At 37.2% G+C, this 121710-nt stretch overlaps 4 long non-coding RNA genes and 1 pseudogene across 6 annotated transcripts; 3 read left to right on the forward strand and 2 right to left on the reverse strand.

The window, feature by feature from the left end:
* The first annotated feature begins 41434 nt into the window (after nucleotides 1-41434).
* LOC127101138 (LEAF RUST 10 DISEASE-RESISTANCE LOCUS RECEPTOR-LIKE PROTEIN KINASE-like 2.1) lies at nucleotides 41435-87705 on the forward strand (annotated as a pseudogene).
* On the forward strand, nucleotides 42183-85077 carry LOC127101144 (uncharacterized). Its single transcript, XR_007794575.1, has 2 exons — nucleotides 42183-42331; nucleotides 84971-85077. It is a non-coding gene; the product is annotated as an uncharacterized LOC127101144 (long non-coding RNA).
* LOC127101145 (uncharacterized) lies at nucleotides 42189-43238 on the reverse strand. 2 transcript variants are annotated; one of them, XR_007794576.1, is made up of 2 exons: nucleotides 42806-43238; nucleotides 42189-42410 (listed from the first exon to the last, which is right to left on the reverse strand). It is a non-coding gene; the product is annotated as an uncharacterized LOC127101145 (long non-coding RNA). The 2 variants fall into 2 exon arrangements; XR_007794577.1 differs by having other exon boundaries at nucleotides 42189-42681.
* Nucleotides 82572-84452, forward strand: LOC127101140 (uncharacterized). Of its 2 annotated transcripts, none has more exons than XR_007794570.1 (4): nucleotides 82572-82799; nucleotides 82893-82993; nucleotides 83995-84070; nucleotides 84146-84452. It is a non-coding gene; the product is annotated as an uncharacterized LOC127101140 (long non-coding RNA). The 2 variants fall into 2 exon arrangements; XR_007794571.1 differs by having other exon boundaries at nucleotides 82573-82741.
* Nucleotides 84827-86020, reverse strand: LOC127101143 (uncharacterized). The gene is made up of 2 exons (XR_007794574.1): nucleotides 85420-86020; nucleotides 84827-85307 (listed from the first exon to the last, which is right to left on the reverse strand). It is a non-coding gene; the product is annotated as an uncharacterized LOC127101143 (long non-coding RNA).
* Nucleotides 87706-121710: the final 34005 nt, after the last annotated feature.

Here is a 121710-nt window from a genome sequence, read left to right on the forward strand (position 1 = left end):
TCCTCTGGTGTTGTGACATATGATGTGACATCATAGGTTTACTTTTATTATGGATGCACTTAGGTTTGTCTTGAGATTTGGCACCAGTGTAACTGCTCTCAGGCTTTGAGTCATTATACCCAATGCCAAATTTGTCTCCTGTTATTTGTCCAGTTTGGAGAATCTTGTCTAAGGAGTCAAATCCATTGCTTAACATCCTTACATACTTGGTCATCTCTTCTAGTTTAGAATTTAGAAACATGACTTCAGTTTTCAACTTAGAGATGGTTTTCACATGGTCTGCCTTCTCACTTTCCAGCTGTCCTATCTTCTGACTTTCAGCTTGTGGATTTTCAACTAGCTTGGCATTCAAAACCACTGCTTCTGTTTGTAAATTGGAGATGGTTTCCAAGTATTCTACATTCTCATTCTCAAGTTGAGTTATTTCCTTCTTATGGTTTTCTACCTGTTTGCACAGCTCTACACTTTTGTGACACAACTTTCTGTAGGTAGAGGCCAATTCTTCAAAGGTTACTTCACAATCACTTGAGTCTTCATCAGATCCCCATCTTCCTGTCAAAGCAGTCACAAGATTTGCAGCCTCCTCTGTTTCATTCTCATCAGACCAAGTGGCAGCAAGACTCATCTTCTGTTTCCTGAGGTAGGTTCCACATTCAGTGCTGAGGTGTCCATACCCATCACATTCATAGCACTGTACCTCTTTTCCTTCTTTGAGCTTCTCATCTGATCTTGCTCTTCTTCCAGCATTGTTGGATTTACTGATGTCAAATGAGATGTTCTTGACATTTGTCTTAGATCTTACATCCATCTTTTTCAACAGTTTATTGAACTGTCTTCCCAGCATTGCTACTTCATTGACCAAATCTTCATCAACCTCCTGACTCTTTTCCTCTTCTGTGTTAGATATAAAGGTCATGCTCTTTGTTTTCTTCTTAAAACCATCATTCAATGTCATCTCAAAGGTTTGGAGGGAACAAACTAACTCATCTACCCTCATGTTGGAAATGTCTTGAGACTCTTCTATGGCAGTCACCTTCATTGCAAATATCTTAGGGAGTGACCTGAGTATTTTCCTTACCAGTTTTTCATCTGTCATCTTCTCTCCCAGGGCTCCTGAGGCATTAGCAATTTCAAGGATACTCATGTGAAATTCATGAATGTTTTCATCTTATTTCATCCTTAAGTTTTCAAACTTGGAGGTGAGCAGCTGAAGTCTAGACATCTTTACCCTAGAGGTGCCCTCATGAGTGGTCTTGAGAATGTCCCAAGCATCTTTGGCCACTTCACAGTTGTTTACCAACCTGAAAATATTCTTGTCTACCCTATTGAATATTTCATTCAATGCTTTAGAGTTTCCAAGAGCTAGATCATCTTCCTGCTTGGACCATTGTTCTTCAAGCTTCTTCTCAGTAGTGGCTTTTCCTTCTTTAGTAATGACAGGATGCATCCAGCCTGTTAACACAGCTTTCCAAGCCTTGTTATCAAGAGATTTTAGAAAGGCTACCATTCGAGGTTTCCAATAGTCATAGTTTGAACCATCCAGGATTGGTGGTCTATGAACAGATCCTCCATCTCTCTCCATTGTACCAGAAAGTATTGTCCCTAGATCTCACCCAGAACTAGAGCAGGATGCCTGCTCTGATACCAATTAAAATTCTGGTATCAGATATGAGATGTCGAATGCAATGTCACGACACTAATATCTGAATTACACTAACAGAAGAAAGATAAAGAAAGGTAATGCAAAAGACACAAGCAATTGTTAACCCAGTTCGGTCCAACTCACCTACATCTGAGGGCTACCAAGCCAGGAAGGAAATTCACTAAAATAGAATCAGTTCAAAGACTCTTCGTACACTTCAACAAGTTACAGTCTCTCTCACCTAATCTCTACCCGTGCAATTTCTACCTAAGCACTCTTAGATATGAGAATCCACTCACTTCCTTACAATCACACACCATTGATTTTAAACAATAATCCCTTGTGAAAAGAAAACACTTTTCAATAACACACTCTTGATTTTACTTCACACTTTCAATCAAGAAGACACACTCTTGATCTTGCTTCACAACTTTTATCAAGAAGACACACTCTTGATCTTGTTTCACAGCTTTTATCAAGAAGACACACACTTGATCTTGCTTCACAACTTTGATCAAGTAGACACACACTCTTGCTTAACAGCTTTAGAGTGACAAATTATAACCACAAATCAGTCCAATTCAATCATCAATGGATGACTTGAAGGACCTACAAGTCTTACGACTAAACAGACACAAATCCTAGCTCTCTCTCTATATTTCGCTCAGTATTGGTTGTGTTATAAAACAGGTTTTCTAAGTCCCTTTTTATAGAAGCATTCAGCTGGGCTTGGACATCTTGAAAACCCTAAATCTATTTTCCAATCAAATCTTTTTATAACAGCTGGTTAGATCTCCTTGGAAAATAAGTAAATCAGGTTGTAATCCATGATTGAATGCGCCAGCTAATCAGATCTTCAATCATACATAGATTGCCATTAATTGTGCAATCACAAAACACCAGACATTCACACTGAATGTTCTGTGTACAGGATGTCATGACATCGGGTCTGACATCCTGGAAAAATCCTGCATAATCCAATAATTCCTTTTATAACTTCCAGCAGGTACAACCATATCATATGCCATGACCTTGTGTATGTCATCTGAAACAATCCTGCATGAACATGTCTTTCATATAAGCTCCAGCAGGTACATCCAATATCAGAAGCCATGGCATTGTATGTGGCATTCTGAAACAATCCTGCCTGAACATGTTCTTGAACTCCAGCAGGTACATAGGATATCTTATGTTAAGACATCACACATAACATCTTGTGAACACTCTTTGTTTTACCAAAATTGCTGTCAACACTTAGAATTAACACTTTGTTCTTTTTGAGTCTGACAGAAAAGGGGGGAAATAAATAAACAACCTTCTGATGAAATAAATATCTAACTCTCATAATGCACTGCTTACATTCTAATATTTAAGTAAATCGCACAGTCTAAGTTTTCTTATCGAATATATCAAAATTAATATCTGAGAAACATGCTAAGCAACATAAGAGGCTCTAGTAAGAAACACTAAACTCTCTAAGTATCAGATTTAGGGGGAGCTTGCTAATCTAAAGAGGGGTCATAATGTATCTGACTCTAATTTATTTTCGTCTCCATATTACGAAGTATCATTGTTTCATCAATAGTCTGAAGTTTTTGTCATCATAAAAAAGGGGGGAGATTGTTGGAACAAGATTTTGGTTCTATAATAACAAAGAATGAAACAATTTGATACCCAAATAAATTTTCTAAGTGTGCAAAACTCTAAGGGAAATTGAATCTGATAAAACAATATCTGACTTCACATAAAGTCCAGAACAGCTGACTCAGAATTGAATAAATCATATCTGACGTTGAACACAAACATATCCAAGAATATCACATACAAAATCTGAGGATTATGTGTCACATACAGTATCCATAGAATCTGAAGACGCTCTATCTGAAGATCAGTCAAAGAACCATCTGAAAAAGACTCAACTAATAACTATATGAAGAATACAAGATCTACTAAAAAGACTTTGATTCAAACTCACTCTGATTCACGCTCAACAGATCATCTGACAAATCAAAATCAGAAACTTAACAAAGAAGTATTCTAAGTATGGTACGAATCTATATATGGACAATATTGAATATACTCCAAGACTGCTATATAAAGGACAAGGAAATTAATGTCATGAAGTCCCATTATTGGCAAAGATATCACCATCAATGTTCTCTCAAACGGCATCATCTCCAAGTACTATAAAAAGATCCAACTATCATCATACCAAGATACGAAGCTTTCACTCAAGAATTCTGCACATACATTTTGAAATCATATACTAAATTCTTGCCATTTTATAATTCGGTTATCACACACAAGTTGTTGCTCTTGGTGCGATCATTGATCATTTGTTATTAATCGTGTTCCTCTTGCTTATCTAGAAGCATCAAATACATTCTTGTAATTCTCAATAGTTGCTATAATTCCTCAAGGGACATATGAAGTCTGTAGACTTGAGAGGGCTAAGAGATTGTTGAACTCTTAGACGATTGTTGTAATCTTTCTAGATTATTGGATTAAGTCCTTATTGAAGGCAAAATCACTTTGACCGGGTGTACTGGAGTAGCTTATATTTTCAAGCGAACCAGGATAAACTTCTGTGTTGTTAGTTACTATCTTTGTGTGAGTAGTGTTGCTAAAAGTTTTTATCGTCAGTGAAAACAATTCAACCCCCCTTCTTGATTTAGAAAGTCAAAAGTCAGGTTTCTCGGGTGAAGAGCTCAAGTCGAAACCAACCTTTTCATGGGGCAATTTGTTAGCTCGCTAATTTCGTCCCAGGGAGTGCAAGGCTTGGTCAACCACAGGGACGATCGGAGGATTGGATCAAACGAGGTAGAAAATCGGAGTACGGGGTCGATGGAGAGGGAAGCCTGTCGAAGTCGAAGCCCAACACACCATGATGGAAATTAATCGTGGGTATCTGAATGTGGGAAGTTACTTGCAAACATGGGAGTGGTGCTCTGACATGTGTCATCTCGTGAACGGGTCGTAACCTCCCAATGATTAAGCAAATTGTAATGATCATTTCAAGGGTGACATTTTTAGCATTGCAGTAGGAGTATACTTGAAGTACCAAAGCGTTTACGGGAAAAGATTCATCTCCCTTCAAAATGTACTTTTGCTTCCATTTATATTTACAAGTCATTTAACTTACTAAATTGTCTTTTTTTATTTTTGTTCATTTACATTAGACTTTTTGTCCTTTATTGCATTACTTTACTACAATTTTAACTTGTAAAATGTTACATTCAATACCCTTAAATATTCCAAACACTTTACCAACGAAATAGTTATATACTCAACACCAAGTCAAGGACTTTAAAGTTCTGGTATCAGATATGAGATGTCGAAGGTAATGTCACGACACTAATATCTGAATAATACAAACAGGATAAAAGATAAAGAACAGTAATGCAAGAGACAAAAGCAATTGTTAACCCAGTTCGGTGCAACTCACCTACGTTTGGGGGCTACCAAGCAAGGAAGGAAATCCACTAAATAGAATCAGTTCAAAGACTCTCAATAAACAACACAAGTTACAGTCTTTTCCACCTAATCTCTACCCGTGTGACTTCTACCTAAGAACTCTTAGATATGAGATCCCACTCACTCCCCCTCAATCACACCAGTGATATTAAACAAGAATTACAATGAAAAGAAGACACTCTTCAAAGACACACACTTGATCTTACTTAGCAACTTTAATCAAGTAGACACACACTCATGCTTAAAAGCTTTTAGTGACAAATTACGACTCAAAAATCAGACCAATTCAATCATCTATGGATGAATTGAATGGCTTACAAGTCACACGACCACACAAGACTTAAACCCTTATTCTCTCTCAATATTTCGTTCCTTATTTCTTGTGTATCAAATTAGGTTTTCCATGTCCTTTTTATAGAAGCAATTGGCTGGGCTTGGACATCATAAAACCCTAAAACTATTTTCCATTTAAATCTTCTCATGATAGTTGATTAGATCTCTTTGGAAGATAAGTTAATCACGCTGTAATTACTGATTGATAACATGTTCAATTAACTCATCAATCATACACAGATTGCCATTAAAAACGCAATCACATAATACATAACATTTAGACTGAATGTTCTGTATACAGATGTCATGACATCGGGTCTGACATCCTGAAACAATCCCGTATAATTATATTTTAAACATCCAGCAGGTACAAGATATCTTATGTTAAGAAATCACATGCGACATCTTGTGAACACTCTTGGTTTTACCAAAGTTGTTGCCAACACCTAGAACCAACAAACTCCCCCTTTGGCAAATTTTGGCTAAAACATATATCAGTCCATTTTGTTCACAAGAAAAAAAAAACATCAGCAGTTAAACAGGGTAACAGCAGTTTAAGCAGCAGCAGAAGCAAACACAATTACTAGCTATAATAGCAACTAGTAATAAACACATTAAACACATGGGTACTTTTTCTCCCCCTAAGTTTGTTCACCTAAAGACATCTCCTTCAACAACAACAACACCTGTAACAATCAGAATTTCCTTCTGACATCTCCTTCAACATCTGTAACATTCAGAATCACATTCTGACATCTCCTTTAACATCACCTGTACAACCACCTGTACAACACAGAACATCATTTTGTTCGCCATCAGACATCTCCTTCAACATCATAGAACAGAACATCATAGAACATCACTCTGTTTAACATCATCAGTTGTCATCTGTTTAGCCTAGCTAGCTACAGCAGCACATAATAACTGCAACTCTCCACATCTCCACACATTAACTACAGCTTTCCACATAATAACTTCTCCCCCTTTTTAGTCAAAATAGACCAAAGTGACCAATTAGACAAAATAAATGTCAATCAGTCCAACAGAGAATGTCACAAAAGATGTTATAACATATAAAATGTTAAAACACAATGTCAGGTGGTACACAACCATAATTATACACAGCTGCAATAGCTGAGATAATGAGAAATCCAGGGAACTCGTCAAGAGCCCAAATATTACATCATGGCATCAAAAAGGACTGCCAAAAATTACAAATATCAAACATAAAAACACCAAATCATCCAAGCATCCAAAACAACATCCAGAATACACATGTCATCATAACAGGGGAACCATCACCACAACTTAGTATGAGTAGGTAGCATCTTCTTCACCTTCAGATCCAGAACTGCCACTAGATTGATCTTGAGAATTAGACCTCTCACTTGAGGTATGGGCATCTGACTCATTGGCTTCACCAACCTTATCCATCTCTTCTTGCTCCAAGCTACTAATGAGAACCTCTAAAGCCTCTTTCCTAGCCTTGGCCACCCTAATCTCAGTTTCCAACTCCTTACAGGTTTCTTTTAATTTAGCAATCAGGCCACCTTGTGAGGTTGGCTCCTTCCTTGTAGATGCCATGACAATATCATTGACATGATTGCCTTCAAATAACTTGTAATGGATTGACAATGGAGGTTTCCTTCGACTGGGGATATCACTTGTGTTTAAAATACCAGGTTGTTGGCTTAAAATAATTCCACAAATGATCGAGGGAAAGGCAATTGGCAGCTTTACTGCATTAGTGGAGGCATGTCTAACAATTTGTTCAAACATGAACCTTCCATAATCAAAGTTGAGCCTGGTTCCAATAGCATAAATTATCCTTCTAAGAACATTAGAGATAGTTGAGATATGGTTTGTTGGCACCCAGTTGGTTGAACCTATCTTATGCAAGGTGGCATATTTTACAGTTAATTTGCCCGCAAATAGATGCTTTTTGCTTGGCCATTCCTTGACTTGGCCAGTAGTGATTGTCCTACAGACTTCATTGTCTGTAGCCTCTAACTCAAGAGCTTCTTCAGTTCCTCTTCATAGGAATTTATTGATGATAGTTAGGGAGAACCTTACATATCTTCCTCTCACAAACACCTTGCAAAATTCTTTGCTATTCTTGTCAAAAATATCCTCTAGGATATTCACCACAAACTCATCCACTAAACCTTTAAAACATTGGGGCAATGCACTAACAGTTTTCATCAAACCACCACTCTTGATCAATTCCATAACCTCCTTCACTTCTACATCCTCCTTCCCTAGCTCCCTTTCCAACGCAACTCTCCTCTGTATAACAAATTTCCACTTGGCTGCACCATCTTCCAAATGAAAGGAAATTTGTCTAAATGCATAGCTGCAACCTTAGCTGGAGACTTTCTAACAGTTTGCTTTTTAGCAGAAGAGATGTCTGGGACATCGTCTTCGACATCATCTTCAGAGTCAGAACTTTCTCTGACCTTTCTCTTCTTGACCTCTACTTTACTCCATGATTTAGAAGGACCTACAGCAGCAACATTCTTACTGGTTCTGGCTATCATCAAATCAGCCACAAACTTGCCTTTCCTGGTCTTCATTTTATTTGCAACACTTGGTTTCAAATGATGAACCAAGGTGTTATCTTCCTCATCTGAGATCTCTTCCTCCAAATCAATCACCTCCTCACCAGTTTCATGCTTCTTAGACTGAGAAGCATTTACAGGTTTCTTACTAGGCAAGGTTTTACCTAGAGAACATAATCCCTCTGCAGCAATATCCTTCTCTGACCTAGATCAATCATCATCTTTCTCAGTTTGAGGTTCCACCTCAGGTGAGAGGTCCCTTCTAGACAGAGGAGTCGAAACTCCTTTGACTGAGTGTCCTTCATTTAGGATCCTTGTTACCAAATTCCTAATGACACGATTTGTATAATGCATGTCATCCTTGGGAGGAGGGTTATCAGAAAAGTTACCTTGAGTGTTTCCAACAGTGGAAGAAGGGCCAGGGGCATGGTCTGGGATTACTGAAAGAGGAATGACTTCCAAAATATCTTCATCCAGAAAATCCATGGAGGGAGTCCTTGCTTTGTGAGTGGGTTTTGAACTAGAAGATGAGGGATGTTGTGATATTTTGTTGAACTTTTGAGAAATTTTTTGTTGCCCTAGCAGAGATGGTCTGAGCAGTTTGATGAAGATGGAAGTGGTTATGTTGAGGTAGCGTGTGAAAATGGTATAGATACTAGTTCTAATACTAGGTAATGATTTACCATAAATGAGGCACTTTCTTTTAAGTGGGCAGACAATATTTTTATTACCTTTTCCACTCCACTTTAATTGCTATAAATTCTCATGAACACAAATCCCCAATTTCCCTCTTAAACATTCAAACTGATTAGCATCCAAAGCCTTTGTAAATATGTCAGCTAATTGCATTTCAGTAGTAACATGCTCCAGTGCTATGATTTTCTCTTCCACAAGTTCTCTAATAAAGTGATGACGAATATTAATGTGCTTTGTCCTGCTGTGCTGAATAGGATTTTTAGAAATATCTACAGCACTCATGTTGTCACAGTACAATGTCATGACATCTTGTATGACATTGTATTCAGTCAACATTTGTTTCATCCAAACCAGTTGAGAACAACTACTTCCAGCTGCTATGTATTCAACTTGATATCTAGCACAAACACCTACAGCAAAGACAATGTCAGGTCTACTTGCTGTGAGATATAGCAGACTTCCTGTCATGCTTCTGTACAAACTTTGATCTACACTAACACCATTTTCATATTTGGAGACTTTAAAATGTGTAGGAGCAGGTGTTCTTTTATGACTTGCATTCTCCATGCCAAACTTCTTAACAATGTTCTTGGCATGTAGAAAGATAGAATCTTCCACCTGCTTGACTTGTAGCCCAAGAAAATAGGTCAGCTCTCCAACAAGGCTCATCTCAAACTCAGACTGCATTTGTCTAACAAAATGTTCTACCATCTGATCTGACATCCCACCAAACATAATATCATCCATATATATTTGAGCCACCATGAGCTTTCCTCCTTAATTTTTCACAAATAGGGTCTTGTCAATACCTCCCTTCCTGTAGCCATTGTTAGTGAGGAACATTGTGAGTCTCTCATACCAAGCCCTAGGAGCTTGCTTCAAACCATAGAGGGTTTTCTTCAATTTGTACACATGCTTTGGAAGATTTGGATTTGTGAATCCTTTAGGCTGTTCAACATATACTTCCTCATTTAAGTAGCCATGTGAGATCACTTCCCTTGATCTAGTTGTGACCCCTTTATTTTGGTCTCCTATAATGAGATCTTTGGGATGATCCTTCTTAATTCTGATGGAGGGTTCCTTGTTGATTTTGTCATCTGCAGGTTCAGCTTTAGAAGGTTCACTCTCATTATTTCTTTCAGAGAAATCAGCTGGGGAATCATTTGGAGATGTCCCAACATCGTCTGTGACATCAGTCTATTGATCATCAACCACAACATTGATAGATTCCATCATTACTTTTGTTCTGGAAGTAGAGACTCTATATGCTCTGTTGTTTATTAAGTAGCCCAGAGATATTCCTTCATCACTTTTAGGATCCATCTTCCTTCTGTGTTCACGATCAGTCAAGATATATCATTTACTACCAAACACACGGAAGTATTTGACTGTAGGTCTTCTCCCTTTCTAGACTTCATATAGAGTTGTAGGAGTCCATTTCTTCAAGGTCACTCTGCTGTGAACATAGCAGGTTGTGTTCATAGTTTCATCCCAAAGGTGGTAGGGCAATTTCTTAGCATGAATCATAGTTCTTTTCCTTTCCACCACACCATTTTGCTGGGGAGTAATGGAAGATGAGAACTCATGATGAATTCCTTCAGAAGAACAGAATTCAGCAAATTTGTTGTTCTCAAATTCCTTCTCATGATCACTTCTAATTTTGATAACTTGACTTTCCTTTTCTCTTTTTGAAGTTTTAGACAAAGCTCTTTGAAGACTTCAAGCACATCATATTTTTCTCTTATAAAACTGATCCAGGTGTATCTGGAGAAGTCATCCACTACTACATAAGCATACTTCTTCCCACCAAGGCTTTCCACCTGCATGGGTCCCATTAAATCCATATGGAGGAGTTCCAAAACTTTGGAAGTGGTGTCATGTCTGAGCTTCTGGTGTGACATCCTTGTCTGTTTTCCAATCTGACATTCCCCACAGACTTTTCCTTCATCAATCTTCAAGTTAGGAATTCCTATAATAACTTCAACAGATATAATTCTCTTCATACCTTTAAAATGCAGATGGTCCAATCTTTGATGCCATATCTTCACCTCTTCTTCTTTGGCTAAAGTACACATTGAAGAGTAACCAGTTTCTTGAGAACTCCACATGTAACAGTTGTCTTTAGACCTGACTCCTTTCATGATCACTTCATTTTCTTTGTTAGTAATCATACATTCAGTTTTGGTGAAGTTTACATTTAAACCTTGGTCACACAGTTGACTGATGCTTATTAGATTTGCAGTCAATCCCTTAACAAGTAGGACATTGTCAAGGTCAGGAACTCTAGGGCAATCAAGCTTGCCAATCCCCTTGATTTCACCCTTTGCTCCATCACCAAAGGTTACATAGCTTGTGGCATTAGGATGAAGGCCAGTTAGCAGGTTTTTGTTTCCAGTCATGTGTCTGGAGCACCCACTGTCAAAATACCAATCTTCTTTGGCTGAAACTCTGAAGGAAGTGTGAGCTATTAGACTTGTAACATTAGTCTTAGGAACCCATTGCTTTTTGTTGACAGGCCTGTGATGTTTGGTTCTAGGTTGATGGTGAGCAGGACTAGGATAACCATACAGCTTATAGCAGAAGGGCTTTATGTGGCCAAATTTTCCACAGTAATGACATCTCCATCATTGGTGTTTCCCTTTCTGCTGTCTTTCCTTACGATGTTGTGACATCTCATGTTTGCTTTTAATATGGCTGCACTTAGGTTTGGATTTAGGTTTGCCACTAGTGTAACTGCACTCAGTCTTAGATTCATGTAACCTAATGCCAGATTTGTCTCCTGTTATTTTTCCAGTCTGGAGAATCTTGTCTAAGGTGTCAGATCCATTGTTTAGCATTCTTACATAGTTGGTCATCTCATCCAGTTTAGAATTCAAGAATACAGCTTCAGTCTTTAACTTGGAGATGGTTTCCACATGTTCTGCCTTCTCATTCTACAACTATGCTATCACTTTCTTCTGGCTTTCAACTTGTTGACTCTAATCTAGTTTGGCATTCAGAAACACTGCTTCAACTTTTAATTTAGAGATGGTTTCCAAGTGTTCTACCTTCTCATTCTCCAGTTGAGTTATCACATTCTTCTGGCTTTCAACCTGTTGACACACTTCTGTGACACAACTTTCTGTAGGTAGTAGCCAACTCTTCAAAGGTTACTTCATCATCACTTGAATCTTCATCAGAACCCCAACTTCCAGTCAAGGCAGTCACCAGATTTGCAGACTCTTCTGTTTCACTTTCATCAGACAAGTGGCAGCAAGACTCTGCTTCTGTTTCTTGAGGTAGGTTCCACATTCAGTTCTAATGTGTTCATACCCATCACATTCATGGCACTGAACTCCTTTTCCTTCTTTGGGCTTTTCATCTGACCTTGTTCTTCTTCCATCATTGTTGGATTTACTGATGTCAGATGAGATGTTCTTGACATTTGCCTTAGATCTTACATCCATCTTTTTCAGAAGTCTATTGAACTGTCTTCCCAGCATTGTTACATCATTTGCCAGATCTTCATCAATATCCTGACCACTTTCCTCCTCTTCCTCCTCAGTGTTTGACATGAAGGCTATGCTATTGGCATTCTTTTCATATCCATCACACATTCCCATCTCAAATGTTTGGAGGGAACCAATTAGCTCATCAACTCTCATATTGGAGATGTCTTGAGACTCTTCTATGGCTGTCACCTTCATAACAAATCTCTTAGAGAGTCACCTGAGTATTTTCCTTACTAATTTTTCATCTGACATCTTCTCTCCCAGGGCTCCTGAGGCATTAGCAATTTCAAGGATACTCATATGAAATTCATGAATATTTTCATCTTCTTTCATCCTTAAATTTTCAAACTTGATGGTGAGCAGCTGCAGTCTGGACATCTTCACTTTAAAGGTGCCTTCATGAGTGGTTTTGAGAATGTCCCAAGCATCTTTAGCCACCTCACAGTTGTTTATCAATCTGAAGATATTCTTGTCAACTCCATTGAATATAGCATTCAATGCTTTAGAATTTCCAAGGGCTAAATCATCCTCCTCCTTGGTCCATTGTTCTTCAGGCTTTTTACCAGTTGTAGCTTCTCCTTCCTTAGTAACTACTGGATGTTCCCAGCCCTTTAACCCAGCCTTCTAAGCCTTATTATCCAGAGATTTTAGGAAGGCTACCATTCGAGGTTTTTAGTATTCATAGTTGGATCCATCCAAAATAGGTGGCCTGTGAACAGATCTTCCATCTCTCTCCATAGTACCAGAAAGTATCATCCCTAGATCTCACCCAGAACCAGAGCAGAATGCCTGCTCTGATACTAATTGAAATTCTGGTATCAGATATGAGATGTCGAAGGTAATGTCACGACAATAATATCTGAATAATACAAACAGGATAAAAGATAAAGAACAGTAATGCAAGAGACACAAGCAATTGTTAACCCAGTTCGGTGCAACTCACCTACGTCTGGGGGACTACCAAGCCAGGAAGGAAATCCACTAAATAGAATCAGTTCAAAGACTCTTAATAAACAACACAAGTTACAGTCTTTTTCACCTAATCTTTACTCGTGTGACTTCTACCTAAGAACTCTTAGATATGATATCCCACTCACTCCCCCTCAACCATACCAGTGATATTAAACAAGAATTACAATGAAATAAGACACTCTTCAAAGACACACACTTGATCTTACTTAGCAGCTTCAATCAAGTAGACACACAATCATGCTTAAAAGCTTTGAGTGACAAATTACAACTCAAAAATCAGACCAATCCAATCATCTATGGATGAATTGAATGTCTTACAAGTCACACGACCACACAAGACTTAAACCCTTATTCTCTCTCAATATTTTGTTCCTTATTTCTTGTGTATCAAATCAGGTTTTACATGTCCTTTTTATAGAAGCAATTGGCTGGGCTTGGACATCATAAAACCCTAAAACTATTTTCCATTTAAATCTTCTCATGACAGTTGATTAGATCTCTTTGGAAGATAAGTTAATCACGTTGTAATTACTGATTGATAGCGTGTTCAACTAACTCATCAATCATACACAGATTGTCATTAAAAACGCAATCACATAATACATAACATTCAGACTGAATATTCTGTATACAGATGTCATGACATCGGGTCTGACATCCTGAAATAATCCTGCATAATTATATTTTAAACATCCAGCAGGTACAAGATATCTTATGTTAAGACATCACATGCGACATCTTGTGAACACTCTCGGTTTTACCAAAATTGCTACCAACACCTAGAACCAACAGACTTTGTAGCCGGTCCTGCAAGCAAACCTCAGATAGGAAATCTAGATATTATTGGTGAGAAACACAATCTAACAAACTTTTCAAACTTCTTTCAAGATGCTCGAAACTTTGGATGTTCCAAAAATGCATTTTTGTTGGAAGGTTCGTTGCCGAATAACATACATGCCCATCTCTTTTAACAATGAGACAATGAAGAAAATAAAAATATGAAGAGGCGTGGAGTAAATGGTAGAAGATGGCTCTATTTATATTTTTAAAAAATCACAATACACGTTAACATCAATTAAGTTGGCACCACCATTTAAAGTTTGTACATAGATACCAATTAGATTGACAATACCACTATAATTTTAAGTGAAGTCGTATAAGTTCTTTATTTTATTTTTGTTTATTTGAAAAATAATTAGAAAAATGGATTATTATAATAATATATTTAAAGAAAGTGGGTTATTTGAGTAAAGATTTGTATATTTAGGAAACTTTTTGCTAAAACAAACACAAAAGGAAAAGAAACCGCAAATGTCCAAGGCAATGGAGGAAAGCCTGAGGTAGGGTTTGTCCCATCGCGAATCATCTCCATGGACCGTTCTGAAGCATCGAGAATCATCTCCATGGAGCGTTTCTGAACCACGGTGAGTCCTTTCCGTAGGTGTTGAATTTGCTGCATTATATGGTAAAACACTAGCTGGATTCTAATGTCTTGACTGATGTCATGACATGGTGTGTATGTGTGACTGCATTGTAGGTTAGAATATCTAAGTGTACTCTGATGTCTTGACTGATGTCATGACACACTTGAGTAGTTACTGCAGGATTAGCTAATACAGGATTTATTGAATGTCAAACTGGATGTTGTGACATTCATCCCTGTCAGCAGATACTAAGGAATAGAACAGCTGGTGTTCTGTTAGAACTTAGTATTTATTTCCAGTCTGGTTATCAAGGAAATACCAGACCTGACATAAGGCCTACTGACTGAATGTCAAACTGGATGTTATGACATTCATCATTGACAGCATATACTGAACAATAGACAGAGTGGTGTTCTGCTATACTTCAGCATGTTTCTTAGTCTGTTCTTCAAGAGGATAACAGAACTGACTTAAGGCCAAATGTGTAAATGTCAAATTGGATACTTTGACATTTATTAATGTAAGTTGTTACTGTAGTATGGCCAGTTTGGTCATATACAGGTCAGCAAAATTGTACAGTCTGTTTTCTGGAAAAACAGACTTAGCATATGATCCTTGATGTCAAGCTGAATGTCGTGACATTCATTCCTGACAGCATATGCTATATTGTAGGTTGTTCAGTTTTCTGTTTCAGCTTTTTCTCAGGCTATTCTTCAGGGATTCAACAGCTGAGAAAAAATCCAGGAAATCAACAACCAAGCTACATTTAATGAACCTAACAAATAACCTATTTGTTAGTAACCTAGATGTGGAATTTAAGGAAACTCGGGTGACCTTAAATTCAGGAGAATACAAGTGCAAAGGCCCAAGTACTGCAATATAAAAGGAAGTCGTTCCTTCATTCAGAACTGGGGATTTTGAGGCGTGAAGATTTAGTGTGTCCATCATACTTCACTACTGTATTTTTGTGAGTCTTGTATTAGACATATCTTGTAAGCCAAGCCATTATCACGTAGATGATTGCTTTGGCATAGGGTGTTCATTGAGTTGTAACTGTTGTGTCGCTCAAAGCTTTTAAGCGTGAGTGCTGTGTATCTTGATTAAAGCTGTTAAGCACAATCAAGAGTTGTTTGAAGTATGACTTCAAAATTGTCTTTAATATTGATTAAAGGTAGAAATCACTGAGGTGATTGAGGGGGAGTGAGTAGGAACTCTGATCTTAGAGTAAGATTGAAATTGCATTGGGTAGGGATTAAGTGAAGAGTTGTAAACGGGTGAGTTTAGCTTTGAATTAATACTACTGATAGTGGATTTCCTCCCTGGCTTGGTAGCCCCCAGATGTAGGTCATGTTGGACTGAACTGGGTAAACAATTACTTGTGTTATTTACTGCACTTACTTTTAAGTTCTGCATAATTCTTGTCTGTGCAGAATTGGATGTCATAACAACCCGTGTGACATCTAAAGTCTGATAACTAGAATTTCAATTGGCATCAGAGCAGGCACCCTGCCTGTTAATTTTTGGGTGAGATCTAGGGAAGTTACTTTCTAGTACCATGGACAAGGATATAGGACACTCAAATAGACCACCCATGTTGGATGGCTCTAACTATGATGACTGGAAGCCTCGTATGATAGCCTTCTTAAGGTCTCTAGATAGTAAAGTCTGGAGAGCTGTCAACAAAGGATGGGAACATCCAACAAAGACAGGTGAAGATGGAGTCAGTGTGCAGATTCCTGAAGAAGAGTGGGACAAGGAGCAAGAGGCATTAGCTCTTGGAAATTCCAAGGCCTTGAATGCATTGTTAAATGGAATCAGTAAGAACATCTTCAGGCTGGTGCACCGCTGTGAACTAGCTAAGGAAGTTTGGGATACCCTCAAGGTAACTCATGAAGGTACTTCCAAGGTGAAGATGTCCAAACTTCAGATGTTGACCACCAAGTTTGAAAATCTGAGGATGAAAGAGGATGAGACTATTCATGACTTTCACATGAATATTCTTGAAATTGCAAACACCTCTGGTGGACTAGGTGAGAAAATGGCTGAAGAGAAACTTGTAAGAAAGATTCTCAGGTCCTTGCCTAAGAGATTTGCTATGAAGGTCACAGCCATAGAGGAGGCGCAGGACATCTGCAATATGAAGGTGGATGAGCTAATTGGTTCTCTCCAAACCTTTGAAATGGGCTTGTGTGAGAATGCTGAAAAGAAGAACAAAAGTGTAGCTTTGGTATCTAATGCTGAAGAGGAGTCAGAAGCAGGATACACTGGAGGTGATGAAAGCATATCAGAAGCCTTAGCCATGCTTGGGAGACAGTTCAACAAGTTCGTGAAGAAGATTGGTCAAAGAGGTAGACCTAATGTCAAGAACATCCCGTATGACATTAAGAAAAGATCCACTTCTGAAGAGAAGTTTAACCACGGCAAGGGAATCCAGTGTCATGGTTGTGAAGGGTATGGACACGTCAGAGCTGAATGCCCTACTTACCTCAAAATGCAAAATAAGGGGCTAGCTATCACATGGTCTGAAGGAGATTCTGAAAGTGAATCTGAAGGAGAATCTGCTAAACACGTCACTGCACTAACCAGTGTTTGTGCCACTGATGATGACTCAAGTGCAGATGAACTGACCCTTGATGAACTTGCTGCAGCCTATAAGAAGCTGTGTGTCACCAGTGCAGAAGTTCGTGTACAAGGAGAAAAGCAGAAGAAACTCATCAAGGAGCTGGAAGATGAGAGACTGAAGCATTTGACGGCCATAGAGGATCTAAATGGTGAGATAACCCTGCTGACCTCCAAGCTGAATCAGATGACTAAATCCATCAGAATGATGAATAAAGGAACTGACACCTTGGAAGAGATCCTAAAGGTAGGACAGAAGTCTGGAACCACATCTGGTTTAGGCTTTGGGAAAAGATCCTCAGCTGAACGCAAACGCCCAAAGGCTAAAGTTCAGAAATCCAAGGGGAAGTCATATCCAATGTCTCAACATCGGGGAACCAGGATGACTAATCATCAGAAGAGGAAATTCCAGAAATGGAAATGTCACCACTGTGGTAGGCTTGGGCATATAAAAGCCTTCTGCTACAGGCTTCATGGTTACCCGAATCAAGTCCCTCATGTCAGACCTAAGCATAAGACATTTAGGCCCCATGTCTCCAACAAGAAGCGACAATGGTATGCTAGGTTAGCCCACACAGCTCTAAGAGCTTCTACCAAAGAAGACTGGTACTTTGACAGTGGATGCTCAAGACATATGACTGGTATGGAAAATCTATTGGTAGATATCCAACCTCACACTACCAGCTATGTGACCTTTGGTGATGGTGCTAAAGGAAAAATAAAAGGTGTGGGTAAGCTGGACTGCTCTGGAGTTCCAAAACTGAATAATATGTTGTTAGTAAGAGGACTAACTGCAAACCTCATCAGCATAAGCCAGCTGTGTGATCAAGGGTTCTATGTTCAGTTTACTAAGGAGCTATGTATTGTGACGAATGGTGACAATCAGGAAGTTATGAGAGGATCTAGGTCCAAAGATAACTGCTATCTGTGGGAACCTAAAGTCTCAAACTTCTCCATAATATGCTCTTCAGTCAAGGAAGAACAGGAGGTGAAGCTGTGGCATAGACGCCTTGGACATCTCCACTTACGGGGAATGAAGAAGATCATATCCAAGGAAGCAGTCAGAGGAATTCCAAAGCTGCTTATTGATGAAGGAAGAGTCTGTGGAGAATGCCAGGTGGGCAAGCAAACCAAGATGTCACATCCGAAGCTGGGACATCCTACTACTTCCAGAGTTCTGGAACTGCTGCACATGGACTTAATGGGACCTATGCAGGTTGAAAGTCTGGGGGGAAGAGATATGCATACGTGGTGGTTGATGATCATTCCAGATACACGTGGATAAGTTTCATCAGAGAGAAGTCGGATACATTTGATGTCTTCAAAGACCTGTGCATCAGACTCCAAAGGGAAAAGGACAGCTGTGTTGTCCGAATTAGGAGTGATCATGGTACGGAATTCAAGAATTCCAAGTTTGATGAGTTTTGCTCGTCTGAAGGAATAAGTCATGAATTCTCTTCCCCTATAACTCCCCAGCAGAATGGGATAGTTGAAAGGAAAAATAGAACTATCCAAGAATCTGCCAGAGCTATGGTTCATGCAAAGAAGCTCCCTATGCACTTTTGGGCTGAAGCTATGAATACCGCGTGCTATGTTCACAACAGAGTCACCTTGAGAAAAGGAACCTCCTCCACTCTGTATGAAATATGGAAAGGCAGAAAACCCACTGTGAAGTACTTTCATATCTTTGGAAGTAAATGCTACATTCTTACAGATCGTGAATAGAGAAGGAAACTGGATCCCAAAAGTGATGAAGGTATATTTCTAGGATATTCCACTAACAGCAGGGCGTACAGAGTGTTCAACTACAGGACCAATGTCCTGATGGAATCCATAAATGTCATTGTGGATGATAAAGAGGAAGGAATCGATGTCATAGAGGATGTTGCAACATTCCCTGACAGTTCAACAGACATTCCAGTCAAGTCTGAAGAAGTACAGGAACCTCCTCCTGAATGTGAAGTAGATGCAACCACCAAAATGCCATCTATCAGAATTCAGAAAGACCACCCTAAGGATCTTATCATACGGGATCCCAATAGTGGTGTGACTACCAGGTCAAGGGGAATAAGCTCAAATTCCTGTTTTGTTTCCAAGGTTGAACCCAAGAATGTGAAAGAAGCCCTGACTGACGAATACTGGATCAATGCCATGCAAGAGGAACTTGAGCAGTTCAAAAGGAATGAAGCATGGGAGCTAGTTCCAAGACCTGAAGGGACCAACATCATTGGTACCAAGTGGATCTACAAAACCAAGTCTGATGAGAAAGGAGTAATTACTAGGAATAAAGCAATACTAGTAGCTCAAGGATACACTCAAGTTGAAGGGGTTGATTTTGATGAGACGTTTGCTCCTGTGGCTAGGCTTGAGTCCATCAGATTGCTGTTAGGTATAGCATGCATTCTGAAGTTTAAACTGTTCCAAATGGATGTGAAAAGTGCATTCTTGAATGGCTACTTGAATGAAGAAGTCTATGTGGAACAACCTAAAGGGTTCTGTGATCCTAACCAACCTAAGCATGTATACAAGTTGAGGAAAGCCTTGTATGGGTTGAAGCAAGCACCTAGAGCATGGTCTGAAAGGTTGACCGAATTTCTGACCTCAAATGGATACAGAAAAGGTGGAATAGATAAAACCTTGTTTGTGAAGGATGAAGACGGCAAAATCATGATTGCTCAAATCTATGTGGATGATATAGTCTTTGATGGTATGTCAGAACAAATGGTAACACATTTTGTTCAACAAATGCAATCTGAGTTTGAAATGAGTCTGGTTGGGGAACTAACCTACTTTCTTGGAATGCAAGTCAACCAAATGGAGGACTCTATGTTTCTCTCCCAAAGCAAGTATGCCAAAAACATAGTTAAGAAGTTTGGTATGGATAATGCTAGGCACAAGAGGACTCCTGCTCCTACTCATTTGAAGTTAACCAAAGATGATGGCAGGCCTAGTGTTGATCAATGCTTGTATAGAAGCATGATAGGTAGTCTACTATACCTAACTGCAAGTAGACCTGACATTTCTTATGCAGTTGGAGTGTGTGCTAGATACCAAGCAGAGCCTAAAGTGAGCCACTTGAATCAAGTCAAAAGGATTCTCAAGTACATCAATGGGACTTGGGACTATGGGATGTTGTACTCACATGGGTCTGAGCCTGTCCTATCTGGGTACTGTGATGCTGACTGGGCTGGGAGTGCTGATGACAGAAAAAGCACATCAGGAGGATGTTTCTTCTTGGGAGACAATCTCATATCGTGGTTCAGCAAGAAGCAAAATTGTGTATCTCTGTCCACTGCAGAGGCTGAATACATAGCTGCTGGAAGCAGTTGTTGTAACACCCTACTTAAATACCCCAATAATTAATTAAAACAACAAAATATATATATCAGAGTAGATATGCAATTTCAGGGTGTCACACTTGACACTTCACACCATTCACCAAAATAACCTGTCATGCTCATTTATTAATCAAATAAAACATTGCACAATTCGCAGCGGATAGAAATCTAACAACAGACAAACCATGTAACACATTACATGTAAAATGGTTCAACAACCAAAAAATGAAAACAAGGTAAAACATCCCGTCCCGATGTTACATATACCAGAGCATGACCCACTAAGGAACTACACTAGACTCCAAGCACTAGCTTCTACTCAATCACTGCTCGTTACCTAAAACATAGTTGTAAGGGTGAGTTCCTCAATCGATATAATAAGCATTATAAAATATCATGTAATGTTAAGTAAATTAACACATTCATCACCCTAATCATATCACACATTCAGCAACGGCAACATCAACTCATAATCATACTCAACACAAACACAAAACACACGTATAATATTGGAATACATCCATTCATATTATACGCCATACATACATTATGTAATGAGACTCCATGCATGCGGTACCGACTATTCGTGAACACATAGTTCAACCTCACCGATCAAACCCAGATACGGCTACCAAGCTCACTAGTCCCACTCATTTGAGACCTAGTGACTCACTCACTAATTCCTCACCATGGGAATTAGCTACCACCATAAAGGCCATGCTATGCACGCTAAATCACCTAGCATGCAAACATCAACAACAATCCACAATGGACATATGCTCACACTCTAAGCCATAAACAGTCCATCCACAATTGCATACATAATAGATATATTTTCAGCATTATGCATACCATCACACATCATCAGCATATTTATCACAGAATCATATCATATCATGCCAAATAATAAATCACAATATTAGCACACTCTACTAATACCTATACTGCTCAAAACAACGGGAAATGATCCCTACTATATCATCCATCAGCTAAATTACATCACTCAGCTGAAACGACCAAAACTGCACAACAACAGCTCAGGAAAATCAAACTTCTGCCCATACGCATATAGCCTGTCTCATACGCGTATGATACGCGTACCACTTCTCCCATACGCGTACCAACAGAGACAAAACCACGTTGTAAAACATCATCTTCTTCATTCATACGCGTATGGCCTCACCCTATACGCGTACCACTCACAGACTACGCGTAGGTACATGCGTATGGCGCGTATCAGCACCAGTTTCCTCCCCTCCAGGCCATCTCATACGCGTATGGCCTAGTGTCATACGCGTATGACCAGAAACCAATTTCAGATCTGCTATGGGTTTTTCTCTACTACGAGATTTCTCAAATCCAACCTTCCACAGTCCAATTTTTACACAGCATTGGTTCATTTTATCTAACACAGATCATACTCATTCAATTCCACAATTTCTAACCTTATTACATCTAATTCCTACGAATTTTCTTCAATTATAAACTCATATCTCATTCATCCATAAGTTCACAATTTGCAGCATTCATCATCCAAATTAGAGTCGATTCAATGGCTTATTACTACCCATTACATGTTAACCCATAATACCCATTAAACGACGATAAACCCCCCTTACCTGAGTTAATCCGGCAAATCCTTTGACCTTCAACAATCGTGAATTCTCCTCTTGAGCCCTAGCCTCTTCTTCTCCCTTTCTCAGTTTCTTCTCTTTTCTCCCAATCCTTACGTGTTCTCTGTTTTCACGTATAAAACCCTTTTTACCAAATGGGACTCTTTTCTGATTCCAACTTTATATTCCAATAATAATAATCCAATAATATTCCAATTATTTAATTAAATTAATAAATATACTATTAACTTAAATTAAATAATTATCATATTTTATCGGGGTGTTACAGTTGTTCCCAACTGGTTTGGATAAAACAGATGCTCACTGAGTATAATGTCACTCAAAATGTCATGACATTGTTCTGTGATAATCTCAGTGCCATCAATATTTCCAAGAATCCCATCCAACACAGCAGGACCAAGCATATTGACATTAGACATCACTTCATCAGAGATCTGGTGGAAGACAAGGTGATCACCTTGAAACATGTAGCCACTGAACTTCAACTGGCTGACATAATTACAAAAGCTCTGGATGCTACTCAGTTTGAAAACTTAAGGGGCAAACTGGGAATATGTCTCTCTGAGAACTTATAGCAACCACTGATGTTTGGGATGTATTGTTTAATATCTCTGCCTATTAAACAATTGGAACTATGCTCTGATTGGTCAACAGATCATAGCTATGCCACTTGCAACAAGTGTGGCAATAAGAGGGTAAGGAGACACCCTAACGTGAGAAGGCCTATGCACCTGTAGGAATTCAAGGATGTTGTTCATGCAGGAGTGGTTCTGGATGTCAGAAACAAAGTCATGGCATCTGATATGGCTGTACCTACAGTAAAGCAAAAGTGGTTGATTACTTGATCAAAGCTGTGAAGCAAGATCAAGTGGGTGCTAACTTGGTTGAAACTGTGAAGTAAAACCAAGTCTGTAATTCTGTCATTTTTTCTATTTATGTTGTTAGCTTTGGCAACATTTTTGACAAAAAGGGGGAGTAACAGGTGATACCCCAGACAACAGATTGGTCTGTTAAAATAGACTTTCATGACAGATTCGAAGATTCCCTCCCCTGCAGCTGATGTGTGTTGAAGTTTTTATTTAACTTCTGTACCTCTGTATGTGTGCTGCATTTAGAAGTTTTTATTTAACTTCTGTATGTGTGCTGTTATGTGAAGTTTTATTTAACTTCCATGTGTGTGAGTGTGCTGCCACTCTGAGTGTATTAGCTAGGTCTATTACCTGCTAGATGTGTGATTCCGCTGCTATGAACTCTGTTATGGGGATCAAAGTGTTTTAGCCAAAAAATTTCCAAAGGGGGGAGTTTGTAGGTGTTGAATTTGCTGCATTATATGGTAAAACACTAGCTGGATTCTAATGTCTTGACTGATGTCATGACATGGTGTGTATGTGTGACTGCATTGTAGGTTAGAATATCTAAGTGTACTCTGATGTCTTGACTGATGTCATGACACACTTGAGTAGTTACTGCAGGATTAGCTAATACAGGATTTATTGAATGTCAAACTGGATGTTGTGACATTCATCCCTATCAGCAGATACTAAGGAATAGAACAGCTGGTGTTCTGTTAGAACTTAGTATTTATTTCCAGTCTGGTTATCAAGGAAATACCAGACCTGGCATAAGGCCTACTGACTGAATGTCAAACTGGATGTTATGACATTCATCATTGACAGCATATACTGAACAATATACAGAGTGGTGTTCTGCTATACTTCAGCATGTTTCTTAGTCTGTTCTTCAAGAGGATAACAGAACTGACTTAAGGCCAAATGTGTAAATGTCAAATTGGATACTTTGACATTTATTAATGTAAGTTGTTACTGTAGTATGGTCAGTTTGGTCATATATAGGTCAGCAAAATTGTACAGTCTGTTTTCTGGAAAAACAGACTTAGCATATGATCCTTGATGTCAAGCTGAATGTCGTGACATTCATTCCTGACAGCATATGCTATATTGTAGGTTGTTCAGTTTTCTGTTTCAGCTTTTTCTCAGGCTATTCTTCAGGGATTCAACAGCTGAGAAAAAATCCAGGAAATCAACAACCAAGCTACATTTAATGAACCTAACAAATAACCTATTTGTTAGTAACCTAGATGTGGAATTTAAGGAAACTCGGGTGACCTTAAATTCAGGAGAATACAAGTGCAAAGGCCCAAGTACTGCAATATAAAAGGAAGTCGTTCCTTCATTCAGAACTGGGGATTTTGAGGCGTGAAGATTTAGTGTGTCCATCATACTTCACTACTGTATTTTTGTGAGTCTTGTATTAGACATATCTTGTAAGCCAAGCCATTATCACGTAGATGATTGCTTTGGCATAGGGTGTTCATTGAGTTGTAACTGTTGTGTCGCTCAAAGCTTTTAAGCGTGAGTGCTGTGTATCTTGATTAAAGCTGTTAAGCACAATCAAGAGTTGTTTGAAGTATGACTTCAAAATTGTCTTTAATATTGATTAAAGGTAGAAATCACTGAGGTGATTGAGGGGGAGTGAGTAGGAACTCTGATCTTAGAGTAAGATTGAAATTGCATTGGGTAGGGATTAAGTGAAGAGTTGTAAACGGGTGAGTTTAGCTTTGAATTAATACTACTGATAGTGGATTTCCTCCCTGGCTTGGTAGCCCCCAGATGTAGGTCATGTTGGACTGAACTGGGTAAACAATTACTTGTGTTATTTACTGCACTTACTTTTAAGTTCTGCATAATTCTTGTCTGTGCAGAATTGGATGTCATAACAACCCGTGTGACATCTAAAGTCTGATAACTAGAATTTCAATTGGCATCAGAGCAGGCACCCTGCCTGTTAATTTTTGGGTGAGATCTAGGGAAGTTACTTTCTAGTACCATGGACAAGGATATAGGACACTCAAATAGACCACCCATGTTGGATGGCTCTAACTATGATGACTGGAAGCCTCGTATGATAGCCTTCTTAAGGTCTCTAGATAGTAAAGTCTGGAGAGCTGTCAACAAAGGATGGGAACATCCAACAAAGACAGGTGAAGATGGAGTCAGTGTGCAGATTCCTGAAGAAGAGTGGGACAAGGAGCAAGAGGCATTAGCTCTTGGAAATTCCAAGGCCTTGAATGCATTGTTAAATGGAATCAGTAAGAACATCTTCAGGCTGGTGCACCGCTGTGAACTAGCTAAGGAAGTTTGGGATACCCTCAAGGTAACTCATGAAGGTACTTCCAAGGTGAAGATGTCCAAACTTCAGATGTTGACCACCAAGTTTGAAAATCTGAGGATGAAAGAGGATGAGACTATTCATGACTTTCACATGAATATTCTTGAAATTGCAAACACCTCTGGTGGACTAGGTGAGAAAATGGCTGAAGAGAAACTTGTAAGAAAGATTCTCAGGTCCTTGCCTAAGAGATTTGCTATGAAGGTCACAGCCATAGAGGAGGCGCAGGACATCTGCAATATGAAGGTGGATGAGCTAATTGGTTCTCTCCAAACCTTTGAAATGGGCTTGTGTGAGAATGCTGAAAAGAAGAACAAAAGTGTAGCTTTTGTATCTAATGCTGAAGAGGAGTCAGAAGCAGGATACACTGGAGGTGATGAAAGCATATCAGAAGCCTTAGCCATGCTTGGGAGACAGTTCAACAAGTTCGTGAAGAAGATTTGTCAAAGAGGTAGACCTAATGTCAAGAACATCCCGTATGACATTAAGAAAAGATCCACTTCTAAAGAGAAGTTTAACCACGGCAAGGGAATCCAGTGTCATGGTTGTGAAGGGTATGGACACGTCAGAGCTGAATGCCCTACTTACCTCAAAATGCAAAATAAGGGGCTAGCTATCACATGGTCTGAAGGAGATTCTGAAAGTGAATCTGAAGGAGAATCTGCTAAACACGTCACTGCACTAACCAGTGTTTGTGCCACTGATGATGACTCAAGTGCAGATGAACTGACCCTTGATGAACTTGCTGCAGCCTATAAGAAGCTGTGTGTCACCAGTGCAGAAGTACGTGTACAAGGAGAAAAGCAGAAGAAACTCATCAAGGAGCTGGAAGATGAGAGACTGAAGCATTTGACGGCCATAGAGGATCTAAATGGTGAGATAACCCTGCTGACCTCCAAGCTGAATCAGATGACTAAATCCATCAGAATGATGAATAAAGGAACTGACACCTTGGAAGAGATCCTAAAGGTAGGACAGAAGTCTGGAACCACATCTGGTTTAGGCTTTGGGAAAAGATCCTCAGCTGAACGCAAACGCCCAAAGGCTAAAGTTCAGAAATCCAAGGGGAAGTCATATCCAATGTCTCAACATCGGGGAACCAGGATGACTAATCATCAGAAGAGGAAATTCCAGAAATGGAAATGTCACCACTATGGTAGGCTTGGGCATATAAAAGCCTTCTGCTACAGGCTTCATGGTTACCCGAATCAAGTCCCTCATGTCAGACCTAAGCATAAGACATTTAGGCCCCATGTCTCCAACAAGAAGCGACAATGGTATGCTAGGTTAGCCCACACAGCTCTAAGAGCTTCTACCAAAGAAGACTGGTACTTTGACAGTGGATGCTCAAGACATATGACTGGTATGGAAAATCTATTGGTAGATATCCAACCTCACACTACCAGCTATGTGACCTTTGGTGATGGTGCTAAAGGAAAAATAAAAGGTGTGGGTAAGTTGGACTGCTCTGGAGTTGCAAAACTGAATAATGTGTTGTTAGTAAGAGGACTAACTGCAAACCTCATCAGCATAAGCCAGCTGTGTGATCAAGGGTTCTATGTTCAGTTTACTAAGGAGCTATGTATTGTGACGAATGGTGACAATCAGGAAGTTATGAGAGGATCTAGGTCCAAAGATAACTGCTATCTGTGGGAACCTAAAGTCTCAAACTTCTCCATAATATGCTCTTCAGTCAAGGAAGAACAGGAGGTGAAGCTGTGGCATAGACGCCTTGGACATCTCCACTTACGGGGAATGAAGAAGATCATATCCAAGGAAGCAGTCAGAGGAATTCCAAAGCTGCTTATTGATGAAGGAAGAGTCTGTGGAGAATGCCAGGTGGGCAAGCAAACCAAGATGTCACATCCGAAGCTGGGACATCCTACTACTTCCAGAGTTCTGGAACTGCTGCACATGGACTTAATGGGACCTATGCAGGTTGAAAGTCTGGGGGGGAAGAGATATGCATACGTGGTGGTTGATGATCATTCCAGATACACGTGGATAAGTTTCATCAGAGAGAAGTCGGATACATTTGATGTCTTCAAAGACCTGTGCATCAGACTCCAAAGGGAAAAGGACAGCTGTGTTGTCCGAATTAGGAGTGATCATGGTACGGAATTCAAGAATTCCAAGTTTGATGAGTTTTGCTCGTCTGAAGGAATAAGTCATGAATTCTCTTCCCCTATAACTCCCCAGCAGAATGGGATAGTTGAAAGGAAAAATAGAACTATCCAAGAATCTGCCAGAGCTATGGTTCATGCAAAGAAGCTCCCTATGCACTTTTGGGCTGAAGCTATGAATACCGCGTGCTATGTTCACAACAGAGTCACCTTGAGAAAAGGAACCTCCTCCACTCTGTATGAAATATGGAAAGGCAGAAAACCCACTGTGAAGTACTTTCATATCTTTGGAAGTAAATGCTACATTCTTACAGATCGTGAATAGAGAAGGAAACTGGATCCCAAAAGTGATGAAGGTATATTTCTAGGATATTCCACTAACAGCAGGGCGTACAGAGTGTTCAACTACAGGACCAATGTCCTGATGGAATCCATAAATGTCATTGTGGATGATAAAGAGGAAGGAATCGATGTCATAGAGGATGTTGCAACATTCCCTGACAGTTCAACAGACATTCCAGTCAAGTCTGAAGAAGTACAGGAACCTCCTCCTGAATGTGAAGTAGATGCAACCACCAAAATGCCATCTATCAGAATTCAGAAAGACCACCCTAAGGATCTTATCATACGGGATCCCAATAGTGGTGTGACTACCAGGTCAAGGGGAATAAGCTCAAATTCCTGTTTTGTTTCCAAGGTTGAACCCAAGAATGTGAAAGAAGCCCTGACTGACGAATACTGGATCAATGCCATGCAAGAGGAACTTGAGCAGTTCAAAAGGAATGAAGCATGGGAGCTAGTTCCAAGACCTGAAGGGACCAACATCATTGGTACCAAGTGGATCTACAAAAACAAGTCTGATGAGAAAGGAGTAATTACTAGGAATAAAGCAAGACTAGTAGCTCAAGGATACACTCAAGTTGAAGGGGTTGATTTTGATGAGACGTTTGCTCCTGTGGCTAGGCTTGAGTCCATCAGATTGCTGTTAGGTATAGCATGCATTATGAAGTTTAAACTGTTCCAAATGGATGTGAAAAGTGCATTCTTGAATGGCTACTTGAATGAAGAAGTCTATGTGGAACAACCTAAAGGGTTCTGTGATCCTAACCAACCTAAGCATGTATACAAGTTGAGGAAAGCCTTGTATGGGTTGAAGCAAGCACCTAGAGCATGGTCTGAAAGGTTGACCGAATTTCTGACCTCAAATGGATACAGAAAAGGTGGAATAGATAAAACCTTGTTTGTGAAGGATGAAGACGGCAAAATCATGATTGCTCAAATCTATGTGGATGATATAGTCTTTGGTGGTATGTCAGAACAAATGGTAACACATTTTGTTCAACAAATGCAATCTGAGTTTGAAATGAGTCTGGTTGGGGAACTAACCTACTTTCTTGGAATGCAAGTCAACCAAATGGAGGACTCTATGTTTCTCTCCCAAAGCAAGTATGCCAAAAACATAGTTAAGAAGTTTGGTATGGATAATGCTAGGCACAAGAGGACTCCTGCTCCTACTCATTTGAAGTTAACCAAAGATGATGGCAGGCCTAGTGTTGATCAATGCTTGTATAGAAGCATGATAGGTAGTCTACTATACCTAACTGCAAGTAGACCTGACATTTCTTATGCAGTTGGAGTGTGTGCTAGATACCAAGCAGAGCCTAAAGTGAGCCACTTGAATCAAGTCAAAAGGATTCTCAAGTACATCAATGGGACTTGGGACTATGGGATGTTATACTCACATGGGTCTGAGCCTGTCCTATCTGGGTACTGTGATGCTGACTGGGCTGGGAGTGCTGATGACAGAAAAAGCACATCAGGAGGATGTTTCTTCTTGGGAGACAATCTCATATCGTGGTTCAGCAAGAAGCAAAATTGTGTATCTCTGTCCACTGCAGAGGCTGAATACATAGCTGCTGGAAGCAGTTGTTGTAACACCCTACTTAAATACCCCAATAATTAATTAAAACAACAAAATATATATATCAGAGTAGATATGCAATTTCAGGGTGTCACACTTGACACTTCACACCATTCACCAAAATAACCTGTCATGCTCATTTATTAATCAAATAAAACATTGCACAATTCGCAGCGGATAGAAATCTAACAACAGACAAACCATGTAACACATTACATGTAAAATGGTTCAACAACCAAAAAATGAAAACAAGGTAAAACATCCCGTCCCGATGTTACATATACCAGAGCATGACCCACTAAGGAACTACACTAGACTCCAAGCACTAGCTTCTACTCAATCACTGCTCGTTACCTGAAACATAGTTGTAAGGGTGAGTTCCTCAATCGATATAATAAGCATTATAAAATATCATGTAATGTTAAGTAAATTAACACATTCATCACCCTAATCATATCACACATTCAGCAACGGCAACATCAACTCATAATCATACTCAACACAAACACAAACACACGTATAATATTGGAATACATCCATTCATATTATACGCCATACATACATTATGTAATGAGACTCCATGCATGCGGTACCGACTATTCGTGAACACATAGTTCAACCTCACCGATCAAACCCAGATACGGCTACCAAGCTCACTAGTCCCACTCATTTGAGACCTAGTGACTCACTCACTAATTCCTCACCATGGGAATTAGCTACCACCATAAAGGCCATGCTATGCACGCTAAATCACCTAGCATGCAAACATCAACAACAATCCACAATGGACATATGCTCACACTCTAAGCCATAAACAGTCCATCCACAATTGCATACATAATAGATATATTTTCAGCATTATGCATACCATCACACATCATCAGCATATTTATCACAGAATCATATCATATCATGCCAAATAATAAATCACAGTATTAGCACACTCTACTAATACCTATACTGCTCAAAACAACGGGAAATGATCCCTACTATATCATCCATCAGCTAAATTACATCACTCAGCTGAAACGACCAAAACTGCACAACAACAGCTCAGGAAAATCAAACTTCTGCCCATACGCGTATAGCCTGTCTCACACGCGTATGATACGCGTACCACTTCTCCCATACGCGTACCAACAGAGACAAAACCACGTTGTAAAACATCATCTTCTTCATTCATACGCGTATGGCCTCACCCCATACGCGTACCACTCACAGACTACGCGTAGGTACACGCGTATGGCGCGTATCAGCACCAGTTTCCTCCCCTCCAGGCCATCTCATACGCGTATGGCCTAGTGTCATACGCGTATGACCAGAAACCAATTTCAGATCTGCTATGGGTTTTTCTCTGCTACGAGATTTCTCAAATCCAACCTTCCACAGTCCAATTTTTACACAGCATTCGTTCATTTTATCTAACACAGATCATACTCATTCAATTCCATAATTTCTAACCTTATTACATCTAATTCCTACGAATTTTCTTCAATTATAAACTCATATCTCATTCATCCATAAGTTCACAATTTGCAGCATTCATCATCCAAATTAGAGTCGATTCAATGGCTTATTACTACCCATTACATGTTAACCCATAATACCCATTAAACGACGATAAACCCCCCTTAACTGAGTTAATCCGGCAAATCCTTTGACCTTCAACAATCGTGAATTCTCCTCTTGAGCCCTAGCCTCTTCTTCTCCCTTTCTCAGTTTCTTCTCTTTTCTCCCAATCCTTAAGTGTTCTCTGTTTTCACGTATAAAACCCTTTTTACCAAATGGGACTCTTTTCTGATTCCAACTTTATATTCCAATAATAATAATCCAATAATATTCCAATTATTTAATTAAATTAATAAATATACTATTAACTTAAATTAAATAATTATCATATTTTATCGGGGTGTTACAACTCTCCCCCACTAAAAGAGTTTTCGTCCTCGAAAACATACCTCAAGCGAATAACTCTGGATAAGACTCCTTCATCTGACTCTCAAGTTCCCAAGTCACATTGCCACCTGCTGGTCCTCCCCAAGCTACCTTTACCAAAGCAATCTCTTTACCCCGCAACTGCTTCAACTCTCGATCCTCGATCCTCATAGGTGATGTTTCAACAGTCAGGTTATCTCTCACCTGTACATCATCTACTTGGACCACATGCGACGGATCAGGAATGTACCTCCTCAACTGAGACACATGAAAAACCTCATGCAAATTCGCAAGTGACGGCGGTAAAGCGATACGATAGGCTACCTTCCCTATCCTCTCCAAAATCTGATAAGGACCAATAAATCGAGGTGTCAACTTCTTCGACTTCAAAGCTCGACCAACCCCAGTTATCGGAGTAACACGAAAAAACACATGATCTCCCTCTTGAAACTCAAGTGACTTCCTCCTCTTGTCGTGATAACTCTTCTGACGACTCTGAGCAATCCTCATCTTCTCCTGAATCATCTTAATCTTTTCCGTAGTTTGGTGAACAATCTCCGGTCCAACCACAACACTCTCACCGGACTCATACCAACATAAAGGTGTCCGACATCTCCTACCATACAAAGCTTCAAACGGTGCCATACCAATGCTCGAATGAAAACTATTGTTGTAGGTAAACTCAATCAAAGGTAAATAACAATCCCAAGCACCTCCCTTTTCCAAAACACAAGCCCTCAAAAGGTCCTCCAGTGACTGAATCGTCCTCTCAGTCTGACCATCAGTCTGCGGATGATATGCAGAACTCAATCTCAGCTTAGTTCCCAAAGCCCTCTGCAAACCTTCCCAGAACTTCGATGTAAATCTAGGATCTCTGTCCGAAACAATACTCGACGGAATACCATGCAAACTTACAATTTTCTCAATATACAACTCAGCTAATCTCTCTAACGGATAATCCATTCTGATCGGAATGAAATGAGCCGATTTTGTCAATCTGTCAACAATCACCCAAATAGCTTCAAAATTCTTAATTGTCCTCGGTAAACCAGAAACAAAATCCATACTGATACTATCCCACTTCCACTCTGGAATAGCCAACGGTTGCATTAGCCCAGACGGCTTCTGATGCTCAATCTTTGACTTCTGACAAGTCAAACAAGAATAAACAAAACTCGCAATTTCTCTTTTCATTCCCGGCCACCAAAATAACTTTTTCAAATCATGATACATCTTCGTAGCCCCAGGATGAATACTCAAGCCACTACGATGTCCTTCCTCAAGAATACTCTTCTTAAGTTCGGTAACATCCGAAATACACACCCGATTACCAAATTTCAAAACACCATTCTCATCAACTCTGAATTCACCACCTTGACCTTGATTCACTAAAGTCAACTTATCAACCAAAAGCACATCGGATTTCTGACCCTCTCTAATCTCATCCAGAATACCACTCGTTAACTTCAACATTCCCAATTTAACACTATTGTGAGTACTCTCACACACCAAACTCAAGTCTCTAAACTGCTCAATTAAATCCAGTTCCTTAACCATTAACATAGACATATGCAATGATTTCCGACTCAATGCATCAGCCACTACGTTTGCTTTACCCGGATAGTAATTCAAACCAAAGTCATAATCCTTCAGAAACTCTAACCATCTCCTCTGTCTCATATTCAGCTCTTTCTGATCAAACAAATACTTTAAACTTTTATGGTCACTGAAAACCTCAAATCTTGACCCGTACAAGTAATGCCTCCATAACTTCAGAACAAATACCACAGCTGCCAATTCCAAATCGTGTGTCGGATAGTTCCTCTCATGAACCTTCAGTTGTCTCGAAGCATAAGCTACAACCTGCTTATTCTGCATCAAAACACCACCCAAACCCAAAAATGAAGCATCACAATAAACCTCAAATGGTTCCGACGGACTTGGTAATATCAGAATAGGAGCAGTAGTTAACCTTCTCTTTAACTCTTGGAAACCTTCTTCACATTTTGAGTCCCAAACAAACGCTTGCCCCTTTCTAGTCAACATCGTCAACGGTAACGCCAACTTAGAAAATCCCTCAATGAATTTTCTATAATAACCTGCAAGTCCAAGAAAACTCCTTATCTCAGAAACTGACTTCGGAGCTTCCCACTGAGATACCGCTTCTATCTTAGAAGGATCAACAGCAACACCACCTCTTGAAACCACATGACCAAGAAAACTAACCTCTTCTAACCAAAATTCACACTTGGACAGTTTAGCAAATAACTTCTTTTCTCGTAGAACTCCTAAAACCATTCTCAAATGTTCAGCATGCTCTTCTTCAGATTTCGAATACACCAAAATATCGTCAATAAACACCACAACAAACTTGTCTAGGTACGGATGGAAAATCCTATTCATATACTCCATAAATACCCCAGGCGCATTAGTCACACCAAAAGGCATTACAGAATACTCATAATGTCCATACCTTGTTCTGGAAGCAGTCTTCTGAATATCCTCGGTTTTCACACGTATCTGATGATACCCCGATCTCAAATCTATTTTGCTGAACACACTCGCACCAACCAACTGATCCATCAAATCATCAATCCTCGGCAAAGGATACCGATTCTTGATCGTCACTTTATTCAGTTGCCTGTAGTCCACACACAACCTCATAGTACCTTCTTTCTTCTTAACCAATAACACTGGTGCGCCCCACGGTGACACACTCGGACGAATAAATTTCTTATCCAACAGATCTTCCAACTGACTCTTCAATTCAGTTAACTCGACAGCAGACATACGGTATGGAGCCATCGATATCGGCCTAGTACCAGGTACCAAATCAATTGAGAACTCAACTTCACGCTCTGGCGGTAATTCATGCACTTCTTCAGGAAACACATCAGGAAAATCACACACCACGGCTAGATCGCAAATCACCAGTTTATCTTTAGCCTCCAAAGTCGCTAACAGCATAAACAACTTTGCCCCATCTGCTACCGCCTCATTCACCTGCCTTGCTGATAGAAACAAACTCTTTCCTTCCTTAATCTCAGGAAAGATCACAGTCTTATCAAAACAGTTGATATAAACTCGGTTAAACACCAACCAGTTCATACCCAGGATAACATCAATCTGCACTAGTGGAAGACACACGAGGTCCATCCCAAAGTCTCTACCAAAAATACTCAAAGGACAATTCAAACAAACTGAAGTAGTAGTCACTGAACCCTTCGCAGGAGTATCAATCACCATATTCCCGTGCATCTCCGATATCTCTCGGATCAAACGATCATCTGCAGAAGTCTCAGAACCCGATAAAGCAAAGACCTTGCCTCCCGATTGGTTCTCTTTCTTCGGCTTAGGACACTGTGGGCTAATATGACCCACCTCTCCGCAGTTGAAACAAGTCATAGTCTTCAACCGGCACTCTGCAGCCAAGTGACCACCTTTGCCACACTTGAAACACTTCTTCTCAGTACTGGTACACTCATGGATACGATGTCCAGCCTGACCACATCTGTAACACTTAGCATGGGCACTGGAGTCTCCCCCACTAGGTCTCCTCATCCCACTCTGTCTCTGGAAACCTTTGCCAGCTGCATACGATTTCCCACGATCATTCTGATTCTTGCCTTTCCTATCAACCCTCTGCTGATAGCTCTCCGCTCTGGCCTTGGTATCCTGTTCAAAAATCCTGCAACAGTCAACCAAGTCAGAAAACACTCTGATCCGCTGATACCTAATAGCCTGCTTGATCTCGGGACGTAACCCGTTCTCAAACTTCACACATTTTGAAAATTCCCCAGTAGCCTCATCATAGGGAGTGTAATACTTCGACAGCTCTGTGAACTTAGCAGCATACTCAGTAACAGACCGGTTGCCCTGCTTCAATTCTAAGAACTCTATCTCTTTCTTTCCTCTGACATCCTCTGGAAAGTACTTCCTCAGGAATCTCTCTCTGAACACCGCCCACGTGATCTCAGCACTCCCAGCAGCTTCCAACTCAGTGCGGGCAGCAACCCACCAATCATCTGCTTCCTCTGACAGCATATGCGTACCGAACCTGACCTTCTGGTTATCGGCACACTCAGTCACTCCGAAGATCCTCTCGATCTCCTTCAACCACTTCTGAGCACCATCTGGATCGTATGCTCCCTTGAACATTGGAGGATTGTTCTTCTGGAACTCACTCAGTTGACGAGCAGCTCCCATTCCCACAACATTCGGATTCCCTCCAAGTACTCCAGCTAGCATACCCAGAGCCTCAGCAATCGCAGCATCGTCTCTACCTCTTCCAGCCATCGCTATTCTGAGTTAATCCAACAAGCTAAAACAATAAGTACTGATAGGAGTACATAACACCTATCACATACAGGGAAACAGAATAATTACGACTCGACTCGACCGACTATGCTCTGATACCACTAATGTAACACCCTACTTAAATACCCCAATAATTAATTAAAACAACAAAATATATATATCAGAGTAGATATGCAATTTCAGGGTGTCACACTTGACACTTCACACCATTCACCAAAATAACCTGTCATGCTCATTTATTAATCAAATAAAACATTGCACAATTCGCAGCGGATAGAAATCTAACAACAGACAAACCATGTAACACATTACATGTAAAATGGTTCAACAACCAAAAAATGAAAACAAGGTAAAACATCCCGTCCCGATGTTACATATACCAGAGCATGACCCACTAAGGAACTACACTAGACTCCAAGCACTAGCTTCTACTCAATCACTGCTCGTTACCTGAAACATAGTTGTAAGGGTGAGTTCCTCAATCGATATAATAAGCATTATAAAATATCATGTAATGTTAAGTAAATTAACACATTCATCACCCTAATCATATCACACATTCAGCAACGGCAACATCAACTCATAATCATACTCAACACAAACACAAAACACACGTATAATATTGGAATACATCCATTCATATTATACGCCATACATACATTATGTAATGAGACTCCATGCATGCGGTACCGAATATTCGTGAACACATAGTTCAACCTCACCGATCAAACCCAGATACGGCTACCAAGCTCACTAGTCCCACTCATTTGAGACCTAGTGACTCACTCACTAATTCCTCACCATGGGAATTAGCTACCACCATAAAGGCCATGCTATGCACGCTAAATCACCTAGCATGCAAACATCAACAACAATCCACAATGGACATATGCTCACACTCTAAGCCATAAACAGTCCATCCACAATTGCATACATAATAGATATATTTTCAGCATTATGCATACCATCATACATCATCAGCATATTTATCACAGAATCATATCATATCATGCCAAATAATAAATCACAGTATTAGCACACTCTACTAATACCTATACTGCTCAAAACAACGGGAAATGATCCCTACTATATCATCCATCAGCTAAATTACATCACTCAGCTGAAACGACCAAAACTGCACAACAACAGCTCAGGAAAATCAAACTTCTGCCCATACGCGTATAGCCTGTCTCATACGCGTATGATACGCGTACCACTTCTCCCATACGCGTACCAACAGAGACAAAACCACGTTGTAAAACATCATCTTCTTCATTCATACGCGTATGGCCTCACCCCATACGCGTACCACTCACAGACTACGCGTAGGTACACGCGTATGGCGCGTATCAGCACCAATTTCCTCCCCTCCAGGCCATCTCATACGTGTATGGCCTAGTGTCATACGCGTATGACCAGAAACCAATTTCAGATCTGCTATGGGTTTTTCTCTGCTACGAGATTTCTCAAATCCAACCTTCCACAGTCCAATTTTTACACAGCATTCGTTTATTTTATCTAACACAGATCATACTCATTCAATTCCACAATTTCTAACCTTATTACATCTAATTCCTACGAATTTTCTTCAATTATAAACTCATATCTCATTCATCCATAAGTTCACAATTTGCAGCATTCATCATCCAAATTAGAGTCGATTTCAATGGCTTATTACTACCCATTACATGTTAACCCATAATACCCATTAAACGACGATAGACCCCCCTTACCTGAGTTAATCCGGCAAATCCTTTGACCTTCAACAATCGTGAATTCTCCTCTTGAGCCCTAGCCTCTTCTTCTCCCTTTCTCAGTTTCTTCTCTTTTCTCCCAATCCTTACGTGTTCTCTGTTTTCACGTATAAAACCCTTTTTACCAAATGGGACTCTTTTCTGATTCCAACTTTATATTCCAATAATAATAATCCAATAATATTCCAATTATTTAATTAAATTAATAAATATACTATTAACTTAAATTAAATAATTATCATATTTTATCGGGGTGTTACAGTTGTTCCCAACTGGTTTGGATGAAACAGATGCTCACTGAGTATAATGTCACTCAAAATGTCATGACATTGTTCTGTGATAATCTCAGTGCCATCAATATTTCCAAGAATCCCATCCAACACAGCAGGACCAAGCATATTGACATTAGACATCACTTAATCAGAGATCTGGTGGAAGACAAGGTGATCACCTTGAAACATGTAGCCACTGAACTTCAACTGGCTGACATAATTACAAAAGCTCTGGATGCTACTCAGTTTGAAAACTTAAGGGGCAAACTGGGAATATGTCTCTCTGAGAACTTATAGCAACCACTGATGTTTGGAACTATGCTCTGATTGGTCAACAGATCATAGCTATGCCACTTGCAACAAGTGTGGCAATAAGAGGGTAAGGAGACACCCTAACGTGAGAAGGCCTATGCACCTGTAGGAATTCAAGGATGCTGTTCATGCAGGAGTGGTTCTGGATGTCAGAAACAAAGTCATGGCATCTGATATGGCTGTACCTACAGTAAAGCAAAAGTGGTTGATTACTTGATCAAAGCTGTGAAGCAAGATCAAGTGGGTGCTAACTTGGTTGAAACTATGAAGTAAAACCAAGTCTGTAATTCTGTCATTTTTTCTATTTATGTTGTTGGCTTTGGCAACATTTTTGACAAAAAGGGGGAGTAACAGGTGATACCCCAGACAACAGATTGGTCTGTTAAAATAGACTTTCATGACAGATTCGAAGATTCCCTCCCCTGCAGCTGATGTGTGTTGAAGTTTTTATTTAACTTCTGTACCTCTGTATGTGTGCTGCATTTAGAAGTTTTTATTTAACTTCTGTATGTGTGCTGTTATGTGAAGTTTTATTTAACTTCCATGTGTGTGAGTGTGTTGCCACTCTGAGTGTATTAGCTAGGTCTATTACCTGTTAGATGTGTGATTTCGCTGCTATGAACTCTGTTATGGGGATCAAAGTGTTTTAGCCAAAAATTTGCCAAAGGGGGGAGTTTGTAGGTGTTGAATGGGCTGCATTATATGGTAAAACACTAGCTGGATTCTAAAGTCTTGACTGATGTCATGACATGGTGTGTATGTGTGACTGCATTGTAGGTTAGAATATCTAACTGTACTCTGATGTCTTGACTGATGTCATGACACACTTGAGTAGTTACTCCAGGATTAGCTAATACAGGATTTATTGAATGTCAAACTGGATGTTGTGACATTCATCCCTATCAGCAGATACTAAGGAATAGAACAGCTGGTGTTCTGTTAGAACTTAATATTTATTTCCAGTTTGGTTATCAAGGAAATACCAGACCTGGCATAAGGCCTACTGACTGAATGTCAAACTGAATGTTATGACATTCATCATTGACAGCATATACTGAACAATAGACAGAGTGGTGTTCTGCTATACTTCAGCATGTTTCTTAGTCTGTTCTTCAAGAGGATAACAGAACTGACTTAAGGCCAAATGTGTAAATGTCAAATTGGATACTTTGACATTTACTAATGTAAGCTGTTACTGTAGTATGGTCAGTTTGGTCATATACAGGTTAGCAAAATTGTACAGTCTGTTTTCTGGAAAAACAGACTTAGCATATGATCCTTGATGTCAAGCTGAATGTCGTGACATTCATTCCTGACAGCATATGCTATATTGTAGGTTGTTCAGTTTTCTGTTTCAACTTTTTCTCAGGCTATTCTTCAGGGATTCAACAGCTGAGAGAAAATCCAGGAAATCAACATACAAGCTACATTTAATGAACCTAACAAATAGCCTATTTGTTAGTAACCTAGATGTGGAATTTAAGGAAACTCGGGTGACCTTAAATTCAGGAGAATACAAGTGCAAAGGCCCAAGTACTGCAATATAAAAGGAAGTCGTTCCTTCATTCAGAACTGGGGATTTTGAGGCGTGAAGATTTAGTGTGTCCATCATACTTCACTACTGTATTTTTGTGAGTCTTGTATTAGACATATCTTGTAAGCCAAGCCATTATCACGTAGATGATTGCTTTGGCATAGGGTGTTCATTGAGTTGTAAGTGTTGTGTCGCTCAAAGCTTTTAAGCGTGAGTGCTGTGTATCTTGATTAAAGCTGTTAAGCACAATCAAGAGTTGTTTGAAGTGTGACTTCAAAATTGTCTTTAATATTGATTAAAGGTAGAAATCACTGAGGTGATTGAGGGGGAGTGAGTAGGAACTCTGATCTTAGAGTAAGATTGAAATTGCATTGGGTAGGGATTAAGTGAAGAGTTGTAAACGGGTGAGTTTAGCTTTGAATTAATACTACTGATAGTGGATTTCCTCCCTGGCTTGGTAGCCCCCAGATGTAGGTCATGTTGGACTGAACTGGGTAAACAATTACTTGTGTTATTTACTGCACTTACTTTTAAGTTCTGTATAATTCTTGTCTGTGCAGAATTGGATGTCATAACAACCCGTGTGACATCTAAAGTCTGATAACTAGAATTTCACTTTCCGTCGACCACTCTGTGTCACCGCCGTATGGAGCATCTCAATTCTAGGTCGTAGTCTCAATCTTCTCAAAATTTTCCAATTTCAATATGACTTGAATTTCTAAAACATGTTTGCAGGATCTCAAGTCATCACTCAACAATGGGAGTCATTCAAGTAACTGTTTTGGAACCAATGGAAGCTACCAAACAGCATCAGGATAGTTTCGGGGGTTTATCCGGTATTCTCATAACGATTTACATTTCATTTTATAATTAATATGACAATTATATGGGTTTGAAGCATTCTCTCTTTCTGTATAGTTATCAAAACATGATTTTAATAGTGAAGTCAGATACGATTATAAAGCTATTTTGATTCATACAGAATTCCCGTGTTTCTGAATTCTAGACTAGAAGAACAAGTTACAATTCAAACCGAGCCATGCTTGATATTGTACATAATATTTGTCAGGGTGTTGAAGAAGTAGATAAAACTAAAGAAGGATTTTACATTAGGTCGGGCATCACTGCTATACTGAGGAATGCAATACATTAGGTTGGGCATCACTGTTATACTGAGGAATGTAATACATTATATGAAAGCACTTCAAATTAACCGGTCGATCTCTAGAGTTTAGATATAAACATGGTATTTCTAAATTCTTAGATGCAAACTCATGGCAGAATCAATTATTGATATGTTAATTATGTTTTCCAACTAGTAGTTTGCCTTGGCTCCCTCCTGTTTAGTTTTGAAAGGAAAACATAGGATGTTCTTGTTTCCAGAGACAGAAGATAATTAGGTTGTTGTTTATAATGGATCAAACCTAGTTAAAAACCTTGGCTTATATGTGTAAAGTCCATCTTTTTAACTTTATATTCACTAACCAAAAAGTGCTCTAACAGTTACTACTCCATGGTTGTTTTAGTTATTACAAGACATATCAGTGAAACTTGTTCATTTTGTCCATACCTTATGATTTTTTTGTCTTGTATTTGGTGTTTGGGAATTGATTTATATAGTACAATTAACATTTTTCATCTGTCTAGGATTTAAATAAAAAGATACGTGGTTTTTTCATCTGTCTAGGATTTAAATAAAAAGATATGCGGTTTTTTCATTTGTCTAAGACCCCTTCTTTTCAGTTTTTGCAACAATGAGTTTTCTTTGGATTGTAATGACGGAATCATATTATACTAGTATATTTTTTGAATATGATGTTGTATATGCTTGTAGGAGACTCAACAACAAGAAGCTGACATGAAGAATACCAATGTAACTCACTAATCTGATAAACCTCAAGATCCATCCTGTGAGTGAGTCTATTGTTTTATTTCCACTTAGATCTTCCAATTTCATTTGGTTAATAAATAATTTTCTTGTGCAGAGACTTGCCAAATAATTATCTCTCAAGTGTTCTTCTAACAGGTTCTGATTACCTCTCGCATTGATAATGTGCACTGCCTTTTTAATATCGTGATTATGTGCTATGTATTGTTTAAATAACTGATTATGTGCTCTGTATTGTTTCGATAAGTGATTAATATGACTTGTATTGTTTCGATAAGTGATAAATATGATTTGTATTGTTTCGATAAGTGATAAATATGATTTGTATTGTTTCGATAAGTGATAATGTGCACTACCTATTTCACGTAGCTCTGCAATGTTTCCATAAGTGATAATATGCACTGCCTATTTCACATAGCTCTGCAATGTGCAATGTTTCAATAGGTGATAAACTTAAATGTAGGACTGTTCCTTAGGTAGATTGTGATTCTGAGTGTGTCAATCAACAAGGGAGTGTTCAGTTTTATGCTTGAGGTATATTTTACATCTATAGTCATTGTTAAAATTAAAGTAGCAGTTTTAATGTCATCTCAGTTTAACAAGTATCATTAATTTTCTTCCTTACATTCTTAAATTTTTATTTTGAGACTTATTTTCAATCAAAGGTCTTGAGTTTTAATAATATTTCATATTGCACACTGAGACACAAGTATTATTAATTTTGGTGCTCTTACATTAATAAAATTATAATGATAAATAAAATAAAAAGCAACCATCATATTGTATTCATATAAATTCCATCTTAACACACAAAGTGGGAAAGACTACAGACTGAAGTATGGAGAGCTAACAAGGTCTTTATTTAGAACCATAACAACATCCAGCAAACCAAAAAGAAAACAAAAGTTGCGTAGTAAGAAAATAAAATAAACTCCAAACTTTCATGAACCTGTCAGCCTCCATTGAACTTCCTTTCGACAACCACTAGATACATTGATAGTTAAATGCATAAAAAATGTCAAATTTACTTATAATAGTGAAAGGAGAGCGTAGAATTTATCATCGAACTTGTGGCATAAGGTAATGTGAATATTTATTGGATTAACAAATTGGTCTTGTTTAAACTTTCTGCCCAGTATAATATTACTTTTTTCAAGAATATCCTTTATATTATTTCTTTGGTAAATTTTAATGACTCTTTAAAATAAGGAAGAATCTCGAACATCTGGATTAAACAAGTTCCGTGAGAATTCTACTGTTCACATAAAAAATAAAATAATTAAAAATATGGTAAAATAAAAAAAAAGTTACTATTTTAAAAATATTGTAAAATAAAAAATAAAAAATAAACATAATCAAATAAAGAAAACATAAATTACCTTGTTCACCGAACCTTCTGTCCCAACTTTGCAATCATATATCTCAGTGTCTTTTTTACTGGGCCACAGATCATGAATGACAATTTTTTGTGGAAAAAAAGATAGAAACAGGTTTCTATCTTACAAAATGTTTGTGGCCATGTGAGAGCCAGTTTAAAGTGATCAAAGGAAGGTGGTGGTGGTGGTGGTGGTGATGGTGGTGGTGGTGGTGGTGGAGAATATGGTCTATGTAAAAAGGTGTCGGTGATTGTGAAAGCCATCAGAAAACAATTTGTAGTAATGAAGTCATAGTGACCATTGTAAAGAGAGAATGGAGTGATTAGAGATGCATGTTGCAAACTCTGCTTCACCCTTTTATAGGGGAACAATTTTCTTGTTTCAACATCTTCATTTACTAGTATTGTACATCAACATGCTAGATATATGCAATTACGTGTAGAAATTCATTTCTAATTACAGTTTTTGGAAACTTTCAATTTTCATTATCAAATAGTAGTATTCATTCCAATATTTGATAAATCAAATTAAAATGAAATTGAAACAAATAAAGAAACATACAAAATATTCACAATAATTTGTTGCAATTGAATGTTATTTTCTATTATTTCATAATTCTACTATCACACGCCATACTTTAAAATTTAATAAAACAAAAGCAAAGAATATTTCAATCGACATGGTTAGCTATTGTCAAATAAGGAAGAAGAAAATTAAAATGAAATTGAAACAAATAAGGAAGAAGAAAATTAAAAAATGACTACTTAATTACAGTCCAAAATTCAACAAATATGGTTTATTGCATCAGTAATAAATAATAATCAAATTTATTAAAATTTGTGTTGATATATTTAAGAGGTTCTGCCCCATTAAAAGTGCTACATTAATTAAAGTATTTTGATTTTTAACGTAAGCTTATATTAATTAATGTATTTTCATTTTTAAGTGAACATTATTATTCAATTGATAGTAGTAAAACTACTTCCTAGAGTTAAAAAATAAAGTTGGTGGTCACATGTAAATGGAGAAAACTTTCAATTAACACATTACATACCCAACAAAATAAGCGGGGGTTAGTATGTCATTTGACATGATTTTTACACATTGTTGATATTATATTTTTTAATAATTTTAAATTTACTCTTTGATGTTAGTTCTCAATGTTTCATTTTATGAGAAACACCAAAAATTAATTCAGCATGTATAGAAAACAACACAATTACTCTCCCTACCAAGATAAAATGGATAAACTATAACGTGCAGTCCACTTAATTTTCTGACAAGTTTGAAGGTACGATATGTCCACCTCAAGATGATAATCTACGGACAAGATAGAAGCTAACCTTGCACAAACCGTTTTGACTGAGAATCCCGCAGTGTCGTTCCACCAGAAAAAATTGTCAACAACATTCGGAATCAAATTAAGAATGAGAAGAAGATCATTTAAATCTGTCTGAGAAGCTTCCACAAGAAGATAAAAATTAAATTGAGGTTCCAAGACCAAACACCATGGCACCACTACCCCAAATCCTCTATAGAACGTCTAGAAAATTGTACCTTTTCCAACTTACTAGAAAATTGCAGCTTCAATTGGGCATCTCCAATCCATCGATTCTCCAAAAGTTAATATAGGAACCCTTACATAGCTTGCAAGAAAACCCATTACCGAACCAATTTGCTTCGCCACCCCTAATACCTAACGAGACCCTTAGATCCCTAAACCAAATTAAGGATCTTTTACTATTATCCGGCCAGAAGGAGACTAAAATTTGACCCTTAATGTCATCATATTTAAAAGATAAAAGAGGAAACCAAATATTTGTACGATCTGAAATAAACCTCCAGTCCCATTTACCCAACAATGCTGCATTGAAACAATTACAACTCTGGACCCCTAAGCCCCCCTCCGATTTTGATTTGCATATTAAGGACTAAGCTACCCAGTTAATATGCCTTTTTTTTCTACATTATTCCACAAAAAGACACTTTGAATCTGCACTATTTCTTGGAGAATTATCTTTGAACATTTATAAAAGAATAAATAGGACAACGGAAGTGAATTTAAAACAAAATTTATGAGAGTAACACGCCCTTCTAAAGAAACAAATTTACCTCTCCACGAAGCCCGACAAAGATAGAGCTTTAAAAGAATTGGATCCCAAGTGATTTCCTTCTAGGGTTGGCTCCAATTGGTAAGCCAAGGAAAGAGAATGGAAAAGAGCTAATTTCGCAAGATAGAAAATTCGAGCTTGCCGACTAAAAATCCTTTAAAGTGTTAAACCCCATGACCTTGCTCTTGTGGAAGGTAACGCTAAGACCGGAGACCTTTTCAAAATCGTGTAATTGGGCTTTAATGGAATATAGATTTACCGAATTAGCATTTCCTAAGATATTTGTGTCATCTGCAAATTGTAACAAGTCAAATACGATGTTATCTGTAACTTTGAAAGGGTGGAAATTTAAGGGAAAAGAAACCTTTCTCATAAGCCCTGAGAAACCTTCAATAATAATAAAAAGGAACGAATATTGCATATCACCTTAATGAAGTCCTCTTGAAGCTTCAAAATTCAATGTTGGGCTACCTTTGATAAGAACAAAGAAATTAAACAAACGCAGGTTCGAATCCACTTGATCCAGTTCTTTCCAAAACTCATGTGATTTAGAACATAGAGCAGAAAATCCCAAGACATTAAATCGAAAATTTTCTCAAAATCTACTTTGAACACAAACATATATTTTTTTTTGTATCTTCTTGCGTAATTCACCAATTCGTTTAACAGAAGCATCCTATCTATGTAACAGTTTTGAATAAAAGCTTATTGGGATTTTTAGATAAGTTTTTTTATCATCAATTTTAGCCTCACTACTAGCAATTTTGAAATGACATAGCACGAAAATTGATCCCTATCCGATGCCATGTCGACATTATATTTATACTGACGAACGAATGTCTCACCTAGATCATTGAATGTTCTGATTATAATTTTTAGAAACTTTCAATTTTCATTATCAAATAGTAGTATTAATTCAAATACTTAATAAATCAAATTGAAATGAAATTGAAACAAATAAAGAAACATGCAAAATATTCATAATTATTTGTTGCAATTGAATTCTATTTTCTATTATTTCATAATTCTACAATCACACGCCTACTTTAAAATTTAATAAAACAAAAACAAAGAATATTTCAATCGACATGGTTAGCTATAGTCCAAGAAATTTATAAACTAGTCATTTACTGTTTTTAGAAATTCCATTTTTCATTGTCAAATAAGAAAGAAGAAAATTAAAATGAAATTGAAACAAATAAGGAAGAAGAAAATTAACAAATGACTACTTAATTACAGTCCAAAATCCAACAAATATGGTTTATTGCATCAATAATAAATAACTTTATTGCATCAATAATAAATAACAATCAAATTTATTAAAATTCGTATAGATATATTTAAGACATTCTGCCCCATAAAAAGTGCTACATTAATTAAAGTATTTTGATTTTTAATTAAGCCTATATTAATTAATGTATTTTGATTTTTAACTCTGACCTGATTCTTTGTCTCTGGTGCAGGCATCTCTTGAATATCTCTGACTTTATCAGGATCTACTTCAATACCTTTCTGGCTGACAATGAAACCCAACAACTTTCCTAAACGAACACCAATGTACATTTATTAGGATTCAACCGAAGTTTAAACTTTCTCAACTGCTGAAACAACTTCAACAAATACTCAACATGATCTTCTTCAGTCTTCGACTTAGCAATCATATCATCAACATATACTTCTATCTCTTTGTGCATCATGTCATGGAAAAGAGTAGTCATATCTCTTTGGTACGTTGCACCAGCATTCTTTAAACCGAAAGACATCACTCTATAGCAGAATGTTCCCCAGGGTGTAATAAATATTGTCAGTTCCATGTCCTCGGGTGTCATCTAGATCTGATTATAATCAGAGACCCATCCAGAAAGGAGAAAAGTTTGAACTTAGTTGTATTATCTACCAACATGTCAATGTGTGGCAGAGGAAAATCATCTCTCGGACTAGCTTTGTTCAAGTCTCTATAATCAACACACATCCGAACTTTACCATCTTTCTTTGGAACAGACATGACCATCCATTGAGGATACTCAACATTAACAATGAATCCAACATCAAACTGCTTTTGCACCTCTTCTTTAATCTTGACAGCCATATCAGGTTGATTTCTTCTTAACTCCTACTTAACCGACAAACATTATGACTTCAAAGGCAATCGATGCTCCACAATATCAGTACCAAGACCTGACATATCTTGATAAGACCAAGCAAACACATCCACATATTCTCTAAGAAGCTCTACCATCCTCTTCTTAACATCTGGACAATTCAGTGCCTCAAGCTTGACTTCTCTCTTGTTCTCTTCAAAACCCAAATTAATCACTTCCAACGGCTCTTTATGACCCTGAATGGTTTTCTCTTCGTGCTCAAGCAACCAAGAAATCTCATCAGGAATCTCTTCATCATCCTATTCTTCCATTTCGAACACAGGAAATTCAAGTTGGGAGAGGGCATAAGGTCATTATTTTCAATGGGTTTAACAATTAATCTGCACAATGATGTTAGCTTGATTTTAGAATATGAACAAATAAACGCACATTGTGATGCAAACATAAAATTGATTATCATCTTGTTTTTTATGTTACAATTTTTTCCAGAAAAAGTAAAAAGGAAAAACATAATATGGATAAACGAAATAACATTTTAATAATGATAATGAAAAATCTGAACAAAGTCCATATAGATCCACTTTCACCTTGGGCATAATGAAAGGATTTTTTAAAATAACAAAAAACATACTACTTCGATAAGTGAATAACAGAAGGAACACCACCAACAATCCAGTTTTGGCACATCGATCCACATGTCACAAAGTTTGGCATTCCTTGCTCTTCATCGTCTTCTAAAATTGCGGCAACAGACTGATCTTTGGAATGAATAAAGCCAACACTGTGAAACACCTCCTGAGTTTGCTTCAAATCTCTTCGGGTTACATCGGGTGAAAAACATAAACCAGTTCGATTCTTGTTCTCGGCAAGCTCAACAACTTGTCCTTATATAGCAGATTGACCATTCTTTAACACATCTTGGGCATCTTTCAAGGATGACATGGGTTCATCATTCTTCTTAACAACAGTATTATTAACAGAAAGAGCTTGAAACGATGTTCCCTCAACTTCGTCGGCATCAATGTATGAAAATGAGGAGAGATGACTCATCAACATGGCCTGCTCGCCACCCACGACCACTAACTTCCCATTCTTCACAAACTTTAGCTTCTGGTGTAGAGTTGATGTAACTGCCTCAGCCTTATGAATCCACAGACGTCCTAAGAGACAACTGTAGGCGGGATGAATATCCATCACTTGAAAAGTGATATGAAATAAGCACATACCTATCTTTATTAGGAGATCAGCCTCCCCATTTACAATCTTCCTTGAGCCATCGAAGGCCTTCACAATGACTCCAATGAACATCATTGGAGTACCTTGATAAGAAACCTTAGACAATATGGACTTAGGTAGAACATTCAGAGAAGAACCAGTATCCAATAACACATTGGTCATGGCATCTTCTGAACAATTCATAGAGATATGTAGAGCCAAATTGTGGTTCCTCTCCTGCTCGGGCAACTCTTCATCATTGAAGCTCAGATTGTTACATGCGGTAATATTGGCCACAATACCATCAAATTGATCGATCATCACATCGTGGTCCACATAGGCTTGCTCTAGTACAAAGCCTCTCGATGAGCTTCTCAACTCATCAGTAAAGATAATACGAATATCTTGGACGAAGTATGCAACAACTGGTCTACCACATTGAAATCACTCTTCTTAATCAATTTCAGCACTTCATCTTAATCAGCGTTCTGATTCACACTGCTAGATTGGCCAGTTTGCATGACAGAAGTTTTCTCTTGAGTTGATTTTTCTATCACAACATCTTCTCTTAGGAGCTGCAACAACAAATACCCGACCACTTCGGGTCACACCACTTACATCGGTGATGTTTACAATAGACGATAAAGCAGGAATAGGCCCCTCTTTACCATCTTCCACCATAGTAGCATTATACTTATAAGGCACAACTTTATCAGACTCGTAACGTGTAGAAACCGCCAAATGAATCACCAACTGAGAAACAACAGTATTTTGACCATCATATGCAATCACAACTAGTTCTGAGAGATTAAAATGGGGAACTATGACGTTCATCTCATGCTCATCTTCATTTCTATCCCTTGTAACATGAATACGGTTTTGATCCATCATTTCTTGTAAGTCTCTTTTCACAACAACACATCCTGGGAGATCTCTTGAACAAACATGGCAAGAAGCATGGTCATTCTCATAATAGCTCAACTCACATAAAGTTGTGTGCATTTTAACTAAGGATCTTCTGATTAGATTGATGTCAAAAACTCAGTACTTTCAGGGACATCCTTCGACCATATTTACAACTGCATTGCCCATGTTTGGGCAACGAATTAGCTTATACATTGGGACTAGAGTCATCAAAAGAAAAAATTCCACTTTGCATTAACCTTCTCACCTCAGGTCTCAAAGTGAAACAATTCTCAATAACATGGTCGGATGCTCTTTGGTGGAATGCATAATGTTGATCAGGTTTATACCACCACAAAAGCTCTTTCGGAATAGTTGGTGGAGTTCTCGTTTGTACCAAATTCTTCTGAATTATAAGAGGAAATAACTTTGTATAGGTCATTGGAATTAGGTCAAATTGTGTGGGCCTCTGGGCACGATTATGTTGATTCGTCCATTGTTGAAAATGCGGTTGATAACTCGGTGCTACTTGAACGGTCGAAGCAGAATTAATAACTGGAGTTACAGACGCCACTTGCGAGATAACGTTAGCATCATGTTCCTTCTTCTTGGGTAATCCATTCCCATACTTTCTAGAACTATCGGTCGAACCACCTTCTTTCAATCATCCCTCACAAACGTCTTCTTCTAATCTCAAACCCATATTTACCATTTCACTAAAGTCAATAGGCGCACTTGCAACCATCCTGTCATAATAGAACAGACTAAACGTCTTCAAAAACAATTTCATCATTTCCTTTTCTTCCAACTGAGGACTAACCTATGCAGCGATCTCGCGCCATCTTTGCGCGTACTCCTTGAAAGTTTCTTTATCTTTTCAGGACATAGCACGAAGTTGATCCCTGTTCGGTGCCATGTCGATATTATATTTATACTGACGAACGAATGCCTCGCCTAGGTCATTTAATGTTCGGATCTGAGTGCTATCGAGCCCCATATACCATTTCAGAGTAACACTAGTCAAACTGCCTTAAAAGTAGTGGATCAACAATTGAAGATTGTCAGTCTGAGTCCACATCTTACGAGTGTACATCACTAGATGACTAAGAGGACAAGAGTTTCCTTTATACTTTTCGAAATTTGGAACCTTGAACTTGTGTGGAATCTTCACATTAGGAACTAAACACAGATCATGCGTATTATTTCCAAACAGATCTTTTCCTCCTAAAGCTTGAATCTCTTTCTGCATAGCCTAAAACTGATCTTGGAACTCTTCCATTATTTCATAAACACCAACAATTTCGTTTTGGTCAATGTGAAAAATAAGTTCTTCGATATAAGGAACAACATGAACCACGTGAGGTGGTACTGACATAACAGGTTGAGCCATTGGAACTTCAATAACATGTTGTTACCCCTCACGCACAAAGTTAGGAGGCATGCCCCAAGGGAAACTAGAAGGCATGTAGTGTTGCGGAGCACTGACGGGAGCCACATAGATGGGCATGAGACAATTTTGGAAATCACGGTCCTCTGAAGTTGAGTCTGAGAGGAGGTGGATGATTCTGAGCAGCCACCAAAGCTTCCATCATAGTAGTAAGCCTCTCATAGGTGTCCCTCAAGGTTGTTACCTCCTCACGGAGTTCACGATTCTCTTTCTCTAGGCGATCCATCTTCTTCAACTGATTAGCTCGAGTATCGTACCAGTGAGACAACTTGTCTGGATGAAGACCAAGAAATAAATAAGGCCCCTGGCAAACTTACTCAAAGCAAGACCAAGATGCAACATGATGCATGATATGCAAATGCAAATGTGAGTGTTATTATTTTTTTTCCAAGGAACTTTAAGACATAAACTTCAAACATTATAGAGGGAATAACACATTTTGATGTACTAAAAATATCATTTTATTAACAATGTAAAGGATTACAATCAGAAATACAATTTCAATGATCATAAACGGAAAGAAACTAGATCTATGTAATCATGTCCGATGACAACCCAACGCCAAGTTGGTACTTCTTGCGAAGCCTTTTGATCTCTCTTTCGTAGCTGCTTTTCATAACATCCTTCTCTATCACGAGATGGTCTACAATGGATTTCTAAACTCCGGAAGTAGGAAGATGAGTAGATGATGAATTGTTAAAGGAAAATAAATCCTCTTGGTCCCTTGATCTCTTCACAGCATGTTGCTTAAGCAATTCTATCAAGTCGTCTTTTTCCTTTAGCTTCTTTTGCAATTCTTCTTTCTCAAGGCGTGGGGTGTGAAATTTGTCTTCCCTGTTATCCTTCTCTTGATTCATCATGTCTAAAGCCTCTTGCAACTCCTGTATGCCTTTTGTAACAGCCCAATTTTTAAGAATTAATTCTTATATTATTATTATTATATTTTAATTTAATTATTTGGAGTGTTGAGTAATTAAGCGGTTGTGAGGTAGTATAATAATAGATTAATTAATTTAATTAGTGTGGGAATTAATTATTTAGTTGTTATGAGAGATAATTAAATAATTATATTAATTAAATTGGTATGAATAGTGAGTGGTTAATTATTTGAATTTAAATTTAAATAGAGGTATTTAAATATTAGGTATTTTGGGCCTAGTGATTAAATTAAATGATTTAAGCCAACTAGAATACCATTATAAATAGTAAGAGGTGAGGGGAGTGAGAGATATAATTCACTTGAGCATTGAAGGCAATAGAGAAAGAGGAGAGGGAACGTAAAGAGGAGTTAAGGTTTCCATCAGAGTTACAAGGTAAGGGGGGAAATCCTTATCATTGTGGGTTAATCGAAATCGGAGGTCCGGAAGTCCTCCAACGATGACGGGGAAATCTGCATTCTGTTTTCGTGTTAGCGCAGGAACAGCTTACTGTTTTGCGTTAACCGGTTAACCCATGGTGTTAACCGGTTAACACTGTTGCGAATATCATAATGGGAATAACACATTTTGATGTATTGAAAATATCATTTTATTAATAATGTAAAGGATTACAATCAGAAATACATGAGTATTCTTTATTTTCCGCTGCGAACGCATATTGCTTGAATATTCATGATGATTGGAATGTGTTACTTTAATTGGCCAGGTGTATTGTTGGTTTTTGAAAAGTTTTAAGTTTCGAAAACGTCGATGTGACGCCCTTTTCTTATATGCGTGTTTATTTACTCTGATTATATGCTAAATGATTTGGGGTAGAAAAAGGGGTGTTACACCTTTAATAGTGGGTAATTTGACCATTACTAAAGACACGGGTCTTTCATAAGCGTATGGCATCTTGAATTCTTTTGCTCTCTTCTTCACCCAACTAGTGTAAGGCTCCAAAGCTATACAATTCTTCAATCCAAGCTTACTTTTTCCTTTCCTATGAACATTACGTCAAGCACGTACCATCCTAGCTTTCAATCCTTGAGTGTCTTTCCCTTCCTGGAAAAATAAACCTTTTAAGAAAGTGTTATTAGGTTTTTCCTTCATGGTGAACCCAAGTTGACGTCTTTCTAGAGTCGGATTGTAGTTGATTCCCCCTTGTGTGCCAAGAAGAGGCACGTTAGAGAACTCCCCACAACTATCAATAATCTCAACATTGTCGTAAACAGAAGAATACGAACTATGTCATCATTGGTGAGAGAAATAAGTCTTTGAGACCACCTTAAACAACCCTTATTTTCTTTGAAGATGAGAGATTGCGGCAAGTGAGAAATAAACCACTTGTACAGTAAAGACGTGTAACAGATAATAGTTCCACCTCCTTTAGAACTCCTATGATGAATGGAGAAATAAGTGTCGTCGAGAAAAGTTGGAACCATATTCCTAATCAAGAATATCCTCATAGCATTAACATCAACAAAATTGTCAATGTTGGGAAACAAGACCATGCCATAGATGAGTAAGGCGAGAATAGTTTCAAATGCCACCATACTACCAGCATTGGCAAAATAAAAGGCTTTCTCAATAAAAAAATTCAAAGTCAACCCTCTGATACCTCCTTTGACAGTGAGATTAACATCTATGTCAGACTTCCTCAAGTGAATGACTTCAACAATAACTCGAGATTCAGGAATTCCTTCCACCCCACTAAAAGGAACTCTATTAGAAACTAGTATACCCAAAATATAAGCATAATCCTCCACGGTGGGCAACAACTAATAATCAGGGAAAATGAAGCAACAGTAAACAAGATCATAGAACTAAACCAAAGTACAAAGAAGACGATCCTTAACATGAATAGATAGAACAAATAAAAGTCTTCCAAAACGGTCTCTGAAACCCTTAGGATCATCCACAAAAGATGATAGCTTCCTTAATACCATAAGATTGGGACATCTGAAACTATATTTCTGAGTATTCCTTTTTCCAATATCCATGATCAAAATATCTGTGATGTTTGTAAAGAGAGTCTTTAAGTTCCTTGAAAATTGGAAAAATTCTTATGAATGTTATGAGTGCATGATGCAACAATAACAAAATGGATCACACAAAGCACACAAACAAGGTCCAAAGGTTTAGAGTCACAAGCATGGAGCCAATGGTAAGAACCAACCCACAATGTATGTACCAAGGGTATAATCACCTGTAGAACAAGTTTGTAAAAAGTTCCCAGAGTAATAATTCCATCTTTTGGATATTACCGACTTAAACGACTAGTCGTCAACCAATAATATTCTCAAGAGAAACTTGTTCGAGTGTAGTTCTGTGTAACAACTAATTCAAGTCTACACCTGAATAGCCACCACACTACATCCTAAAAGGACAAGATGGGTTAAGGGTTCTAAGGTCCTCAACTTCTCAGGCTCCCAGGTTGGAAAAAGTAATGCAAACTATGACTACTCGTGTGACATCAGTAATCCCAAAGGCGTCTACACCGAGCGAGGGATCTCAAGTCAGCTTATTAAGGATTAAATCCATGTAAGCCAAACATGACTATACCACCATTCTATCATAAGAGATCTCAAGTCCGGGATATGACTCATCTCACCACACAGAGATCACCAAGCACCATACAAAACAAACAATAACAAACAACAGCAAACATGATATATACACATAAACAAAGATGTGCTTAACCCACTAGGGACTAGTTCCATAGCAAAGTCGCAACTTTTTTGTAGCGGTAAAATGTTGAGATTAAGCTATCGATTAACTTAACTCACAAAGTAAGATTCGCCACTGTGCTTTTATTTTTTCCAAAGGAAAAGGGAAAAAGTACGAACAAAACCCGAAGAAGTTTTAAAATAAAACTAATAAAAGAGATAAGGGTCCAGGGGTTAGTTATGCAAAGGGAAGGTATTAGAATCCTAAACATCCATGGTACTCCATGAGAACCTCTTTGAAAATGTGCCTTTTGGTTTGAAAATGGGTATTGTTTGCAAATGATTAGAGAGATGAGAAAAGAAATGTTTTTTTAATGATTTTTGTGTTTGCCAAGACTTTTTAAGTCTCATGCCTACGTACCAACAAAGTGCAATGGAGGATCAAAACCTCATAGTTCGTGGTAAAAATAACAGAGGTGTTTATTTTGATTCATTTTTAATGGAAAGATATTTTTTCATTTTAAGGAGAATACTCAAGTAGTCGCCCACAAGTATGAGAACATTGCATCATCATGAGAAGGGCTCCAACTTGGATAAAGATCAACAAGTATACCACTAGCTCTCATAGATGGAATAGATTTGTCATCAATACTATGGGGATAGGAGAATTATATCTCAACTATGGAAATGACTCACGTCTAAACTTTGAGAAAAGTTTTTAAAAGGAAAGGTGCACTAACGACACAAAAATGATTTAAATGAGTTAGGAATTTTTTAGTCTTTTGAAATTGGTCTAAATATGCTTAAGATTGATTAGCATTTATTAAGAAAAAAGTTTTAAAAATCACTTGACAAAAGTCAAGGTTTATTTGAGAAAGTGGTTCAAGTTAGAAACAAGAAGGTTTTGAAAAAGAAAGAAGATTTTGAAAATTAAAGAGAGGGAGGAGAAGAAGACACTATCATAGAGCATAAAGTAAATGCTAGGGAGGAAAGATCTAACCAAGAGATAACAAGACTTATGACATAAGTCAAGCAAGAATTTCCTCCTTTGGGTTAAACCTCAGACAAGCTAAATAAGAAAATAAAATCCATGTGTCAGATGAAATCAAAGTAACTCAACCAAGTCTTCAAAAGAAAATCCCATGTCAAAGGTATTAGATGAATTCCAAGGTCTCAAATCACAAGTCCTAGAGAAAATGTCAATGTCCTAATTCTAAGTCCATAACTCCACAACATTGCTAAGGATAGTAACCACAAGTACATGAATAATGAGAAACAAGTTCCTTTTTTAGGGTTTTTCTTATGAAAATATGAACCTATACATCATTTATGAAAAAGGCTCCAACTTGGACAAAATCAACAAGTATGCCACTAGCTATCACAAATGGAAAAAGGAGTAATATTTTCACACAATACCATAAAGAGTAGAAGACTTACAATCTCACTTATAAAAATGCCTTTACTTTTGGGACAAGTTTAGCGTTATGTTAAGCAATCTTAATTAGAATTATGTAGAAGTATCAATTATTTGAGGCCGGTCAATAATAATATTTGTGTTAATACATGCTAGAGAAATGATATGTAAATTGTAACACCCCAATAAAAAAATAAGATAATTATTTGATTTAAATTAATATTATATTTATTAATTTAGTTAAATAATTGGAATTATTGGATTATTATTATTATTATTTTGGAATAATAATTATTGGAAAATATATAAGTGTGAAATAAGGAAAAAGAATCCCATTTTTTGGTAAACAGAGTTTTACGTGAAACAGAGAAGCGGCTGAAAAGTGGAAAGTGGAGAAAGGGCAAAGAGGAAGAGCAAGGGCAAAAGGTTGGAGAAGAGAAAAGCTTGGAGCTTAGAGATTGCCGGATTAACTCAGGTAAGGGGGGTTTATCGTCGTTTAATGGGTATTATGGATTAGCATGTAATGGGTAGTGATAAACCGTTGAATTGACCCTAATTGGGATTGTGAATGCTGAAGATTATGTTGGATAAAACTGTGTTTAGGCTGTAATTGAATCTGTGTTTGGGTTAGTTGTGAACTTCCGAACGTATAGCTTTTTACGGAATTGGAATCGGAGGTCCGGAAGTCCTCCAACGGCGGAAAATGCGGAGAATTCTGCATTCTGCCTTGTGTTAGCGCAGGAACAGCTTCTGTCTTGCGTTAACCGGTTAACCCAGGGTGTTAACCGGTTAACACTGTTATGTATTCTGAATAATTGCTGTTTTGTCTGCGTTAACCGGTTAACCCAGGGTGTTAACCGGTTAACACTGTTAAGTTTTGGGCAGGAAGCGTGTTTGTGCTGCGTTAACCGGTTAACCCAGGGCGTTAACCGGTTAACACTGTTGCAGAGTGGAAAAATTGTTAATTAAAATGTTGTGTGCCTAACCGATGGTTGCCTATATCGGTGTGTGATATAGTAGGGATTATTTCCCGCTGTTTTGAGCAGTATAGGTATTAGTAGAGTGTGTTAATACTGTGTTTAATTATTTGACATGATATGATGTGTTGATACATGTGTTGATACTGTATGATGGTATGCATAACGTTGTGAATGTGTATGTTATGCATGTGTTGTGAATGGACTGTTTTATGGCTTAGAGAGTGAGCATCGGTCCATTTCGGATTATTGTTGTGATGTTGCATTGCTAGGTGATTAGCGTGCATAATGTGGCCTTTATGGTGGTAGCTAATTCCCATGGTGAGGAATTAGTGATGTTAGTCATTTGGACTGTTTTTGATGTTTGCATGCTAGGTGAATTAGCGTGCATAGCATGGCCCTTGGGGTGGTAGCTAATTCCCATGGTGAGGAATTAGTGATGTGAGTCACTAGGTCTCAAATGAGTGGGACTAGTGAGCTTGGTAGCCGTACCTGGATTTGGTCGGTGAAGTTGAACTATATGTTCACGAATAGTCGGTACCGCATGCATGGAGTCTCATTGCATAATATATGTGTAGTGTATAATATGAATGGATGTATTCCAATGTTATACGTGTGTTGTGTTGGCATTGAGCATGAGTATGAATTGTGTTGATAGTGAGTATGATATTTGTGTTGATGTGCCGTTACCGAATGTGTGATACGATTGGGGTGATTAATGTGTTAAATTACTTAACATGACATTATATTCTATAATGCTTATTATATCGATTGAGGAACTCACCCTTACAACTATTTTTCAGGTAACGAGCAGTGATTGAGTAGAAGCTAATGCTTGGAGTCTAGTGTAGTCTCCTTAGTGGGTCATGCTCTGATAGATGTAACATCGGGAGGGAACATTTTAATTGTGTTGTTGATGTTTGTTGAACCAGTTTACATGTAGTATGTGACATGTTTTGAATGATCGATTTGATCTCTATCCGCTGCGTATTATGCAACTGTTTTATTTGATAAATAAATGAGCATGACAAGCTATTTTGATGAATAGTGCGAAATATTGTGTGACACCCTTAATTGCATATTTACTCTGATAGATACATATTTGTTATTCTGATTAAATATTTGGGGTATTTTAGAAGGGTGTTACATAAATCATTCTCCTAAAGCCATACCACACAAAAAGAAAGAAAGGGGACGATCAAGCACAAATGCTAGGAGGATGGTTCATTACTTCAATGCACACTCCATGACACTTAGGACAAACTTATGCATCAATCCAAGGTACCTTAAATGATCCATGATCACTTAAAAGGTAGATTTGAAATGATGAAAGTTCAGTAAGTATCAATCCAAACATCATAAACAAGATAGACATAAACCCTCCAATTGATCAAAGGGAAAAGAAGGAGATGAAGAAGAAGGAGACAAGAGAAGTCACACACAAATTGGACCAAGAGTTTGATCAAGTCATCATCAAAATCAATCACCCATTTTGGTGGACTAGAGTTCTCACCCCATCAGCACCTAATCCATTGAGTTTGATGAGACTCATGATCCAAACCATCATGATCCAAGACCAACAGAAGTTCACAAAGGTCACACAAATATAAAATGCAATTAAATGCAATAAAAATTCACCAAAAGTATTTTTAAATGAATTTTAAAATAGAAATAAAATGAAAAATCCATAAAGTCCATCAAAACACCAAATAAATGACCAAGAAAATTATGGAAGGTTGAAAATAAAATAAGAAGCATGTAATAATTTTTCCTGAATTTAAAAATGCAGAAAAGTATTTTTAAACCAATTAAGACAAACAAGAAAAGAGAAAATGCATGAAAAATAGAAAAGCAGTCAAATAAAATGTGAAAAAATAAAAATCAGATGAAGAAAAATAAAAGAGAATTTTAGATTTTTTGGGGGGATTTTTTGGATAAAAAATGAAATTACTATGAATTTTAAAAGAAAAAGCAATTAAAAGTAAAAAATAAAAAAAATTAAAATCAGAAAAAACATGGAGCGTTGGATCACGCCTCATTAATTGACGTGGCAAATCCAACACTCCTTAGGTTGGATAGCACGATGGAACGCGCTGCAAGCAACACAAAATCCAATTCAAATCCAACCAATCAGAACATTTCAAATGTCCAACGTGTCTGACCAAACTCATACAACCTGGAACACTCCGGTCATCCTCTCCGCTGAGGTCTCACTAGAGCTTCATTGTTTGGTAAATTCAGAACACGAGACCACCACCATTGTGATTATCTTCTCATCCTGAAATCAACCTTATGCTCCAAATTCATTTATCTAAATCGAGCAAAGGGAATTTCAGAAGCAAGCAAGCCACGAAAAATATAATTAAATGATAAACACGATCAATCAACTCTAGATAAGTTAGGGGAAAGCATCAAAGAGTGAGGACTACATTATGGTAACTTGTTTGAGTTCAATGATGCTCAGAACTACCTTATCCAGATGGTGATCAGAAGTTGATGAAGCTCAATCTGGTTAGAGCACTTCAGAAGGTCTCAGAGCTTGGGATTATTGCAAAAAATTTAGAGGATGTCGAAGACGCTAATGGAATCAAGAAACTGGATTGAAACAAGTTGAAACTCAAAACAAGATAGTTGAATTTTCTGGAAAAATTTCAAGTTGCAGCAGGGATTTTTTGGAAAAATTTATAGGGAAAATGTTTGGATCCAAATACGTGCGGAATGATGCAAAATTTGTGCAAAACAAATTTGACCAGAATGTGAGAAAAATGAGACTTGAAACTCATCAAAACTCGGCCAAATGATGCGTTTTAAGGGTCAAGTAACTTCTGGAGACTTAGTTAAACATGTTTAGGTCCAAAACACATGCTAATTTGGCTTGGAATTGAGATTATTGAAGTTCAAAATTCGGGTAATGGTAATTTCTTTAGTTCCAAGTTACCATGTTCAACCCAATGGGGCATCCTACTCCAGAGGCTTTTTGATCCCATTCTTTTTGATACCATGTTCAGCCAAGAAAGGTTATTTTTGGATGTTTGAGTACAAAGTTATAGCATGTTGAAGTTGACATGAAAAACTGATCACATAACTTAGAAAAATTTGAGTGCTTCATGGCTGAAAATGACCTGTAATGTCTCAATGAATTCCATGGCCTTCCAAGCATATTTTCACCGTGATCCTTGAATAAAAACTTGTAGAGCGCATCATAAATGACATTGTGCAAAAATAATAAGCCTCAAACATTGAAAATTGAAGAAGTTATAATCTTTGAAAGTTAAGGAAAAATCACTTGAAAATAAGCATAGTTGGCTATTGTCATGTAAAGATAAGTTGTATAGGATGTCGAGAAGATTTATATGCAAAAAGAAGCATTCAAAAATATCGAGAATTGAAGGGGTTGTGATCCTTGTAACTTTGACTTCAAAATATTGACTTTTTGGTCAAACCCCTTGGAACAAGCTTGTGTACTTAGACCTTTCTTGCATATAAAAACACATGGATGATCATATGGACTCAAAATAAGGTGTCCTTGATTGTTTCTTGATTGCATTTTTCAAAGTTTGAGGTAGCTTGTTAACGAAGGCATGGAAATAAACACATGAACCTTTGACTTTTCTTGAGAAATGAGCAACAAGGCTTTGATATGCTCTTGATCAAAATGAGATTGAAAGATGCTCGAGGACCTTAGAAATCATGCTTTGAGAGATAAGCTCCTTAAGAATCCGTGGTTGAACACACTTTGCTTAGGAACTAACAGAAACCCTAGCTGAAGAACTATGCTTGATGTTCTTGATGAGAATCCCTATTTCGCACAATAAACTTAAGGAGAATAAAACATATTTTTTGCTATTTTTATTAGTGGTTAGATACGAAATTAATCATATGAACACAAAGGTAAAACAAACCAACAAATATGTGCTTAGTGATCCCTACAAGAAGCAAACCCAAAGATGGATAGAGGGAAGGATCAAGTTGTGACCTTGTTTGTGTGCGAGGATGCAGATGATATGTGGGATCTTAAGGTTAAAAATTAGGGTATGACACAACCCCAATGGTTCCCATGGAGTACCATGGACGTGAGGGGTGCTAATACCTTCCCCTTGCGTAATTGACTTATGAACCCTAATCTCGATTGTGAGACTGATACCTTATCACCTTTTAGCCCTTCCCGTGTGCTTATCCTTTTTGAGGGTTTTATCGACTATTTCCCCTCGCCCCTTCAATAGGGGCAAACAAAATAAATTTTGGTGGTGACTCTTATGATATTGCCTTTCTCTCTTTGGGGAGGCAGTTCTTTTATCCAGTCCGTCCAGTCTCCTGGATAATCCGAAACCCCGGTGGCGACACTATCCTTCATAAAATATACACCTCTAGTAGAGTAATCTCCCCCCATACCTTGGATTTCCAGCAAAAGCAAACACTAAGCTCCTCAACAATGGTGTTTTATTCTCAAACCCTAGGTTGCCTCCTTGCATCTTTTCTCTTGTTCCAAAATAATTCGTACTGTAAAAAGGTCCCAACTCTCACTTTTCTATTTAAACCAAAACCTGATTCCCCTAAATTAGGTTATTCTCTTAATACCCTATACTTACTCCCATATTTCCTAATTTTCCCTTGCTCCTCTTACTAACTCCAATTTCTTTTATTTTAATTTTTAATAATTCAATTATCCACCAAATTCTACTATTTCTATTATTTTTCTACAACTACCTTATTTTTAACTATAAATCTAATTTCTCCCAATCACATTATTTAAACCATTCCTCTCAACTTAAATTTATTAAAATAATCCAATTAATTTCTACCATTTTCTTAACTCTCTCCAATACCCACCAAGGCACATATATTCCCCAATTATTCAAATAAAAACATATAAATTAATTTAAATAATTAAATATAATGCACCTAAATTCAATTAAATAAATTAATTGAATTCAGGTGTTACAGTAGGGGCTTTTGTAGTTTGGAATTCACTTTCCGCGTGAATCTTTATGTATAGGCAATATCTTTTTTAGCACGAGATCATCTTCTTTGAATTCTCGAGGGCATACCTTCTTGTCAAAATCCCTCTTGAGCCATTTCAGATACAAATCACCATGGTGCAGAACAGTCATGCACTTCTCGTCAATGAGATTCAATTGATCAAACCTATTTTGAATCCATTCAGCCTCTTCTAGCTCAGTTTCCATAGTAATTCGCATTGAGGGGATCTCCACTTCAATAGGGAGTAATGCTTCCATACCGTAAACCAAATGGAATAGGTTTTTTCGTGTTGAAGTGTGGATAGACGTCCAACATTTATGTAGTGCAAAAGAGAGCATATCGTGTCAATCCTTGTAGATTTTTACCATATTTTGTAGGATCTTTTTGATGTTTTACTTATTTATTTCTTCTACAACTCTATTGATGTTTTTTGAATAATGTTTAATATTGAAGCTCTTGTATAACTCTTTGATCATTTTGTTGTTTAAGTTGGATCCGTTGTCAGTGATGATTTTTCTAGGAATTCCATAGTGACATATTATCTCTTTCTTGATAATAGGGCGACGACTTGTCTGGTCACATTGGTAAAGGAAGTAGCTTCTACCCATTGGTGAAATAATCAATGGCGACCAAGATGAAACGATGTCCACTAGAAGCTTTGGGCTCGATGAGACCGATCATGTCAATGACCCATATTGAGAATCGCCAAGGAGATGTCAAGACATTCAGAGGAGTAGGCGGCACATGCACCTTGTCAGCATAAATTTGGAACTTGTTGCATGTTTCAACTTAGCCAAAACAATATGTTTCCATTGTCAACCAATAATAGTCGACCCTTAGAATCTTCTTTTTCATGGAATGCCATTGGCATGGGTCTTAAGTGATCCTTCATGGATTTCTTTGACTAATATGTTCGCTTCATGTCTATCCACACATCTAAGTATAATAATTTCATGGTTTCTTTTGTAGAGTACATCATTACCCAGGAAGAATTTGGATGCTAAATTTATCAAAGTTTTCTTATCCATGGATGAAGCATTTACAAGGTACTCATGCTTTTCCAGATAGAATTTGATGTCGTGAAACTATGTCTTACCATCAATTTCCTCTTCAACTGATTGCCAATATCTCGAATCGTCTTTATGATCCATTCTGATGATTAGAGCTTTGTTGTGAAATCTTACTTGGTACATTGATGATAATGTAGCCAAAGGATCTACCACATGGTTTTCCTTTCTTGGAATATGATGAAAAATAATTTTATCAAAGTACTTCATCAATTCCAAGACATGAACACGATACATGATCAACTTAGGATGACAAGTTTCCCATTCTCTTTTCACTTGATATATAACCAATGCTGAATCTCCATATATCTCAAGGATTTTGATTTTGAGGTCAATAACAACTTTTATGCCCATGATACATGTTTCGTGTTTAGCCAAATTATTTGGGCAATCAAAGCATAACTTTGTCATAAAGGGAGTATAACCACCTCTTGGGGAGATCAGAACAACTCAAACCCCATGCCCCAGGGAATTTGATACGCCATCGAATGCGAGCTTCCATCGAGCTCCTGGTTTGGGTCCTTCATCTTATGACCTTTTCATCATTCAAGGCCATAATATATTCATCAGGGAAATCAAACGTCATGGGTTTATACTATTCATCTGGTTGATGTGCGAGATATTCTGATAACACACTACCCTTTATACTCTTGTAAGTGACGTACTAGATATCATATTCAGACAACAACATCTGCCAACGAGCTATCCTTCTAGTGAGGATGGGGTTCGCAAAGATGTACTTGATTGGATCCATCACTACTACAAAAAATACCTACAATCATGGTTGACAAAGATATATAATCATGGAGGACCAACCGTTGTTAAATAGCATATGGTTGTGTATGTGTTACTTACAATCATAGTCTAGTGCCCGTTGTATAAAACTGGAATGTGCACTACTTATCACCACGACTGTGTTACATAAGTGTTGTGAATCGTATCATACCAAAAATTGTATTACATCAAAGGTAATGATTAATTCATGATTAACATACACATCATATCATCTAGTTAACTAAACACAATATCCTTTAATTATTTTTACTCTCAAACACTTGTATTCCATAATTATTGTATTATTTTGACTCATACAGTAACACAAACAATTGGCACGCACAATTGAAAATATAGATTAAAAAAACACATAGATTAAATTAAACATATTAAATTCATTCTCACATGCTTCAAGAGGTAATAATGGAAACTTCACCTGAATGATGAAATTCAAAGTATAACTATAACTTTTCACAACCCAAATGGGTAGTGTATCAGAATAAAGCAACAAAAGTTTTACCAGTAATAATACATAAAGCAACTAAATTCTAGTATGACGAAAATATCTGACCTAAATTTGTAATAGCTTCATGTTCCACACTTCAATTTTAAAATCAATTGAATACATTCTACTAAGGCATGCCAACTAGGTGGTACATTGATTTATCAAGCTAAATTTTTACCAGTAATAATACCTAAAACAACTAAATTATAGTATGACAAAAAACTCTAACCTGAATTAGTAATAACTTTGTGTGGCCATAATTTTTTTGAGATTAAGCTATTGATTAACTTAATTCACAAAGCAAGAGTCACCACCGCGTTTTGATTATTTCCAAAAGAAAGGGAAAAATAACGAACAAAACCCAAAGAAGTTTAAAAATAAAACTAATAAAATCAGAGATAAGGGTCCAATAGTTGGTTATGCAAAGGGAAGGTACTAACACCATAAACATCTATAGTATCTATAGGAACCTCTTTGAAAATCTGTGCATTTTGACTTAAAAATGGTGTTGTTTGCAAAAGATTGGAGAGATGAGAAGATAAATGTTTCTTTATGATTTTTGTGTTTGCCAGAACTTTTTGAGCCCCATGCCTACGTACCAGTAAAGTGTAATGGAGGATCAAAGCCTCATAGTTCGTGGTAGAAATAACAAAGATGTTTGTTTTGATTCATTTTTAATGAAAATAAATTTTGTCATTTTAAGGAGAACTCTCAACTCGTCACACACAAGTATGAGAACTTTGCATCACCATGGAGAAGGGACCCAACTTGGATAAAGATCAACAAGTATGCCACTAGCTCTCTTAGGTGGAAAATAATTATCATCAATACTATGGAAAATAATTACCATCACTACTATGGGGATAGGAGAATTAAATCTCAACTATGGAAATGACTCATGTCTAAACTTTGAGAAAAAGTTTTAAAAGAAAAAAAGCGCACAAAGGGCACAAAATAGTTTGAATGAGTTATGTATTTTTTTAGTCTTTTTAAATTGGTTTGGATATGCTTAAAATGCATTAGAATTTATTAAGAAAATATTTTGAAAATCACTTGGCAAAAGTCAAGGTTTATTAACAAAGTGGTTCGAGTTTGAAAACAAGAAGGTTTTGAAAAAGGAGAGAAGATTTTGAAAATGAAAGAAGGGGAGAAGATGAAGTGAATATCCTAGAACATAAAGTAAAAGATAGGGAGGAAAGATCTAACCAAGAGATAACAATCTTTATGACATGAGTCAAGCAAGAATTCCCTCCTTTGGATTAAGCCTCAAGTAAGCCAAATAAGCAAAGAATAATCCATGTGTCAGATGAAACCAAAGTAACCAAGCCAATTCTTCAAAAGAAGCCCAAAGTAAAAGGTACCAAATGAATCCCAAGGTCTCAAATCATAAACTTCCAAAGCAAAGGTCAAGGTCCTAGTTCTAAATCCATAAATCCACAACAATGCCAATGATAGTAACCTGAAGTCCATGAATCAAAAGAACTAATTTTTAAAGGGTTTTTTAATTTATTAATATCTCTAAAAGAAAAAGAAGTCCAAATGGACAAAGAGCAAAAAGCATAAGCACAACCAATATGATATAGGATGCTAAAATAAAAGCATAAAGTGAATCGCAAGAAATAAATAGCATAAGATAAATGACATTAAAGTAAAGTTAATACAATAATATGTTAGTAAGTTGTGTTAGTAATAAAAATTAGAAAGATAATTTGTCATCTTTGGGAGAACACACAACTATTCATCCACAAGTATTAAAATATGGACCTCTACATCACCATGAGAAGGGCTCCAACTTGGATAAAATCAACAAGTATGCCACTAACTCTCTTAGGTGAAAAGGAAGCAATATATTTAACACAATACCATGGGGAGTAGGAGACTTAAAATCTCACTTATGAAAATGAATTACTTTCGGGACAAATCTAGCGCTATGTTAAGTAATCGTAATTAGACTTATGTAGAAGTCTCAACTGTCTGAGGCCAATCAATAATAATATTTGTGTTAATACATGCTAGAGAAATGATATGTGAATCATTTTCCTAAAGCTATGCCACACAAAAAAGAAAAGAGGATGGATCAAGCACAAAGGCTAGGAGAGTGGTCCATTACACCAATCAATACTTCATGATACTTAGGATAAAATTATGCATCAATCCAAAGTACCTTAAATGATTCATGATCAATTAGGTGGTAGATTTGAAATGATGAAAGTTCATCAAGAACCAATCGACACATCATGAACAAGATGGACACAAACCATCCAATTGATCAAGAGAAAAACAAGGAAGAGAAAGAGATGAAGAAGAAGAAGACAAGATAAACAAAATCCAAATTGGATCAAAGGATTGATCAATTCATCATCAAAATCAATCATCCATCTTGGTGGATTAGGGTTTTCACTCCATCAACACCAAAGATCCATTGAGTTTGATGAGATCTATGATCAAAATAGCCAAGATCCAAGGCCAACAGAAGTCAACAAAGGTTAAAAAAGCATAAAATGCAAAAAAAAAGTTAAAATAAAATGCATCAAAAATATTTTTAAAATGAATTTTAAAAGGGAAATAAAAGAGAAAATCCATAAAGCCCTTCAAAACACCAAATAAATGCCCAAGAAAATTATGGAAGGTTGGAAATAAAATAAGAAGCATAAAACAAAATTTTCAGAATTTTAAAATGCATACAAGTATTTTTTAAACCAATTAAAACAAATATAAAAAAATAGGAAATTCAAGAAAAATAGAAAATCAAGAAAATAAAATATGAAAAAATAAAAATCAGATGAAGAAAAATAAGAGAGAATTTTAGAAATTATTTTGGGACTTTTTTTGGATAAAAGATGTTTTTTCTATGAGTTTTAAAAGAAAATGCAATTTAAAATAAAAAAGAAAAAGAAGTAAAATCAGAAAAAAGCAGAGGCGCTGGATCTCACCTCATTAATTGACGTGGCAGATCCAATAACCATCAGGCCAGGGTGCATGGTGGAAAATAGCCAAAATAAAACATGGGATCACATTCAAAATTGACCAATCAGAACATTTCAAATTGCCAACGAGTATGACCAACTCAGATGACCTAAAACAAATCCGGTCATCTTCTCCGATGATCCCTCACTGGAGTTTCATCATTTGGTAAATTAAGAACATGAGACTAGCACCAATATGATCGCCTCCTCATCACTAATTCAAACTCATGCTCAAGATTCATTTATCTAAACTGAGCATGGAGAATTTCAGAGAAGTTTCAAAAACAAGCGAGCCACGAAAAATAAAAATTAAATGATGAAAACAACCAATCAGCACCAGATAAGTTAGGGGAAAGCATCAGAGAGTGAATGACTACATTGTGGTAAATTGTTTGAGTTTAAATAATACTCAGAAATACCTTGTCCAAATGATGATCAGAGGTTGAGAAGCTTGATCTGGTTAGAGCACATCAGGAGGTCTTAGAGCTTGGGAATTGTTGCAAAAGCTTCAAAGGAGACTGAAGGTGCTAATGGAATCAAGAAATTGGATTGAAACAAGTTGGTAATCAAAACACGATAGCTCAATTTTCTGGAAAAGTTTCAGAGTGAAGTAGAGGTTCTTTGGCTCTCCAAAGCTTGGGAATGAAGCAAATAGGTTGCTCTATTTATAGTGAAGTGATTGGTGATCTCATACGTGCCAAATGATGCTCAATTTGTGCAAAACGAATTTCTCATGATATGAGAAAAGCGTGACTTGTAAAACCATCAAAACTCATCCAAATCATGCATTTTAGAAGTTGAGGAAAATTGCTTGTTCAATGGTAATGACCCAAAATGACCTATAATGTTTCCTCTTGGAACATTCCCTTGCAAGTTTAATTTGACATTTCTCAAAGAATAAAAGTTGGATAGGACATCTTGAAATTGATCATGAAACTTGGATGTCCTTCATCTCATAAAAATTGATAAAGTTATGGTCCTTGGAAGTTGACCTCTTAACTAGGGCACGAACAAAATGGCCTATAATCTTTCATCATAAAAGATGATTTTCCAAGTAAAAATATATCTTGACCTCAACATGAAATTTGTTTGGAATGTCATAAGGAGTAACGTTGCTCTTGAAATCATTTTCATATGACAAAAATTGTAGGAGATAGGGTCTAGGGAACCCCAGTTTTGACTAGTTGACTTTATCTGGTCAACTACCTTGAACCTACTTGTAAACTTGAAGTTATCTTGATCTTTGGGACTCATTAAGGATCATATATGTATAATATGATGTAATATGGAGTATGTCTTGATGTATTTGATCAAATGTTGAAGAAACTTGTTGAGGAAGTCACACAAGATGCCCAAATGAATTAGGGTTTCCAAGGCAAACAAACTTCAAACTCTTGATGATTTATTGATCCAAATGATAAATGAAGAACATGGGATACATATATGATGTCTATAACCATTGTGAACCATCTCTTGATTTATCTCCTTGCACTGAGGGTCTTAAAGCCTAGTTGTGAGCTTGATGAGGCATTGTTGGATGCACACACTACCTACAAAAGAAACAAAGCTATACATGGACATAGTTTTGGTATTTTGGTTAGTGAACAAATAAAAAAAGTATGATACAATCAAATGTACTTGGTGATCTCTCCCAATGCAAACCCAATGAATGAGGGGTAAGGAGGATGCCAAAGTGTGATCCCAAAGTCAATGCAAATGATCAGATATCATGAGGGATCTTGGGGTAAAAATTGGGGTCTTACAGAAACACATGCCACGGCTATGCAACAAAAAAATAAACGTGTTGGGGATCCGAGAACCAAATAAAGGTTTTACCGAAGATCCAAGGTTCAATCTCAAAACAATGCAAATCAAGGATGAAATCCATAAAGACCTCAACTGGAGAAAGAATGATGAACTACAAGGAGAACAACACATTAACTCTGCTAGGGATGAATGACAACTGCTTGGGGAAGGCAACAATGCTTCACACGTCAAGACTTACCGTTCTTAGATTGATGTTGACATTCCTTTTCGAATTCAATGTTCTTAAAGTAAATGCCTTATTATTTCAGAAAAATGTTTATTCATTGATTTATTTATTTCAAAAATATCATCATCAAAATGCAGTTTTATTAAACAGAAACAAATAAGAATTGTAAATAATTGGATAGAGGCTCAACTTTATTTAATAGAATGATAGTCCGAAAATGGCAGGACTCCATCAATCTTTAAAAAGTTTGAAAATGGTAATTTACATGGAAAAGGGATACTTTGAATACAATGACCACTACTCTCCCTACCAACTTTGAAATCCACTGTGCTTTTGTCTTAGGTTGAGAATGATGAATTGGAACCAAATGACTGACAATGTTGCTTTAACAATCAGATCTAGCCAGATGCAATTACTTGCCATAATCCCTAACTTTTGCCTAGATTTACCCAAGGTGGGGTACTCAATCTACCGGGATAATTTTTCTATTTTATGTCTCTAACTTTTGCCTAAATCGCCCTTTCGAGTTTTCAATCCACCGAGGCGCTTATTTTTGCCGAAGTCGCCCTTTCGGGTTTTCAACTTAGCTAGTTGTTCTTTTCTTTTTAGGCAAAGTATTTCATGACTTCATCGACATTCACAGGACGAGTGAACTTTTCTCCATCCATAGGTGTAAGAATCAATGCACTGCCTAAGAAGGCTTTCTTAATAACATATGAGTTTTCATAATCAGAAGTCCACTTGCCCCTAGAATCAAGTTTAAAATATAAGATCTTCTTGAGCACGAGGTCACCTTCTCGGAACATATGAGGCTTTACCTTCTTATCAAAAGCTTTCTTCATTCTCTGCTGATATAAATGACCATGACACATGGCAGACAATATCTTCTCTTTAGTCAAATTGAGCTGATTAAACCTGGTCTGACACCATTCAGCTTCGGTCAACTGGCTTCCATCAGTACACACAATGATGAGATCTCAACCTCTATGGGGAGCACAAATTCCATGCCATAAACAAGAGAGAAGGGTGTTGCCCCTGTTGAAGTGCGAACGGATGTACGGTGCCCATGCAAAGCACTACTCCATGGTTGTTTTAGTTATTACAAGACATATCAGTGAAACTTGTTCATTTTGTCCATACCTTATGATTTGTTTGTCTTGTATTTGGTGTTTGAGAATTGATTTCTATAGTAGAATTAACACATTTTTCATCTGTCTAGGATTTAAATAAAAAGATACACGGTTTTTTCATTTGTCTAGGATTTAAATAAAAAGATACGCGGTTTTTTCATCTGTCTAAGACCCCTTCTTTTCAGTTTTTGCAACAATGAGTTTTCTTTGGATTGTAATGATGGAATCATATTATACTAGTATATTTTATGAATATGATGTAGTATATGCTTGCAGGAGACTCAACAACAAGAAGCTAACATGAACAATACCAATGTAACTCACTAATCTGATAAACCTCGAGATCCATCCTGTGAGTGAGTCTATTGTTTTATTTCCACTTAGATCTTCCAATTTCATTTGGTTAATAAATAATTTTCTTGTGCAGAGACTTGCCAAATAATGATCTCTTAAGTGTTCTTCTAACAGGTTCTGATTACCTCTCACATTGATAATGTGCACTGCCTTTTTAATATCGTGATTATGTGGTCTGTATTGTTTAAATAAGTGATTATGTGCTATGTATTGTTCCGATAAGTGATTAATATGACGTGTATTGTTTCGATAAGTGATAAATATGATTTGTATTGTTTCGATGTTATAATGTGCACTGCCTATTTCACGTAGCTCTACAATGTTTCGATAAGTGATAATGTGCACTGCCTATTTCACGTAGCTCTGCAAAGCAATGTTTCGAAAAGTTATAAAATTAAATGTAGGACTGTTTCTTAGGTAAATTGTGATTCTGAGTGTGTCAATCAACAAGGGAGTGTTTAGTTTTATGCTTGAGGTATATTTTACATCTATAGTCATTGTTAAAATTAAATTAGCAGTTTTAATGTCATCTCAATTTAACAAGTATCATTAGTTTTCTTCCTTACATTCTTAAATATTTATTTTGAGACTTATTTTCAATCAAAGGTCTTGAATTTTAATAATATTTCATATTGCACACCGAGACACAAGTATCATTAATTTTGGTGCTCTTACATTAATAAAATTATAATGATAAATAAAATAAAAAGCAAACTTCAAATTTTATTCATATAAATTCCATCTAACACACAAAATGTGGAAGAGTACAAACTGAAGTATGGAGAGCTGACAAGGTCTTTATTTAGAACCATAAGAACATCCAACAAACCAAAAAGAAAACAAAAGTTGCATAGTAAGAAAATAAAATAAATTCCAAACTTTCATGTGAATATAAAGCCTTATTTCAGATAAAAAATACAAGTTATCAATCTTCACACATCGAACTTGGGGAATAATGTTAATGTGAGTCTTTATTGCATTAACAAATTGGTCTTGTGTAAACTTTCCGCCCGGTATAATATTACTTTTTCCAAGAATATCCTTTATATTATTCCTTTTGTAAACTATTAATGTCTCTTTAAAATAAGGAAGAAACTGGAACATATGGATTGAACAAGTTCCATGAGAATTCCACTGTTGAATCCAAAATAAAATATTAGAACTTATTGAATCTTTTTTTAGTGAAGGCCAATCGTTTGTGGGTTCTTTCAGTATTGGAGCAAGCTGGTGATAAAAATAAAATAATGTTACTATTTTAAAAATATGGTAAAATAAAAAATGAAAAATAAACATAATAAAAACAAACAAACATAAATTACCTTGTTCACATCAACTTCTGTCCCAACTTTGCAATCACGTATCTCAGTGTCTCTTTTACTAGGCCAAAGACCATGAATTACAAATTTTTGTGGCAATGGAGACAAATAGGTTTCTATCTTACAGAATGTTTGTGGCCATGTGAGAGCCAGTTTAAAATGATCAAAAGGAAGGTGGTAGTGGTGGTGGTGGCGGTGATGGCGGTGGTGGTGATGGCGGAGGAGGGGGAGACCTTTTCCTACTCTTACGTAAATCTTCATATGGAGAATATGGTTTTAATATTTCATGGTCTATGTGGAGAGGTGTTGGTGATTGGGAAAGTTCAGTGGAAGGTTGGTCAATGTGGAAAGGTGTTGGTGATTGGGAAACTTCAGTGGAAGGTGGTAAGCCATTAGAAAAAACAATATTCAATATCGAGTAAATTAAAACAATGTGGAGTAATGAAGTCATAGTGACCGAGAGAATGAAGTGATTAAAGATGCATGTTGCAATCTCTGCATCACCCCTTTCCTTTTATAGGGGAACAATTTTCTTGATTCAACATCTTCATTTACTATTTACCAGTATTGTACATCAACATGGAAGATATATGCAATTACGTGTAGTAATTCATTTACAATTTTTTACTAGTATTGTACATCAACATGGAAGATATATGGAATTACGTGTAGTAATTCATTTATAATTTTTAAGAACTTTCAATTTTCAGTAATTCATTTACAATTTTTTACTAGTATTGTACATCAACATGGAAGATATATGGAATTACGTGTAGTAATTCATTTACACTTTTTAAGAACTTTCAATTTTCAGTAATTCATTTACAATTTTTTACTAGTATTGTACATCAACATGGAAGATATATGGAATTACATGTAGTAATTCATTTACAATTTTTAAGAACTTTCAATTTTCAGTTATTCATTTACAATTTTTTACTAGTATTGTACATCAACATGGAAGATATATGGAATTACGTGTAGTAATTCATTTACAATTTTTAAGAACTTTCAATTTTCAGTAGTTCATTTACAATTTTTTACTAGTATTGTACATCAACATGGAAGATATATGGAATTACGTGTAGTAATTCATTTACAATTTTTAAGAACTTTCAATTTTCAATAATTCATTTACAATTTTTTACTAGTATTGTACATCAACATGGAAGATATATGGAATTACGTGTAGTAATTCATTTACAATTTTTAAGAACTTTCAATTTTCAGTAATTTATTTACAATTTTTTACTAGTATTGTACATCAACATGGAAGATATATGGAATTACGTGTAGTAATTCATTTACAATTTTTAAGAACTTTCAATTTTCAGTAATTCATTTACAATTTTTTACTAGTATTGTACATCAACATGGAAGATATATGGAATTACGTGTAGTAATTCATTTACAATTTTTAAGAACTTTAAATTTTCATTATCTAATAGTAGTATTCATTCCAATACTTGATAAATCAAATTCATTTACAATTTTTAATGAAATTGAAACAAATAAAGAAACATGCAAATCATTCACAATTATTTGTTGCAATTGAATTCTATTTTCTATTATCTCATAATTCTACTATCACACACCATACTTTAAAATTTAATAAAACAAAAACAAAGAATATTTCAATCGACATTGTTAGCACAAAGAATATTTCAATCAACATAGTTAGCTATAGTCCAAGAAATTTCTATACTAGTCAATTAATGTTATTAGAAATTCCATTTTTCATTGTCAAATTAAAATGAAATTGAAACAAATAAGGAAGAAGAAAATTAAAAAATGACTACTTAATTAAAGTCTAAAATTCAACAAATATGGTTTATTGCTTCAATAATAAATAACAATCAAATTTGTTAAAATTTGTGTTGGTTTATTTAAGACGTTCTGCCACTACAAGAATAACTTTGTGCAGCCACGTGATTTAGTGACGTGAAATGCACGTGGCAAAAAATGCCAATTACGACGTGAATTTCACGTGGCTAAAAGAAAAATATAATAAAAAAATGGAATGACAACTTTTCAGGTTGGGGGGAAATGAAAATAATTAAAATTTGGTAGTGACATGCAGATCACGTCGCTATTTTAAATTTAAAATTCAAATAATGTATTGTGAAATGTAATTCACGTCGCAACTAGTGACGTGCTGATCACGTGGGTACATGTGGGTACAGATGACCGTTGAAGGCTTTGTGGCGTGTAAATCACGTCGCAAATAGCGACGTGTTTACCACGTGGGTACAGATGACCGTTGAATGGTTTGTGGCGTGTAAATCACGTCGCAAATAGCGACGTGTTTACCACGTGGGTACATGTGACCGTTGAATGGTTTGTGGCGTGTAAATCACGTCGCAAATAGTGACGTGTTTACCACGTGGGAACATTTCCTTTACCTTCCCTCTTCTCTCCCTCTTCCCTTCACCGTTTCATTCTTCTTCTTCTTCATTTCCTCTTCCCTTCCACCTTCTGCAGACCCATTTCTCTCCCTAAACCCATTTTCCCCTTCAACCCATTTCTCTCCTTCAAGCTTCAAGCTTCAAATCCATTTCTCTCCTTAAAGGTAAATACTTTTATTATTTCAACTTAAACCCATTTCTGTTTAATATATATGAATTTTATTTTAATTATTGTATTTTTTTTTTAAGAAATAGCTAAGAGTGAATTATTCATTCAAGAATTTGGAGCAAACAGATTCAAAGTCTTCATCAAGGTATATTCAAAATTGTGAAATTTAATTTTTTTTTTTAATTATTTTCAGATTAGTTAAATGTATTGAGTTTGGACTGGATTATGTGTTGTACTTATTATGTATTAAAATCGAATTTGTTTGGACTGGATTTTGTTTTTGTGCACATTATGTATTAAAATAGAATTTGTTTAGAAATTTAATGTATTATATATTTAGAATTTGTTTAGAATTTGTTTATAAAACATATACCCTAATGTATTATTAAAACAGAATTTGTTTAGAATTTGTTTAGAAATATAATATATAATAGTTTTAAAAAAACAGAATATTTAATGTATTATATATTTAATGTATTATACAAAAAAAACAGAATATTTTATGTATTATATATTTAATGTATTATATATTTAATGTTTAGAATTTGTTTAGAAACTATTTAATGCCTTTATATATGTGCACATTATATTTTTTAGAAATATAATATATAATTTTTTTAATGTATTATATATTTAATGTTTAGAATTTGTTTAGAAACTATTTAATGCCTTTATATATGTGCACATTATATTTTTTAGAAATATAATATATAATTTTTTTTAAACAAAATATTAAAACAGAATAATATTTATAAAAAAAAACGAAATATTTTGTTTATTAGAAAAAGTAATATGAATCATGTCTAAAAATAGAAGTTGTATTATTATTTAGATAATATGGTTAGTTTAAAAAATATAATAGATTAGTGTTTTGAGTAAAAATTGATAAGTGTGTATATATATTATTTAGATAACTAAATAAATAGAAGTTGTATTATTAATATTATGTTTAAAATAATGTATAAAAAAACAAAACATTAATTTCATATATATTAGGGTATATGTCTAAAATGTTTTTTTTTTAAATAACACATATTAGGGTATATGTTTTATAAATATATGTTTAGTTTAAACAATAAAGTATGTAATAGTTATATTATATATTTATTAATAGTATAATATAATTTTTTTAAATTGTACGTAATAATTAGTTGGATGTACGATAGAACGATTTTTAAATTGGACGATAGAGGAATATCACTTTTGAAATTAAAATAGTAACGATTTTGTAAATGTGCAGTATGGAATATTTTCATTACTATCGTAGTTGGATGTACGATAGAACGTATCCAGGAAGACGTGGACTTAAACCGAACTTTGAGGAAGGAGTTAAAGGGTTTATCACATGGGCTTTCGCTCAAGAATGTTGTCTAAGCGAAGGAGGAGTAAGATGTCCTTGTCTAAAATGTGAATGTAGACCTATAATTAGTGACCCGGAGGAAGTAGAACGTCATTTGAAGAGAAGGGGTTTCATTAAAAATTACTGGGTTTGGACATATAATGGAGAACAGTTGCCGAGTAATGTACAAAGGACTACGACTACACATGCTTCTAGCAGTCGATCACATATGGAACACCGGGAAGAATTTAGTTTGATCAGTGACATGGTTGGCGATGCTTTTGGGGTTAACGTGACCTATGATGAACCTCAAGACTTCGATCAGGAAGAGTTGCCGAATGAGGAAGCTCAAAAATTTTATCAATTGTTGCAAGAAATGAATACGCCGTTGTTTGAAGGGTCGTCAGACTCAAAATTATCGATGTGTGTGAGATTATTGGCCGCCAAGTCCAATTGGAATGTTCCTGACCAGTGTTTGGAATTCTTTGCAAAAATGATGTTGGACGCAACTCCTACGAAAGACAACCTTCCCACAAGTTTTTATGATGCAAAGAGGTTGGTGTCGAAATTGGGTTTAGAGGTAAGAAAGATTGACTGTTGCACTAATGGTTGCATGTTGTTTTACGATAATGAGTTTGGTACTAATGATGGATCGTTGGAGGAATGTAAGTTTTGTAAGAGTCCGAGATACAAAGTTCGCAGTAAAGCCATTAACCGTAAGCAAAAACATGTGGCAGTGAAGTCCATGTTTTATCTGCCGATCATACCAAGGTTAAAAAGAATGTTTGCTTCAATGCATAGTGCAAGTCAAATGACATGGCATCATACAAACCAAACAAGTTCGGGCACAATGCGACATCCATCTGATGGTGCGGCATGGAAGCACTTCGATATGATACATCCTGATTTTGCAGCAGAACCTAGAAATGTCAGACTTGGACTATGCTCTGATGGTTTTACTCCATATGTCCAAGCGTCTGGAAGTGGATATTCTTGTTGGCCAGTTATTGTTACCCCTTACAACCTCCCTCCTGAGATGTGCATGACAAAACCATACATGTTTTTGACTTGCCTCATTCCAGGTCCAAAGAGTCCAAAAGCTGGAATAGATGTGTATTTACAACCTTTAATTGATGATTTGAAGAGGTTATGGATTGGAGAATGGACTTATGATATATCTTGCAAACAAAACTTTACTATGCGAGCAGCCTTGATGTGGACTATAAACGACTTTCCCGCATATGGCATGTTGTCCGGTTGGGGGACACATGGAAAAATGGGATGCCCGCATTGCATGGAACACTCTCATGCGTTCACGTTGGAAAAAGGGGGGAAAAGTTCGTGGTTTGACTGTCACCGCAGATTCCTACCGAAAGATCATGTCTTTCGAATAAATAAGAATGACTTCAAAAAAGGCATAAGAGTAACAGACTTGCCTCCCCCTCGTTTCTCACCCGGTGAAGTATGGAACCGAGTTAGTGAACTGCCAAAATTCACAGATTATGGTAAAGCTTGCAGAATTGAAGGATATGGGGATACACATAACTGGACAAAAAGAAGTATTTTTTGGGATCTCCCGTATTGGAAAGATAATTTGTTGCGACATAATCTTGATGTTATGCATATTGAGAAGAATTTTTTTGATAACGTGTTTAACACAGTGATGGATGTTCAAGGTAAAACAAAGGATAATGAGAAGGCTAGAAAGGACATGGAGATTTTGTGTAATCGAAATATTCGTCCCAACTGGATAGGCAAGGAAGTATTTGACGAACTTCTTGCCTATTGGGCTACCGATAATTTTAAAGCTAAATCTCAAAAAGCAAAAGACATGAGAGCATCCGAAAGGGGGGGTTGCCTTAATGCTACAGGAAGTATAAGCATTGGAGAACATGCAAAACGAATGGTAAAAATTATAACTACGGTTTAAAATTATATTTTGATTTATTATGTGTTTAATTAAATTTATTTATATTAATCAGACACAGGCACAAGGAAGACCCCCCCGACTTAATGAGTTGTTTGTGAAGACCCGTACAAAAAAATCGGGGGATTTGGTTGATGATCGGTCGAGAAGAACTATAGTAAGTTGTTTCTATTTTTTTTTTTTTGTTAAAATTCTATCAATTTTGTGGCGTGAATTTCACGTGGTAATAATGTTTGTGGCATGAATTTCATGTGGCAACAATATATGTGGGATTCTTTTCATGTCACAACTGTATCTAATTATTTTATTTGTTGTATGTGTAGGAGGAGTATCAAAGATTGCTCACACAATTTCTAGTTGAAAATCCTCAATATACACCTGTTGGTTCTAATCCGCTTGATCCACGCGTGGATATGTATATCTGGAGCTTAGTCACTGGAGGGAAGGGACGTAATGGGTGTTTTTTTGGTGTTGGTCCTTTGGCTGGCAACTACAGAACCGGAGATAGAACTTTATTTGATAGAGTTGCAAGTGGGGAAGGAACGTCCCGTCCAACACAATTGACACCTGAAATGATGGAAACGGTGAGGCAACTGGCTCTAACAGAGGCTAGACGAGAGACGGCGGAGCGTGAGGCGGCGTTAAAGGCCGAATTAGAGGAAATGAAAAAAAGACAACACGATATGGAGGAGCAAATGAGACAATTTATGCAGTCCATGAGTAGAAATCAAAATCAAAGAACAAGTGAAGACGATGTAGATGACGACGAATTTGATGTGTAATATTTATTTAGTTTTAAATATTAATTTTTGTATAAATAATTACTTTGCTATTTTTATAATACATTTTCATATGTGTAATTTTAATTTAAAAATATTTCACTTAATTATTAATTATTCTATATTTTATTATTTATTAATTATTTTATCTTTTATTAATAATATAATTTAATAATAACAATATATTTTATCTTTTATTTTAATTTTGTTTTTAAGTTGTGAAGTGTAAATCACGTGGGTAATTTGCCACGTGATTTTCATGTGGCAACATACCATCCATTTTCAAATGTTGTGACGTGATATTCATGTGGCAAAGTTGTGTCATGAATATCACGTGGCAAAGTTTAAGCGCAGAAGGAAGTAAATTTCAAATGTTGCGACGTGATTTGCCTTTGGCAAATTAGCGACGTGTTTATCACGTCACAAAAAGTTGCCACACGCGTTCCAGCGACGTGAATCAACACGTCGCTATTTTTGACTAGTGAAGTGATTTTCACCTTTGCCACGTGATAATCATGTGGCAGGGGGGAGTTTTTCTTGTAGTGTGCCCCATAAAAAGTGCTACATTAATTAAAGTATTTTGATTTTTAACGTAAGCTTATATTAATGAATGTATTTTGATTTTTAACTGAAAATTATTATTTAATTGATAGTAGTAAAACTACTTCCTGGAGTTAAAAAATAAAGTTGGTGGTCACATGTAAATGGAGAAAACTTTCAATTAACACTCGTTTGGAGAAATTGTTTTGGTAGCTCTATTTTTAAAAACCGTTTTAAAAATAAAAAACTTAAAAACTCGTTTGGAGAAATGTTTTTGGTTTTTTTTTTTTTTAAATGAATATTTTAAAGATCCTAAAATCTAATCTTTTAAGTTTTATAGTAAATTACTCTAATACAAATCAAAGCTATATATAATTTTATCAAGGATAAGATAATATATAATTTTATCAAGGATAAGATAAGTTAATAACAATCTGAATATTTAAGATTTTCTATTTTAATATTTTATTAATTATTTGAATATATATATATTAATGTTTTCGGGTAAAACAACTCTAAACAAATTATAACAGTATTTTAAAAATAAAAGTATGATGTGACGGGATACACGAGTCTCATTGATTGACGGTGTAAAAATATTTTACACTATCAGTGCATATTTCTTTTTCTCACATATATATATACTCGTTAAAAATTAAATGGCTCTATCTTAGCAAAACTCATATATAATATATTTATTTATTATTAATTTAATTTTCTTTTATAACATTCAAATCAATGTTATTTAATTTATTTTAGGATCTACAGTAATTTTTAAAATAAATAAAATATCAAAATAAAAATTGAAGTACTAAAGTATTTGATATTGTAATATAAGGGAGCAATATAGAACCAATAAAAATTAAGGAATCTAAAATAAAATTTAAATATAATTAAGAGTTTAAATAAATAATGCCAAATAAAAGATATAATAATTTTAATGAGTCATCAAATATAGACTATATTAAAAAAATAAACTTTACCAATTTAAATATATTTTATAAATTTACTTTTGATTAAAAATAATTAATTGAGAGAGTTCTATATTAAAGTGGATTTTTTATATGATTAAAAATAGATAAAAAGTATGATACAGAAAAAAAAACTCATAAATATATTAAAACAAAATTAAAAAAACACAGAACATTGTTATTGTGATGCTATATTAAAAAAGTTCACAAGCTTGCAAAAACAAAATATAAAACAAAAATTTAACATATTTACATTAATGCCATTAATGAAAAATCATTATTTTCCATATATTTTCAAAACACCAAATAGAAAAGAAAAACATCAAAAAGATGTTTCCACTTTTTAATTTTTAAAAACAGAATACTAAAATTAATTATGAAAACTCTATGACATAAAAGTCTTATCAAACAAATTTTTTGTTTTATAATTTTTTAGAACTAAAATACAGTTCTTAGAAATCAATTCAAACAAGCCCTTACTCTCCCTACCAAGATAAAATGGATAAACAATACCATGCGATCCACTTAATTTTCTGACAAGTTTTAAGGTATGATATGTCCACCTCAAGATGATAATCTACGGACAAGATAGAAGCTAACCTTGCACAAACCAATTTGCTTCGCCACCCCTAATACCTAACGAGACCCTTAGATCCCTCAACCAAATTGAGGATCTTTTACTATTATCCGGCCAAAAGGGGACTAAAATTTGACCCTTAATGTCATCATCATATTTAAAAGATAAAAGAGGAAACCAAATATTTGTACGATCCAGAATAAACCTCCAGTCCCATTTACCCAACAATGCTGCATTGAAACAATTACAACTCTGGACCCCTAAGCCCCCCTCCGATTTTGATTTGCATATTGAGGACCAAGCTACCCAGTTAATATGCCTTTTTTTTACATTGTTCCACAAAAAGACACTTTGAATCTGCACTATTTCTTGGAGAATTATCTTTGAACATTTATAAAGGAATAAATAGTACAACGAAAGTGAATTTAAAACAAAATTTATGAGAGTAACACACCCTTCTAAAGAAACAAATTTACCTCTCCACGAAGCCCGGCGATGATAGAGCTTTAAAAGAATTGGATCCCAAGTGATTTCCTTTTAGGGTTGGCTCCAATTGGTAAGCCAAGGAAAGAGAATGGAAAAGAGCTAATTTCGCAAGATAGAAAATCAGAGGTTTCCGACTAAAAATCCTTTAAAGTGCTAAACCCCATGACCTTGCTCTTATGGAAGTTAACGCTAAGACTGGAGACCTTTTCAAAATCGCGTAATTGGGCTTTAATGGAATATAGATTTACCGAATTAACATTTCCTAAGATATTTGTGTCATCTGCAAATTGTAACAAGTCAAATACGATGTTATATGTAACTTTGAAAGGGTGGAAACTTAAGGGAAAAGAAACCTTTCTCATAAGCCCTGATAAACCTTCAGTAATAATAATAAAAAGGAACGGATATTGCATATCACCTTAGTGAAGTCCTCTTGAAGCTTTAAAATTCAACGTTGGGCTACCTTTGATAAGAACAAAGAAATTAAACAAACGCAGGTTCGAATCCACTTGATCCAGTTCTTTCCAAAACTCATGCGATTTAGAACATAGAGCAGAAAATCCTAAGATATTAAATCGAAAGCTTTCTCGAAATCTACTTTGAACATAAACATATATTTTTTGTATCTTCTCGCTTAATTCACCAATTCGTTTAACATAAGCATCCTATCTAGTATGTAACAGTTTTGAATAAAAGCTGTTTGGGATTTTTAGATAAGTTGTTTTATCATCAATTTTAGCCTCACTACTAGCAATTTTGAAATGACATAGCACGGAATTGATCCCTATCCAGTGCCATTTCGACATTATATTTGTATTGACGAACGAATGTCTCACCTAGGTCGTTGAATGTTCTGATTATAATTTTTAGAAACTTTCAATTTTCATTATCAAATAGTAGTATTAATTCAAATACTTAATAAATCAAATTAAAATGAAATTGAAACAAGATCACCATAAATTAAACTCTGAAATGATATGTCAGAATATTTTGCCTCTTGTTAACAAGGACCCATTAATAAAGGTAAGTATAATAATCTCTCATATCATTACACGATATAATTATACTCCATTGTATAAGAAAACGTGGATTGTAAGAACAAATACTGTTGAACAAATATACGAAAATTAGGAGGATTCATACAAATAACTTTCACGATATTTGATGACACTTAAGACATATGCTCTAGAAACACGCATAAACAGAAACACAAACAACAAATAATTTTTTTTAACACCACAACATATCTAAGAGATTGCAACAATCAAAACAATATTATATGATGCAGACATCATATGAGTAACATATTAATCTATCAGTCTAACGAACTTTTCAAACTCCTTTCAAAATGCTCGAAACTTTGGATGTTCCAAAAACGCATTTTCGTCGGAAGGTTCGTTGTCAAATAACATACATGTCCATCTCTTTTAATAATGAGAAATGAGATAGTGAAGAAAAGAAAAATATGAAAAGAGGCATGGAGTAAATGTTAGAAGATATCTCTATTTATATTAAAAAAAATCACAATACACGTTAACATCAATTGAGTTGACGCCAACATTTAAAACTTGTACATAGATACTAATTAGATTGATAATACCACTATAATTTTAAGTGAAGTCGTATCAATTCTTTATTTTATTTTTGTTTATTTGAAAGTGAATTAAATTGAAAAATAGTTAAAAAGTTAGATATTATAAGAATATATTTAAACAAAGTGGTTATTTGAGTAAAGATTCGTATATTTAGGAAACTTTTTGCTAAAACAAACACAAAAGGAAAAGAAACCGCAAGTGTCCAAGGCAATGGAGGAAAGCCTGAGGTAGGGTTTGTCCCATCGCGAATCATCTCCATGGACCGTTCTGAAGCATCGAGAATCATCTCCATGGAGCGTTTCTGAACCACGGTGAGTCCTTTCCGTCGACCACTCTGTTTCACCGCCGTATGGAGCATCTCAATTCTAGGTCGTAGTCTCAATCTTCTAAAAAATTTCCAATTTCAGTTCTCTTGGCTTTTAATTTTCCATTCTGATTCGAATTTCTAAAACATGTTTGCAGGATCTCAAGTCATCACTCAACAATGGGAGTCATTCAAGTAACTGTTTTGGAACCAATGGAAGCTACCAAACAGCATCAGGATAGTTTCGGGGGTTTATCCGGTATTCTCATAACGATTTACATTTCATTTTATAGTTAATATGACAATTATATGGGTTTGAAGCATTCTCTCTTTCTGTATAGTTATCAAAACATGATTTTAATAGTGAAATCAGATAGGATTATAAAGCTATTTTGATTCATACAGAATTCCCGTGTTTCTGAATTCAAGACTAGAAGAACAAGTTACAATTCAAACTGAGTCATGCTTGATATTGTACATAATATTTGTCAGGGTGTTGAAGAAGTAGATAAAACTAAAGAAGGATTTTACATTAGATTGGGCATCACTGTTATACTGAGGAATGCAATACATTAGGTCAGGCATCACTGTTATACTGAGGAATGCAATACATTATATGAAAGCACTTCAAATTAACCGGTCGATCTCTAGAGTTTAGATATAAACATGGTATTTCTAAATTCTTAGATGCAAACGCATGGCAGAATCAATTATTGATATGTTAATTATGTTTTCCAACTAGTAGTTTTCCTTGACTCCCTCCTGTTTAGTTTTGAAAGGAAAACATAGGATGTTCTTGTTTCCAGAGACAGGAGATAATTAGGTTGTTGTTTATAATGGATCAAACCTAGTTAAAAACCTTGGCTTATATGTGAAAAGTCCAGCTTTTTAACTTTATATTCACTAACCAAAAAGTGCTATAACAGTTACTACTCCATGGTTGTTTTAGTTATTACAAGACATATCAGTGAAACTTGTTCATTTTGTCCATACCTTATGATTTGTTTGTCTTGTATTTGGTGTTTGAGAATTGATTTCTATAGTACAATTAACACATTTTTCATCTGTCTAGGATTTAAATAAAAAGATACACGGTTTTTTCGTCTGTCTAGGATTTAAATAAAAAGATACGCGTTTTTTTCATCTGTCTAAGACCCCTTCTTTTCAGTTTTTTGCAACAATGAGTTTTCTTTGGATTGTAATGATGGGATCGTATTATACTAGTATATTTTATGAATATGATGTAGTATATGCTTGCAGGAGACTCAACAACAAGAAGCTGACATGAACAATACTAATGTAACTCACTAATCTGATAAACCTCGAGATCCATCCTGTGAGTGAGTCTATTGTTTTATTTCCACTTAGATCTTCCAATTTCATTTGGTTAATAAATAATTTTCTTGTGCAGAGACTTGCCAAATAATGATCTCTCAAGTGTTCTTCTAACAGGTTCTGATTACCTCTCACATTGATAATGTGCACTGCCTTTTTAATATCGTGATTATGTGCTCTGTATTGTTTAAATAAGTGATTATGTGCTCTGTATTGTTTCGATAAGTGATTAATATGACTTGTATTGTTTCGATAAGTGATAATGTGCACTACCTATTTCACGTAGCTCTGCAATGTTTCGATAAGTGATAATGTGCACTGCCTATTTCACGTAGCTCTGCAATGTTTCAATAAGTGATAATGTGCACTGCCTATTTCACATAGCTCTGCAATGTGCAATGTTTCTCTGCAATGTGCAATGTTTCGATAGGTGATAAACTTAAATGTAGGACTGTTTCTTAGGTTTCTTAGGTAGATTGTGATTCTGAGTGTGTCAATCAACAAGGGAGTGTTCAGTTTTATGCTTGAGGTATATTTTACATCTATAGTCATTGTTAAAATTAAATTAGCAGTTTTAATGTCATCTCAATTTAACAAGTATCATTAATTTTCTTCCTTACATTCTTAAATTTTTATTTTGAGACTTATTTTCAATCAAAGGTCTTGAATTTTAATAATATTTCATATTGCACACTGAGACACAAATATCATTAATTTTGGTGCTCTTACATTAATAAAATTATAATGATAAATAAAATAAAAAGCAAACTTCAAATTTTATTCATATAAATTCCATCTTAACACACAAAGTGGGAAAGAGTACAAACTGAAGTATGGAGAGCTAACAAGGTCTTTATTTAGAACCATAACAACATCCAGCAAACCAAAAAGAAAACAAAAGTTGCATAGTAAGAAAATAAAATAAATTCCAAACTTTCATGAACCTGTCAGCCTCCATTGAACTTCCTTTCGACAACCACTAGATACATTGATAGTTAAATGTATAAAGAGTCAAATTTGCTTATAATAGTGAACGGAGAGCTTACGAACTTGTGGCATAACGTTAATGTGAATATTTATTGCATTAACAAATTGGTCTTTTTAAACTTTCTGCCCGGTATAATATTACTTTTTTCAAGAATATCCTTTATATTATTTCTTTGGTAAACTTTTAATGACTCTTTAAAATAAGGCAGAATCTCGAACATCTGGATTGAACAAGTTCTGTGAGAATTTTACTGTTCACATAAAAAATAAAATAATTAAAAATATGGTAAAATAATAAAATAAAGTTACTATTTTAAAAATATGGTAAAATAAACATAATCAAATAAAACAAACATAAATTACCTTGTTCACCGAAACTTCTGTCCCAACTTTGCAATCACATATCACAGTGTCGTTTTGGCCACAGACCATGAATGACAAATTTTTGTGGAAAAAAAGAGAGAAATAGGTTTCTATCTTACAGTGTTTGTGGCCATGTGAGAGCCAGTTTAAAGTGATCTAAGGTGGTGGTGGTGGTGGAGGAGAATATGGTCTATGTAGAAAGGTGTTGGGTGATTGTGAAAGCCATCAGAAAACAATTTGTAGTAATGAAGTCACTGTGACCATTGTAAAGAGAGAATGAAGTGATTAGAGATGCATGTTGCAATCTCTGCTTCACCCTCTCTGCTTCACCCTTTTATAGGGGAACAATTTTTTTGTTTCAACATCTTCATTTACTAGTATTGTACATCAACATGCTAGATATATGCACGTGTAGAAATTCATTTCTAATTTCTAATTACAGTTTTTGGAAACTTTCAATTTTCATTATCCAATAGTAATATTCATTCCAATACTTGATAAATCAAATTAAAATGAAATTGAAACAAATAAAAAAACATGCAAAATATTCACAATTATTTGTTGCAATTGAATGCTATTTTCTATTATTTCATAATTCTACTATCACACACCATACTTAAAATTTAATAAAACAAAAACAAAGAATATTTCAATCGACATTGTTAGCTATAGTCCAAGAAATTTCTATACTAGTCATTTACTGTTTTTAGAAATTCCAATTTTTATTGTCAAATAAGGAAGAAGAAAATTAAAATGAAATTGGAACAAATAAGGAAGAAGAAAATTAAAAAATGACTACTTAATTTCAGTCAAAAATTCAACAAATATGGTTTGTTGTTTCAATAATAAATAACAATCAAATTTATTAAAATTTGTGTTGATATATTTAAGACGTTCTGCCCCATAAAAAGTGCTACATTTTTAACTGAAAATTATTATTCAATTGATAGTAAGGAAGAAATTTTTTAACGTAAGCTTATATTAATTAATGTATATTAATTAATGAATGAAATTTCTAATCCAATGTTCTATCAAACTAAAATGTCCAGTGGGTTCGGTGACTGGAGTTGCATGTGCCTTGCTGATTTTCTTAGTTTGTTGGTTTAGGAAAAAGATCTTCCCTCCCACATTTCTTTTCTTCAGGAAGGAGAATCCAACCTATCAAATTATTGAAAAGTTTTTGAAGGAGCATGGACCTCTTCCAGTTGCAGGGTACAATTACTAAGATATCAAAAAAATAACAAATTCTTTCAAAATGAAATTAGGCCAAGGAGGCTATGGAAGTGTATACAAAGGGAAGTTACGTGATGGATGTATTGTAGCGGTGAAGATTTTAAGTGAATTAGAAGGTAATGGTCAAGATTTCATCAATGAAGTTGTGAGTATCAGTACAACTTCATATATCAACGTTGTTAGACTTTTGGGATTTTGTTTGGATGGTTCTAAAAAAGCGCTAATATACGAATTCATGTCTAATGGATCTCTTGAGACAAAATAACCCGCAGGATGATCTCCAGTTGGATTGCAAAATATTGTACGATATTGCGGTTGGCGTTGCTTGCGGATTAGAGTACTTGCGTATAGGCTGTAACACTAGAATCTTGCATTTTGACATAAAATCTCATAATATATTACTAGATGATGATTTTTGTCCAACAATTTCTGATTTTGGCCTTGCTAAAATATGTCCAAAAAAAGAAAGTATTGTATCCATATTTGGTGCAAGAGAAACCCCGGGATATATTGCTCTGGAGTTGTTTTCTAGAAATTTTGGTGAAGTGTCGCATAAATCAGATGTTTATAGTTATGGAATGATGGTGTTAGAGATGGTTGGACAAAGAAAAAACATTAAGGTTGAAGTGGATTGTTTAAGCGAATTATATTTTCCTCACTGGATTTACCAGCGTCTTGAGTTGAATCAGGATCTTGGATTAAAGTGTATTAAAAATGATATTTATGAAGAAATGGTAAGAAAGATGACAATGGTGAGTTTATGGTGCATACAAACCAACCCTTCGAATCGACCAGCAATGCATAAAGTGGTGGGAATGTTGGAGGGGAGCCTTCAAGTGCTAGAAATACCACCCAAACCATTTTTGTCTTCTCCTTCAGTATCTTCAATCCATTTGTCATCTGAAGTATTGTAATTGGTATGAATATTAAGATGCAATGCAAAGTATGTCACACTAGTAAATAATTTCATGATAATTCACATATAAATAAAATGTTATGTATCTAATAGAATTGTAATGTTTTATCATTTCTTAGGCCGTTAACACATCCTTATTATTATTATTATTGTATTTATCACAGCAATGTTATTCATATGTATTGAAGGCAAAACGTATTGTCCAGATTATAAATTCTTTCGTCAGTAGATCTTGTCTCATATCAAAGCTGGCATAACTAGTTAATAGCTATCTCCAATGTCCCTTCTGATTTACTTTTTATTTTTTTTAGCAGTGGCGATCCATAATTTTCTGCAGATTAGTTTAAAGATTTCATTTTTGTAATTGTATTTGTCACAATAGATAAAATTGGAAGGACTTAAAAACATGTGTTGTCTCTGTTTATGGGTTTTACCAAATAAAGGACTTAAAAAGTGTGTAAAATTTATTGATGATTTTGAATTTGAATAAAGTTACTCTTTGATGTTAGTTTCCAATGTTTCATTTTATGAGAAACACCAAAAATTAATTCAGCATGTATAGAAAACAACACAATTACTCTCCCTATCAAGATAAAATGGATAAACTATACCATACGATCCACTTAATTTTCTGACAAGTTTGAAGGTACGACATGTCCACCTTAAGATGATAATCTACGGACAAGATAGAAGCTAACCTTGCACAAACCGTTTTGACTGAGAATCCTGCAGTGTCGTTCCACCAGAAAAAATTGTCAACAACATTCGGAATCAAATTAAGAATGAGAAGAAGATCATTGAAATCTGTCTGAGAAGCTTCCACAAGAAGATCAGAATTAAATTGAGGTTCCAAGACCAAACACCATGGCACCACTACCCCAAATCCTCTATAGAAGGTCTAGAAAATTGTACCTTTTCAAACTGACTAGAAAATTGTAGCTTCAATTGGGCATCTCCAATCCATCGATTTCTCCAAAAGTCAATATAGGAACCCTTACATAGCTTGCAAGAAAACCCATTACCGAACCAATTTGCTTCGCCACCCCTAATACCTAACGAGACCCTTAGATCCCTCAACCAAATTGAGGATCTTTTACTATTATTCGGCCAGAAGGAGACTAAAATTTGACCCTTAATGTCATCATATTTAAAAGATAAAAGAGGAAACCAAATATTTGTACGATCCGAAATAAACCTCCAGTCCCATTTACCCAACAATGCTGCATTGAAACAATTACAACTCTGGACCCCTAAGCCCCCCCTCCGTATTTGATTTGCATATTGAGGACCAAGCTACCCAGTTAATATGTCTTTTTTTTCTACATTGTTCCACAAAAAGACACTTTGAATCTGCACTATTTCTTGGAGAATTATCTTTGAACATTTATAAAAGAATAAATAGTACAACGGAAGTGAATTTAAAACAAAATTTATGAGAGTAACACGCCCTTCTAACGAAACAAATTTACCTCTCCACGAAGCCCGACGATGATAGAGCTTTAAAAGAATTGGATCCCAAGTGATTTCCTTCTAGGGTTGGCTCCAATTGGTAAGCCAAGGAAAGAGAATGGAAAAGAGCTAATTTCGCAAGATAGAAAATCAAAGGTAGCCGACTAAAAATCCTTTAAAGTGTTAAACCCCATGACCTTGCTCTTATGGAAGTTAACGCTAAGACCGAAGACCTTTTCAAAATCGCGTAATTGGACTTTAATGGAATATAGATTTACCGAATTAGCATTTCCTAAGATATTTGTGTCATTTGCAAATTGTAACAAGTCAAATACGATAACATGTTATCTGTAACTTTGAAAGGGTGGAAACTTAAGGGAAAAGAAACCTTTCTCATAAGCCCTGATAAACCTTCAGTAATAATAATAAAAAGGAACCGATATTGCATATCACCTTAGTGAAGTCCTCTTGAAGTTCTCTTCGTGCTCAAGCAACCGAGAAATCTCATCAGGAATCTCTTCATCATCCTATTCTTCCATTTCGAACACAGGAAGTTCAAAGTTGGGAGAGGGCATAAGGTCATTATTTTCAATGGGTTTAACAATTAATCTGCACAATGATTTTATGATTGATTTTAGAATATGAACAAATAAATGCACATTATGATGCAAACATAAAATTGATTATCATCTTGTTTTTTATGTTACCATTTTTTCCAGAAAAAGAAAAAAGGAAAAACATAATATGGATAAACGAAATAATATTTTAATAATGATAATGAAAAATCTGAAACAAAGTCCATATAGATCCACTTTCACCTTGGGCATAATGAAAGTATTTTTGAAAATAATAAAAAACATATTACTTCGATAAGTGAATAACAGAAGGAACACCAACAACAATCCAGTTTTGGTACATCGATCCACGTGTCACAAAGTTTGGCATTCCTTGCTCTTCATCGTCTTCTAAAATTGCGGCAACAGACTGATCTTTGGAATGAATAAAGCCAACACTATGAAACACCTCCTGAGTTCGCTTCAAATCTCTTCGGGTTGCACCGGGTGAAAAACCCAAACCAGTTCGATTCTTGTTCTCGGCAAGCTCAACAACTTGTCCTCATCTAGCAGATTGACCATTCTTTAACACATGTTGGGCATCTTTCAAGGATGACACATGTTCATCATTCTTCTTAACAACAATATTATTAACAGAAAGAGCTTGAAGCCATGTTCCCTCAGCTTCGTCGGCATCAATGTATGAAAATGAGGAGAGATGACTCACCAACATGGCATGCTCGCCACCCATGACCACTAACTTCCCATTCTTCACAAACTTTAGCTTCTGGTGTAGAGTTGATGTAACTGCCTCAGCCTCATGAATCAACAGACGTCCTAAGAGACAACTGTAGGCGGGATGAATATCCATCACTTGAAAATGAAATTAGCACATACCTATCTTTATTGGGAGATCAGCCTCCCCATTTACAGTCTTCCTCGAGCCATCGAAGGCCTTCACAATGACTCCAATGAACCTCATTGGAGTACCTTGATAAGCAGCCTTAGACAATATGGACTTAGGCAGAACATTCAAAGAAGAACCGGTATCCAAAAACACATTGGACATGGCATCTTCTGAACAATTCATAGAGATATGTAGAGCCAAATTGCGGTTCCTCTTCTACTCGGGCAACTCTTCATCATTGAAGCTCATATTGTTACATGCGGTAATATTGGCCACAATACCATCAAATTGATCGATCGTCATGTCGTGGTCCACATAGACTTGCTCTAGGACCTTCTTGTAATACCCCAAAATTTACCCTTCATTTTTCATGGAAGCATGGGATTATGTTTCACATTGCATTAACATCATACTAGGTCATACTCATTACATACTGCATTAGTGACTTGGGAAATCAGGGTTTGATTGATCACTCCTTAACAGAAGGGGCCCACACAAAGCAAGGTTGAGAATTGGACTTCATTTTCCAAATATACAAGTCTCAAAGGGTTTCAAGGTGTTCCAGGCATCTTATTGTGGTCCACAGTTCATCAATGGAGGATTCAGAGCTCCCAGAGTGTGCATCTGCATTTAATTAGAAATTAGGGTTTCATGGCTACCTGCAACATGCAAGGTTTGGTTGGAAGTAGATGGGGCTCACCCATGTCATGATTGGAGAGGCATATTGGCCTAGGAAGATCCACAATTATCTCAGAAAGATCCATTGGCAATCAGTGCAATCAGTTTTTGATCATTTTGCCCTAAAACTAGGGTTTGGTATAAAATCAGTTTATTTCTGATTCCCTGGGTGAAACTCTTTTCCATGTCCCTCCATATGTCCACAAGGATCTACATACAAAAAATCAGCTCTTTATTTGAGCCAGAGGTGCTTCAATTGATCAATGGAATCGAGAATCAGACAATTTGGGAAAAGTCAACTGTGGGGCTAGAAAAGTCAACTCCTGACATTTTGAAAGTGGAATCTCAAAATTCATGCCTAAGGGAGCCTACATATGAAATTTGATCAAGGTCGGATCATGGATTCATCATTTAATCAGGAGTTGGAAAAGTTACTAAATTTGGAAATAGTTGACTTTCCATTTAGGGCAAGTTTTTATGGTTGTTGCACCCACTTTAAGCCCATTTTCCATCAATATGCAAGCTCCATTTGAAAATTTCTCCAACATGAAAGTTGTTCCTCTTGTTCCAAGCTTTCTAGAGATATAAAGTTTGTTTCATTTGGATTAAAATTGAGAAAGTTATGCTTGGTCAAAGTGAGACATTATTTTAGGACACTTAGAAAATTTTCTAAGTCCAAAATCTTCAAGATTTGTCAAGACTTATGGGCCAGTTTTCTTGCACTTCAAGGCATATTTTGAAAATACCCCATTCATAACAAATGTACCCCTCTCCCATGAAGTGTATAATGTTTATTCTTTCATTCTTTATTCATCTGTTAATACATGAATTAAAACGAACATCCGATAACCATTTCAAAACAAGATCAAAACCTCAATCCAACGTCGAGTAATCATTTTCAAACTTAACAGAACCAGCACGTATTCATCCTTCCTTTTGTAAGTCGATTGCTTCATGCATCGCCATTTCTCTTGTAAGTCGATTGCTTCATGCATCGCCATCTACCTCTTGTAAGTCGATTGCCTCAGGCATCGCCATCTACCCTTATCCGTGACTCCTCTCTTTCCTCCATCCATCGACTTTTGTTCCGTTTAGGTAGCACCCCTTAGGTAGAACCCTTTGTATGATAACATAGGTAGAATTCCCTTTTTCTTTGCATGCTAACATTAGGTAGATGTTCCCATTTGTAAATCCTAACACATAGGTCCACATTGCATGACAACTCTAGGGCAAAGCTTCCCCACTTTTAGACCTTCCGTGCGTCTCCGATCTTGTGGCATGTCAGTCCGTTCTATTGCAAAGAGGTAACTTCCTAAGACTCGATTCAGCGAGCTGCGACACCTACTGTTAAGACGTGAACACATTGCCCACTTTCCTTTGACACAACTGGTGTCCTCCTTTGTAAGTCCATGTTCAGATGGCAACCCGTAACCCCTAGTTAGTCTAACTACGACAACTATGATTCTCATGTTCAGATGAGATACATAGGCATGAGATGCGATGTCTTGCCGAGTTTTTTGACTGACGACTAACAACTAATCCTTGTTTGCCTTCGCCCTCGTTGCGATCGAGACCTTCCCTCTCTCTTGCCCTAGTTGCAATCGAGACCCTTGTTCCCGTAGTTTAGCCGAACTACGTTTTGCTCTGATTCTCATTCCAGATGAGATACGTAGGCATAAGAAGCGATGTCTTAGAGAGCACACTTCTCTTTAACCCATAGGTAGCCGAGCTACGAAGACTTTGATTCTCATATTCAGATGAGATACGTATGCAGTGGATGCGACATCCGTGCGAGTCATTTTCTTTTGACCCCTCTTTTAGTAAATAGTACATTAGATAAACACACACCCTTTAGATAAGAACAACAAGAGTGGATCCCGTAGAGTACTACGGATGCGTAGGGATGCTAATACCTTCCCTTCGCATAATCGACTCCCGAACCCAAGATTTGGTTGCGAGACCTTGACTTTTCCTTTTCTTTTTCTTTAGGTTTTCTTCGAGCGTTTCCTTTCTCTCCTTTGGGATAAATAATGCACGGTGGCGACTCTTCTGTCATTTCTTTTTCGCCGGTTGTTTTTTCGCATTCTATTTTTTTTAGGTTGCGACAGCTGGCGACTCTGCTGGGGACCCGGTTTCCCTAAGCGAGTCCCTCATAGCTTTTGTAGGTTTCTTGTTTGTTGGGTGTTTATTCTTTTGTAAAGTTATTTATTTACCTGCTTTATGTAACACCCTTCTAAAAAACCCCAAATATTTAATTAAAATAACAATATCTCAATCAGAGTAAATATGCAATTAAGGGTGTCACACAAATCATTACACACCATTCACCATAATAACTGTCATGCTCTTTTATTAATTCAAAACATAAAGCATTTGCACAATACGCAGCGGATAGAAATCAAATCAATCATGCAAAACATGTAACACATTACATGTAAAATTATTCAACAAGGTAAAACATCCCGTCCCGATGTTACATCTATCAGAGCATGACCCACTAAGGAGACTACACTAGACTCCAAGCACTAGCTTCTACTCAATCACTGCTCGTTACCTGAAAACATAGTTGTAAGGGTGAGTTCCTCAATCGATACAATAAGCATTATAAAATATCATGTAATGCTAAGTAAATAACACATTAATCACCCTAATCATATCACACATTCGGTAACGGCAACCTCCACTCAAACATCATAATCATGCTCAACATAAACATCAAAACACACGTATAATATTGGAACACATCCATTCATATTATACACAATACATACATTATGCAATGAGACTCCATGCATGCGGTACCGACTATTCGTGAACATATAGTTCACCTCACCGATCAAATCCAGATACGGCTACCAAGCCCACTAGTCCCACTCATTTGAGACCTAGTGACTCACTCACTAATTCCTCACCACGGGAATTAGCTACCACCCCAAGGGCCATGCTATGCACGCTAATTCACCTAGCATGCAAACATCAACAACAGTCCATAATGACTAACTCACTAATTCCTCACTATGGGAATTAGCTACCACCATAAAGGCCACAATATGCATGCTAAATCACCTAGCAATGCAAAATCATCAACAGTAATCCACAATGGACATATGCTCACACTCTAAGCCATAAACAGTCCATTCACACTTTGCATACATAACATATACATTCACAGCATTATGCATACCCTCATACATTCATCAACACACGTATCAAAACATCATATCATGTCAAATAATTAATCACAGTATTAGCACACTCCACTAATACCTATACTGCTCAAAACAGCGGGAATTAATCCCTATTACATCATACGCCAATATAGGTCAAACACCAATTATGCACACATTATTCAAATATTAATTTTTCACTTTTCCAACAGTGTTAACCGGTTAACGCCCTGGGTTAATCGGTTAACGCAACACAGAACACGCTTTCTGGCAAAACTCAACAGTGTTAACCGGTTAACGCCCTGGGTTAACCGGTTAACGCAGACAGAACAGCAATATTTTCACAACTCACAACAGTGTTAACCGGTTAACGCCCTGGGTTAACCGGTTAACGCAAGCAAAACAGCAATACCTCACAATTCCTAACAGTGTTAACCGGTTAACACCCTGGGTTAACCGGTTAACGCAAGACAGAAAGCTGTTCCTGCGCTAACACGAAGCAGAATGCAGAATTATCCGCATTTTCCGCCGTTGGAGGACTTCCGGACCTCCGATTCCGATTCCGTAAAAAGCTATACGTTCGGGAAATCACCACTCACACAAATACAGATTCAATTACAACTTTAACACAACTTATCCAACACAATTTTTCAGCATTCAACATCCCAATTAGGGTCAATTCAACGGTTTATCACTACCCATTACATGTTAACCCATAATACCCATTAAACGACGATAAACCCCCCTTACCTGAGTTAATCCGGCGAATGTTTAAGCTTCAAGCTTTTCTCTTCTCCAACCTTCTTCCTCTTGCTCTGTCTCTTTGCCCTTTTCCTCTTTTCAGCCGCTTCTCTGCTTTTCACGTGAAACCCTTTCTTTACCAAATGAGACTCTTTTTCTTATTTCCAACTTATATATATTTTCCAATAATTATTATTCCAATAATAATAATAATAATAATCCAATACTTCCAATTATTTAATTAAATTAATAAATATAATATTAACTTAAATTAAATAATTATCTTATTTTTATCGGGGTGTTACAACTCTCCCCCACTAAAAGAGTTTTCGTCCTCGAAAACATACCTCAAGCGAATAACTCCGGATAAGACTCCTTCATCTGACTCTCAAGTTCCCAAGTCACATTGCCACCTGCTGGTCCTCCACAAGCTACCTTTACCAAAGCAATCTCTTTACCCCGCAACTGCTTCAACTCTCGATCCTCGATCCTCATAGGTGATGTTTCAACAATCAGGTCATCTCTCACATGTACATCATCCACTTGGACCACATGCGATGGATCAGGAATGTACCTCCTCAACTGAGACACATGGAAAACCTCATGCAAATTCGCAAGTGACGGCGGTAAAGCGATACGATAGGCTACCTCCCCTATCCTCTCCAAAATCTGATAAGGACCAATAAATCGAGGTGTCAACTTCTTCGACTTCAAAGCTCGACCAACCCCAGTTATCTGAGTAACACGAAGAAACACATGATCTCCCTCTTGAAACTCAAGTGACTTCCTCCTCTTGTCGTAATAACTCTTCTGACGACTCTGAGCAATCCTCATCTTCTCCTGAATCATCTTAATCTTTTCCGTAGTTTGTTGAACAATCTCCGGTCCAACCACAGCACTCTCACCGGACTCATACCAACATAAAGGCGTCTGACATCTCCTACCATACAAAGCTTCAAACGGTGCCATCCCAATGCTCGAATGAAAACTATTGTTGTAGGTAAACTCAATCAAAGGTAAATAACAATCCCAAGCACCTCCCTTTTCCAAAACACAAGCCCTCAAAAGATCCTCTAGTGACTGAATCGTCCTCTCAGTCTGACCATCAGTCTGCGGATGATATGCAGAACTCAATCTCAGCTTAGTTCCCAAAGCCTTCTGCAAACCTTCCCAAAACTTCGATGTAAATCTAGGATCTCTGTCCGAAACAATACTCGACGGAATACCATGCAAACTTACAATTTTCTCAATATACAGCTCAGCTAATCTCTCTAACGGATAATCCATTCTGATCGGAATGAAATGAGCCAATTTCGTCAATCTATCGACAATCACCCAAATAGCTTCAAAATTCTTACTTGTCCTCGGTAAACCAGAAACAAAATCCATACTGATACTGTCCCACTTCCACTCTGGAATAGCCAACGGTTGCATTAGCCCAGACGACTTCTGATGCTCAATCTTTGACTTCTGACAAGTCAAACAAGAATAAACAAAACTCGCAATTTCTCTTTTCATTCCCGGCCACCAGAATAGCTTTTTCAAATCATGATACATCTTCGTAGCTCCAGGATGAATACTCAGGCCACTACGATGTCCTTCCTCCAGAATACTCCTCTTAAGTTCGGTAACATCCGGAATACACACCCGATTACCAAATCTCAAAACACCATTCTCATCAACTCTGAATTCACCACCTTGACCTTGATTCACTAGAGTCAACTTATCAACCAAAAGCACATCGGATTTCTGACCCTCTCTAATCTCATCCAGAATACTACTCGTTAACTTCAACATTCCCAATTTAACACTATTGTGAGTACTCTCACACACCAAACTCAAGTCTCTAAACTGCTCAATTAAATCCAATTCCTTAACCATTAACATAGACATATGCAATGATTTCCGACTCAATGCATCAGCTACTACGTTTGCTTTACCCGGATGGTAATTCAAACCAAAGTCATAATCCTTCAGAAACTCTAACCATCTCCTCTGTCTCATGTTCAGCTCTTTCTGATCAAACAAATACTTTAAACTTTTATGGTCACTGAAAACCTCAAATCTTGACCCGTACAAGTAATGTCTCCATAACTTCAGAACAAATACCACGGCTGCCAACTCTAAATCGTGTGTCGGATAGTTCCTCTCATGAACCCTCAGTTGTCTCGAAGCATAAGCTATAACCTGCTTATTCTGCATCAAAACACCACCCAAACCCAATAATGAAGCATCACAGTAAACCTCAAATGATTCCGACGAACTCGGTAATATCAGAATAGGAGCAGTAGTCAACCTTCTCTTTAACTCTTGGAAACCTTCTTCACATTTTGAGTCCCAAACAAACGCTTGCCCCTTTCTAGTCAACATCGTCAACGGTAACGCCAACTTAGAAAATCCCTCGATGAACTTCCTATAATAACCAGCCAAACCAAGAAAACTCCTTATCTCAGAAACTGACTTCGGAGCTTCCCACTTAGATACCGCTTCTATCTTAGAAGGATCAACAGCAACACCACCTCTTGAAATCACATGACCAAGAAAACTAACCTCTTCTAACCAAAATTCACACTTGGACAGTTTAGCAAATAACTTCTTTTCCCGCAGAACTCCCAAAACCACTCTCAAATGTTCAGCATGCTCTTCCCCAGATTTCGAATACACCAAAATATCGTCTATAAACACCACAACAAACTTGTCTAGGTACGGATGGAAAATCCTATTCATATACTCCATAAATACTCCAGGCACATTAGTCACACCAAAAGGCATTACAGAATACTCATAATGTCCATACCTTGTTCTGAAAGCAGTCTTCTGAATATCCTCAGTTTTCACACGTATCTGATGATATCCCGACCTCAAATCTATTTTGCTGAACACACTCGCACCAACTAACTGATCCATCAAATCATCAATCCTCGGCAAAGGATACCGATTCTTGATCGTCACTTTATTCAGTTGCCTGTAGTCCACACACAACCTCATAGTACCTTCTTTCTTCTTAACCAATAACACTGGTGCACCCCACGGTGACACACTCGGACGAATAAATTTCTTATCCAACAGATCTTCCAACTGACTCTTCAATTCAGTTAACTCAACAGCAGACATACGGTACGGAGCCATCGACACCGGCCTAGTACCAGGTACCAAATCAATCGAGAACTCAACTTCACGCTCTGGCGGTAATTCATTCACTTCTTCCGGAAACACATCAGGAAAATCACACACCACGGCTAGATCGCAAATCACCAGTTTATCTTTAGCCTCCAAAGTCGCTAACAGCATAAACAACTCTGCCCCATCTGCTACTGCCTCATTCACCTGCCTCGCTGATAGAAACAAATCCTTTCCTTCCTCAATCTCAGGAAAGATCACAGTCTTATCAAAACAGTTGATATAAACTCGGTTACACACCAACCAGTTCATACCCAGAATAACATCAATCTGCACTAGTGGAAGACACACTAGGTCCATTCCAAAGTCTCTACCAAAAATACTCAAAGGGCAATTTAAATAAACTGAAGTAGTAGTCACTGAACCCTTCGCAGGAGTATCAATCACCATACTTCCAAGCATCTCAGATATCTCTAACTTAAGTTTCACAGCAGAATCCAAAGATATAAAGGAATGAGTCGCACCTGTGTCAATAATAGCTACAAGAGGAAAGCCATTAATATAACACGTACCTCGGATCAAACGATCATCTGCAGAAGTCTCAGAACCCGATAAAGCAAAGACCTTGCCTCCCGACTGGTTCTCTTTCTTCAGCTTAGGACACTGTGGACTGATATGACCCACTTCTCCACAGTTGAAACAAGTCACAGTCTTCGACCGGCACTCTGCAGCCAAATGACCACCTTTTCCACACTTGAAACACTTCCTCTCAGCACTGGTACACTCATGGACACGATGTCCAGCCTGACCACATCTGTAACACTTAGCAGGGGCACTAGAGTCTCCCCCACTAGGCCTCTTCATCCCACTCTGTCTCTGGAAACCTTTGCCAGCTGCATACGGTTTCCCACGATCATTCTGATTCTTGCCTTTCCTATCAACCCTCTGCTGATAGCTCTCCGCTCTGGCCTTGGTATCCTGTTCAAAGATCCTGCAACAGTCAACCAAATCAGAAAACACTCTAATCCGCTGATACCCAATAGCCTGCTTGATCTCGGGACGTAACCCGTTCTCAAACTTCACACATTTTGAAAATTCCCCAGTAGCCTCATCATAGGGAGTGTAATACTTCGACAGCTCTGTGAACTTAGCAGCATACTCAGTAACAGACCGGTTGCCCTGCTTCAATTCCAAGAACTCTATCTCTTTCTTTCCTCTGACATCCTCTGGAAAGTACTTCCTCAGGAATCTCTCTCTGAACACAGCCCAAGTGATCTCAGCATTCCCAGCAGATTCCAACTCAGTGCGGGTAGCAACCCACCAATCATCTGCTTCCTCTGACAGCATATGCGTACCGAACCTGACCTTCTGGTTATCGGCACACTCAGTCACTCGGAAGATCCTCTCAATCTCCTTCAACCACTTCTGAGCACCATCTGGATCGTATGCTCCCTTGAACATTGGAGGATTGTTCTTCTGGAACTCACTCAGTTGACGAGCAGCTCCCATTCCCACAACATTCGGATTTCCCCCAAGTACTCCAGCTAGCATACCCAGAGCCTCAGCAATCGCAGCATCGTCTCTTCCTCTTCCCGCCATCTCTATTCTGAGTTAATCCAACAAGATAAAACAATAAGTACTGATAGGGTTACACAACACCTATCCCGTACAGGGAAAACAGAATAATTACGACTCGACTCGACCGACTATGCTCTGATACCACTAATGTAACACCCTTCTAAAAAACCCCAAATATTTAATTAAAATAACAATATCTCAATCAGAGTAAATATGCAATTAAGGGTGTCACACAAATCATTACACACCATTCACCATAATAACTGTCATGCTCTTTTATTAATTCAAAACATAAAGCATTTGCACAATACGCAGCGGATAGAAATCAAATCAATCATGCAAAACATGTAACACATTACATGTAAAATTATTCAACAAGGTAAAACATCCCGTCCCGATGTTACATCTATCAGAGCATGACCCACTAAGGAGACTACACTAGACTCCAAGCACTAGCTTCTACTCAATCACTGCTCGTTACCTGAAAACATAGTTGTAAGGGTGAGTTCCTCAATCGATACAATAAGCATTATAAAATATCATGTAATGCTAAGTAAATAACACATTAATCACCCTAATCATATCACACATTCGGTAACGGCAACCTCCACTCAAACATCATAATCATGCTCAACATAAACATCAAAACACACGTATAATATTGGAACACATCCATTCATATTATACACAATACATACATTATGCAATGAGACTCCATGCATGCGGTACCGACTATTCGTGAACATATAGTTCACCTCACCGATCAAATCCAGATACGGCTACCAAGCCCACTAGTCCCACTCATTTGAGACCTAGTGACTCACTCACTAATTCCTCACCACGGGAATTAGCTACCACCCCAAGGGCCATGCTATGCACGCTAATTCACCTAGCATGCAAACATCAACAACAGTCCATAATGACTAACTCACTAATTCCTCACTATGGGAATTAGCTACCACCATAAAGGCCACAATATGCATGCTAAATCACCTAGCAATGCAAAATCATCAACAGTAATCCACAATGGACATATGCTCACACTCTAAGCCATAAACAGTCCATTCACACTTTGCATACATAACATATACATTCACAGCATTATGCATACCCTCATACATTCATCAACACACGTATCAAAACATCATATCATGTCAAATAATTAATCACAGTATTAACACACTCCACTAATACCTATACTGCTCAAAACAGCGGGAATTAATCCCTATTACATCATACGCCAATATAGGTCAAACACCAATTATGCACACATTATTCAAATATTAATTTTTCACTTTTCCAACAGTGTTAACCGGTTAACGCCCTGGGTTAATCGGTTAACGCAACACAGAACACGCTTTCTGGCAAAACTCAACAGTGTTAACCGGTTAACGCCCTGGGTTAACCGGTTAACGCAGACAGAACAGCAATATTTTCACAACTCACAACAGTGTTAACCGGTTAACGCCCTGTGTTAACCGGTTAACGCAAGCAAAACAGCAATACCTCACAATTCCTAACAGTGTTAACCGGTTAACACCCTGGGTTAACCGGTTAACGCAAGACAGAAAGCTGTTCCTGCGCTAACACGAAGCAGAATGCAGAATTATCCGCATTTTCCGCCGTTGGAGGACTTCCGGACCTCCGATTCCGATTCCGTAAAAAGCTATACGTTCGGGAAATCACCACTCACACAAATACAGATTCAATTACAGCTTTAACACAACTTATCCAACACAATTTTTCAGCATTCAACATCCCAATTAGGGTCAATTCAACGGTTTATCACTACCCATTACATGTTAACCCATAATACCCATTAAACGACGATAAACCCCCCTTACCTGAGTTAATCCGGCGAATCTTTAAGCTTCAAGCTTTTCTCTTCTCCAACCTTCTTCCTCTTGCTCTGTCTCTTTGCCCTTTTCCTCTTTTCAGCCGCTTCTCTGCTTTTCACGTGAAACCCTTTCTTTACCAAATGGGACTCTTTTTCTTATTTCCAACTTATATATATTTTCCAATAATTATTATTCCAATAATAATAATAATAATAATCCAATACTTCCAATTATTTAATTAAATTAATAAATATAATATTAACTTAAATTAAATAATTATCTTATTTTTATCGGGGTGTTACACTTTACCTTATTGTATTCATGTACATATGTTTGCTGTATTTGTGGGTTCTGTGGGTTGTTTGTTTGTTGGGGTGGGATGTTCTATGAGAGATAAGCCCACTACGCAGGCTTGAGCGTACACACAGGTTTTAGAATGGATAGTCATGAGGCTTGCGTGGCATGTTTCTACGTTAAGTCGTTCATGAGACCCACATCCAGACGAGGTTTCTTTTGGATATATTCTGTCCTATGGGTGTTCCATAACGACAAATGTTCCTTTAGAAACCGTCTACTCTGGTGACCATTTCCCGAGAACTCAGCCGATGCCTCTCCTCCAAGACGCGTTTATGTTAGCTCTGGTGGGCGCATTCTCGTTGCTCAACCCGAGGACCCCGAGGCTGGGAACTTGCTTTAGGATATCCTGTTGAGGGGAGTCAGTGGAGGTCTTTTGTCTCGTAATAATGCCAAACCTTCAGTGGTAAACGTATTATTCTCGACTGAAGGACTGAAGCTGATGAACTTCTGTTCTTAGAACCTACCAGTGAGGGGCGGGCTAAATTCAGGAAACCTTAACCTTCAACCAACCCGGTTTTCTGGAGCAGAGCTTTGATCTCATATTATATTCCTCAGTGGGTTTCTTTTCAGACAGTGCAACCCGACAGTTGTTCAAGCAGATACATCAGTCCTGATTTCCATGCCACTGCATTGCATCACATCATTTTGCATTCATGTCATTTAACACATGTTTATCTACTTCTAGGGGTTTATATCTTCTTCTTGATTCCGGTCGGGGTTTTCTGGTTCTCTTAAGATGGATATTGGCAGAAAGAGACATGTCGCCTACAAGTTTCCTGTGGTTTGTTTGGAGCCTATTCAACAGCTGATAAAGTTAATGGATCATGATTCGCTAGAAGGATTCCGGAAGGATTATGGGTTGATTCTAAGTTTTGTCACGGTTCTCTCCAAAGATCAGCACAATGCTCTCTTTACATTGCTGCAGTTCTATGACCCTCCATTGAGGTGCTTCACATTCCCGAATTATATTTTGGTCCCTACTTTGGAGGAGGTTGCGAGTTTTCTTAGAGTTCCTATCAAGTCGCAATTGCTATTCTACAGTTCCGAGTTCCTGCCCGATCTCAGCATGGTTGCTTCTGCCACATATTTGGGGAAATCAGTCTTGAAGTCTAATATGTGTCAGAAGGGAGGAGTCAGTGGTTTTCATCTGAGTTTCTTAGTGGGAGAAGCCAGGAAGAAGATTGAAGATGGTGATCAGAGGGGTTTCAATGCTGTGTTGGCTCTTTGTGTGTATGGGATTGTCTTGTTCCCTAATATTGCGAAATTTGTGGACGTAGACGCTATACGCCTCTTCGTGTTGGGAAATCCAGTGCCGACTTTGTTGGGAGATTTCTTTCATTCAGTGCATCATAGGAATGAGAATAGAAAAGGAGGATTGGTGAATTGTTGTGCGCCTTTGTTTCGAAAGTGGTTCAGTTCCCACCTACCCAAGTCAGGAGCGTTCGTTGATCTCAAGGACTCGGTGAGTTGGTCGAAGAGACTAATGGGGATAAGAGCTAAAGATATTTCTTGGTGGTCAGACCAGAATTATCACTGGAAGAATTATCACTGTCTGTGGTGAGGAGGACATTCTGGTTAGTAACCTGTCTACATTCAAGTATGTAGAGGTAGAAGGTGAAATTCATGAGACCCTATGTCAGGCCTTTGAGGCAGTTCAGGTCAAGGATGCAGCTCCGGTGGAAGAGGTTAAAGCGGGTGCCTTTATCTCTTCATTCAAATAGGCGCAAGCCTTGGTAGATTCGGGTGCTGCTCCCGGTTGGGGACATCCGTTGGATTTACCGATGAAAGAAGACAAGTTCGGGATTGGGTATCATCCAGCTCTGACTTCTACAACTTCAACGTCTCAGACTCGTCAGGGGCCGATTACATTCTCCAGCGCTGACATCATTCAGTATGGCCAGATATCTGCAATCAACAAAGAAGATGGGGATAGTGATTGCGACATTGACAACTGGGTGCGTCCGAGGGTCCCGGGTGAAGTCATCAACAATTGGTCTTCTGAGGAGATTATCCAAGTCACTCTTCTTGAAGAGTAATTTTATTTGTTTGTTCATGCATGTCCAAGTCTTACGTTTCGCCCAGGGCGTAATGACTCATTGTAGGGCTCATATATGTGAATACCTGCATCGTTTATCATAAATGAAGGACGTCTTTTTGCATTCAAATATTTTGTTCACTGTCTTTCTATTTTTGCAGTTTTCAAAAACCAAAAATCAAAAAAATATTTGGCAATGTTTTGTTAGTTTTCACTCACTGTTCACACTCATAAGCACATACCATCACTCATGCAGATGCACGTCACCGGATCCTATTGATAACAGTTCTGCTAAGACTTGTTTCAACTTTGAAAATCCAATCTTTCAAGCTGAAGAAGAGGGTGATGAAGACTGTGAACTCCCTGAAGAGCTTGCCAGACTGTTAAAACAGGAGGAAATGACCATTCAACCGCATCTAGAGTCTACTGAAGTGATTAATCTCGGCACCGAGGACGTCAAGAGAGAAATCAAGATAGGGGCTGCTTTGGAAGGTGATGTGAAGAAGGGGTTGATTGAATTGCTGCAAGAGTATGTTGACGTCTTCGCTTGGTCTTATCAGGACATGCCAGGGCTTGACACGGACATTGTGGTACACCGTTTGCCTCTCAAAGAGGACTGTCCTCCGGTCAAGCAGAAGCTCAGAAGAACGAGACCAGAGATGGCTGTCAAGATAAAGGAAGAAGTGCAAAAACAGTTGGATGCAGGGTTTCTAGCAGTTACCAATTATCCGCCATGGGTTGCAAACATCATTCCGGTACCTAAGAAGGATGGAAAGGTACGAATGTGTGTTGACTACCGGGATCTGAACAGAGCTAGTCCCAAAGATGATTTCCCATTACCTCACATCAACGTTTTGGTGGATAACACAACTCAGTTCTCTGTATTCTCCTTCATGGATGACTTTTCTGGCTATAATCAAATCAAGATGGCACCGGAAGACATGGAGAAGACGACTTTCATAACCCCATGGGGCACCTTCTGCTACAAGGTGATGCCGTTTGGTTTGAAAAATGCCGGGGCAACATATCAACGAGCTATGGTAACTCTTTTCCATGATATGATTCATCATGAAATCGAGGTTTATGTTGATGATATGATTGCCAAATCTCAGACAAAAGTAGAACATTTGGTGAACCTGCGGAAACTGTTTGAGTGTTTGAGGAAATTAAAGCCGAGGCTTAATCCGAACAAGTGTACTTTCGGGGTGAGATCTGGAAAGCTGCTGGGTTTTATTGTTAGCGAAAAAGGGATTGAGGTGGATCCTGACAAAGTAAAAGCAATACAGGAAATGCCTGAGCCAAGAACAGAGAAACAAGTCCGTGGTTTTTAGGAAGGTTGAACTACATTGCAAGGTTCACCTCTCACCTAACATCCACGTGTGAGCCAATTTTCAAGTTGTTGAGGAAAGATCAGGCTATCAGTTGGAATGATGATTGTCAAAGGGCTTTTGAAAAGATAAAAGAGTATTTGCAGAATCCTCCAATCCTTATGCCCCCGGTCCTAGGGAGACCGCTGATTATGTACTTGACAATACTCGATAATTCCATGGGTTGTGTTCTCGGTCAACACGATGAGACAGGTAGAAAAGAGCATGCCATCTACTACCTGAGTCAGAAATTCACAGATTGCGAGTCGAGATACTCAATACTTGAAAAGACATGTTGTGCACTTGCATGGGCCGCTAAGCGATTGAGACAATACATGCTGACTCACACAACCTTACTGGTCTCCAAGATGGATCCAGTCAAGTTAATATTTGAGAAGCCAGCTCTCATCGGAAGGGTTGCTCGTTGGAAAATGGTGCTGACAGAGTACGACATCCAGTATACATCCCAGAAAGCCATCAAGGGGAGTATTCTGTCAGACTATCTTGCTCAACAACCGATTGAAGATTATGAGCCGATGAAGTTTGTTTTTCTAGATGAAGACATCATGTTCCTCAAGATGAAAGACTGCGAAGAGCCAGTTGTTGAGGAGGGACCTGATCCAGATGAGAAGTGGACTCTAATGTTTGATGGGGCCGTCAATGCCAAAGGAAGTGGAATTGGTGCTGTCATTACTACTCCGAAAGGCGCCCACATGCCTTTCACCGCTCGTTTGACTTTCGAGTGCACCAATAATGAAGCTGAGTATGAGGCCTGCATCTTGGGAATTGAGTAAGCCATTAATTTGAGAATCAAGACTCTAGACATCTTCGGAGATTCAGCTCTGGTGATCAATCAAGTGAATGGTGATTGGAATACTCTCCAGCCTAATCTGGTCCCCTACAGAGATTACACGAGAAGACTATTGACTTTCTTCACAATAGTAAAGTTGTATCATATACCTCGTTATGAGAGCCAGATGGCAGACGCTCTTGCTACTCTATCCTCCATGATCAAGGTGATTCGGTGGAACCATGCTCCCAGGATCGATGTTATGCGCCTTGATAGGGCCGCGTATGTGTTTGCTGCTGAACTGGTGGTTGATGACAAGCCCTGGTACCGCGACATCAAGTGCTTTATGAAGAATCAAGAGTACCATGCAGGGGCATCCAACAATGATAGAAAGACTTTGAGAAGATTGGCAGGCAATTTCTTCTTGAACAAAGACGATGTGCTGTATAAGAGGAACTTCGACATGGTTCTGCTCAGATGCGTGGATAGACACGAAGCAGACATGTTAATGCAGGAAGTTCATGAAGGCTCCTTCGGCACTCATGCCGGCGGATATGCAATGGCTAAGAAATTGTTGAGAGCAGGTTATTACTGGATGACCATGGAATCTGATTGTTTCAAATAAGCTCGGAAGTGCCATAAATGCCAGATTTATGCTGATAAGGTGCATGTGCCGCCAAATCCTCTGAATGTGATGTCTTCGCCGTGGCCGTTTGTTATGTGGGGCATTGATATGATTGGAAAGATTAAGCCGACCGCTTCCAATGGGCATCGCTTCATCCTTGTTGCCATCGACTATTTCACCAAATGGGTCGAAGCAACGTCATTCACGAAGGTCACCAGACATGTGGTTGCATGGTTCATTAAGCAAGAAATCATTTGTCGTTATGGGATTCCCGAACGAATTATTACTGATAATGGTTCTAATCTCAATAATAATATGATGAAGGAGTTGTGCCAGAACTTCAACATTCAGCATCACAATTCTTCCCCTTATCGTCCTAAGATGAACGGTGCTGTTGAGGCAGCAAATAAGAACATAAAGAAGATTGTGCAGAAAATGGTTGTTACGTACAGAGATTGGCATGAGATGCTACCCTTTGCCTTGCATGGGTACCGCACTTCAGTACGTACATCGACCGGGGCAACCCCTTACTCCCATGTCTATGGCATGGAAGCAGTCCTACCTGTTGAAGTGGATATTCCTTCACTAAGAGTCCTGCTGGATGTCAAGTTAGATGAAGCTGAATGGATTTGAACAAGGTTCAACGAGTTAAGTCTTATCGAAGAGAAGCGAATGGAAGCCATTTGTCATGGGCAGTTGTATCAGAGTCGGATGAAGAGAGCCTTTGATCAGAAAGTGCGTCCTCGATGCTTCCAAGTCGGAGATTTGGTGTTGAAAAGGATCCTTCCTCCTCAGACAGATCACAGGGGCAAGTGGACTCCTAACTATGAGGGACCATATATTGTCACTAAGATTTTTGATGGTGGAGCCTTAATGCTTGCAACTATGGATGGTGAAAACTTCACTTCCCCTATGAACTCAGACGTAGTTAAAAAATACTTCGCATAAAATAGACCCGCTAGACAATAAAAAGAATAGTCCAGGCAAAAGACGGGCATCCCGACGAACCAAGAAAATGAAAAAGGTTCGGGCAAAAATTAGGGATTAAAAATGAAAAGATTGTACACCCGGTAAGTTGAAAACCTGGAAAGGTAACTTAGGCAAAAATGGGTATCCCGGTGGATTGAAAACCCGAAAGGGCGATCCAGGCAAAAGTTAGGGATTAAGCGAATGACTGTGTTCTGAGTAGTTCTGAATCTCATCTCATGTCGATAACTGGAAACTTTCGAAAGATAGGAAACAGTCCAATCACCTTTTTCAGAAAGCTGATCATCTGGAGGATCTTGAAGACGAGCGAGTCATAGCAGAATTGGAACCCAATAGAAATCCATTTCACATTGCCATTAGATTAATTTCTGTTTTTATCTTTTGTGCGATTGCCTCTTTCCAGGGATTGCTTCCTGATGTAAATGCCTATTCAGAGGCCATTCAATCAATGAAATCATGTTATTTAATATATTTCTATTTTCATTTTCATTTTACTATTTTGTTTGCAAAAATAACATCCGAATTTTTTGATAAACATTGCATCATGAAACATAAGAGCTTTACAGGTATATGCTTAAGAAACATTTAAAATTGCTGTAAATTTTAAGTGCTTCGGATCGTCTATTCAGGACAGGTACACTTGGGGCATTTCCTTGGGGTTCCCAGCAGATGATCGCGGATGTTTTTTTTCCAACAGTCGGAGTTGATATCTTATCCCTGCAGAGCTGATCCAAGCATTGGATTCTTCAATCCCCCAGCAGGTTTTCACTATTTCACTCCCCCAAGCATATGTTTCAGACTATACACTCCCCAGTAGAGTTGATAGTGCCAGACTGTATATCCTCAATGGAGTTGACAGTGCCAGATTGTATCCTCCCAGCAGAAGCGGCTGCTCCTCAGAGTTCGATGCCAGATCGATGATCTCGATGCTAGATCCATGATCTCTTTTCTTGAAGCAGAATCTCGGTACCGTATCGGTGTTTGCTTCCCCTACTGAGTCGTCTCTCTCGTAGATTATGGTTTCCAGAACCACCGTCACTTCCCTCAGTAACACGCTTTCAGTGCCGGTCTCTCCCCAGTCAGAGTCTCGGTATTTTGTTATTGCCAGAACACCGCATGGCCGGTCACCTCCCCACAGAGCTCATTGTGCTGTGCATCTCCAACAACAGTGCCAGGGTCCAGAAGATTGTAATCATTTCCCCGGCAGGATTCCTTGCCTCGGCTTGGCATTCTCCCCAGCATTTCGCATCCCTGCATGTAGAATCATATTGCATTGCATCCTCCCAAATTGCGTAGCATTTCCATTTTCATGGAGTATTACGCCATTGAAAAATTCAAACATACGCATGTGAAGCATAAAACATTCTCGGTATCCCAAGTGATAAGCCAGAAGTTTGTTCCCAGTGCTCAGACTGAAGTTTGTTCATGACTTATCATCCCCAGCATAGGTCGTTGGCCCACGTGCCGCCTCAATTATCATTTTCCTTGTTTCTGCCGATGCTGACAGACATGAAAGTTTTCCGGTATTCAGACCGAAGTGGCATTCAGGCCAATTTCCCGATGTTCAGATCGAAGAAGTTTCCGACGTTCAGGTCGATGCAACTTGTGGCATTCAGGCCAGTTTTTTCCGGTGTTCAGACCGAAGTGGCATTCAGACCAGTTTTCCGATGTTCAGATCGAAGAAGTTTCCGACGTTCAGGTTGATGCAACTTGTGGCATTTAGGCCAGTTTTCCGGTATTCAGACCGAAGTGGCATTCAGGCCAGTTTCTCGATATCCAGATCCAAGAAGTTTCTGACGTTCAGGTCGATGCAACTTGTGGCATTCAGGCCAGTTTTCCGGTATTCAGACCGAAGTGGCATTCAGGCCAGTTTTCCGATGTTCAGATCGAAGAAGTTTCCGACGTTCAGGTCGACGCAACTTGTGGCATTCAGGCCAGTTTCCGGTATTCAGACCGAAGTGGCACTCAAGCCAGTTTCCCGGTGTTCAGACCGATATTGATGATCTAGTATTTTCCGATGCTCAAATCAAAGTCATTCGCAGTATTCAGACTGATGGGCGGCATTCAGGCCATAGTTATTCCTGTGTTACCATTTATTTTGGTATTCAAACTAACATTCTTTTTTCGGTGTTCAGATCGACTCTCACCGTACCAGACAGATTCTTTGTTCAAGACTACCTCTTTGCCGATTCTGACAGGCATTATAACTTCATTTTTCACTTCAGTGTAAATTTCCAGGTTTTTGTTGTATTCAATCCCTTGATACCTCAAAAGTGCGAAAGCCGTTGCTATCTTCATTTCGGGTCTCTAGTTGATTGAATAGGGGCAGCTGTAATACCCCAAAATTTACCCTTCATTTTTCATGGAAGCATGGGATTATGTTTCACATTGCATTAGCATCATACTAGGTCATACTCATTACATACTGCATTAGTGACTTGGGAAATCAGGGTTTGATTGATCACTCCTTAACAGAAGGGGCTCACACAAAGCAAGGTTGAGAATTGGACTTCATTTTCGAAATATACAAGTCTCAAAGGGTGTCAAGGTGGTCAAGGCATCTTATTGTGGTCCACAGTTCATCAATGGAGGATTCAGAGCTCCCAGAGTGTGCATCTGCATTTAATTAGAAATTAGGGTTTCATGGCTACCTGCAACATGCAAGGTTTGGTTGGAAGTAGATGGGGCTCACCCATGTCATGATTGGAGAGGCATATTGGCCTAGGAAGATCCACAATTATCTCAGAAAGATCCATTGGCAATCAGTGCAATCAGTTTTTGATCATTTTGCCCTAAAACTAGGGTTTGGTATAAAATCAGTTTATTTCTGATTCCCTGGGTGAAACTCGTTTCCATGGCCCTCCATATGTCCACAAGGATCTACATACAAAAAATCAGCTCTTTATTTGAGCCAGAGGTGCTTCAATTGATCAATGGAATCGAGAATCAGATAGTTTGGGAAAAGTCAACCGTGGGGCCAGAAAAGTCAACTCCTGACATTTTGAAAGTGGAATCTCAAAATTCATGCCTAAGGGAGCCTACATATGAAATTTGATCAAGGTTGGATCATGGATTCATCATTTAATCAGGAGTCGGAAAAGTTACTAAATTTGGAAATAGTTGACTTTCCATTTAGGGCAAGTTTTTGATGGTTGTTGCACCCACTTTAATCCCATTTTCCATCAAGATGCAAGCTCCATTTGAAAATTTCTCCAACATGAAAGTTGTTCCTCTTGTTCCAAGCTTTCTAGAGATATAAAGTTTGTTTCATTTGGATTAAAATTGAAAAAGTTATGCTTGGTCAAAGTGAGACATTATTTTAGGACACTTAGAAAATTTTCTAAGTCCAAAATCTTCAAGATTTGTCAAGACTTATGGGCCAGTTTTCTTGCACTTCAAGGCATATTTTGAAAATACCCCATTCATAACAAATGTACCCCTCTCCCATGAAGTGTATAATGTTTATTCTTTCATTCTTTATTCATCTGTTAATACATTAATTAAAACGAACATCCGATAACCATTTCAAAACAAGATCAAAACCTCGATCCAACGTCGAGTAATCATTTTCAAACTTAACAGAACCAGCACGTATTCATCCTTCCTTTTGTAAGTCGATTGCTTCATGCATCGCCATTTCTCTTGTAAGTCGATTGCTTCATGTATCGCTATCTACCTCTTGTAAGTCGATTGCCTCAGACATCGTCATCTACCCTTATCCGTGACTCCTCTCTTTCCTCCATCCGTCGACTTTTGTTCCGTTTAGGTAGCACCCCTTAGGTAGAACCCTTTGTATGATAACATAGGTAGAATTCCCTTTTTCTTTGCATGCTAACATTAGGTAGATGTTCCCATTTGTAAATCCTAACACATAGGTCCATATTGCATGACAACTCTAGGGCAGAGCTTCCCCACTTTTAGACCTTCCGTGCGTCTCCGATCTTGTGGCATGTCAGTGCATTCTATTGCAAAGAGGTAACTTCCTAAGACTCGATTCAGCGAGCTGCGACACCTACTGTTAGGATGTGAACACATTGCCCACTCTCCTTTGACACAACTGGTGTCCTCCTTTGTAAGTCCATGTTCAGATGGCAACCCGTAACCCCTAGTTAGTCGAACTACGATAACTATGATTCTCATGTTCAGATGAGATACGTAGGCACGAGATGCGATGTCTTGCCGAGTTTTTTGACTGACGACTAACAACTAATCCTTGTTTGCCTTCGCCCTAGTTGCGATCGAGACCTTCCCTCTCTCTTGCCCTAGTTGCAATCGAGACCCTTGTTCCCGTAGTTTAGCCGAACTACGTTTTGCTCTGATTCTCATTCCAGATGAGATACGTAGGCATAAGACGCGATGTCTTAGCGAGCACACTTCTCTTTAACCCATAGGTAGCCGAGCTACGAAGACTCTGATTCTCATATTCAGATGAGATACGTATTTAGTGGATGCGACATCCGTGCGAGTCATTTTCTTTTGACCTCTCTTTTAGTAAATAGTACATTAGATAAACACACACCCTTTAGACAAGAACAACACGAGTGGATCCCGTAGAGTACTACGGATGCGTAGGGGTGCTAATACCCTCCCTTCGCATAATCGACTCCCGAACCCAAGATTTGGTTGCGAGACCTTGACTTTTCCTTTTCTTTTTCTTCAGGTTTTCTTCGAGCGTTTCCTTTCCTCCTTTGGGATAAATAACGCACGGTGGCGACTCTTCTGTCATTTCTTTTTCGCCGATTGTTTTTTCGCATTCTATTTTTTTTAGGTTGCGACACTTCTACAAAGCCTCTCGATGAGCTTCTAAACTCCCCAGTAAAGATAATACGAATATCTTGGATGGAGTGTGCAAAAACTGGTCTACCACATTGAAATCACTCTTCTTAATCAATTTCAACACTTCATCTTAATCAACATTCTGATTCACACTGCTAGATTGGCCAGTTTGCATGACATAAGTTTTCTCTTTAGTTGATTTTTCTATCACAATATCTTCTCTTAGATGCTGCAGCAGCAAATACCCGACCACTTCGGGTCACACCACTTACATCGGCGATGTTTACAATAGACGAGAAAGCATGAATATGCCCCTCTTTACCATCTTCCACCATAGTAGCATTATACTTGTAAGACACAACTTTATCAGACTCGTAACGCGTAGAACCTGCCAAATGAATCACCAACTGAGAAACAACAGTATTTTGACCATCATATGCAATCACAACTGGTTCTGAGAGATTAAAACGGGGAACTATAATGTTTATCTCATGCTCATCTTCATTTCTATACCTTGTAAGATGAATAAGGTTTTCATCCATCATTTCTTGTAAGTCTCTTTTCACAACAACACATCCTGGGAGATCTCTTGAACAAACATGGCAAGAAGCATGATCATGCTCATAATAGCTCAACTCGCATAAAGTTGCGTGCATTTTAACTAAGGATCTTCTTATCAGATTGATGTCAAAAACTCAGTACTTTCATGGACATCCTTCGACCATATTTACAGCTGCATTGCCATATTTGGGCAACGAATTAGCTTGTACATTGGGACTAGAGTCTTCAAAAGACAAAATTCCACTTTGCATTAACCTTCTCACCTCAGCTTTCAAAGTGAAACAATTGTCAATATGATGGTCGGGTGCTCTTTGGTGGAATGCACAATGTTGATCAGGTTTATACCACCACAAAAGCTCTTTCAGAATAGTTGGTGGAGTTCTCGTTTGTACCAAATTCTTCTGAATTAAAGTAGGAAATAACTCTATCTAGGTCATTGGAATTGGGTCAAATTATGCGGGCCTTTGGGCACGATTCTATTGATTCGTCCATTGTTGAAAACGCGGTTGATAACTCGGTGCTACTTGAACGATCGAAGCAGAATTAATAACTGGAGTTACAGACGCCACATGCTGATGACGTTGACTGTTCCTCGAAAGTCTCCTACGTTTCTCTTGCGAGATAGCGTTAGCATCATGTTCCTTCTTCTTGGGTAATCCATTCCTATACTTTCTGGAACTATCGGTCGAACCACCTTCTTTCAATCGTCCCTCACGGACGTCTTTTTCTAATCTCAAACCCATATTTACCATTTCACTAAAGTCACTAGGTGCACTTGCAACCATCCTATCATAATAGAACAGACTAAACGTCTTCAAAAATAATTTCGTCATTTCCTTTTCTTCCAACTGAGGACTAACATGTGCAGCGATCTCGCGCCGTCTTTGCGCGTACTCCTTAAAAGTTTTCTTTATCTTTTCGGGACATAGCATGAAGTTGATCCCTGTTCGGTGCCATGTCGATATTATATTTGTACTGACGAACGAACGCCTCACCTAGGTCATTTAATGTTCGGATCTGAGTGCTATCGAACCCCATATACCATTTCATAGTAGCACTAGTCAAACTGTCTTGAAAGTAGTGGATCAATGATTGAAGGTTGTCAGTTTGAGTCAACATCTTACGAGCGTACATCACCAGATGACTAAGAGGACAAAAGTTGCCTTTATACTTTTCGAAATTTGGAACCTTGAACTTGTGTGGAATCTTCACATTAGGAACTAAACACAGATTAGGAGTATTATTTCCAAACAGATCTTTCCCCCTCAAAGCTTGAATCTCTTTCTGCATAGCCTGAAACTGATCTTGGAACTCGTCCATTCTTTCATAAACACCAACAGTTTCGTTTTGATCAATGTGAAAAATAGGTTCTTCGATATAAGGAACAACATGAACCACGTGAGGTGGTACTTACATCACAGGTTAAGCCATTGGAACTTTAACAACAAGTTGATACCCCTCAGGCACAAAGTTAGGAGGCATGCCCCAAGGAAAACTAGAAGGCATGTAGTGTTGCGGAGCACTGACGGGAGCAACATAGATGGGCATGGAGACAATTTCAGAAATCACGGTCCTCTGAAGTGGAGTCTGAGGAGGAGGAGGTGGATGATTCTGAGCAGCCACCAAAGCTTCCATCATAGTAGTCAGCCTCTCATAGATGTCCCTCAAGGTTATCACCTTCTCACGGAGTTCACGACTCTCTTGCTCTAGGAGATCCATATTCTTCAAATGATTAGCTTGAGTATTGTACCGGTGATACAACTTGTCTGGATGAAGACCAAGAAAGAAATAAGGCCCCTGGCAAAATTACTCAAAGCAAGACCAAGATGCAACATGATGCATGATATGTAAATGCAAATGTGAATGTTATTATTTTTTTCCAAGGAACTTTAAGACATAAACTTCAAACATCATAGAGGGAATAACACGTTTTGATGTACTGAAAATATCATTTTATTAATAATGTAAAGGATTACAATCAGAAATACACTTTCAATGATCATAAACAGAAAGAAACTAGATCTATGGAATCATGTTCGATGACGACCCAACGCCAAGCTGGTACTTCTTGCGAAGCCTTTTGATCTCTCTTTCATAGCTGCTTTTCATAACATCCTTCTCTATCACGAGCTGGTCTACAATGGCTTTCTAAACTCCGGAAGTAGGAAGATGAGTAGATGATGGATTGTTAGAGGAAAATAAATCCTCTTGGTCCCTTGATCTCTTCACAGCATGTTGCTCAAGCAATTCTATCAAGTCGTCTTTTTCCTTTAGCTTCTTCTACAATTCTTCTTTCTCAAGGTGTGAGGTGTGAAATTTGTCTTCCCAATCATCCTTCTCTTGATTCATCCTGTCTAAAGCCTCTTGCAACTCTTGTATGCCTTTAATAGTGGGTGATTTGACCATTACTAAGGACATAGGTCTTTCATAAGCGTATGGCATCTTAAATTCTTTTGCTCTCTTCTTCACCCAACTAGTGTAAGGCTCCAAAGCTATACAATTCTTCAATCCAAGCTCACTTTTCCCTTTCCTATGAACATTGTGTCAAACACGTACCATCCTAGCTTTCAATCCTTGAGTGTCTTTCCCTTCCTGGAAAAATAAACCTTCTAAGAAAGTGTTATTAGGTTTGTCCTTCATGGTGAACCCAAGTTAACGTCTTTCTAGAGCCGTATTGTAGTTGATTCCCCCTTGTGTGCCAAGAAGAGGCACATTAGAGAAGAAGAGATAAAACAAAGTTAAAGTTTCTAATTTGACTTGGGTTAGAGTGGAGAGAAGAAGAGAAGGGGTAGTCCTAAACATGCAAAGATAAGAGAAGAGATAAAACCCTTGGAGTTCCTTTTCTTGAGATCATAAAGATGATTCAAGATGCTCATTTCCTTTGGACTTAGCAATCACTCAAGCAATCAAACAAATATTATATTCAAGCTCTTAGGGTCTCCATTTGGCTTGTCTCTCTTAACTTGGCTACTCATGACAATGGTCCTTCTTACTATCTCAAGATGGAATCCTTATCACACAAGAGCAAACATCAAAAAGTTCATAATACAATAAGAGGAATGGACAAAGAATAAGTTTAGGTTAGGGGTCCTTTGAAGTCAACTTTCAAGTTTAGCATTCTAAAGGCATGAGGCCTAGTTGCTCTTCAACAAGTTTAGCATTCTAAAGGCATGAGGCCTAGTTGCTCTTGAACTCCTTTAAGCATAGGTAAGGTCCTAATTCTAAGTCCTTTCTCCTTTTTGCATTGGGTTCACACAAACAAAGACAAAACAAACACAAAGCAACAATATATTTATATACAATAATGAGCTCAAATGAGCAAAGGGAAAATGACATAAAGATAAAATATATGCTCAAGTGAGCAAAGGAAAAAAGAAATATGAATAAATGAGCAAGAAAGTAAATTGCATTAAAGTAACTTGCAAGGATTTAAATGCTTGAATTAAAGTTAGTAGTTAGTAGTTAATGTTAGTGTGTCATAAGACAATTTAGCGCTATGTTAAGCAATCGTAAGTGGACTAATGTAGTAGTCACACCTATTTGAGGCTGGTCAATAAAACTATAGGAAAATAAACATAAGTTAGAGATCATGACTAGTAAGCCAAGCTCCTACAACTTGCCATGCCAAAAGAAAAGAAGAAAGACCTTGTATGGATTTTAGGTTTTTTGCTTGGCCAAGAAGCAACCTATCTTGTACACAAAGCAACTCACTTGATCTTGGATCAAGTTGAGTTTGATTTGGATCAAAGAAGGTTAAGCCTCTCATATGTCAAGACCAACCACAAATCATTAACTCATTGGCCAAAATAAAAAGAAGAAGAAAAGAGATGAAGATGAAATGAACCAAAATGAGAATTCAAATTACATAATCAAAACACAATGATCAAATGTGAATCAAATCATCATCAACCAATGTAAAATAGAAGAGAAATGAAGATTAGAAGTCAACAAGTCAAATATTTTTTTTGGAATTAAAATAAATGCAAAAATAAAATGGGCAAAATATGGTCAAACCTCAAATTCAATTCAAATCAACTTAGACAAGTCCAATTGAATCATCATAGGTCTAACATGGTCAAACAAGGTTTGACAAAAATTTTCAACATTTTTTGAAAACAGAAACTATTTAAAATCAATTAAAAACAATAAAATATAGCACAAATAAATTAAAATCTCAAATAAATCTCAAATCAATTAAGAAATTGATGAGAATATTTTTCATAGACTTATCATGATCCATATGTGTTAAGAAAATATTTTTGGAATTTTTCAGATATCAAAAAGTATTTAAAATGAATTAAAACCTATTAAAAACAAAATAATTCACAAAAAATATTAACTGAAGTCACAAAAATAATTAAAAATCAGATTATGAAACTAGGTTTTTCAAGAATTTTTTTGCCATTGGTCTCATATTTTTATGAGTTCAAATAAAATAGTTATGGATTTTTGAAATTAAAAGAAAATAAAATAGAAAATAGAAAATAGCAAAAAACCAGGAGCGCTGGATTGACTTCATTAATTGACGTGGCGTCATCCAAGGGCTCAAAGGCGCTGATGTACCATGGTCTTGAGTCAAGCGCGAAATAAAGTGAATTAAAATAAGTCAATAGAACGCATGGCCACGATTAGATCATTTGAATGAGATCCAAAGGCTCAGGCTCAGCCACGTGGGGATGGTGGTGGAAACCAACATCTTCTCCGGCCAGCAAACAACTTCCGGCCACCACGTGCATGTTTTTCAACCTCAACCAAAATACACAAGCCTGGTACCAAAATGAAGTTGGGGTGATGTACATCACCCCTGTAACCTTGGATTGTGCTCAATGTTTCTATTAAGTGAGAAATCTGAGCTTGAAAATCCAGGTATGCAAACTGAAATGCTTCCAATCATGAAATCAAGACCACCACTGACCTGTCTCTTGCTCGAGGACTTCAGAAAACAGTTTAAACACAAGCAATTCACATTGTATGATGAGATTCAGATCAAAATAGTTGAGTGATCTACCTTTGAAGAGCAGCTTTGAACAACATGGTTCCTTCAAGCTTTTGCTTCCAATTTGATCTTGAGATGTGATATGAATGCAAGGCTAAGGAATAAGACTTGAAGATCAACTGATTGTGTTGAAATTCAAGCTTGAAATTGAGAAATGAAAATTGGAATTCCTTTGAGTGAGGTTAGGTTTTGATTCCAGCAGAGTTTCAAATCACCATAAGGTTGAATTTTGAATGAGCATTGCAATGTATTAATAGCTGAGATGGATGCAAGCAAGTGAAATACTCGTGTGCATGAGAATTGGGTCCTCCATGCATGGATCTGTACAGGCGCATGTGAGGCCCAAAATTGATTGAAATCGCATGCTGATATCATTTGGAGATGGTTTGGACGTGCAAAAGGCCTGCTGTTAGCTACAAAGTGAATTGCATATTTGGTCATAAACATTCACCTCTTCGAAAGTCACAAATAGAAAATCCAAACATGGTGATGTGAGTAATGGTTGGAAAGCTCTTGACCTAAGGAACAAAAGCTATGTTGGGAAAAAATCCATTTGGAGTTTTGAAATTTGTGAAAACTGGCCTTGAAGTTTGAGGTACAAAACATGTCTAGGTTTACTTTGAATATTTTTCCCAAAAGTGACCAATTTCAAGCCCTTCGTTTTCAATGATTCAAGCCTCAAATGGAAAAACCTCCAACATAAAAGTTGTATATATTTTCAAGATGATCAATTTGGACTTAAATTTTGCATCATTTGGATATTTTATGAGGAAGTTATGAGCACTTGAAGTTGGACATTTTTCAAATTCAAAGGTTTTGGTCCAAAGTGACCTATAATGTTTTGTATTATCACATGTATTTATTTTAGGATTATGAAATTTTGTCCAACATATAATTTGAATTAGACATCATAATCTTTCCAATGCAATTGGTCTCACCTTAAAATTATAAAAAATAAGGACGTTAGGGTTTTGGGAAGTTGACCCAAAATTAGGGTTTCAGTCAAAATGACCCATAATGTTTTGAAATGAATGTTGACCTTCCAAGTTTCAAATGGATTTTTGATGAACATGAAAGTTCTTCATATGGTTCGTAAGAACATTGTTTCTCTTGGGGTCATCTTCATTTGAGAAACACATCAAAAGTTAGGTCTCAGGGATCTTCAGTTTAGTCAGATGACTTGACTAGTCAACTTCTCAAGGCCAAACTTCAAATCTTGATGAATGAATGACTGAGGATACTCACATAATCTCATATATGCATAAAATAATGAATGAAATAACTTAACTTGATTTAATTTGATCATAGGTTAAGGTTGCTTCATGAGCAAGGCACAGTCAATGCACAATTGAATTAGGGTTTCCTTGGGAAACAATCCTCAAGCCCTTTGGTTTATCTTGACCAAATTGGAAAATTTAGATACTTGGGATACATATATGATGATTGAGAGCTTTTTGGACCATTATCATGCTTGCTTTCATCTTTATCTAGCCACTTCATTGAGCATAGGAGCCTCCTAGGAGCAAGGGATCACAAGGTCACTTGAGCTTCAAAACAAAAGAGGTTAGTGACCTATTTTTGTGCTTTTGGTTAGTAAACAAAATAAGAAAGGCAATAATACACAATTCAAGCATGCTTGGTGGTCTCAAACCAACTCACACAAGTCCCAACCCAAGGGTTAGGGAGCCACACATGCTATGATCCTTGATGCAATGCATAGAGCAATGATATGATGCCATGAGGGATCTTAAGGTCAAAATTAGGGTCTTACACTTCTCAAATAATCGAATGGTTGATGCAAGATTTATTGCTCAATTATTCGTTGTCGGCCTAAATAACCTCAACCAATCAAACTCATTTTCCTCCCTAGCACGATGTCAAAACCTTTTCATAAACGATAGATGTTTCGTTTATTCCGAGAAGACGCAAACAGATCTTTGTTCCTACCACACGTAAGAAGTTGGAACGCTTTCCGCTAAAATGCGATGAGGACATAACTCTGTGAGATTCCAAGTTATGTTGTTCATTCTAACGCGACAACAATGTTCACTTCTCCATGTTTTGCGTAGCAAGCAATGTTTTCCGCTCTAAGGCGATAAAATAACTTTCTCTAAAATCGACCAATAGACAAACATTTTCTACCCAGAACTACGTAGCCTTGAGTTCTCCATCGCAACTAGAAATACGTAGGAGCGAGATTCAAAGTCTGGTCAAGCACCCTAATAAAAAACTTATTTTGAATCTCTTTCTTTTTCCTCTAAAACTTTTAATAACTATAAGAAAAAAAATAAAGCTAACACTCATATTCGTAAATCTAACTAAATGGTTCCCGCTGAGTACAACATATGTGAGGGGTGTTAATACCTTCTCCTCACATAATCGACTCTTGAACCCGAATTTGGTTACGGCGACCATTTTCTTTTTATTTTAAGTGTTTTATCAATATTTCCCTTATCCTTTTAGAATAAATAAAGTTCGGTGGCCACTCTTTTATCATCTCAGGCATGCTAGCACCCGTGGTCATTTGTTGCACCGCAAAACCTACAATTGAAAGCAGTTGGAGTAGTTAATCATTTCAGTTGTCGAGTAGTTAATCTTTTTTGAGACAACCTCTGACCTATAAATAGAGGTCCCTTTTCTCAATTCATTTCATCCAAAATCGTATTTTGAAACTTTCAACTCTCTCTCTCTCTCTAAACTTTTATTTAACTTTCTCTCGCTAGTATTTTAGTGTGAGTACTTTTGTGAGAAAAGTTCTTTTATGAGTGAGGATATAACTATAATTATGGAAAGGATAGAATTGTAAATTCACTAAGGGAATCTTTTGTGTACACATTGGCTGAATATTATCCATTTAGGGATTTATTTTGGTTAGAAGCTAGAATCATTAAAAGCTTTGGTTTGGGATTGTGTGATCCAGTTCTAGATTAGGTTTGAGATTAGCCCATTATAAAATCTCATAGGGTCTTGGTCAAACCGGTATAAAACCAAGATAAGGTTCAAGCTCAACCCATTATTAAAAGCTTGGAAGATTCAAGATTATATCGGTATTAAAATCTCACAGATTATTGGTTATCCTATATATAACCAAGGATTAAGGTTCATGAGCTTAACATGTGTAAAGCTTACTAAGTTCGTGGAAAGAAGACTAACCGCTTCAATTCACCAAGAGAAGACGTACAAGATAAATCTATCGTCTTGTATTATTTGGTTGCAGGTCAACCATCATTTCCTTGTATAAGGGGTTTCATGAGTCTTTCCAAATAAAAGCTCTAAACTATTATTGGAAACTATCGAGATCAATTCTTGTTTTGAACGAACCTCTATAATTCTCAATGTTCCTCTTTTTACCTTAACTCCTTTAATTTCTTCAATTTATTTTTTATTTTCCGCTCCTAAGGTTTTTGAAAATACTTTAAACTCTAATTTTGTTTCACAAATTTTTTTAAAACCAACTTTTTCTAAATAAAACAATTCACCCCCCTCTTGAGTGTGAAGTCTCAAGTCCAAACATATTTATGTGATGCTACAATATTTTTCATATGTTGGAATGACTTATTGATATAATGATGCACAAAAGTTTGTCCAGATGATGATTCTCCATAAATTTTTCCAG

This window comes from Lathyrus oleraceus, chromosome 7 (genome assembly GCF_024323335.1).
Source record: "Lathyrus oleraceus cultivar Zhongwan6 chromosome 7, CAAS_Psat_ZW6_1.0, whole genome shotgun sequence".
In the NCBI taxonomy this organism is placed as follows: Eukaryota; Viridiplantae; Streptophyta; class Magnoliopsida; order Fabales; family Fabaceae; genus Lathyrus; species Lathyrus oleraceus.